This window comes from Pongo pygmaeus, chromosome X (genome assembly GCF_028885625.2).
Source record: "Pongo pygmaeus isolate AG05252 chromosome X, NHGRI_mPonPyg2-v2.0_pri, whole genome shotgun sequence".
In the NCBI taxonomy this organism is placed as follows: domain Eukaryota; kingdom Metazoa; phylum Chordata; class Mammalia; order Primates; family Hominidae; genus Pongo; species Pongo pygmaeus.
In genome coordinates, this window is record NC_072396.2 from 33291 (window position 1) to 173843 (window position 140553).

The 140553-nt window shown below is 55.9% G+C and overlaps 3 protein-coding genes across 21 annotated transcripts; 1 reads left to right on the forward strand and 2 right to left on the reverse strand.

Annotated features, from left to right (window-relative positions):
- Nucleotides 1-8297: 8297 nt before the first annotated feature.
- LOC134737522 (PI-PLC X domain-containing protein 1) lies at nucleotides 8298-34641 on the forward strand. 13 transcript variants are annotated; one of them, XR_010125442.1, is made up of 8 exons: nucleotides 8298-8337; nucleotides 15830-15977; nucleotides 20315-20451; nucleotides 22449-22577; nucleotides 23177-23332; nucleotides 24706-24889; nucleotides 28570-28865; nucleotides 32190-32433. XR_010125442.1 is itself a non-coding variant. In XM_054471025.2 (7 exons), the coding sequence occupies exons 2-7, from the start codon at nucleotides 15851-15853 to the stop codon at nucleotides 28806-28808; spliced, it is 972 nt and encodes a 323-aa protein (XP_054327000.1). In that variant the 5' UTR covers nucleotides 8298-8337; nucleotides 15830-15850; the 3' UTR covers nucleotides 28809-32433. The 13 variants fall into 13 exon arrangements, 9 of the variants coding, with proteins under 9 accessions (XP_054327000.1, XP_054327002.1, XP_054327001.1 ...); XR_010125443.1 differs by lacking the exons at nucleotides 8298-8337; nucleotides 32190-32433 and adding exons at nucleotides 12360-12717; nucleotides 34056-34641; XR_010125440.1 differs by lacking the exon at nucleotides 8298-8337 and adding an exon at nucleotides 12360-12717.
- Nucleotides 34215-47048, reverse strand: LOC129024030 (putative GTP-binding protein 6). Its single transcript, XM_054471042.2, has 10 exons — nucleotides 46680-47048; nucleotides 45196-45333; nucleotides 43606-43676; nucleotides 42883-43013; nucleotides 41922-41989; nucleotides 40288-40446; nucleotides 39379-39587; nucleotides 36150-36298; nucleotides 35778-35930; nucleotides 34215-34662 (listed from the first exon to the last, which is right to left on the reverse strand). The coding sequence occupies exons 1-10, from the start codon at nucleotides 47026-47028 to the stop codon at nucleotides 34539-34541; spliced, it is 1551 nt and encodes a 516-aa protein (XP_054327017.1). The 5' UTR covers nucleotides 47029-47048; the 3' UTR covers nucleotides 34215-34538.
- Nucleotides 47049-60139: 13091 nt separating this feature from the next.
- LOC129024029 (serine/threonine-protein phosphatase 2A regulatory subunit B'' subunit beta) lies at nucleotides 60140-111254 on the reverse strand. 7 transcript variants are annotated; one of them, XR_010125439.1, is made up of 15 exons: nucleotides 110558-110778; nucleotides 109346-109488; nucleotides 87050-87235; nucleotides 72180-72283; nucleotides 71831-71933; nucleotides 71170-71244; nucleotides 70799-70885; nucleotides 69832-69988; nucleotides 68382-68430; nucleotides 67830-67919; nucleotides 67401-67576; nucleotides 65831-65949; nucleotides 65657-65763; nucleotides 62196-65242; nucleotides 60140-62077 (listed from the first exon to the last, which is right to left on the reverse strand). XR_010125439.1 is itself a non-coding variant. In XM_054471039.2 (14 exons), the coding sequence occupies exons 2-14, from the start codon at nucleotides 109484-109486 to the stop codon at nucleotides 60558-60560; spliced, it is 1545 nt and encodes a 514-aa protein (XP_054327014.1). In that variant the 5' UTR covers nucleotides 109487-109488; nucleotides 111144-111254; the 3' UTR covers nucleotides 60140-60557. The 7 variants fall into 7 exon arrangements, 3 of the variants coding, with proteins under 3 accessions (XP_054327014.1, XP_054327013.1, XP_063516436.1); XR_010125438.1 differs by lacking the exon at nucleotides 110558-110778 and adding an exon at nucleotides 110249-110350; XR_010125437.1 differs by lacking the exon at nucleotides 109346-109488 and having other exon boundaries at nucleotides 110249-110980.
- Nucleotides 111255-140553: the final 29299 nt, after the last annotated feature.

A 140553-nucleotide genomic window follows, 5' to 3' on the forward strand; every position in this document is an offset into this window, starting at 1 on the left:
TTGCAGACAGCTTGCAGGCAGCTTGGAGACAGCTTGGAGACAGCTTGGAGACAGCTTGCAGACAGCTTGGAGACAGCTTGGAGACAGCTTGGAGACAGCTTGCAGACAGCTTGGAGACAGCTTGCAGACAGCTTGGAGACAGCTTGGAGACAGCTTGCAGGCAGCTTGGAGACAGCTTGGAGACAGCTTGCAGACAGCTTGCAGGCAGCTTGGAGACAGCTTGGAGACAGCTTGGAGACAGCTTGCAGACAGCTTGCAGGCAGCTTGGAGACAGCTTGGAGACAGCTTGCAGGCAGCTTGGAGACAGCTTGGAGACAGCTTGGAGGCAGCTTGCAGGCAGCTTGGAGACAGCTTGGAGACAGCTTGGAGGCAGCTTGCAGGCAGCTTGGAGACAGCTTGGAGACAGCTTGGAGGCAGCTTGCAGGCAGCTTGGAGACAGCTTGGAGACAGCTTGGAGACAGCTTGCAGACAGCTTGCAGGCAGCTTGGAGACAGCTTGGAGACAGCTTGCAGGCAGCTTGGAGACAGCTTGGAGGCAGCTTGCAGAAAGCTTGGAGACAGCTTGCAGGCAGCTTGGAGACAGCTTGGAGACAGCTTGCAGGCAGCTTGGAGACAGCTTGGAGACAGCTTGGAGACAGCTTGCAGGCAGCTTGGAGACAGCTTGGAGACAGCTTGGAGACAGCTTGCAGGCAGCTTGGAGACAGCTTACAGACAGCTTGGAGACAGCTTGGAGACAGCTTGGAGACAGCTTGCAGGCAGCTTGGAGACAGCTTGGAGACAGCTTGGAGACAGCTTGCAGACAGCGTGCAGACTGCTTGGAGACAGGTTGGAGACAGGTTGGAGACAGCTTGGAGACTGCTTGGAGACAGCTTGCAGACAGCGTGCAGACTGCTTGGAGACAGGTTGGAGACAGCTTGCAGGCAGCTTGGAGACAGCTTGCAGACAGCTTGCAGACAGCTTGGAGACAGCTTGCAGACAGCTTGGAGACAGCTTGCAAACAGCTTGCAGGCAGCTTGGAGACAGCTTGGAGGCAACTTGGAGACAGCTTGCAGACAGCTTGCAGACAGCTTGCAGACTGCTTGGAGACAGGTTGGGGACAGCTTGCAGACAGCTTGGAGACAGCTTGGAGACTGCTTGGAGACAGCTTGCAGACAGCTTGGAGACAGCTTGGAGACAGCTTGCAGACAGCTTGCAGACAGCTTGGAGACAGCTTGGAGACAGCTTGCAGGCAGCTTGGAGACAGCTTGCAGACAGCTTGGAGACAGCTTGGAGACAGCTTGGAGACAGCTTGCAGACAGCTTGGAGACTGCTTGGAGACAGCTTGGAGACAGCTTGGAGACAGCTTGCAGGCAGCTTGGAGACAGCTTCGAGACAGCTTGCAGACAGCTTGGAGACAGCTTGCAGACAGCTTGCAGACTGCTTGGAGACAGCTTGGAGACAGCTTGGAGACAGCTTGCAGGCAGCTTGGAGACAGCTTGCAGACAACTTGGAGACAGCTTACAGACAGCTTGCAGACAGCTTAGCGACAGCTTGGAGACATCTTGGAAGTTCGAAGCAAGACGTATTCAGTGAGGTCAGCTCTCCTTCCCTGCCCTAATGTTCTCACAATTTTATCAGGCTGGGTGTGGTGGCTCACGCCTGTAATCCCACCACGCTGGGAGGCTGAGGTGGGTGGATCACAGGGTCAGGAGTTTGAGACCAGCCTGGCCAATGTGGTGAAACCCCATCTCTACTGAAAATATCAAAACTAGCCGAGTATGGTGGCGGGCGCCTGTGGTCCTAGCTACCCAGGAGGTTGACACAGGACAATGGCTTGAACATGGGAGGCGGAGGTTGCAGTGAGCCGAGATCGCACCACTGCCCTCCAGCCTGGGTGACAGAGAGAGACTTTGTCTCCAAAAAAAAAAAAGAAAAATTGTTTTTGCAAAAGTAGTTTCAATCTCAGGGAGTAGAGCCCTTTCCTGTGGGACCCGCCTGGCCCAGCTCCCTGGCTCCCTCCCTTCCAGGCCACCAGGCAGGATGCCAAGGGTGGGGAGTTCTCTGAGGGTTACCATGGAGGCCCCACCTGTTCCTGGGGGCTGCCTAGAGAGTCCCCCCCCACGGGGAGCTGAGGGCCTCAAAGGAGGAGCAGAGACTCCAGTTCCTGCTAGGGTCAGTTGAGGTTATCTGTAGTTAATTTTTATCTAAAAGGTGATGCAAGCTTATTTTAAAAATGCAAACAGGTGAAGTGGCTCAACGCCTGTCATCCCAGCACCTTGGGAGGCTTAGGTGGGGGGATCGCTTGAGCCCCAGATTTAGAGACCAGCCTGGGTAACATAGCCAGGTCCTGTCTCTACAAAAAATAATAATTATAAATAAATAAAAATTCAACTGTAAAGATGTTTATAAAGTAAAAAAGGAAAAAATGCCTTTTTTAACCTCGCCTGTTCTTCAGGAAATGTAACCTATTCATACTCAATACTTATTTTTAATCATTCAATTTGCAATTTAATTAATCATTGAATTTTACATTCAATTTACATTTTTGTTTTTAATCATTCAATGTGAAATTATATAATGTCAACTTACCCATTTCAAAGTGTGCACTGCAGCGGCATTTAGTACAGTCACAAGCTTGGCAGGATCCTTTTTCTTTTTTTTTTTTTTGTTTTTTGAGATAGTCTCCTCTGTAGCTCTGTCCCCCAGGCTGGAGTGCAGTGGTGTGATCTCGGCTCACCACAACCTCCACCTCCCAGGTTCAAGCGATTCTGCCTCGGCCTCCAGAGTAGCTGGGATTACAGATGTATGCCACCACACCAGGGTAATTTTTGTAAATTTTATCAGAGACGGGGTTTCACCATGTTGGTCAGGCTGGTCTTGAACTCCAGACCTCAGGTGATCCACCCCGCTTGGCCTCCCAAAGTGCTGGGATTACAGGTGTGAGCCACCGCGCCTGGCCCTGCAACCTGTTTTATCAGCAGGGTCTTTGTGACATGTATCTGTGCCAGCCTCCTATCTCATCCTGTGACTGGGAAGCCCGGTATATTAGCCCAGTAGGGAGCCCAGTAGGTCTCAGCCTTATTTTACCCAGCTCCTATCCAAGATGGAGTTGCTCTGGTTCGAATGCCTCTGACATTAGGAGCAACTGTTTACATAAGCGAAGAAATATAAGCAACGAAGTCTTTCATCAGGGTCCCGTTTGAAGTTCCTCTCTGGGTTATCGTAACTTCTTACTGCCTGGCGCAATGGCTGGTGCCCGTAACCCCAGGACTTTGGGAGGCTCAGGCAGGAGGATCGCTTGAGGAGTTTTATTTTTTATTTTTATTTATTTATTTATTTATTTATTTATTTATTTACTTTCTTTTTCTTTTCTTTTTTTTTTTTTTTGAGACAGAGTCTCGCTGTGTCACCCAGGCTGGAGTGCAGTGTCACGATCTCGGCTCACTGCAACCTCCACCTCCCGGGTTCACGCCATTCTCCTGCCTCAGCCTCTGGAGTAGCTGGGACTACAGGCGCCTGCCACCATGCCCGGCTAATTTTTTGTATTTTTAGTAAAGACGGCATTTCACCGTGTTGGCCAGGATGGTCTCGATCTCCTGACCTCAGGTGATCCACCCGCCTCAGCCTCCCAAAGTGCTGGGATTACAAGCGTGAGCCACCGCGCCCGGCTGGAAACGGGCGCTCTTTCAAGCCCATTTTTTTTTTTTTTTTTTTTTTTTGAGACAGGGCTCACTTCAGCCTCAAACTCCTGGGCTCAATGGATCCTCCCTCCTCAGCCTCCTGAGTAGGTGGGACTACAGGAGGAGAGATGAGGGCTAGCCTCTTGCTGGGGAGGGCGCCAAGGGCAGAGAGCTTGGGTCCGGCCAAAATCAAGGAGAACAAGCCTGGGAAAAGATGGGGCTTGTGGAATCCTGCTGCCCCGCTGGGGGAGGAGCTGGGAAAATGGGCCACCGCATGCCCGGGAAAATGGGGCATGAGCCACTGCACCGGGCCAGCCTTAGCGTTCTTTAGTCGATACTTACAATGCAAAATCGTGCCCTGCTTCCCGAACCCCCAAACCAGCAGAGACAAGAGCTACAGACGTGGGGAATACTTTTCCCAGAGGTGTGATTTAGGAAGCCTATACGTATTGCTCATAAAAATCAGTATCTCTGGCCGGATGTGGTGGCTCATGCCTGTAATCTCAGCACTTTGGGAGGCCGAGGCGGGTGGATTGCCTGAGGTCAGGAGTTTGAGACCAGTCTGGCCAACATGGGGAAACCCTGTCTCTACTAAAAATAAAAAATTAGCCAGGTGTGGTGGCGGATGCCTGTAATCCCAGCTACTCAGGAGGCTGAGGCAGGAGAATCGCTTGAACCAGGCACGTGGAGGTTGCAGTGAGCTGAGATCGCGCCAGTGCACTCCCGCCTGGGCGACAGAGCGAGACTCTATCTCAAAACAACAACAACAAAAACCAGTATCTCCCAGCTCCTGCTCAATAAACAGCAAGTGAAGCATTAAATAACCCTGGCTTGATGCTGGCCGGGCGCGGTGGCTCACACCTGTCATCCCAGCACTTTGGGAGGCCAAGGCAGGAGGATCACTTGAGCCCAGGAGTCTGAGACCAGCCTGGGCAACATAGTGAGACCGTATACGAAAAAATGCTAAAATTAGTCAGGCATTGTGGCGCGTGCCTGTAGTCCCGGCTACTTGGAAAGCTGAGGCAGGAGAATCCCTGGAGCCCGGAGTTCGAGGCTGCAGTGAGCCGACGTCGTGCCACTGCACTCCAGCCTGGGCTACAGCAGGTGACAGAGCAGGACGTGGCTCAAAAGAAAGAATACCGATGTGAAGGGCTAGGTGCAGTGGCTCACGTCTGTGAAAACAGCACTTTGGGAGGCCGAGGCAGGCAGATCACCTGAGGTCAGGAGTTTGAGACCAGCCTGGCCAACACGGTGAAAACCCATTTCTACTAAAAATATAAAAATTAGCCGGGCGTGGTGGAGGGCGCCTGTGATCCCAGCACTTTCAGAGGCCGAGATGGGCAGATCCCCTGAGGTCAGGAGTTCGAGACCAGCCTGGCTAACAGGGTGAAACCCCGTCTCTACTAAAAATACAAAAATTTGCCAGGCGTGGTGGGGGGCGCCTGTAGTCCCAGCTACTCGCGAGGCTGAGGCAAGAGAATCGCTTGAACCTGGGAGGCGGAGGTTGCAGTGAGCTGAGATCATCTCAGCCTTCCCAGTAGATGGGATTACAGGCGCGTGCCACCAGGCCCAGCTAAATTTTGTATTTTTTTTTTTAGTAGAGACGGGGTTTCATCATGTTGGCCATACCGGTCTTGAACTCCTGGTTCCAAGTGATCTGCCCGCCTTGGCCTCCCAAAGTTGTGTCTTTTCTCTGTTAAAGGGGTTAGACTCAGCTTCGGAGACACAGTTCTCTATCCTTTTCACGTCATTTTGCTTCTCGGCAAGGACAGGGGGAAACAGAATTGATGACTTTATTTTTATTTTTTATTTTTTGAGACGGAGACCAGGCTGGAGTGCAATGGCGCGATCTCAGCTCACTGCAACCTCTGCCTCCCCGGTTCAAGCAATTCCTCTGCCTCAGCCTCCCGAGTAGCTTGAATTACCAGCACAAGTCACCACGCCCAGCTATTTTTTTTTTTTCAGTAGAGACGGGATTTCACCATGTTGCCCGGGCTGGTCTCGAACTCCAGAGCTGAGCTCAGGCAATCCGCCCGCCTCGGCCTCCCAACGTGTTAGGGTTATAGGCATGAGCCACCACGCCCAGCCTGGTGACGGTTTTAAAGAAGGCAGCTCAGAACAGAGCAGCTTCGGGAATCGCACCTGCGGAATGAGATCACGTGGCCTCCGGTCTCTGGTGTGCTCTGAGCCCGTCATGGCCCGGCCTGAGGCCCCGTGAGCCGCGTGGCTGCCCCCATGCTGTTGAAACCCGGGTCCGGGGCTCCCAGCTTTGTGCCTCTGTTCCCGGCGATGACACGTAGGGAGCCCCTGTTCGTCTCGGTGCCGCCTCTCAGAAACCCTCCCCGCTGGCTCTCAACCACGCATGACAACTGCAAGCCAGAAACAGGGTGGGATAATACCTTGGACTCAATAAAGGTGCTGGCCCGGGTCCCTCTCTGTCTGCTGCATTCCTCACACCCAGTGTGGGTGGGGCCTGCAGGACCAGGACCCATAAATATCAAATCTTTATCTCTGCCTGGGTGGGGCCTGCAGGCCGGCCGTGGACGAAGGACTTGTAAATAATGAAACCTTTATCTCCGCTTGGTGTCTCTCCTAGCCATTGGAGGGGTGCTCCCCATGCTAAATATTCAAAACTCAAACGCGGGGTTATGGGATTTTCTAGTGGAAAAGAGGGTTTTCCATTCCAGGAAGCAGCTGGACCAAGGGCTTCTGTGCCCGGCCTTGGGAGGGGTTCGCAAACACCCCTTGCCGGACCCAAGGGCACGGTCAACAGGGAAGTCACAGCAATGTACAGGGGCTCACACTTGGCCCACTTCACTCAAGCACCCTTCACAACCCTCGGCTCGCAGAAAAGAGGCAGCGCCGAGGCACGGACGACACGTCCCTCAGCCCACGTGATGTCCCCACCTGGTGTCCAGCCCACACCTGGCCGCCCAGGACACAGAAGGAGGAAGGGCCGGGCCCCGAGACTATGGGTCCACATCACACCAGGACACAGAGGGAGGAAGGGCCGGGCCCCGAGACCATGGGTCCACATCACACCAGGACAGAGAGGAAGGGCCGGGCCCCGAGACCACGGGTCCACATCACACCAGGACACAGAGGAAGGGCCGGGCCCTGTGACCACGGGTCCACATCACACCAGGACACAGAGGAAGGGCCGGGCCCCGTGACTGTGGGAGGAGGCGTGGAAGCCGCTTCCTGCTCCCGTGTCACACCAGGGCACAGGTCATTTTATAGACTCTCCCAGGGCTGTGGCAGGAGGCGGGAAACAGGAGGCTGGTGTCCCCGCAGGGCCTCAGTGAAGGGAGGAGGGAGGAGGGAGGGAGGAAGCAGGAGGAAGAGAGGAAACCGATGGGCCAAGAGGAAGCCGCAGGGGGCTTTGGGCAGAGGGGGGAGTCTCAATGAAGAGAGGAAGGAGGAGGGAGAGGGAGGCCGAGGGGAGAGGATGGAGAAGGAGCAGGGGGAGGAAGGAGGAGGGAGAGGGAGGCCGAGGGGAGAGGATGGAGAAGGAGCAGGGGGAGGAAGGAGGAGAGGGGAGGAGGAGCAGGGAGGACGGCAGAGAGTGGGGAGGTGACGGGGCCTGAGCTAGGATGGAAAGAGGCAGAGAGGCCGGTGGCCTGTGGCTTGGCGGCCGACCAGATGTCCCTGAGCCAGGACAGCAGCCGCCCTCAAGCTACCGCACAGTGCAGGGAGAGAAACCTCAGCCGTGGCTACATGGGAGAATTCCACCCGGGAACGTGGGAGCCCAAGGCAGCCCTTTGAGCCGTCCACTGCGGCCCCCAAATGTTCCGTGCACTCTGTGAAGCCCACACTGGCCCTGTCCTGGCGTCCAGCCCGGGGTGGGAGACAGCGGGGTGCCTGGAGAGCACCTGCGGAGTGCGCCGGAAGCAGCCGGGAGGAGGCAGGAACGGGGCCCTGGACAGACCCCTGACCTGGGCTCCTGGTTAGCTCCAGGTCGGCTCAGGGGGAGAGATTGCAGGCGTGGGCTGCGCTGGGAGGACCCGCTTCCAACGACGGAGGCGGCAGAGGCTGCCCAGGGTCTGGAGAAGGGCCACGCGGGGCGGGAGAGGTCAGAACCTGCAGGGGAAGCCCCCGGTGGGTTTGCTGGCCAAGGTGCTCAGAGCCTGCAGGCTTCAGACTGCTGGTCCCATGCCTTTGCCCCCAGGGCTGAGATGAAAGCACCTGTTCACCCCGTCCTGGGGGCTCCGGGAGACCCACCGCAGCAGCGGCCAGTGGCCCGAGTGGGGCTCGTCAGTCAGAGACCTCAATGTCCTCTGCAAGGGCCCCTCTGACCACAGAGAACCCGTGGGCGCACCTCTGGGATGTCCTTGCTGTCTCTAAACCCCTGACCGGGGGATCCCGGGGACACCTTGTTGGGACACACTGTGGGGTCCCCTGGGAGGGATCTTCCGGTCCCCAGCCCTGGTCTGTGGGGACCCCGGCCCCTCCCCTGACCCTGGGCAGCGGGGTCCCTGTGTGAGTTCGGGGTGGTGTTTGCAGCCCAGCCGGTCCTGCTCCTGCAGTGGGGACAGATCCGTGGCGGGGGCGGGCCGTCCCTCCTCCGGCAGGAGTGTCCGCGCCAGCCAATCGCAGCGGCCTGGGTGTGTTTTAGGAAGAGTGTCCTGCAGAGACCCAGCGGGAGCTGCCGGGAGCTCTGAGACTCCAGCGGCTGGAAGGTGAGTGTGTCTATCCCGTTCTCCTGATGCCGAGTCCCCTACAGGGGATGTGGCGGGTGGTGTCAAGTGCCTGTCGCGGGCTGGGAATCAGGAACCCGCGCTGCCGTCATGGAGGCTCCTCCTCCTCCTGCTCCCGGGACCCTTACCTGGGGGCACGGGCAGGGGGTTCAGGGGGAGGGTCGCCTGGGATCTGTGGCCTGGACTTCGGCAGCTCCGGGAGACCTGCACCCCTTGCAGGCCCGGAGTTCTCTGCTGGGTCAGAGCCGCGGAGCCAGTGTGGAAACAGCCCAGGATGGTTATGAAATGAGCCTGGGGGCCACGACTTGCTTGGCTGGTTGGACGTCCTCACCCTGGCGCCGGGGCCTGCATGGGGACGGGTCGGGACAGCTGGGACGGTGGGGATGTTGGGACGGTGGGAATGCTGGGATCTCAGCACTCCTGTCCTTCCGTTGATTCACCCAGTAACTATTCACCCAGTGCATTGAATGTGCGGGTCAGGGCCACTCACGCCTCTGGGACGTGAGCCTCCCAAGGACTCAGCGGGCGGGAAGGTGTAGGTGTCTCACCCGGCCTGGCGGGTCACCGGGCGTCTCGGCCCGTCCGTCATCTGCGCCAGGGTGGAGAGGACCTCCCCCAGGAAGGGTCAGTGCTCTGTGGGACGGCCTCCAGACCCCACTCCGCTGTGCCGTCTGGAGGAGATGGCAGAGGTGGCTGGGAGTGGGGGCCGCCCCCGGGGCTCCTTCCTGCTCTACTTTGTCATGTGTGGGGAGGGGTCGGGGAACGTGGGGACAGGAGGGGGGATAGGAGGGGGCGCCCCTCAGTGGTGTTGCCTGGGATGTGATGAAGGAGTCTCTGATGGGAGGGCAGGGACTGTGACGGGGGAAGGGACTGTGATGGGAGGGAGGGAGTATGACAGTAGCCGGAATGGATGGAATCCATCATGACACAGAGGATGTGACTGTACAGCTTTGGGTCCAGCCTGTCCTAGGAGACACCGATTTCCTCGAGTCTTCTGAACCAAAAAGTATCTGAGACAGGTCTCAGGACATTTAGAAAGTGTGTTTTGCTGGCCGGGCACAGTGGCTCACGCCTGTCATCCCAGCACTTTGGGAGGCTGAGGTGGGTGGATCACCTGAGGTCAGGAGTTCAAGACCAGCCTGACCAACAAGGTGAAACCCTGTCTCTACTAAAAATACAAAAATTAGCCGGGCATGGTGGTGGGCGCCTGTATTCCCAGCTACTCGGGAGGCTGAGACAGGAGAATAGCTCGAACCCGGGAGGCAGAGGTTGCAGTAAGCCGAGATCACACCGCTGCACTCCAGCCTGGGCCACGGAGCGAGACTCCGTCTCAAAAAAAAAAAGTGTGTTTTGCTAAGGTTGAGGACGTGCCTGTGACCGAGCCTCAGGAGGTCCTGACAACCTGTGCCCTAGGTGGTCGGGGGACATCTTGGTATTATGCATTTTAAGGAGACATCAGACATGAATCCATATGGGTAAGATGAACTTGGTTCTGTCAAGCGCGTCGGTGCGAAGAGACCACCGAACAGGCTTTGTGTGAGCGATAAAGCTGTGTATTCACTTGGGTGCAAGTGGGCTGAGTCCGAAGAGAGAGTCAGCGAAGGGAGATGGGGAAGGGGTGGCTTTATAGGAGTTGGGTAGGTAATGGAAAATTACAGCGAAACGTGGTTATCTATTGTTAGCAGAAGAAGAGATTGCAAGTTGCATGGTGGACAGGTCATAAGACTCATTGTCCAGAAGAGGAACGGCACAAAGTCGACTGATCAGCTAAGGTAGGGCAAGGACAAGTCACTATAGTAAAATGTTGCAATTTTAGTTAATCAGTTAAGGCAGGAACTGGCTGTTTTACTGCTCTGTGGTTTTTCCTTGGCTGCTCCAGACTTCTTGGCTCCTGCAGGCCGCCTGGACGTATATGTGCAGGCCACAGGGCTGATAATGGCTGAGCTTCGGCTCAGAGGCCTGACAGGTTCAATCTGTGAGGGTGGGACACAGCTCGATTGGTGAGGAGATGAGCTTCCAGGTCATAAGGTAGATTTTAAAATTTTCGGACTGGCAATTGGTTGAAAGAGTTATTATTAGGCCGGGCGCGGTGGCTCATGCCTGTAATCCCAGCACTTTGGGAGGCCAAGGCGGGCGGATCACCTGAAGTCAAGAGTTCGAGACCAGCCTGGCCAACATGGTGAGACCCCGTTGCTACCAAAAATACAAAAAATTAGCTGGGAATGGTGGCAGGAGCTTGTAATCCCAGCTGTGCTGGAGGCTGAGGCAGGTGAATAGCTTGAATCCAGGAGGCGGAGGCTGCAGTAAGCTGAGATCATGCCACTGCACACCAGTCTGGGCAACAGAGTGAGACCCTGTCTCTAAAAAAAAAAAAAAAGAAGAAAAAAAAGAGTTATTAGTAGAAAGGAATATCTGCATTAAGATAAGGGGGTGTGGAGACGAAGGTTTTTTGTTTTTGGATGGGAGTCTCGCTCTGTCCCCCAGGCTGGAGTGCAGTGGTGCGATCTCGGCTCACTGCAACCTCCGTCTCCCGGGTTCAAGCGATTCTCCTGCCTCAGCCTCCCAAGTAGCTGGGACTACAGGCGTGCGCCAGCACGGCTAAATAATTTTTGTATTTTTACTAGTGACGGGGTTTCACCATGTTGGCCAGGCTGGTTTCGAACTCCTGACCTCAGGTGATCCGCCTGCCTTGGCCTTCCAAAGTGTTGAAGTGCTGGGATTACAGGCGTGAGCCAGCGAGCCCCGCCCACACCTGCATTTTAACCTTCCCTCCACCCCGCGGCCCCGGGACCCTGGGCATCCGGAGGCTCATAGCGGCCCTGCTGGGATGCTCCAGGCGGATCACTGCACAGCGGTGCAGGCGGAGGGGAAGCCGTGCAGGGGGATGAGAGGCCGTGCAGGGGGAGGGGAGGCCGTGCAGGGGGAGGAGAAGCCGTGCAGGGGGAGGGGGGCCTTGCCGGGGGAGGGGGGCCGTGCAAGGGGAAGGGGGGCCGTGCAGGGGCAGGAGGGGCCGTGCAGGGGGAGGGGAGGGTCCGTGCAGGGGGAGGGGGGCCGTGCAGGGGGAGGGGGGCCTTGCAGGGGGAGGGGGGCCGTGCAGGCGGAAGGGAGGCCGTGCAGGGGGAAGGGGGGCCGTGCAGGGGGAGGGGGGCCTTGCAGGGGGAGGGGAGGCCGTGCAGGGGGAAGGGGGGCCGTGCAGGGGGAGGGGGGCCGTGCAGGGGGAGGGGAGGCCGTGCAGGGGGAAGGGGGGCCGTGCAGGGGGAGGGGGGCCTTGCAGGGGGAGGGGAGGCCGTGCAGGGGGAAGGGGGGCCGTGCAGGGGGAGGGGGGCCGTGCAGGGGGAGGGGGGGCCTTGCAGGGGAAGGGGAGCCGTGCCGGGGGAAGGGTGGCCGTGCAGGGGGAGGGGTGGCCGTGCAGGGGGAGAGGAGGGTCCGTGCAGGGGGAAGGGGGGGTCCGTGCAGGCGGAGGGGGGCCGTGCAGCGGGAGGGGGGGCCGTGCAGGGGGAGAGGGGGCCGTGCAGGGGAAGGGGGGCCGTGCAGGGGGAGGGGGGCCGTGCAGGGGGAAGGGGGGGCCGTGCAGGCGGAGGCGGGGGCCATACAGGGAGAGGGGGCCGTGCAGGGGGAAGGGGGGGCCGTGCAGGCGGAGGCGGGGGCCATACAGGGGGAGGGGGGCCGTGCAGGGGGAGGGGGGCCGTGCAGGGGGAAGGGGGGGCCGTGAAGGCGGAGGGGGGGGCCATACAGGGGGAGGGGGGCCGTGCAGGGGGAAGGAGGGGCCGTGCAGGGGGAAGGAGGGGCCGTGCAGGCGGAGGGTGGGGCCATACAGGGGGAGGGGGGCCGTGCAGGGGGAGGGGGGCCGTGCAGGGGGAGGGGAAGCCGTCCTGGGCCTTTTCCAGCTGGCTGCAGAGAAGGGGCCAGCTCCGTCCTGGGGACCCGGAGCCGCGGTACAGGTGTGATTGCTTCTCTTGGAGGAGGCTGAGCTGACATCCCCGGGGCTGATAAAGAATGGGCTCCTCCTCCTGGGCCCAGCCGGCTCTGGGGACCCTCCGTCCGTCCCGCCCTCCCAGTCCCGGCAGCAGGGAAGACCTGAGCTCATCTAGCTGGTGTTGGCTTAGGGTCTGGGAGGAAGGGCTTCTGGGAAGATGTAAATAAGAACAAAATCTGCAGCCACCTGGGAAGCCTGACCTCAGTGTGGAAGAGAAGGCAGCAGGGTTATTACAGAACCTCGTGAAACCAACGCGGGCAGCCGCCAGGAGCTGCAGACCCAGAGGATCTCCTCCTTTCTTGCGGCCCAGGGAGACCAGGGCCTTTCATTCTGGGCTCAAGATCAACAATTCGAATTCCGAACTCCCCCTGCGTGTGGGGCTCAAGGTGGGTTTGCAGTTTGGAGTTTGCTGAAGTTTGTCTCCTCTTCTCCAGGAGGCCGGGGCTTCTTCCCTTCCTCTGTGTCCCATTTCTTTTTTTTTTTGAGACAGAGTCTCACTCTGTCACCCAGGCTGGAGTGCGGTGGTGTGATCTTGGCTCACTACAGACCCCGCCTCCCGGGTTCAAGCGATTCTCGTGCCTCAGCCTCCTGAGTAGCTGGGATTACAGGCGTGCGCTACCACGGCCGGCTACTTTTAATACTTATAGTAGAAATGGGGGTTTCACCATGTTGGCCAGGCTGGTCTCGAACCCCTGACCTCTGGTGATCCACCCGCCTCAGCCTCCCAAAGTGATGGGATTACAGGCGTGAGCCACGGTGCCCGGCCCCTCAGGAAACATTCCTCAGAGGTGAAACTGTCAACAGGCTGATTTCTGGGCTCAAGATCAACAATTCTAATTGATTTGATTAAATCTAATGATTTTAATCTAATCAATTTTAATCTAAATGATTAAAAATCTTAAATACATTGCCGGGCGTGGTGGCGGACGCCTGTAATCGCAGCTACTCTGGAGGCTGAGGCAGGAAAATTGCTTGAACCTGGGAGGCGGAGGTTGCAGTGAGCCGAGATCGCATCATTGCACTCCAGCCTAGGTAACAAGAGTGAAATTCTGTCTTTAAAAAAAAAAAAAAAAAAGTACATACAGCTGGGCACTGTGGCTCACGCCTGTAATCCCAGCACTTTGGGAGGCCGAGGCAGGCGGATCACCTGAGGTCAGGAGTTCAAGACTAGCCTGACCAACATAGTGAAACCCTGTCTCTACCAAAAATACAAAAATTAGCGAGGTGTGGTGATGGGCACCTGTAATCCCAGCTACTCTGGAGGCTGAGGCAGGAGAATTGCTTGAACCCGGGAGGCGGAGGTTGCAGTGAGCCGAGATCGCGCCATTGCACTCCAGCCTGGGCAACGAGAACGAAACTCTGTCAAAACAAAACAAAACAAAACAACCAACCAAAAAAGTTATATACAGTTCAGAGGCAGAGAAAGAATTTACAAGTTGTCTAAAATGCAGTTATAAAAAGGGTCTCTTCCCTTATTTTCAACAGTATATTATATATATGTATACTGATATATGCATATATACTGTTGTTTATATGTATATGTTATATATGTACATATGTGTATATGTTATATATGTATATATTATATATGTATATATTATATGTATATATGTTATATAGGTGTATATTATGTGTATATATGTATATATTCTGTTATATATATGTGTGTGTGTGTGTGTATATATATATAAATTTTTTTTTTTTTGAGGTAGAGTCTTGCTCTGTCGCCCAGGCTGTAGTGCAGTGGTGATATGGCTCCGATGAGTGGAGGAACACCAGGTTCTTCCTCTCGAGTCGAATTAAATAAGGCGACACGGACACACGTGGAGTGGTTTTAAGGAGCGGAGAGTTTAGTAGGCAAGAAGGGAGGGCGGGGCGGTGGCTCACGCCTGTAATCCCAGCACCGCGGAGGTTGCGGTGAGCCGAGATCGCGCCATTTCACTGCAGCCTAGGCAACAAGAGCGAAACTCTGTCTCAAAACAACAACAACAACAACAAACAAGCCAAAAGAAGTGGCTCCCGAGGACTGAGACAGAGGGACGGGGGCTCCAAACCCCAGGTGGGAGACCAGCCAGTGTTACGCGGTGCCTGGAGGAGGCGTGACTGATTTGCATAGCGGCCAGGGGATTGGTCTGACCAGGCCTGTCATTCACGTAGCCCGCGAAAAACCTGGCCCGCCCACCCGAGCTGCGTAATATGCAAATGTAGGGCGCCATGATGTTCCACACGCCCGGGGGTAGTGGGGGCGGCCATGATGTCAGGCCCAGGTGGGGGCGGCCGTGGTGTCAGGCCCAGGTGGGGGCGGCCGTGGTGTCAGGCGCAGGTGGGGGCGGCCATGATGTCAGGCCCAGGTGGGGGCGGCCGTGATGTCAGGCCCAGGTGGGGGCGGCCATGATGTCAGGCCCAGGTGGGGGCGGCCGTGGTGTCAGGCCCAGGTGGGGGCGGCCGTGGTGTCAGGCGCAGGTGGGGGCGGCCATGATGTCAGGCCCAGGTGGGGGCGGCCGTGATGTCAGGCCCAGGTGGGGGCGGCCGTGATGTCAGGCGCAGGTGGGGGCGGCCCTGGTGTCAGGCCCAGGTGGGGGCGGCCGTGATGTCAGGCGCAGGTGGGGGCGGCCGTGGTGTCAGGCCCAGGTGGGGGCGGCCGTGATGTCAGGCCCAGGTGGGGGCGGCCGTGGTGTCAGGCCCAGGTGGGGGCGGCCCTGGTGTCAGGCCCAGGTGGGGGCGGCCGTGATGTCAGGCGCAGGTGGGGGCGGCCGTGGTGTCAGGCCCAGGTGGGGGCGGCCGTGGTGTCAGGCCCAGGTGGGGGCGGCCCTGGTGTCAGGCCCAGGTGGGGGCGGCCGTGGTGTCAGGCGCAGGTGGGGGCGGCCGTGGTGTCAGGAGCAGGTGGGGGCGGCCGTGGTGTCAGGAGCAGGTGGGGGCGGCCGTGATGTCAGGAGCAGGTGGGGGCGGCCGTGGTGTCAGGCCCTGGTGGGGGCGGCCGTGATGTCAGGCGCAGGTGGGGGCGGCCGTGGTGTCAGGCCCTGGTGGGGGCGGCCGTGGTGTCAGGCGCAGGTGGAGGCGAGGGCAAGAAGGCAACGGTGGGAATCGCCATGTTGGCTGGACCCAGCTAAGGGCTCGCATTTGCATATTAAAGGTTGCCAAGCTGGGTCTAAGAGCAAGGGCTTTCACGCTACACAAGAAACATTTCTTGGAGCTGCAAAAAAAGCTTCCAAGGATCCCTTTTCCTCTCTCTCTCTTTTTTTTTGAAATGGAGTTTCACTCTTGTTGCCCAGGCTGGAGTGCAGTGGCGGGATCTCGGCTCACCACAACCTCCGCCTCCCGGGTGCAAGCGATTTTCCTGCCTCAGCCTCCCGAGTAGCTGGGATTACAGGTGCCCACCACCACGCCCAGCTAATTTTTGTATTTTTAGTAGAGATGGGGTTTTGCCAAATTGGCCAGGCTGGCCGAACTCCTGACCCGAAGTCACCATAAAAAACCTCTTTTCCTCTTCTTCCTCAGGTTGCCCAGGGCTCACCTCTGATGGGCGGGCAGGTGAGCGCTTCCAACAGCTTCTCGAGGCTGCGCTGCAGAAATGCCAACGAGGACTGGATGTCGGCACTGTGTCCTCGGCTCTGGGATGTGCCCCTCCACCACCTCTCCATCCCAGGTGAGGGTGGGGTGGGGTGGGGCGGGGGCCGTTGCCTCTATCCCAGGTGAGGGCGGGGTGGGGCGTGAGCTGTCGCGTCTGCATTCCCCAGTGGGGACGCTGGCTGTAGGAGCAATCCTGGGTGTAGGGAAATCCTAGAAAGCACACTGATGTGGACACACACAGTGCACACGTGTGTGCATACACATATGTACATAGTCATGGACAGGCACAGACGTGCACACACATGCACACGTGCACACGTACACACAGGTGTATATGCACACATGCACACAGGTACACGTATACACACATGCACACACATGCACATATGCACACATACGCATGTGCATACTGTGTTGGTCTGTTCTCACGCCGCTAACAAAGACGTACCCGAGACTGCGTAATTTATAAAAGAAAGAGATTTAATGGACTCACAGGTCCACCTGGCTGGGGAGGCCTCACAATCAGGGCAGAAGGGGAATAAGGAGTGAAGTCACGTGTTACATGGTGGCAGGCAAGAGAGCGTGTGCCGGAGAACTGCCCTTTGTAAAACCATCAGCTCTCTTGAGACTTATTCATGATCACGAGAACAGCATGGGAAAGACCTGCCCTGTGATTCGGTGACCTCCCACCAGGTCCCTCACATGACACATGGGAATTATGGGAGCTACAATTCAAGATGAGATTTGGGTGGGGACACAGACGAGCCATATCACATACAGAGGTGCACATAGGTACACATGCAGGCACACACACATACATATACACACATGCACACACAAATACATGCACACATGTACATCCGCACACATGTACATCCCCACACATGCACATGGAAGCATACATGCACACACGCACATAGATGTACACACATGCAGGCACACGTATACATGGATGTAGGCACATACTCATGAACACATGTATATATGCACATAGGCTCATACATACACATGGATGCATACATACATGCACATGTGCGGATGTGCACACATGCACATGCACACACCTGTACACATGTACACATGCACAAATGTATACATATTTGCACCTATGCACACATATACACATGCAGATATGTGCACGTGTACACATGCACAGACACAAGCACACGTGTACACTTGCACCTATGCACACAGACACGTGTACACACGTACATGCATGCACATACACATGCACCCATGTATACACACATTTGCACCTGTGTACATAGACATACATGCACATATACACACATGTACACATGTACATACGTGTACGCTGGCACACATGCACATGCACACGTGTGTACACACATACGTGCACACGGGAGCACATGCACACGTGCACGGGCACACACCTGCACACATACACACATGTCCATGCACACAGGAACACAGGCACACACGTTTAAACACAGGCATACACACGCACACATATATAGTCATGCTGACACACATACACATGCACACAGATACATATTGTCAACCTAAGGAAAGAAACTTAGACAAAATTAATATGAGTAGGGGCTTTCCTTGAGCCACATTTGAGGACTGCAGCCCAGGAAACCCTCCAACTCGCCTTAGGAAGTGGCTGTGGAGAACAACGTCGAGACAGGAGCTTCTAACGAAAAAACACATCAGGAGAGGGGGTGATGATGAAAGCTGTTTTTCAGGAATTCGTGTGGGTTGCAGAAGTGGCATTGAGCACTGATTGCGTTCTTCCTTGAAATGTAGGGAATGAGTTATGGTGCCCCAGTGTGACATCCTGAGGTTAATTTTTTTTTTTTGAGAAAGAGTTTTGCTCTTGTAGCCCAGGCTGGAGTGCAATGGGTCCATCTCGGCTCATTGCAACCTCTGCCTCCCGGGTTCAAGCGATTCTCCTGCCTCAGCCTCCCAAGTAGCTGGGATTACAGGCACGCTCCACTATGCCTGGCTGATTTTTGTATTTTTAGTAGAGATGGGGTTTCTCCATGTTAGTCAGGCTGGTCTCGAACTCCCTACCTCAGGCGATCTGCCCGCCTCGGCCTCCCAAAGTGCTGGCATTGCAGACATGAGCTACTGCACCTGATGTCTTAAGTTAATTTGTAGAGATGCGGGGCATCCGTCAGTCTAGAGCTGACCTAGTAAGTAGCTTCCAGGGGTGATACTGTAACAGGAGCAGCCGCAGACAAAACTCCTCAGACACCAGATTAAAGAAGGAAGAGGTTTCTTCGGCTGGGAGCGTCGGCATACTCGCATCTTAAGAGCTGAGCTCCCTGAAAAAGAAATTCTTGGCCTTTGTAAAGGCTTACAACTCTAAGGGGTCCACGTGAAAGGGTCGTGATAAATCGAGCAAGTGTGGGGAACGTGACTGGGGGCCACATGCATCAGATAACAGAACAAAGTTTTGTAATGCTTTTTCATACAATGTCTGGCATTTACAGATAACATAAGTGGTTTAGGTCAGGGGTTAATGTTATTATTGTTTTAACTCCTAGGGCCGGGTGGTGGTGCCAAGGTTGTCTGGCTATTTATCTTCTGTTTCTTTCCAACTTTTTGCTTTCTCCTGTCTTATAAACTAGGCAGGGTAGGGGCAGGAGGGCAGCAGGAGAAGTACTGGTCTCCTTCCGTAATACCTTAGCTCAAGATTGGGGGAGCAGGTGACTGTGGCTTTGTTCCAATGCCTCTCTGGGTCTGGGGACTTAAAGGGGGTTCACGTTCCTCAGAGGATGTAAAGGGGCTTCACGTTCCTCAGAGGATTGAAAGGAGGCCCAGAGTCCTCAGGAGATTTAAAGGAGGAAGGCCGGGCGTGGTGGCTCACGCACGCCTATAATCCCAGCACTTTGGGAAGCCAAGGCAGGAGGATCGCTTGAGTTTAGGAGTTTGAGAGCAGCCTGGGCAACATAGTGAGGCCCCATCTCTGCAAATATACATATATACATACACACACACACACCCCCACACATTTATATATAAATTATAAATATACATATTTATATTTGAAAATATATAAATAAATGTATATATAAAAATACATATTTATATATTATATATTATATATTATATATTATATATAAATATATTTATATATTATATTATATATAAATATATTTATATATTATATATAACACATAAATATATTTATACATTATATATTATATATAATGTATAAATATATTTATATATTATGTATTATATATAATGTATAAATATATTTATATATTATGTATTATATATAATATATAAATATATTATGTATTATAAATATATAATATAAAAATATATATTATACTTATTTATATAAATACATATAATATATACAAATATATTTATATATGTATAAATACATATTTATGCAAATATGCATTTATGTAAATAAATATATACTATATATTTACATATATTCACATATAAATATATACTTATATATATTTATATGTAAATATATGTCATATATATCTTAAATATATATTTATATATATATAAAACTACATGTCATAGGCAGGAAATGCAAACATCAGCCATCAGTCAGACTCCACAAAGGTCTGTATTTCTTGCAGCTACCGTAACAAGTGACCACACGTCAGGAGGCAGCAAAGAACAGAAATTTACTCTCTCCTAGTTCTAGACACAGAAATCTGAAATCAAGATATAGGCAGGACCACATGTCCTCCTGAGGCTCTAGGGGAGGGTCCTTCCTGCCTCTCCCAGCTCCTGGGGGCTCCAGGCATCCCTTGGTTTGTGGCCGCATCACTCCAGTCTGCCTCCGTCTCCACGTGGCCTCCTCTGGGTCTGTGTCTTCTAAGGACACCTGTCATTGCATTTAGGGCCCACCACAAAGCCAAGGTGATTTCATCTTGAGCATTTTGAGAGCATGTGTAAAGACCCTATTTCCAAACAGGATCCCATTCACAGGTTCTGGGTGGGGGGTTAGGACTTGAACAGCTCTTTTGGGGATCACTAGTCAAGTCATTGAAATTGTATTCAGTTCCTTCTAGAGGCTCTAGAGTGGGGGGATCCTTCCAGCCTCTCCCAGCTCCAGGGGGCTCCCGGCATCCCTGGGCTTGTGGCCGCATCACTCCAGTCTCTGCCTCCGTCTCCACGAGGCCTTCTCCTCTGTGTCTGTGCCTCCTCCTCTTGTCTCTTAGATGGACCCCTGTCACTGGATTTGGGGGCCCGCCCTACTCCAGGATGATCTCATTTCAACTTAATGATATCTGCACAGACCCTGTTTCAACATGGGTCCTGTTCCCAGCTTCCGGGTACGTGAGTTTTGGGGGTCAGCTTCCACCCCTCCCGCCATGCCTGTGCCTGTGCTGTAGGCGGGCTACGGAGAGACTCACAGCAGGTGGCGGGGACAGACTGATGGTGACATGTCCGTGTGTGCTTTGCTCTCAGGGAGCCACGACACGATGACCTACTGCCTGAACAAGAAGTCCCCCATTTCGCACGAGGAGTCCCGGCTGCTGCAGCTGCTGAACAAGGCCTTCCCCTGCATCACGCGCCCCGTCGTGCTGAAATGGTCCGTCACCCAGGTAGGGTCTGCGCCCCCTGATGGTGACCTGGCCCGTCACCCAGGTGGGGTCTGCGCCCTGTGCTGCTGACCTGGCCCGTCACCCAGGTGGGGTCTGAGTGGTGCCCTGTGGCCTCAGGAGGCAGACGGCGACTTCAGCTTTGCAGCACAACACAGTTCCTATCCCAGCCACGGACACGGGATTAAAAACAAAACCTGCTGCACACCCAGACCCCCCTCCCCAAAGGCGGAAGAGAGGGGTACAGTGTTTTTATTTATTTATGTTTTATTTTTTGAGACAGAGTCTCACTCTTCTTGCCCAGGCTGGAGTGCAGTGGCGTGATCTCGGCTCACTGCGACCTCCGCTGCCAGGTTCAAGCGATTTTCCTGCCTCATCTTCCTAAGTACCTGGGTCTACAGCCGCTCACCACCACACCTGGCTAATTTTTTGTATTTTTAGTAGAGACGGGGTTTCACCATGTTAGTCAGGATGGTCTCGATCTCCTGACCTCATGATCCGCCCGCCCTGGCCTCTCAAAGTCCTGGGATTACAGGCATGAGCCACCGCACCCAGCCCAGCATTTTATTAAATGGCATAAACTTAATGCCGTGAGCATCGCAGGCCGCCACTGAGAGCTGCAGAGGGAGAGGGTTTTGCCCTGTTGCATCGCACAAGAGACAACCCCTTTCTTTTTCTTTTTTTTTTTTTTTGAGACGGAGTCTCGCTCTGTCGCCCAGGCTGGAGTGCAGTGGTGCGATCTCGGCTCACTGCAAGCTCCGCCTCCCGGGTTGACGCCATTCTCCTGCCTCAGCCTCCTGAGTAGCTGGGATTACAGGCACCTGCCACCATGCCCGGCTAATTTTTTGTATTTTTAGTAGAGATGGGGTTTCACCGTGTTAGCCAGGATGGTCTCGATCTCCTGACCTCAAATGATCCACCCACCTCGACTTCCCAAAGTGCTGGGATTACAGGTGTGAGCCACCGCACCCGGCCTGCTTTTATTTTTTTTTGAGATAGGGCCTTGTTCTGTTGTCCAGGCTGGAGTGCAGTGGTGCAATCGGACCTCAGTGCAGCCTCCACCTTCCAGGTTCAAGCGATCCTCCTGCCTCAGCCTCCTGAGTAGCTGGGATTACGGGCACGTGCCACCATGCCTGGCTAGGTTTCTTTAATTTTTAATTTTTTTTTTGTAAAGATGGGGTTTTGCTCTGTTACTCAGGCTCATCTGCAACTCCTGACATCAGGTGATCCTCCTATCTCGGCCTCCCAAAGTGCTGGGATTCCAGACGTGAGCCACAGCACCCAGCCAATTTTGGCTTTTTAAATTAATATTTTGTGTAGAGGGTATAGCACCACTCTCTTTCACCTTTTCATGTTAATAATTTTGCCCTTCCTGGCCAGCGGTGGTGTCTCATGTCTGTGATCCCAGCACTTGGGGAGGCCGAGGCAGGCAGATCACCCGAGGTCAGGAGTTGGAGACCATCCTGGCCAACATAGTGAAACCCTGTTTCTACAAAAAATACAAAAATTAGCTGGGCGCGGTGGCTCACGTCTGTCATCCCAGCACTTTGGGAGGCCGAGGCGGGTGGATCACGAGGTCAGGAGATCGAGACCATCCTGGCTAACATGGTGAAACCCCGTCTCTACTAAAAATACAAAACAAAATTAGCCGGGCATGGTGGTGGGCACCTGTGGTCCCAGCTACTCGTGAGGCTGAGGCAGGAGAATGGCATGAACCTGGGAGGCAGAGGTTGCAGTGAGCCAAGATTGCGCCAGCCTGGGTGACAGAGCAAGACTCCGTCTCAAAAAAAAAAGAAAGAGGCCAGGTCCCTGGAGATCAGGTTTTCCAAATGCAGGTCCCCGTGGCTGCAGAGCTCCCAGCACATACAACAGCTGTTGTTACGACATCCATGTCCCGGTGTACAGCAGGACGTGTGGCTGGGCTAACCCCGCAGCCTGTTCCCGAGCCCCCCAGATGCGGCGCTCAGCCAGGCAGACAGGACAGCAGCCTCTGTCCACAGGCGCTGGACGTCACGGAGCAGCTGGACGCCGGGGTGCGGTACCTGGACCTGCGGATCGCTCACATGCTGGAGGGCTCGGAGAAGAACCTGCACTTTGTCCATATGGTGTACACAACGGCGCTGGTGGAGGTGCGGCCGGGCTGAGGTGGGATGCAAGGGGGACAGCGGGAGGTGGCCGGGTGCTGGTGCAGGTGTGGCCGGGCTGAGGTGGGACCCAAGGGAGAGAGTGGGAGGTGGCCAAGTTCTCGTGCGGATGAAACGGCCACGTGCGATCTGGACAGGAGACACCCGGCCTTTAATGGGATGGTAACGTCACCCGTACACCAGACAGGAGACGCTGACCCCGGCAATCTGTTATGGGGATTTCTTTTTTGTTTGTTTGTTTTTTTTTTGGAGATGGAGTCTCGCTCTGTCGCCCAGGCTGGGGTGCAATGGTGCAATCTCAGCTCACTGCAACCTCCGCCTCCCGGGTTCAAGCGATTCTCCTGCCTCAGCCTCCCAAATAGCTGGGATTACAGGTGCCCGCCATCACACCCGGCTAATTTTTGTATTTTTAGTAGAGACGGGGTTTCGCCATGTTGGCCAGGCTGGTCTTGAACTCCTGACCTCAGGTGATCCGCCCACCTCGGCCTCCCAAAGTGCTGGGATGACAGGCGTGAGCCGCAACACCCGGCCTTCCCTGTGTTGTTGGAGTTGTGCAGGACTCAGCCCCGCACCCCCCTCCCCAGGACACGCTCACGGAAATCTCGGAGTGGCTGGAGCAGCACCCGCGCGAGGTGGTCATCCTGGCCTGCAGGAACTTCGAGGGGCTGAGCGAGGACCTGCACGAGTACCTGGTCGCCTGTATCAAGAACATCTTCGGGGACATGCTGTGTCCTCGTGGGGTGAGGAGGGGAAGGATATCCCCACGTCTCTCCCGGGGCAGGGGCATCGTCAGCCTGAGACTCCGTTTGCTGTACCCTGGGTGTGGGTGCTGCCATGATTCCTGTAGCAGGTGAAGCCGTCGAACAGGGGCTGCCTGCTCTCCCGCAGTGTGGGGGGCCCTGGCTGACCTGGCGGGGCGGCTCTTGGTGAGATCTGCTCCCCATGATGGGTTTAGAAATGTGTGCAGTGTCAGCTGGGTGCGGTAGCTCATGCCTGTCATCCCAGCACTTTGGGAGGTGGAGGCGGGCGGATCATGAGCTCAGGAGATCGAGACCAACCTGGCCAACATGGTGAAACCTGTCTCTACTAAAAATACAACAATTAGGCTGTGTGCGGTGGCTCACGCCTGTAATCCCAGCACTTTGGGAGGCCAAGACGGGCGGATCACGAGGTCAGGAGATCGAGACCATCCTGGCTAACATGGTGAAACCCCATCTCTACTAAAAATACAAAAAATTAGCTGGGCGCGGTGGTGGGCGCCTGTAGTCTCAGCTACTCGGGAGGCTGAGGCAGGAGAATGGCGTGAACCTGGGGGGCGGAGGTTGCAGTGAGCCGAGATCGCGCCACTGCACTCCAGCCTGGGAGACAGAGCGAGATCTGTCTTAAAAAAATAAATAAATAAATATAAATAAATATAAATAAATAAAAATAGAGACAGGGTCACCCTATGCAGCCCAGGCTCGAATTCCTGGCCTCAAGCGATCCTCCCACCGTGTCCTTCCAAAGTACTGGGATTACAGGCATGAGCCACTGCACCTGGCCATACTTAATTTATTTATTTATTAGAGAGGGAGTCTCGCTCTGTCTCCCAGGCTGGAGTGCAATAGCGAAACCTCAGCTCACTGCAACCTCCGCCTCCCAGGTTCAAACGATTCTCCTACCTCAGCCTTCCGAGTAGCCGGGATGACAGGTGCGCACCACCACGCCCGGCTAATTTTTGTATTTTCAGTAGAGATGGAGTTTCACCATGTTGGCCAGGCTGGTCTTGAACTCCTGACCTCAGGTGATCCGACCGCCTCTGCCTCCCAAAGTGCTGGGAGTACAGGAGTGACCTGCCGTGCCCGGCTAATTTTTGTATTTTTAGTAGAGACGGGGTTTCACCATGTTGCCCAGGCTGGTGTGAAACTCCTGACTTCAGGTGATCCACCTGCCTCAGCCTCCCAGAGTGCTGGGATGACAGGTGTGAGCCACCGTGCCCGGCCAGAATTTCATTTTTGGTTTATACTCATGTGTTGCACCGTGTCCCGAATTCCCGGCCTTCCTCTCTCCCAGGTGCCCCCCGTGTCCCCGGCTCTCCTCTCTCCCCTGCACCCCTTAACTCTGGCCTTTGCAGGAGGTGCCGACGCTGCGGCAGCTGTGGTCCCGGGGCCAGCAGGTCATCGTCTCCTATGAGGACGAGAGCTCCTTGGGCCGGCACCACGAGCTGTGGCCAGGAGTCCCCTACTGGTGGGGAAACAGGGTGAAGACCGAGGCCCTCATCCGATACCTGGAGACCATGAAGAGCTGCGGCCGCCCAGGTACCAGGTCACCCCTCATGGGGGTGGATCCCACACAGCCTCCCGTGACGCCCTGCGGCAGGCCGGGTCCACATGGACTTGCCTTCACTTTTACGTGAAAACAATTTAAAAGGAATGCATGAGCCAGGCGTGGTTAACCCTGCACCTGTCATCCCAGCACTTTGGGAGGCCGAGGCGGGCAGATCACCTGAGGTTGGGAGTTTGAGACCAGCCTGACCAACATAGTGAGACCCCATCTTTACTACAAATAAAATTTAGCAGCCGGGCGCAGTAGTTCATGCCTGTAATCCCAGCACTTTGGGAGGCTGAGGCGGGCCAATCACCTGAGGTCGGGAGTTTGAGACCAGTCTGGGCAACATAGTGAGACCCCATCTTTACTACAAATAAAATTTAGCGGCCGGGCGCAGTGGTTCATGCCTGTCATCCTAGCACTTTGGGAGGCCGAAGTGGGTGGATCACCTGAGGTCAGGAGTTGGACACCAGCCTGGCCAACATGGTGAAACCTCTTCTCTAGTAAAAATACAAAAATTAGCGGGCACGGGCCGGGCGCGGTGGCTCATGCCTGTAATCCCAGCACTTTGGGAGGCCGAGGCGGGCGGATCACTTGAGGTCAGGAGATCGAGACCATCCTGGCTAACACAGTGAAACCCCGTCTCTACTAAAAGTACAAAACAAAATTAGCCGGGCGTGGTGGCGGGCACCTGTAGTCCCAGCTCCTTGGGAGGCTGAGGTAGGAGAATGGCGTGAACCCGGGAGGCGGAGCTTGCAGTGAGCTGAGATTGCACCACTGAACTCCAGCCTGGGCGACAGAGCGGAACTCTGTCTCAAAAAAAAAAAAAAATTAGGCACCTGTAATACCATCTACTCGGGAGGCTGAGGCAGGAGAAATGCTGGAATCCAGGAGGTGGAGGTTGCCATGATCGCACCACTGCACTCCAGCCTGGGCAACAAGAGCAAGACTCCATCTCAAAACAAAAGAAAAAAGAGAAAAATTAGCCAGGCATGGTGATGCACGCCTGTAATCCCAGCTACTCGGGAAGCTGAGGCAGGGGAATCGCTTGAACCAGGGAGGAAGAGCCTGCAGTTAGCCGAGAAGCACCAGTGTACTCCAGCCTGGGCGACAGAGCGAGACTGTGTCTCAAAACAAGACAAAATCAAACTTCTGGGGTCAAGCGATCTGCTTGAACCACCATTCCCAGCCGAGTTGTGCAATTTAAAATCGTGAATTTCGGTGCAGTGGCTCACACCTGTAATCCCAGCACTTTGGGAGGCCGAGGCAGATGGATCACTTGAGATCAGGAGTTTGCGACCAGTCTGGCAAAACCCCATCTCTAGTAAAAATACAAAAAAAAAAATTTAGCTGGGCGTGGTTGTGTGCACATGTAATCCCAGCTCCTCGGGAGGCTGAGGCAGGAGAATTGCTTGAACCTGGGGGGTGGAGGCTGCAGTGAACCGAGATCGCGCCACTGCACTCCAGCCCGGGCGACAGAGCGAGACTCCATCTTGGAAAAAAAAAAGGTAACTTTATTGTATGTGAATTTCACCACAATTTTTGTAAAAACCCACTGAGTGGCTGTGAGGTGCAGGCAGCATCGGCAGCCACTGCCCCGTGTCCTCCGGAGGCAGGAGCCTGAGGGAGGGAGGGAGGAAGGTCCTCCCCACGGGGATGGTGGCAGGTGGGGCCGTCTCGGTCCTGCAGCCTGGGGCTGGGTTCTCTCAAGGTGATTGTCACGGCCGCGAGGGCTGCATCCCACAGGGGCAGCGTAAAACCCAGTCACAGGCCGGGCAAAGAAGCAGGCTTTCGTCAACTTGGTCTCTCGCCCTCACACAGGAATGAGGTTAGAGACTTCAGAAATGTCTTTTTTTTTTTTTGAGATGGAGTCTCGCTCTGTCACCCAGGTTGGAGTGCAATGGCGCAATCTCGGCTCACGGCCACCTCCGCCTCCCGGGTTCAAGCCATTCTCCTGCCTCAGCCACCCGAGTAGCTTGGATTACAGGGATGCGCCACCACGCCTGGCTAATTTTTTTTGTATTTTTAGTAGAGACAGGGTTTCACCATGTTGGTCAGGCTGGTCTTGAACTGCTGACCTCGTGATCCACCCATCTTGGTCTCCCAAAGTGCTGGGATGACAGGCGTGAGCCACGGTGCTAGGCAGAAAATTTTTTTTGTTTGTTTGTGTGTTTGTTTTTTGAGACAGAGTTTTGCTCTTGTTGCCCAGGCTGGAGTGCAATGGTGCAATCTCGGCTCACCGCAACCTCCGCCTCCCGGGTTCAAGCGATTCTCCTCCCTCAGTCTCCCACCACGCCTGGCTAATTTTTTTTATTTTTAGTAGAGACGGGGTTTCTCCATGTTGGTCAGGCTGGTCTCGAACTCCCTACCTCAGGTGATCCACCTGCCTCAGCCTCCCAAAGTGCTGGGAATACAGGCGTGAGCCACCACACCCGGCATTTGTTTTTTTTTTTTTTTTTTGAGACAGAGTCTCGCTCTGTCACCCAGGCTGGAGTGCAGTGGCGCGATCTCGGCTCACCGCAACCTCCGCCTCCCGGGTTCAAGCGATTTCCCCTGCCTCAGCCTCCCGAGTAGCTGGGACTACAGGCATGCACTACCACGCTGAGCTAATTTTTGGATGTGTTTTTACTAGAGAAAGGGTTTCAGCGTGTTGGTCAGGCTGGTCTTGAACTCCTGACCTCAGATGACCCACTGGCCTCAACCTGCCAAAGTGCTGGGATGACAGGCATGAGCCACCATGCCCAGCCTAGAAATACGTGTTAAAAACCACCGAGAGAACTTGGCCATAAACGTCTGTGGACTTTGCCGTCTCTGGCCGCGGAGTCAGTCCAGCTGGTCCACACAGGGGCACTGGAACGTCCCTCTGGGGGAGCTTCTTTGCAGACCGCATCCCTCTGCCCCCACAGAGATTCCGGCTCAGCAGATCTAGGTGGAGCCCCCAAATTTGCATTTGTAATTATTGCAGGGACCCCACTTTGAGAATCGCTGGTCAACGTCAACTCTCTCTATAAGCCTCATAAGAGATGGCACAGACTTAGTGCCTAAGACGACAGCATTCCTCCCTGTTTATCGCGTGGGGGATAAGAACGTAGACATCTTTGGGGCCATTATTCTGTGTCCCACATGGGGATTAGGATGTGGACGTCTTGGGGGTTGTTATTTTGTCTACCACACGGTGTTACGACGTGAGCATCTTTGAGGTTGGCCACCCACCCCATGTTTTTTTTTTTGGAGCGGGGGATGGAGTTTCGCTCTTGTCCCCCAGGCTGGAGTGCAGTGGCGTAATCTCGGCTCACCGCAGCCTCCGCCTCCCGGGTTCAAGTGATTCTCCTGCCTCAGCCTCCGGAGTAGCTGGGATTACAGGCATGCACCACCACGCCAGGCTAATTTTGTATTTTTAGTAGAGGCAGGGTTTCTCCATGTTGGTCAGGCTGGTCTCCAACTCCCAACCTCAGGTGATCCGCCCGCCTCGACCTCCCGAAGTGCTGGGATTACAGGCGTGAGCCACCCACCACGCGTTATAACCAAAGTTCACCTGATTACCTTGTTGGACATGGTGCTTTCAACTCTTAATTCCTGAGATGCGAACCTCTAACAACGTGACTAGGAGGGATAAACAGACGGGTGAGGCCCGTGACCGTGTAACCTCTCCCCACCCTCACCGTTGCAGGAGGGTTGTTCGTGGCCGGCATCAACCTCACGGAGAACCTGCAGTACGTTCTGGCGCACCCGTCCGAGTCCCTGGAGAAGATGACGCTGCCCAACCTTCCGCAGCTGAGCGCGTGGGTCCGAGAGCAGCGCCCGGGGCCGGGTTCACGGTGCACCAACATCATCGCGGGGGACTTCATCGGCGCAGACAGCTTCGTCAGTGACGTCATCGCGCTCAACCAGAAGCTGCTGTGGTGCTGACGGGACCCTTGTGAAGTTCGGGACGCGGCGGCTGCAGTTTCACCCCCGACTTTCCAAGTATTGTGACTTTGTTTGGGCCAAATATTAGTGATCATAGGACCGATGATAATACGTTTTCTTTTTAATAGAGATGGGGTGGCCGGGCATGGTGACTCACGCCTGTCATCCCAGCACTTTGGGAGGTTGAGGCGGGTGGATCACGAGGTCAGGAGTTCCTGACCAACCAGGAGGTGCCTGACCAACATGGTGAAACCCCGTCTCTACTAAAAATACAAAAATTAGCTGGGTGTGGTGGCGGGCACCTGTAGTCCCAGTTACTCAGGAGGCTGAGGCAGGAGAATCGCTTGAACCCGGGAGGCGGAGGTTGCATTGAGCTGAGATCACACCATTGTACTCCAGCCTGGATGACAGACAGAGACTCCATCTCAAAAAAAAAAAAAAGATGAGGTCTATGTTGGCCAGGTTGGTCTTGAACTCCTGGCCTCAAGTGATCCTCCCACCTCAGCCTCCCAAAGTGCTGGGATGACAGGCGTGAACCACCACGGCAGCCCATAATATGTTTTCTTATTTCTGTATTATTCTTGCTGTGGCGTCTGGAGCCCTTACAGACCCAGGGAGACACTACCCTCCCAACAGCTAATTACTAAACACAGTAACAACCCACTTAGGAGCCGGCCTCCCCTGTCAGCCAATCCCTCGGCTAGTTCTCACACCAAGCCTATATATATGTGTATGTGTGTGTATATATATGTGTATATATGTGTATTTATATGTGTATACATGTGTATGTGTACGTATACATGTATCCATATACATGTACGTATATACATGTCCATACATATGCATGTACGTATACATGTATTCATACATATACATGTACATGTATACGTGTATACATGTACATATATATGTGTATATGTACATATGCACATGTATATACATATATACACAAATATACATATATACGTATGTGTGTATATATATATATTTTTTTTGAGATGGAGTTTTGCTCGTTACCATGGCTGGAGTGCAATGGTGAGATCTCGGCTCACCGCAACCTCCGCCTCCCAGGTTCAAGCGATTCTCCTGCCTCAGCTTCCCGAGTAGCTGGGATTACAGGCATGTGCCACCACATCTGGCTAATTTCGTATTTTTAGTAGAGATGGGGCTTCTCCGTGTTCGTCAGGCTGGCCTCAAACTTCCGACCTCAGGTGATCCACCCACCTGGACCTCCCAAAGTGCTGGGATTACAGGCGTGAGCCACTGTGCCTGGCCGCCGATATTTCTTTAAATTATTTTTAGGGACAGGGTCTTGCTCTGTCATCCAGGCCGGAGGGCAGTGGTACCGTCATAGCTCACTGCAGCCTCAACCTCCTGGGCTCAAGTGATCCTCTCAGCTCAGCCTCCCGAGTAGCTGGGACTCCAGGGACACACCCCCACTCCCGGCTAATTTTTGTATTTTTGGTAGAGACGGGGTTTCACCACGTTGCACAGTCTGGTCTCAAATTCCTGGGCTCCAGTGATCCTCCCACTTTAGCATCCAAAGTAGCCAGGATCACAGGCATGCACCACTATGCCCAGGTAATTTTATTTTTTTGTAGAGACGTGGTCTGGCTATGTTGTGCAGGGTGGTCTCAAACTCCTGGGCTCAACTGATCCTCCCACCTCAACCTCTGCCATAGCCAGGACCTCAGGTGTCAGCCACCACACCGAGCTAATTATTTTTTTTTGTAGAGATGGGGTCTGGCTCTTTTTCTCAGGCTGGTGTGTAGTAGGGGCACAGTCATAGGTCAGTGTAACCTTCAACGCCTGGGTTGAAGGAATCCTCCCGCCTCAGTTTCCCAAGTAACTGGGACTATAGGTGTACACCACCATGCCCAGCTATTATTATTATTAGTAGTCGTAGAAGTATTATGTCTGAGATGGAGTCTCGCTCTGTCGCCCAGGCTGGAGTGCAGTGGCGCAATCTCGGCTCACTGCAAGCTCTGCCTCCCAGGTTCAAGCGATTCTTCTGCCTCAGCCTCCCGAGTAGCTGGGATGACAGGCACCCACCACCACGCCCGGCTAATTTTTGTATTTTTAGTAGAGATGGGGTTTCACCATGTTGCCCAGACTGATGTTGAACTCCTGATCTCAGGTGATCCATCCGCATTGGCCTCCCAAGGTGCTGGAATCACAGGTGTGAGCCACCATGCCCGGCCTCAAGCCAGTATTTCCCTGGCCCTAAATCATTCCTGGCTGAGTCCCAGCCCAGTAGAGCCTGCCCCACAGCCCAGAGTCCAGCTGAAGTGTTCAAAACTTGTCAACCCTCAGCCGTTCCTCAGTCGTGTTGCCCCGTTCTGCGGAAGCCCCTTGAAGGCTGTGGCCTGGGCTGTTTCCTCGTTCATTCCTGCCTCCCGAGCCAAACCCAGGAATCCCCTTGTACCTCTGCGTGGTGTGGCAGCCTCTTCTCTCCGGAAGGGTCAGGAGTAATTTCTTCTTTCAGTGGCCTCTCTGTGCTAGTCCCAGTCACCTCTGTGAATTAAAGTCCTATAGGTACACGGGAGACCACCCCACGGAAGGTGCCCCTGGTCCATGTGGGAGATTCGCACACAGGTTTTCTGCACAGGTTTCTTTCTGCCTCTGAAGCGTGAACGGTCCTAGTTTCAGACACAGATCTTGCAAATACCTTTTTTTTTTTTTTGAGATGGATTTTCCCTCTTGTTGTTCAGGCTGGAGTGCAATGGCACGATCTCAGCTCACTGCAACCTCTGCCTCCCGGGTTCAAGTGATTCTCCTGCTCCAGCCTCCCGAGGAGCTGAGATTACAGGCACATGCCACCATGCCTGGTTAATTTTGTATTTTTATTTATTTTTGAGACGGAGTTTCGCTCTCGTTGCCGAAGCTGGAGTGCAGTGGTGTGATCTCGGCTCACTGCAACATCCACCTCCCGGGTTCCAGCAATTCTCCTGCCTCAGCCTCCTGAGTAGCTGGGATTACAGGCACCTGCCACCACGCCCGGCTAATTTTTAATATTTTTAGCAGAGACGGGGTTTCACCATGTTGGCCAGGCTGGTCTCGAACTCCTGACCTCAGGTGATCCGCCCACCTCGGCCTCCCAAAGTGCTGGGATGACAGACGTGAGCCACTGCGCCCGGCCTATACCTCATTTTCTACATTCCACTTGTTGGAGCCGGTGGTTCAAGTTCCCAGCCAGCCAATGGATGCCAGCGCCATTTTTACTCCCCTTTCCCAAGCAAATCCTGCATTTCTTTGTCGAACGAGAGACATCAGTTTCTCAGGATGGTCCTCAAGAGGGTTATCAAGTCCACGTTGGAATAGGTTCTCTTTGGGACCTAATGACTCATTTTCCAAAAATCCGCTTCTACTTTTGGTACCCAGTTGCCACGGTGAAATGAAGGTGCCCCACATCCAGAAAGACGCACTCCTGCCACAACCGCGGCTACCTCAGCCCCACGGTTCTGCCAGATCAGGGCCCGGGCAGGCCCCGCAGAGATGAAGGAAGAATTTGCAGGGAGCCTCCCTGACTTCCGTCAGCTGTGAATTCTTGTCTGTCAGGAGCGTATCCACAAAATCACCGAATTCATACAGATCGTTTAAATAAATGAACATCATTAAAGTCAAATATGTGTATGAATTTTACTACCACCAACGCAGCCAAGACACCTCTGGCGGCTTTCAGGATAGCAGGCTGGAGGCATCTTTAGAAAATGTTAATTCAGGAGGCCGGGCACGGTGGCTCACGCCTGTAATCCCAGCACTTTGGGAGGCCGAGGTGGGTGGATCACAAGGTCAAGAGTTCGAGACCAGCCTGGCCAACATGGTGAAAATACAAAAAATTACTAAATATACAAAAATATATAAAATAATATATAAATTATAAATATATAAATACATAAAAAATACTAAAAATATAAAAAATTAGCCAGGTGTGGTGGCGGGGGCCTGTAGTCCCAGCTACTCAGGAGGCTGAGGCAGGAAAATGGCGTGAACCCGGGAGGCGGAGGTTGCAGTGCGTCGAGATCGCGCCACTGCACTCCAGCCTGGGCGACAGAGTGAGACTCCATGTCAAAAAAAAAAAAAAGGGTTAATTCAGGCCGGGCACACACAGTGGCTCACACCTATAATCCCAGCACTTTGGGAGGCCGAGTCGGGTGGATCACCTGAGGTCCGGAGTTCGAGACCAGCCTGACCGACATGGTGAAACCCCATCTCTACTAAAAATACAAAAAATTAACCGGGCGTGATGGCAGGCGCCTGTAATCCCAGCTACTCAGGAGGCTGAGGCAGGGGAAATCGCTTGAACCCGGGAGGCGGAGGTTGCAGTGAGCCGAGATCTTGCCATTGCATTCCAGCCTGGGAAACAGTTCAAGACTCCATGTCAAAAAAAAAAAAAAAGTTAATTCACTGGGTACCTTTTTGAGGTCATGGAGCTTTAAAAAAATCAAGTTGTGAGGCCAGGTGCGGTGGCTCACGCCTGTAATCCCAGCACTTTGGGGAGCTGAGGCGGGCAGATCTACCTGAGGTCAGGAGTTCAAGACCAGCCTGACCAGTATAGTGAAACCCCGTCTTTACTAAAAAAAACAAAAATTAACCGGATGTGGTGGCGGGCGCCTGTAATCCCAGCTACTCGGGAGGTTGAGGCAGGAGAACTGTTTGAACTCGGGAGGCGGAGGTTGCAGTAAGCTGAGATCGCACCACTGCACTCCAGCCTGGGCGACAGAGCGAGATTCTGTCTCAAAAAAAAAATACGTACGAGGCATTTTGTTTTCCCGTGGATGGAGACGGCTAATGTGCGTGTAACGGCTGTACAGCCTGGCCACACGCAGGTGAACTTCTCTCTCTGCATCTCTTAGCGGATGGTCTGTGACACATCACGGTCTGGTTTGTTTTTCTTTTTGAGATGGAGTCTCGCTCTGTCGCCCAGGCTGGAGTGCAGTGGCGCAATCTCAGCTCATTGCCCGCTCTGCCTCCCGGGTTCACGCCATTCTCCTGCCTCAGCCTCCCGAGTAGCTGGGACTACAGGCACCCGCCAACACGCCCGGCTAATTTTTTGTATTTTTAGTAGAGACGAGGTTTCACCGTGTTAGCCAGGATGGTCTCGATCTCCTGACCTCGTGATCCACCCACCTCGGCCTCCCAAAGTGCTGGGATGACAAGCATGAGCCACCGCGCCCGGCCTCACGGTCAGGTTTGAAGCTGCTTCTTTAGTAAAACTATTTGCTTTCCCTTCTACTTTTGTGGAAGGGTTCTCTGTGCTGCTGGGAAACCTGATTTTTCGTCATTTCCCCGACACCACCATGGGAAACGAGACCATCTGTGAACACAGACAGCCGGGCGGAGGGGCCGTCGGTGCCCACCAGGGCCATGGCTCACGGCAGGTGCAGGAGGTACTGGAAATGCTGCTCACGGAAGTAAAAACAAAGGTTTAATGTCCTGCTACCGAAACATTCCGAGGGAAAGCAGTTCACAGCAGGCACCGAGGGCCCACTGGAATTGTGTGGACGCTCAGGCTTGGAGTGGATGCTCGGGTGGCCCGCTTTGGGGCAGGTGCGGCCGTGTCACCGGCCTGCACAGTCATCCCAGCAAATGGCTGGGAACGAGACGGGCGCACAACCAGACAAGGAGGACCCTGCTGCACCTGACACCAGGCTGCCCCCAACACAGTGGTAACGCCTCAGCTCCCCAGGCAGCAATGCCCCCACTCCCCAGGCCTCTGTGGGCGTCCGTTCATCCTGGAAAGAGCTTCCGGAATTTGCCGTAGGCTGAGTCGCTGATGATAACCCTCACGTCGGCCGCCCCGTCCTCAGGGATCACGTCCACCTCCTGAACTGTGGCCTCCTTATGCAGCCAGCTGGGCACAGACGCGCATTGTATGGAGACAAGCAGAACCCGTAAGTATTTGGTTAGTTTCATGATAAATAATTACGCTAAAAAGAGCTTAGCTCAAACTATTCATTCATCAGACTGTCCTGTTTACTCTTTTTGTTTTTTTTTGAGCCGGAGTCTTCCTCTGTCACCCAGGCTGGAGTGCAGTGTCGCGATCTCGGCTCACTGCAACCTCGGCCTCCTGGGTTCCAGCAACTCTCTGGCCTTAGCCTCCTGAGTAGCTGGGATGAAAGGCATCCACCACCAGGCCTGGCTAATTTTTGTATTTTTAGTGGAGACGGGGTTTCACGTTGTTGGCCAGGCTGGTTTTTCGAACTCCTGGCCTCAACTGATCTGCCTGTATCAGCCTCCCAAAGTGTTGGGATTACAGGTGTGAGCCACTGCGCCTGACGTAATTTTTTATTCTTTTATTCTTTTTTTTTTTTGAGACGGAGTCTCGCTTGTCGCCTAGGCTGGAGTGCAGTGGTGCAATTTCGGCTCACTGCAAGCTCCGCCTCCCGGGTTCACGCCATTCTCCTGCCTCAGCCTCCCGAGTAGCTGGGACTACAGGCGCCTGTCACTGCGCCTGGCTAATTTTTTGTATTTTTAGTAGAGACGGGGTTTCACCATGTTAGCCAGGATGGTCTCGATCTCCTGACCTCGTGATCCACCCGCCTCGGCCTCCCAACGTGTCAGGATTACAGGCGTGAGCTACCGCACCTGGGGTAATTTTTTATTCTTTGTAGAGATGGGGTCTCACTATGTTGTCCAGCCTGGCCTCAAACTCCTCTCAGCTCAAGCAATCCTCCTGCCTCGGCCTCCCAAAGTCTTGGGGTTACAGGCCTGTGCCACGGCATCTGGCTGGAGCTTGCTTTCTTATTCGTAGGGAGACCTGTACCCCTTGACTGTCAGCACAGATTAGGCACCTGTTGTATGCACAGTCAGAAATGTACATTTGATGCAAACCCATTCATCTCGTCTGTACATCCTAAAGCTCTCGGGGATCCCACAGCTCCTTCTGCACCCACGAAGAGCCCGTTTCAGAGCCAGAGACCGGCATCCAGAGCAACATCCCGTCTCCTGCCCCTGCAGGCTGCTCACCTGAGCTGCGCCCCTGCGAGCCTCACGCGGAGAGTGAGGATCTGTCTCCTGGTCGCCTTCAAAACCGCCGCATCGAGCTCAGCTTTCAGCTCCTGGAGCCCGTGGCCCCGCAGGGCAGACACAGGCACGACGTTGGGTTCCGTGGGGCTGTACCTGCGAGGGTGGGGATGCCACAGGCCCCGCTCAGCCTTGGAGTGGCTGGAAGAAATCAGGGTCCCCAGGAGTCCACTGCCCACGGGGCACAGCCCGGGGCCACTCCCTGCATCCTGGCTGCCACCGCTGCGGTTCACACAAGGAGACACGGCATCTCCCCACCCGGCTGCAGCACGTGCAGGGGAAGGAGACGCTTGCGGGCCCCAGGGCCGGACTCACCCGGGCACGAGGTCCACCTTGTTGTGAATCTCCACCATGGAGTCCAGGAGCGGGGCGGGCAGCTGCAGGCCGCGCAGTGTGGACAGAACGCTGCATTTCTGGAGCTCCGCCTCGGGGTGGCTGATGTCCCTCACGTGCAGGATGAGATCCTGTGGGCCAGGCCGTGCGGTCAGAGCTGCGGAGCCTCTGGTCCCCGACCCCAAGCTTGCAGACAGGCCCAGGAGAGGGGCTCACACGAGCTCCCAACGACAGGCTGGACGTGGGAGGTACGCCTGTGTGCAGGCCCCTCGGACACCCCGGGACGGGGGCTCCTGGACTAACGGTGGACGCGGGGCCACCCAGCTGCATTTACCCAACCTTCCAAGCCACAGGCGGCAGCTCCGCACCCCTAGACCCACGCGCAAGGGGGTGCCGTATATGAGCACCCAACCACCACCTGCTCACCCAGTGGGTCTTCATTCAAAGCTTTGGGCGGCTTCATCCTCCTGTGAAATCTTTTTTAACAGCAGAATTATTTCCTCTTTAAAGGATGTTTTTTCTCGCGTTTTAAAAAAATCTTACAGGCAGGTTCCTTACGTAAAATTTGAAAAACACGGGAAAAAAAAGCCGTGTGTAATTCTCCGACTTATACTACCGGGGTATCCACGTCTACTTTTTGTTTGTTTGGATGTACTTAATACAAATAAAATAATATTTTTCCTGTAACTGAGGCACTTTGGGAGGTGGCTTGAGCCCAGAAGTTTGAGACCAGCCTGGGCAAGAGAGCGAGACCGTTTCTACAGAAAGAACAAAATTTAGCCATGGCCTGGTTGTGCGTGTTTGGGGCCCCAGCTACTCAGGAGGCTGAGGTAGGAGGATCACTTGAGCCCAGGAGGTCGAGGCTGCAGTGAGCTGAGATCATGCCACTGCACTCCAGGTGACAGAGCGAGACCCTGTCTCTAAAAAAGAAAAATAAAAACAAAAAAAAAATTTCATCCTGGGAAAGTTTTAGACTTTTTGTTTTTTTTCTTTTTTGAGATGAGTCTCACTCTGTTGCCCAGGCTGGAGTGCAGTGGTGCGATCTCGGCTCGCGGCAAGCTCCGCCTCCTGGGTTCAGCCATTCTCCTGCCTCAGCCTCTCCAAGTAGCTGGGACTACAGGCACGTGTCACCACGCCCGGCTAATTTTTTATATTTTTAGTAGAGACGGGATTTCACCGTGGTCTCGATCTCCTGACCTCGTGATCCGCCCGCCTCGGCCTCCCAAAGTGCTGGGATTACAAGCGTGAGCCTGTTTGTTTTCTTAAGACGGAGTCCTACTCTGTCACGCAGGCTAGAGTGCGATGGCGCCATCTCAGCTCACTGCAACCTCCGCCTCCCAGGTTCAAGCGATTCTCCTGCCTCAGCCTCCTGAGTATCTCAGATTACAGGAACCTACCACCATGCCGGGCTAAATTTTTGTATTTTTAGTAGAGACGGGGTTTCACCATGTTGGCCAGGCTGGTCTCGAACTCCTGACCTGAAGTGATCCACCCGCCTCGACCGCCCAAAGTGCTGGGATTACAGGCGTGAGCCACCGCGCCTGGTCCATAATTTATTGTCGGGAGGAGTCAAAAGCGGAGCCCAGGCTCCAGGTGGGATTCAGTTCCATCTCCTCGCGGAGGTGGCAGCTGTGTTCGTTCTTTGGGACATTTGCTGCTTCTCCTTCAGGGCAAAAAACAAAGCTGTAGCCTGAATGTCACAATCTCACACCTCGTTTTCCTGCCTTGTTGCTTGACAATACTTCCCCGTGCTCTTCATGAACTTGGAAAGTCTACGGTACGGACGGAGTGGGCAGCTCACTCAGCTCCCTAGGGCCGGGGGCAGTTCCGGAGCCGAACAGCACCCCGCCCCAAAATCCACATCCACCAGCAGCCTCAGAATGGGACCCTACCCAGAATTAAGATGTCTGCGGATGCAGCTGGTGAAGATGAGGTCGAGGTGGAGCCGAGTGGGCCCTAAATCCAACGACTGACCGGTATGTTTATGCGAGAAAGAGAGAGATGTGGGGTAGACACAGAAGAGAAGGGGACCTTGCTTGGAAATGGAGTTTTTGCAGATGTACTTAAGATGAGGTGACCTTGGGTTTATCCAGGTGGCCCCTAAATGCAATGACAGGTATCCTAGGAGACGCAGACACAGAGGAGGAGGCCACGTGGAGACGGAGGCAGAGACTGGAGTGATGCGGCCACAAGCCCAGGGATGCCTGGAGCCCCCAGGAGCTGGGAGAGGCAGGAAGGATCCTCTCCTAGAGCCTCCAGAAGGAAGTGGATACAGTTGAAATGGGTTGAACCATAGTCTCCCCGAAAAGCTCTGTCTACATCCTAACTCCCTCAACCCATGAATGGGACCTTATTCGGATATAAGGTCTTTAGAGATGTAACTAAGTCAAGGATTTTGAGATGAGATGATCCTGGATTAGGTGAGTCGTAAATCCAATGATAGGTGTCCCTGTAAAGACAGCAGAGGAGACGCAGACGCAGAGGAGAAGGCCACGTGGAGACGGAGGCCGAGACTGGAGTGATGCGGCGACAAGCCCAGGGACGCCGGGAGCCCCCAGGAGCTGGGAGAGGCAGGAAGGACCCTCCCCTAGAGTCTGTGGTCAGCTCCCACTTTCTGGAACTGTGGTGGAGTTGCTTCCTGTGGTTTCCAGCCCCCATCTGTGGCCCCTTTTGCAGTGACAGCCTCAGGACCCCACAGGTGTTTCCAGGGTCTCGGTGTTCATCGATCGTCAGGCGTCACCGTGCTGTGTCCGCCCCTGCCCGCACGTCTGTGACACGCACGGTCACTCTCACTGTCTGTCGGGTCTGTGACATGGAGCAGGTGCGCCCGGGAACACGCTTACGTGTTCGGGCATAAGAACACGGTCCTGAGTGCTGGTGAGGCTGCGGCAACCGCTCAGCCTCTCGCCCGGGGACATGGGAGGCTTGGGGGACACTAAGTCTGAACCCCAGGAGGCAGCTGTTGTTCCGGCCCTGAGTTGTGTGGGTGTCCAAGGGCCTGGCCTCTGGGCCGGGTGGGTGTCCAAGGGCCCGGCCCCAGGGCATGGGAGGCTCGGGGGACGCTAACTCTGAGCCCCAGGAGGCAGTTGTCCTGGCCCCAAGTTGTGTGGGTGTCCGAGAGCCCAGCCACTACCTGAGTGTGTTTCCGAGCGCCCAGCTCCTGGGCCGAGTGGGTGTCCGAGCACCCGATCCCCGGCCGTCCCACACTCACCGAGTGGGCCACGTCTTCCAGAGTGGCGGAGAAGGACTCGATGAGGCCGTGCGGCAGCTGGGAGAGGAAGCCGATGGTGTCCACGTACAGGACGGTCATGCGTGAGGGCAGCGTGCCCGCGTGGGCCGTGACGTCCAGCGTGGCAAACAGCTGGTCCCGCGGCTGGATGGCGGCATCGCCCGTCAGCGCCTTGATCAGCGTGGTCTTTCCTAGGAGGGCGTGGAGGTCAGGGTGCTGCCGAGACCCTTGTGTCCCAACTCCTAGCGCCGCAGCCGGGCCCTCCGAATGGAGACCACGGCACCCTCTGGGGGGCCGCACCCCGGGCTACACGGTCTCCGAGCTCCTCGGACACCCCCGGGCCAGACACGACGCGTGGGATGAAGCCACCGTCGCTGCTCTCAGGCCGATGGAGCGGGGCCGCCGTGTGGACACGGGAGATGGTGGTGTAGACGGGTGTGTGTGTGAAGGTGTGGATGGAAGTGAGGTTGTCTGTGTAGATCTGGCAATGGCGTAGATGGTGGGATGGTGTAGATGGGGTGGTGGTGCTTGTATAGACAGGGTGGTGGTATAGATGGGGCAGTGGGGATGGTCTAGACAGGAGGATGGTGTAGATGGAGGGGAGGCTGTGGTATAGACAGGGTGGTAAAGCTCTGGATGGGAGAATGGGGTTGATGGCATCCTCACCGTGGCTGCTGTACCCCACATAGAGACCACGGGAACCCCTCCCCTGGGCACGTCCTCACCGGTGTACCCCACACGGCGACCACAGGAACCTCTCTCCTGGGCAAGTTCTCACCACAGCTGGTGTATCGCACACAGAGAACACGGGAACCCCTCCCCTGGGTGAGTCCTCACTGGTGTACCCCACACGGAGACTGCGGAAGGCCCCTCCCCTGGGCGCGTGCTCACCGCAGTTGGTGTACCCCACCACGGAGATCACGGGGAACTCCCGCCTCGTCCGCTGCCGGCGGAGCAGGTGCCTCTTCTTGCGAAGCCTGTCCAGGGCCTTCCTGATCTTGGCCTCCTTCTCTCTCAGGAGACGCTGCTGCAGCTGCATGAAGGATTCTCCTGAAAAACACCCGAGCTGGTGAGGCGGTGAGCCACGCCGGGAAAGGCGCAAGAGCGGGCGGTGCCGTGGAGGGTCTGCGGGGGCCCGGGGCCTGCTCCTGCTCCAGCATTTGGGGGCCCGGCTGCTTTCCCCAGCAGCAGCCCCAACACTGTCCTGTTCCATGAGAAAGGGCTCTGCTCAGCGGAACGGGATCTCGCCTCCGGGCGTCCACCTGTGAGGTCAACGAGGGCTTCCCGTGACTCGGGGAGAAAGTAAAGGCCAGATCACTATGGAGGCCTCCGAGCGGGACACGGCCCGGGACGGTATCGTGAGTGGGCTCAGTGGGGCCCCGTTCACATCCGAAGTCCCAGAACGTGGGAATGAGACCTGATTTGGAAATATGGTCTTTGTAGGGTCTCAAGATATCATCCTAGGTTAGGGTGGGCCCTAAGGCAACGACTTGTGTCCTTCTAAGAGGCAGACACTGGAGTGACGAGGCCACAAGCCCAGGGATGCCTGGAGCCCCCAGGAGCTGGGAGAGGCAGGAAGGACCCTGCCCTAGATCCTCCAGAGGGAAGTGGATACAGTTGTAGTGGATTGAACTGTGGTCCTCCTAAAAGATCTGTCCACATCCTAATTCCCGGTGAATGGGACCTTATTTGGAAGTAAGATGTTTGTCATAAGTGAAGGATCTGGAGATGAGATGATCCTGGAGTAGGGTGGGCCCTAAATGCAATGGCAGGTGTCCTTCAGAGACAGAAGAGGAGACACAGACACAGAGGAGAAGGCCGCTTGGAGACGGAGGCAGAGACTGGAGTGATGCGGCCACAAGCCCAGGGATGCCTGAAGCCCCCAGGAGCTGGGAGAGGCAGGAAGGATCCTCCCCTAGAGCCTCCAGAGGGAAGTGGTTACCATTGTAGTGGATTGAACTGTGGTTCTCCTAAAAGATCTGTCCACATCCTAAGTCCCAGAACCTGTGAATGGGACCTTATTTGTAAATAAGGTGTTTGTCGTAAGTTAAGAATCTTAAGATGAGATCGTCCTGGAGTAGGGTAGGCCCTAAATGCAATGACAGGTGTCTTTCTAAGAGACAGAAGAGGAGACACAGACACAGAGGAGGAGGCCACATGGAGACGGAGGCAGAGACTGGAGTGATGCGGCCACAAGCTCAGGGACGCTCGGAACCCCCAGGAGCTGGGAGAGGCAGAAGGAGCCTCTGGAGGGGGCGCAGCCATGTCTCACCTTGATCTCAGAGTTTTGGTGTCCAGGAGGGGAGAGCATAGATCTCTGCTGCTTAAATCCCCAGTTTGTGGCTACTGATTTAGGCAAAACCTCCAAAAACCACCAGCATCTCCTATCTCCTCAAATGCTACCAGGAGACGGAGCCCCCAGACGGCCCCCACCCTCTTGGAATCTTCCAGGGCTAAGGAGTGTGGCTGCCGCTGACAACCGCGTTGTGAGGACGCCCTGGGACACCGCGCCCGGCCCTGTTTACCTGACCCCATGATGTAGCGCGAGCCGACTCCTCGGTACAGGTGGGCGACGTCCTTTATCAAGTTCGACCTGGTGTGGGAACGAGAGTGGCTCGGTCTCTGCAGACGCTCTCTCCCTCCCAGCAGAGGTCGAGGTGAAGGTGAAGGGGGCACTGAGTGGGGGCCTCCAGGCAGAAGGGAGGAGCTGGTGTTGCGGCCCCGCTCCGTGTGTAGCTCAGACACTGTGAGTGAGGCGTGTCCCGGGCCGAGGGGACCCAGCTAGCGGGCAGCCGGGGGCAGGCAGTGGGGGCAGCAGGCCCCGGAGAGAGAGCCCACATGGTGCTTTTCTTTTTTTTTTTTTTTTTTGAGATGGAGTCTCGCTCTGTCGCCCAGGCTGGAGTGCAGTGGTCCGATCTCGGCTCACTGCAACCTCCACCTCCCGGGTTCACGCCATTCTCCTGCCTCAGCCTCCTGAGTAGCTGGGACTACAGGTACCCACCACCGCACCTGGCTAATTTTTTGTATTTTTAGTAGAGACGGGGTTTCACCATGTTGGTCAGGATGGTCTTTTTTTTTTTTTTTTTTGAGACGGAGTCTTTCTCTGTTGCCCAGGCTGGAGTGCAGTGGCGCAATCTCAGCTCGCTGCAAGCTCCACCTCTGGGCTTCACACCATTCTCCTGCTTCAGCCTCCTGAGTAGCTGTGATTACAGGCGCCCGCCACCGCGCCTGGCGAATTTTTTTCTTGTATTTTTAGTAGAGACGGGGTTTCACCGTATTAGCCAGGATGGTCTCGATCTCCGGACCTTGTGATCCGCCCGCCTCGGCCTCCCAAAGTGCTGGGATTACAGGCGTGAGCCACCGTGCCCGGCCCCCATGGTGCTTTTCTTCCTCGCGTACCCCCAGAACGACCTACAGGTGACTACAGAACGGAGGGGTTCCTGGAGTGGGCGTGACGGTTGGCACGGCCCCGGTGCCCCACGATACCTGTGCAGGGGGATCTCCGCCAGGGCCACCTGAAGCCGGGCCTCCCTCGTGCGGGCGTTGCAGCGGAAAATGTGTAGGACGATTGTGAAGCGGTCAAACACCTCCACGCCCCAGGCGGCTTCTAGTTCTTTCTGCAAAAGGAGAGAGCAACTGAGAAGCCACAGCGGAAGGCCAGGCCCTGGTGGCCAACCTGAGAGGAAGGAGGACGTCTCTAATGCCTTAACCCTACCATGTCCCCTTCTGTCCCCATCTGTCCCCGCCTGGCGGTACGCTGTGGCGTCCATTCCTTCATCAGGCGGAGTGCAGGGACAAACACCAACCTCAGAGGGAGGGAGGCACCCCTAATGCCTTAACCCCACCGTGTCCCCATCTGTCCCATCTGTCCCCGCCTGGCGGGACGCTGTGGCGTCCATTCCTTCATCAGGCGGAGTGCAGGGACAAACACCAACCTCAGAGGGAGGGAGGCGCCCCTAATGCCTTAACCCCACCGTGTCCCCATCTGTCCCATCTGTCCCCCGCCTGGCGGGACGCTGTGGCGTCCATTCCTTCATCAGGCGGAGTGCAGGGACAAACACCAACCTCAGAGGGAGGGAGGCGCCCCTAATGCCTTAACCCCACCCTGTCCCCATCTGTCCCATCTGTCCCCGCCTGGCGGGACGCTGTGGCGTCCACTCCATCACGCGGAGTGCGGGGACAAACACAGCAAGCCACATCCTGTGGTACCTTGGTCGGAGCAGCCATCCTCTCCACGTTCAGGAAGACGCACGTGATGTGTGGGGACCCTCGGATCTTTTCTAACAGAAAGAGGAGTCCCGTCAGAGGCTGGCCATCTGGGCCCGTGGACTGTGGGAGGAGCCCACGATACCCTTTGTGGGATGCACCCGGAGAGCTCAGTTCACAGGCGTCCCCGACTTCCTGAGCACGAGACCCGGGATCCAGGAAGTCAGCGTGGGAGGGGGTGTGTCTCTAGGGGTGTGTGTCTCACAGACAGACATGCACACGGTGAACACATCCCAGCAGGGACACATACACACATATACGCACACACATAGTAAACACATCCTGACAGGGACAGACACGGACAGACACACAGTAAACACATCCCGACGGACAGACAGACACACACACATGCAGACACACAGACACACACACAGAGTAAACACATCCTGACAGGGACAGACACACACACACACAGACACACAGGCACACGGTAAACACATCCCAACAGGGACACAGACACACACACACACAAACACACAGTAAATACATCCCGACAGGGACAGACACAGACAGACACACAGACACACACACACAGAGTAAACACATCCTGATGGACAGACACACACACACGCAGACACACACACAGAGTAAACACATCCTGATGGACAGACACACACACACGCAGACACACAGACACACACACAGAGTAAACACATCCTGACAGGGACAGACACACACACAGACACAGAGACACACAGTAAACACATCCCAACAGGGACACACACACACACACACACAAACACATAGTAAACACGTCCCGACAGGGACACGCAGACACACAGACACAGACATACAGACATACAGTGAACACATCCCGACAGGGACACACAGACACACACACACATGCACGGAGAACACAGCCGGTGGAACACACACACACACAGACACAAACACAGTGTAACACATCCCGACAGGGACACACACAGACACACATGCACCGTGGACACATCCCAGTGGGGACACACACACTCACACTCACACACGCAGTGAACACATCCCGGCCGGGGTGAGATGCATCTGAGTCAGGCAGGGAAGCCGACCCCGACCTCGGCAAGAGACCCAGGGAAGCTGACCCCCACCTGGGCAAGGGAGTAGCATCTTCCTAACTCTGTACTGTAAGCGAGATGGTCAAAAACCTGGGAAGCACAAGGATCCCATGCTGGACCCCACCCTAAGAGACTGCTGGTGGGGTGGCGGCACCCAGAAGGAGGATTTGGCTGGGGCCTGCAGGGGCAGGTGGGGTTACAGCCGGTCCACTGCCTACCCTGTTTGTTGGACTCTATAAACTGCCCCGACCTAATCTTTACCAGTTAAAGTCTCTCCAGGGCCTGGTGTGAGTCTCGACACAGGTAAAGCCTCACCATCCTCCGACTCCTACTGGTGTGTGCTCCCAGCTGACCTGGGCAATCCAAGAGGCCGCTTCCCCTCTGGCCCCGCAAGACCCGCGTACTTCAGCGTGTCTCGGTTGAATGTTCTCGGCAGCAGCGGACAGGAAAGGAAGTTTGGGGAAGAAGCTGGTCTGCACGGACCCACCTGTCAGGTGCTCAAAGTTCCCTTTGCCGAAGATGAGCTTCTTGTCCGGCGTTTTGGTGGACACGACCATTGTCTGTACCACGGACCAGCCGTCCAGCGTGTGCACCAGCGCTGTGGCCTCTGCCACCTGCCACTCGGCTGCGGGGACACAAGGGCCGCCGTGAGAGATGCTTCCCTTCCGGGTAAGCCCGGGGTCCCCGTCCACACCTGCCCGGGGATGCCTCCTCCTGCCCTTGAGACAATCTCCCCGGAGAAGGCACCTTGAGCCGCCGTTTGTCCCCCGATATGACTCCGTCCCCCGCAGGGCCTCTAAGTAGGAATCTGACGGGGGAAGGACGCCGGAGCCACAGCGGGACACGAGGGCGATCCTGCCTTACATGGAATTTGGGCTCCAGGCGGGCGCAGCAGGGAACCGGGGAGCTGCGGGTGCTCAGGGATTACTGAGGAACCACGGGCAGGTTTTGGGAGGAGAGAGGCAAGAGGTCTGCGCGCTGTTCTGAGCAGTTTGGGGCTTCAGCTGTTCCAAGAATTGACCATTTTGGAAAACACCCGTAAAGAAAAACCACTCATCGACTACAGAAACTTCCAAGGGAAAAATCAACGTTTTTGAGAGTCTGGCACGTGCAGCGACTTATTCATTTACATTTCCTCCTAAGGGAGTGGCGTGGCGTGGCGTGGCGTGGCGTGGCGTGGCGTGGCGTGGGGTGGGGGGACTCGACACCGATTGGTCCGCTGGACGCCCTTCCTTCCCTGACCTCAAACACACCGTGCCTACCTCTAACCCAAGGCAAGAGAAACGTGGGTCCCATCGGCGAGAACCGGCCCACCCAATCCCACGGGGCTCCACCCCATAAACTCCGCCCCCGCAGCCCCGCCCACGCACCTCCACCTATGACATCCTCCCCTCTTCCCCATAAGCCCCGCCCTTTCACCCATGGGCCCCTCCCCCCGACCCCGCCCATGCACCTCCACCTATGAGATCCTCCCTCAGAGCCCCGCCCCCGCGTCACCACCCATGAGCTCTTCCCCTCAGAGCCCCGCCCCTCAGCCACGCCCTGACATCTCCACCCATCAGATCCTCTCCTTAGAGCCTCGCCCCCTGAAGCCCCGCCCCTACGTCGCCACCTGCGATCTTCCCATCAGAGCCCCGCCCTGCGTCTCCACCTATGAGATTCTCAGGTCAGAGCCCCGTCCCTGAATCTCTACCTATGAGCCTCCCCAGAGCCCCGCCCTTGCGTCTCCACCTATGAGTCTCCCGAGTCCCGCCCCTGAATCTTCACCTATGAAATCCTTCCTGCAGAGCCCCGCCCTTGCACCTCCACCTATGAGAGTGTCCCCGCAGAACCCCGCTCCTGAATCTCCACCTATGAAATCGTCCCTTCAGAGCCCCGCCCCTGAATCGCCACCTACGAGCCCCTCCCCTCAGAGCCCCGTCCCCAGGTCTCCAGCTCCTGTTTCTCCCCTGAAAGCCCCGCCGCGGTCACCTCGCGTCATCTGCGGCTTCCCGGGGCCCCACTTGACGTCAGGGTGAACCAGACACACGCGCTGGGTGCCCGCCGGCAGCAGAGGCTCCCCCCGCAGCAGCTCCTCCTCCGCGTTCTCGTCCGCATCTTCCAGCTCCTCCTCGTCGTCTCCCGCGCGGCTTCGGCCGCCGTCCGCCCGCAGGCCCCGCCCTCCGCTCCATGGCCCCTCCAGATTCACGGGGCCCCTGCGGCCGACAGCGGCGAGCGCGCGCGCGGGGCAGAACGGCGCGGTTGCCCTCGGAGCCGGGCGGCTGCGGCCCACGCGGGAGAGCCGCAGCCCCGGGCGTACGGCGGCCCGCAAGGCCCACATGGCGCATCGGGCGGCTGAGCGGCGGCGGGGCTGCCCACAGGCCACTCCCCGTCACGTGCTCGTGATTGGCGTGCGGCCAGGGCGGGCTCAGGAGCGCCTCTCCACGGCACAGGGCGTGCTTCTCATTGGTCATCCCGCGTCACGTGCTAGAGATTGGCGTGCAACCGGTGGGGGGGGCTCACCAGCGTCTATGCCCGGCACAGGGTATGCTCCTCATTGGTTATTCCGCGTCACGTGCTGGTGATTGGCGTGCAGCCGGGGCGGGCTCACCAGCGCCTCGCGCCTGCAGGGAGCGTGCTCCTTATTGGTCATCCCGTGTCACGTGCTGGTGATTGGCGTGCGGCCGGGACGGGCTCACCAGCGCCTTTCCCCGCAGGGAGTGCTCCTCATTGGTCGTCCGGCGTCACGGGCTGGTGATTGGCACGCGCTGCGGGCGGGGGAGGCGGGGGCGGTTCCTGGCAGACCCAGCCGCTGGTGCAGCCGCTGGCCGGGTAGGCGCTAGGACCCCTAGCCTCGGCGGCGGCGCTGCCCTCGCTCACCTCGTCCTCCCTCCAGTCCTACCCCGTTCCGCGCTGGGTGGAGTCCAAGTCTGATTGCGAGGGTCCGGAACGCCGCCTCGGGGGCTTGACTCCAGCTCTGGGGATCCAGAACGGCGCCCATGGGTCCCTACGTCTGCCTTGGGGGCTCGAGTTCCGCCTTGGGGGTCTCCACGTCTGCCCTGGAGCCTGGAAAGCCGCCGTGGGGGGGGGGGTCCCGGAAGCCGCCCAGGTTTCCCCACGTGTGCCCTGGGGGCTCGAGTCCAGCTCTGGGGGTTCAAGTCCAGCTCTGGGGGTCTCGGACGCCACCCAGGGGGTCTCCACGTCTGCCTTAGGGGCTCGAGTCCCGCCCTGGGGGTCCCTCATGCCGCCCGGGGGTCCTCATGTCTGCCTTTGGGGCCTCGAGTCTCGCCCTGGGGGTCCCCGATGCCGCCTGCGGGTCCTCACGTCTGCTTTGGAGACTGGAGTTCCCCCGTGGGAGTCCCGGACGCCACCCAGGAGTCACCGCGTCTAGCCTTGGGGGCTTGAGTCCAGCCTTGGGGGTCCCGGACGTCGCCGAGGAGTCCCCACGTCTGCCTTTGGGGCTTGAGACCTCTGGGGGTCCCGGTCGCCGCCCAGGTGGGTCCCCACGTCTAGCCTTGGGGGCTTGAGTCCAGACCTGTGGGTCCCGGATGCCGCCCGGGGGTTCTGCTCGTCTGCCTGGGGGGTTGGGTCCAGCCCCAGGCGTCCTGAACACCGCCCAGGGGTCCCTATGTCTGCCTGGGGGCCTCAAATCCAGTCCTGGGGGTCCTGGACGCCTCCCAGGGGACTCCATGTCTGCCTTGGGCCTCAAGTTCAGCCGTGAGGGTCCCGAATGCTGCCTTGGAGGGTGGAGTCCAGCTCCGAGGGTCGTGGAGTCCAGCTCCGAGGGTCCTGAAGTCAGCTTTGGGGGTTCGAACCCATCCATCCCAGGGGTCCCTGAGTCTGCATTAGGGGCTGGAGTCCAGCCTTGAGGGTTTCTACTGCTGCTTTGGGGGCCTGGATGGGATCCAGCGGGTCTGAGTCCAGCCTCGGGAGCCCCTGCGGTGGAGCTCTGAGTGGGGCAGGGGCCTGGGAGATGCCAGGAGAATGAGAGCGGCGCCCCCTGGTCCAGGGGACAGTAAGAGGCAGCCGGTCTCAGAGAAGCTACCCCACAAACTGTTACCCGTGGTGTGCAGAGCGTCCTGCAACCCCAGCCCTCACCAGGACTTCATGCGTTTTTTCAGGAAATCGGTTGTGATTGGCATGTTCCTGAAGAGTCTGCAGGAAACCGTGGCCTTTTTGGTATTTCAGGAGGGGCTGCTAACCCCCCTCCTTGTAGGATTGGGGTATCGCAGCTGCTAATTCCTCTCCTAACAGCCCTGCAGTGCCTGGATTGGAGGCGACATAGGTGGCATTTTCGGCCCGAAGTCCCAAGGAAGGACAGGTGGCTGTAGCCTCCGCGTTTGTGTAAATTAACCTCCCCTTTTAGTTCTGTGAAAGGAGAACTCGATTAGTTTAAAATCACCTGCGTGAAAGAGGCTCTTGATTAGTTTAAAATCACCTGTGTGAAAGGGTCACTCGATTAGTTTAAAATCACCCGCGTGAAAGGGGCTCTTGATTAGCTTAAAATCACCTGGGTGTTTCGTTTTATTTCAGTTGGACTCTGAATCTATCCTACAGCTTTCTGCAAGCTCCAGTCTACCTTCTAAGGGAATAACGGGGCTCGCCTTTCTACGTTACTTTATGTGGGAGTAGTTGTAAAACAGAATGAAGGAGACCGGGCTTGTGCAGAAATGTAGCCACCGTTTACATGTCGGGAGGCTGAGGTGGGAGGATCGCTTGAGCCCGGGAGTTTGACACCAGCCTGGGTAACATAGTAAGACTTTTTCTCTACCCCCCCAAAAAAAAAAAATTTTAGTCTGGTGTGGTGGGTGCCTGTAGTCCCAGCTCCTCGGGATGCTGATGTGGGAGGATTGCTTGAGCCCAGGAGTTTGACACCAGCATGCGCAACATGGTAAGAACCCATATCTACCAAAAAAAAAAAAAAAAAGCCAGGTGTGGTGGTGGTGCCTGTGGTCCCAGCTACTCGGGAGGCTGAGGTGGATCACCTAAGCCCAGGAGGTGGAGGCTGCAGTGAGCTTACATTGCAGCACTGCGCTCCAGCCTGGGTGACAGAGTGAGACCCCATCTCAAACAAGAAGCACCAAAAGGTGTCTGAGCTCAGGCACGGTGGCTCACACCTGTCATTCCAGCACATCGGGAGGCCGAGGTGGGTGGATCACCTGAGGTCAGGAGTTTGAGACCAGCTTGGCTAACTTGGAGAAACACCGACTCTATTAAATATGCAAAAATTAGCTGGGTGTGGTGGCAGGTACCTGTAGTCCCAGCTACTCCAGAAGCTGAGGTAGGAGAATCGCTTGAACCTGGGAGGTGGAGGTTGCAGTGAGCTGAGATTGTACCACTGCACTCCAGCCTGGGCCATAAAGTGAGAGCTTGACGGTGGGGCGGGGGTGTGGGATGGACCTTCAGTGGTCCCAGCTACTCAGGAGGCTGATGTGGGAGGATTGCTTGAGCCCAGGAGTTTGACACCAGCATGGACAACATGGTGAGAGCCCATATCTACAAAAAAAAAATTTAAAATTAGCCGGGTGTGGTGTGTGGGTGCCTGTGGTCCCAGCTACACCACGAGTGGAATTGTGAACAGCCTGGGTAAATGGGGTTAGCTATATTTAGCCTTAAGGGGGCACATAGCCTATTAACACCACTGAACTCAGAATCGGGACCCAGATTTGCCAGGGCCTCTCCTGGGCTCCGTCTTCTCAGTTAATAGACTGAGAGACGGAATGAGAGCTTCGAAGATGCTGTGGGAGGAGCGCTGGACGTCTCCAGGTGGTGAGCTCGGGGACGTGTGTGTGTGTGTGTGTGTCCGTCAATCTCGTAGGCTCCTGGGTTCTGTCTGCCCTGTTCATAGACGGAGACGGAATGAGGGCATCCCCAGGTGGTGAGCTCGGGGACGTGTGTGTGTGTGTCCGTCAATCTCGTAGGCTCCTGGGTTCTGTCTGCCCTGTTCATAGACGGAGACGGAATCCCCAGGTGGTGAGCTCAGGGACGTGTGTGTGTGTGTCTGTCAATCTCGTAGGCTCCTGGGTTCTGTCTGCCCTGTTCATAGACGGAGACGGAATCCCCAGGTGGTGAGCTCGGGGACGTGTGTGTGTGTGTCCGTCAATCTCGTAGGCTCCTGGGTTCTGTCTGCCCTGTTCATAGACGGAGACGGAATCCCCAGGTGGTGAGCTCGGGGACGTGTGTGTGTGTGTCTGTCAATCTCGTAGGCTCCTGGGTTCTGTCTGCCCTGTTCATAGACGGAGACGGAATCCCCAGGTGGTGAGCTCAGGAACGTGTGTGTAGCCATCATTATCCTTTAGTACCTGGTCCCCGAGCCCTCCGAGTCATCCAAGGGCTTCAGGAGGCTGAGCAGGAGCGTCAGTAAGCGAGTCCACGGACCACCGCGCCGGCCCTGACCCCGCCAGGGGTCCTTTGGAGGGTGAGCCCTGCAGGTGGAGGGATGATGGCTCCGGAGGGTGAGCTCTGGGATGAGAGGGGACGTGCAGGTCGGGGGTGAAGGCTGCATTGCGGACAGAGCTGGCTCGGGACCTGGGCGCCACCTGCTGTCGACAGCTCCCTCCTGGGCTATGCCTCTTCCTTGTCTTATATTGGGGATAAAAAGCCACAGATGGCCGGGCACGGTGGCTCAGGCCTGTAATCCCAGCACTGTGGGACGCCAACCCAGGAGGATTGCCTCAGCCCAGGGGTTCGAGACCAGCCTGGCCAACATCGTGAGACCCTCTTCTCTGTAAGATTTTTTTTTTTTTTTTTTGAGACAGTCTCCTCTGTCACTCAGGCTGGACTGCAGTGGTGGGATCTTGGCTCACCACAACCTCCGCCTCCCGGGTTCAAGTGATTCTCCTGCCTCAGCCTCCCAAGTAGCTGGGATTACAGGTGCACACCACCACGCCCGGCTAAATTTTGTATTTTTAGTAGACGGGGTTTCACCGTGCTGGCCAGGCTGGTTTCCAACTCCTGACCTCAGGTGATCTGCCCGCCTCGGCCTCCCAAAGTGCTGGGATGACAGGCGTGAGTCACCGCGCCCGGCCCTGAGAAACTTTTAAAAGTTAGCTAGACCTGGTGGTGGGGCACCTGTCCTTCCAGCTACTAGGGAGGCTGAGGCAGGAAAGTGGATCACCTGAGTGTAGGAGGCTAACGCTGCTGTGAGCTGTGATTGCACCCCTGCACTGCAGCTGGGGCAACGGAGTGAGACCCTCTCTCTAAAAACCTCATAGGAGTGGATGTTTCCAGGGTGCGTGGTCTGTGTTGGGAGCTTCTCGCTGGACATAGATCTCTGCTGCTTTCCTATTTTTTTTTTTTTGAGACGAGTTTCGCTCTTGTTGCCCAGGCTGGAGTGCAGTGGCGCGATCTCGGCTCACCACAACCTCCGCCTCCTGCAGTTCAAGTGATTCTCCTGCCTCAGTCTCCCGAGTAGCTGGGATTACAGCCGCCCGCCACCACGCCGGGCTAATTTTTGTATTTTGAGTACACACGGGGTTTCACCATATTGGCCAGGCTGGTCTCAAGCTCCTGACCTCAGGTGATCTGCCCACCTCGGCCTCCCAAAGTTCTGGGATGACAGGTGTGAGCCACCGTGGCCGGCCAAGGGGGTGGCTGTTTTATAACCAGTTTGCGAGTTTGTTTTTCTTGTGTGTGAGGGGAAAGCGTCTTCATGATATGGTGAAGCCGTCGTCTGTTTTGGAAGACAGTGGCCAGGAAAATGGTAAGTTCTCCTGAAAGCAAACGCAGAAGGAAATAAAAATGACTAACAATTAGATCGTACAAAGATGAGCATTGTTTTATTTATTTATTTTTTTGAGACGGGGTCTTGCTGTGTCGCCCAGGCTGGAGTGCAATGACACGATCTTGGCCCACTGCAACCTCTGCCTCCCGGGTTCAAGCGATTCTCCTGCCTCAGCCTCCTGAGAAGCTAGAATTACAGGCATGCGCCACCACTACCCAGCTAATATTTGTAGTTTTAGTAGAGACGGGGTTTCACCATGTTGGCCAGGCTGCTCTCAAACTCCTGACCTCAGGTGATCACCTGCCTCGGCCTCCCAAAGTGCTGGGATGACAGGCATGAGCCACCGTGCCCGGCCCTGAGATGAGCATTGTTAAGATTTGCTTGGTCGGGTGCCGTGGCTCCAGCCTGTAATCCCAGCACTTTGGGAGGCTGAGGCGGGCGTATCACAAGGTCAGGAGATCAAGACCATCCTGGCTAACGCAGTGAAACCCCGTCTCTACTAAAAATACAAAAAATTAGCCGGGTGTGGTGGCGGGTGCCTGTAATCCCAGCTACTCCGGAGGCTGAGGCAGGAGAATGGCGTGAACCCGGGAGGCGGAGGTTGTGGTGAGCCGAGATTGTGCCACTGCACTCCAGCCTGGGCGACAGAGCGAGACTCCGTCTCACAAAAAAAAAAAGATTTGGTTATGTTCCTGCAGTCCTATATAGGGCTAGAAGAATATCACCAAAATGTATAAGTATACACACATGCACACACACATTTGTGTGTGTGTAGGCACGCATGCGTGGATAATATACCTGTGTATGTCTGTATATAGACATTTGTGTTTCTCAAAATTGTATCAAAAATGGATTCATGGCCGGGCGCAATGGCTCACGCCTGTCATCCCAGCACTTTGGGAGGCTGAGGTGGGTGGATCACCTGAGGTTGGGAGTTCGAGACCAGCCTGGCCAACATGGTGAAACCCCGTCTCTACTAAAAATACAAAAATTAGCCGGGCGTGGTGGCAGGTGCCTGTAATCCCAGCTACTCGGGAGGCTGAGGCAGGAGAATCGCTTGATCCCGGGCGGCGGAGATTGCGGTGAGCCAAGATCACACCACTGCACTCCAGCCTGGGCAACAAAGTGAAATTCTGTCTCAGAAAAAAATAAATTCATATCGTGTATATAGTTTTCTAAACTTTTTCTTGTTTTTTAGATGGAGTTTCTCTCTTGTCGCTCAGGCTGGAGTGCAGTGGTGCAATCTCCACTCACTGCAACCTCCGCCTCCTGAGTTTGAGCGATTCTCCTGCCTCAGCCTCCCGAGTAGCTGTGATTACAGGCACTCGCCACCACGCCTGGCTAATTTTTTTGTATCTTTAGTAGAGACGGGGTTTCTCCATGTTGATTAAGCCGGTCTCAAACTTCTGACCGCAGGTGATCCGCCCGCCTTGGCCTCCCAAAGTGCTGGGATGACAGGCGTGAGCCACCGTGCCCGCCTGTAAATGTTTAATTTTCTGAGGCAGGTTTCTGCTGTGTTGCCCAGGCTGGAGTGCAGTGGTGCGATCTCAGCTCACTGCAACCTCCGCCTCTCGGGTTCAAGCCATTCTCCTGCCTCAGCCTGTGGAGTAGCTGGGATGACAGGTGCCCGCCATCACGCCTGGCTAATTTTTGTATTTTTTAGTACAGATGGGGTTTTGCCATGTTGGCTGGGCTGGTCTTGAACTCCTGACCTCAGGTGATCCGCCCGCCTCGGCCTCCCAAAGTGCTGGGATGACAGGCGTGAGCCACCACACCCGGCCCTGGATTCTGTTTCTTAAACTGTAGGATATACTAAATACTTTATGTGTGTATGTTTCTCATTTCATTTTCTAAAGGAATTGGAGAGGGAGTTGCTCAGATTCTTTTCATTTTTTATTCTTTTGGTCCTAATCATGCAAATGGCTAACTGGTTTTTTTTTTTTGAAACAGGGTCTCACTGTGTTGCCCAGGCGGGAGTGCAGTGGTGTGATCTCGGCTCACTGCACCTCTGCCTCCCGGGTTCAACCGATTCTCCTGCCTCAGCCTCCCGAGTAGCTGGGATTACAGGTGTGCACCGCTGTGTCCCTCTGATTGTTAGATTTTTCCTAGAGACGAGGTTTCGCCATGTTGCCCAGGCTGGTCTCAAACTCCTGAGCTCAGGTGATCCCCCTACCTCGGCCTCCGAAGGCGCTGGGGTTTCAGGCGTGCAGAAGGCTCTTTGTCTACACGCGACACTGGATTTTCTACCCACGGGGACAGGGGTGTGCCCACAGCGAGGTGCTCGGGGAGGCGTCACCTGCCGGCGCTGCAGCCCAGGGATGGTAAAGGCTCTAGGAGTTTGGTTGTGGAGCACAGATGCCGGCGGTGTGGGCACGTGGCCCTGCACCTGCGTTTCTCCTGCACAGGCCGCAGAGCCCTGGGATGGGATCCCTGTGGAGTGACAAAGTCAGTGGGCTCTCGGTGAGGCTGGGGGATGGGAGCCGGCAGCATCCAGGCTGGGCCCCCGAGGCCCGGCTCCCTCACTGCATCCCAGAGGTCCCACAGGCTGGTGACAGCGTGACCGAAGACCACGCTCCAGTCAGGCCAGTCCCACGTGTGACCCCGGGTCTTGGCTCCCACTCCTGACCCAGGGTCCTGGCCTTCCACGTGTGACCCCGGTTCCGGCTCCTGTCCTCGTCCCCTCTGTCCCCTTCCCCGTCTCCCAGACGCCCCTCCCTTCCCTGACGCCTCCTCCCTCCCTCCCCGTCCCTCCTCCCTCACTCCCCAGCCCTCCTCCCTCTCTCTGTCCCTCCTCCCTCTCCCCGTCCCTCCTCCCTCACTCCCCGTCCCTCCTCCCTCACTCCCCAGCCCTCCTCCCTCTCTCTGTCCCTCCTCCCTCTCCCCGTCCCTCCTCCCTCTCCCCGTCCCTCCTCCCTCCCTCTCCGTCCCTCCTCCCTCTCCCCGTCCCTCCTCCCTCTCCCCGTCCCTCCTCCCTCTCTCCCCGTCCCTCCTCCCTCTCTCCCCGTCCCTCCTCCCTCTCTCCCCGTCCCTCCTCCCTCTCCCCGTCCCTCCTCCCTCACTCCCCGTCCCTCCTCCCTCACTCCCCGTCCCTCCTCCCTCTCCCCGTCCCTCCTCCCTCCCTCTCCGTCCCTCCTCCCTCTCCCCCGTCCCTCCTCCCTCTCCCCGTCCCTCCTCCCTGTCTCCCCGTCCCTCCTCCCTGTCTCCCCGTCCCTCCTCCCTCCCTCCGTCCCTCCTCCCTCCCTCCGTCCCTCCTCCCTCCCTCCGTCCCTCCTCCCTCCCACCGTCCCTCCTCCCTCCCTCCCCGTCCCTCCTCCCCCCTCCCCGTCCCTCCTCCCCCCCCTCCCCGTCCCTCCTCCCCCCCTCCCCGTCCCTCCTCCCTCTCCCCGTCCCTCCTCCCCCCCTCTCCCCGTCCCATTTTTCCCTTGAGTCCTTGGGTGGTCCTGGCCACACGCCTACCTGGCTGGCCCCATCCTCTCCTTCAGGGCAGGGACAGCCGATGCCCCGCACCGCCCCCATCGCTTTTCTGCCTCTGCCCGTCCGCACATAGGCCTGGCGTCCCTTGGACTCCTGTAGGCCCAGCCATAGTCTTAAGAAGTCAGTGTGTCCCACAGCCCTAAAAGGTTGGGGTGCCCCCCGGCTGTCATGTTCAGGGCACCCTATAGTCCTAAAGGGTCGGGGTACCCCACATCCCTGATGTTCAGGGCACCCCATAGTCCTAAAGGGTCTGGGTATCCTGGATGACGGGTGGTCAGGTGGGTCAGGGCCCGGGTGGACGTCCTGTCATCCCACCCTGTGGGCTGTGCCCTGTGTCCCTGACTCTGACATTGGGTGAGGTGAGTACGGAGCAGGTTTCCGTGGCACATTTATTTGAGACAGTGTCTCGCTCTGTTGCCCAGGCTGGAGTCCAGCGGTGCGATCTTGGCTCACTGCAACCTCCGCCTCCCGGGCTCAAGGGATTCTCCTGCCTCAGCCTCCCAAAGTGCTGGGATTACAAGCATTGAGCCACCATACCTGGTGGGACCCCAGTTTTCTATTAAAAAAAAAAAAAGGCCTGGCGCGGTGGCTCGCATCTGTAATCCCAGCAGTTTGGGAGGCTGACGCGGGTGGATCACTTGAGGTCAGTTGTTTGACACCATCTTGGCCAACATGGTGAAACCCCGTCTCTACTAAAAATACAAAGATTAGCCGGGTGTGGTGGCAGGTGCCTGTCATCCCAGCTACTCGGGAGGCTGAGGCAGGAGAATTGCGTGAACCGGGAGGCAGAGGTTGCAGTGAGCCGAGATTGCGCCACTGCACTCCAGCCTGGATGACAAGAGTGAGACACTCAAAAGAAGAGGCGCAGCATGGAGTCTGCCTTTCTGGAATCGCTGTAGCCAGGCGGCCACCTCCCTAAGCCCCGCTCCCTGCCCTTGGCCTCTGAGTCTCCTGCGAGGTTTGTGTGAGTTCTTGGGGGCCGAGGCCCTGGCGAGGAGGACGGGGGCTCAGGGGCCTCTGTGACCCAGGGGAGGGGCTGCTGTGTCCCCCTGTGGCCGCACCTGTGGGCTGTCGGCCGTAGGTACCGCTCAGGCCCATCTTGGTTGCAGGGCAAGGGCCTGTGTGCTGGGGGCTGAGGGACCGGGTGTGGAAGCCCTGTTGTGGGGAGGCCTGTGGGGGGCTTGTCCAAGTGGGACCTGCTGTGCCTGCACCGCTGGGGTCTTCCTTCCTGACAGGGCCTCACCCCCTCCTCTGGCTGCTCTGTGAGGTCAGGCAGCGCCGCGCTAGGGTAGATGGGGTGGCTCTGTCCCCGCAGAGGGGCTGTTCTCTGGGGCACAGGTGGGCAGGACCCCCCCCCCCCTTGTGGTCAGACCCACTCGTGGCGGCCAGGGCTGCTGTGGGAGCTGATACTGGGGTGGACACAGCTACGCCACGGTGAGGACACGGTCCGGGGGAGGCTGCAGCCGACGGCCAGGCCCCCGTGCGGAAGACCTGGGGCAGCCCCTGCCCAGGAGCTGCGCAGACACGTCCTGGGGCTGGGGGGTGTGGCAGGGTGCTGTGCCACTGAGACCCGAACAGCTGCTCCCCAGGCTCTGAGTGGCGTGTGTGGCAGCCAAGGCTGAGGGAGCTGTGACTTCTACACACAGTGCCAGGGTGGGGGGCATCCCTGCCCTACCAGGGTCTGTCCGTGGGTCATGGGGAACGTGGTTTGAGGTTCCTGTTGTAGCCTCGCGGCAGCGTCTTGCCGAGTGAGTGGCCTTGTCTGCAGGCTTCAGACCCGGCAGGGTCGTTTGTGCCACGTGGGGTCTGTCCCGGCCCAGGGGCCGCATCTCTGTCAGCCGCAAGATGTGTGTCTCGGCTGCAGCAGACGGGGCTTCTGTGCCATGTGGGGTCTGACCCCTCGGCCTGGGCAAGGCGGCCCGTGGGCACTGTGCAGAGGAAGACCTCCGGCCTCTGCTCCTTCCTCAGCTGTATGAGTCATGAAGGCCTCCCCCTCCCCCGGGAGCCGTGTCTCCTCTAGAACTGCTGGGCGCGGCTGGGTCTGGCTCTGCCTCATTCCTGCATCTGATGCCCGTCAGTTCTCCCCCACAACTCCCCCTTCTCCTCTGTCTCCCCCGACCCCTCCGTCTTGTCCATCTCCATGTCCTCCATCTCCCCTTTCTCCGTCTCCTGTCTCGTGGCTGTCCAGGCCCCGTCCCTCTGCAGGCTGGGTCCCCCCTTGTTCTGGGCAGGGCTCTGGGTGCCGGTGTGGTGCCAGTGCTGGGAGCCTGTGGTGCCCGTCACCCCTGCTGCACCTCGAGCAGCTGTGTCCTATCCCACGAGGAGGTGCCCTGGGACCTCAGGGCTTCAGGCTATGGCTGGGTCCGGCTCTGCCTCATTCCTGTATCTGTTGCCCTCCAGTTCTCTCCCATCTCCCCCTCTGCATCTCCTCTGTGTCCCATGTCTCAGGGCGGTCCAGGCCCCGTTCCCCTAGCAGACTGGGTACCCTTATTCTGGGGAGCCCGTCTCTGCCGCCCCTCAGGACAGCGCTCTGGATGCCGGTCTGGTGCCAGGGCTGGGAGCCTGTGGTGCCCGTCGTCCCTGCTGCACCTTGAGGAGCTGTGTCCTGTCCCACGAGGCGGCGCCCGGGGACCTCAGGGCCACGGCTGGCGCCTTTCATGGTCCTCCCGGAACAGAGCTCGTGCTGCTGCTTCTGGGTGAACCCGGGGCTGCCCCCGTGAACACTCGGGTGTGACAGCAAGGGACCCTGTGAGGGAGGGGTGGGGTGGGGTGGGCTGGGTCCCTGCTCGGAGATCACCAAGGGGTGACGGCCACGAAATGCAGGCGACCCAGGACTGTCATTCAGAGGGTGAGGGGCCGAGCCCTGGAACATCCTGGCTTCCGGCAGGACGCTGGCCCCGGTCAGGGTGACCCGGGTGCTTGTTTTGTGGGGTCCCTGGACCCCCTCACATGTGGGCTCTCGGGGGAATGGGCCCCCAGACCAAGTAGAGGGCACGACTGCTGGGCTCTGGGTCTCCCTGAAGCGCCTCCGTCCACGAGGACCCCCCCCACCTTCTCCAGCAAAGGCGTGGGTGTGCACGCCCGGCCCCGGCACAGCTCAGGGCATCTGGGGAAGGACGGGGCGCTTGGGGAATGCGGTGGATACGGGGATGTCGGAGGATGCTCGGGCTGTGCAGGGGCCTCACCAGGGACGTGGGTGGGGGACGCTGTCTTTCATGGCCCCAGGGAGGCCTCTGACGTCTCAGCCTTGAACCCTAACTGGGGGGCTCCTAGTGTCAGTGTGGGAGGCCGAGGGCACCGGTCAAAGGTGAACCCCCCACTTCTGGCCCCTCACTCCTATGCCCATGGGCTCCCGCTCATAGGTGTGTGTGATGGGAGGGTGTCGAGGTGGGTGGGGCAGACGTGTTCTCTCAGACGGGCTCCCCGGAGCTCGGGGCAGGGGCAGGCCGTGGCTCCCGGTGTCATTTCCCTGCAGCAGTCACAGACCCTCCTGCCCTGCACCTGTCCTGTGGTTGGGGGTCCTGACCCTTCACAGACCGAGGTGGGGGCATCCGGGAATGCAGGGGAGCACCTGGTGACACTGAGGACACCTTGGGGGCAGTGGCCATTCCCCTGGGAGGTGCTGCCGCGTCTACCCACCACCTGGAGCCCCGCCAGTCTCTCCTCAGGGATCCCAGGACCACCCCGTGAGTCCACCTCCTTTACAGCCACGGCTACCGGTGGATGAACGGGGTGTGTGTGCTGCTCTCGGGGTGGTCCCGGCCCTGCCACCTTTCCCGGGGGCATTTTGTCTTGTGTGAGGATGGGGTCGTTCCCATAGTCACCACCTGTGACCCTCTCCTGCCTGCAGAGGGAGCAGAGCTGGGCCTGGGCTCATCCGCGTTGGGTGCCCCTGGGGGGCTCGGGGCTCCTCCTGGGGGGGCCTCTGAACCCCCTCATTTAGGTGTCGCTGCATGTGGCTCCCAGGGGTGGACGTCCAACTCCGGCGCGGGCTTCCTTCCTTCTGGGCTCGTTTGTGGAATGCGGCCTGGGTCTGGGGCTCTGGGAGGGAACGGCCCGAGGTGGGGCCCCCCGGCTGGGGAGGAGACCCTGCAGAGAGGCCCAGGCTGCACCCCCATGCGTCTGGCGTGACCACGGTCCCCATCCAGTGCCGACGTTTGTAAATCCCAAACGGAGCCCATGCTGAGGCTGAGGGAGCTGAGCCCGTGACTGAACATCCGCCAAACATTCAGAAATACAAGCGTGATCGCCAGAAGCGCTTTTGTACATTTATACAAAACATTCACACAGGCTGTGGCAGAGGGTCCCGTCCAGGACGGACAAGGCGCCCGGGAGCCGCCGGTCACCGTTGCGCCCACACGGACCCTTTCCCGAGAGACGCTGGCCCCGGAACTGAGGCCAAGTCAACTCGGCAACGGCAAGTGCCGGAGGGTGTCCGTGTGGGAACCCGTCCCGCTCACGAGCGGCCCTACGTGTCCCCCGGGCACGGAGCTGTAGGCAGGTCCAGCTGCGAACCCACAGCAGTAATCAAGACGCTTCTGTGAATAAATAAAAATTTATCATTCCATACAAACGCACTCATTTTCCACAGAAGACAACAGTTTTTACAGGAGTCCTGGTGGTGGCCGTGGCATGTGTGGCGTGGCTCCGTGGCAGCGTTCTCACAGGTGGTGTCACAGTGGCTCCAGGTCCTCGTCCCCGCACGCATACTCGTACAGGCCCATGGCGCCCAGGGGCGAGGGCGCCTGGAAGAAGGTCCTCTGGGCCAGTGGGGACCGCAGCACACTCAGCTTCTGCTCCACGGGGCTGAGCTCGGCCTCGAACCTGCAACAAGAGGACAGTGAAGACGTGGCCAGCAGCGAAGAGCAGGCCCTGGGCCATTTTCTGGGAGATGCAGGCTGCTCAGCGGCCAGCCTCCAGCACAAGGAAGTCCCCTGAGCTCCAGCCGCTGACCCAGCAACGTGCTCCTGGCTGAGAAAGTCGGCTCCACCAATGCTCCCGGGGAGGGGCCTGTGGTGCAGCTGAAAACCCACCCAGGACGGGATGGAGCCCCAGGCACGAGGTACCCACAGAGGAACCAGGCAGGTGCACCTTTTCCCCAAAGTTACACGACGGTGACTCTCGGAGGGCAGCCTCCGAGCTGCACGGGGCCGGTGTTTACACAAGTGGGTCGTGGTGTCCACACAGGACTGGAGAACAAATGGGGACCACAGTTTAGACAAATTCTCCCAAACCACAGACGCTCCTTGTGCAGGCCCCCACTTCCGTTCTGACCAGAACACACAGCTGTGGGAGGACCGGACGCGCCACTTCCGTTACGGTCTCGGCAGTGACCTCGGGCGCTGCTCCGGGGAAACCAGCGCGGCCACCGACCACACAGACTCTCAGAGATCCTGTGGGGACACCTCTGCTTTCCAAGATGCCCCCCAACAGCCTGGCACTGAGTTCCCCACGGACCTGAGCGGCACCTGCCGGAGCAGGCGTGGACACGGGGAAGGCAGTCGACCCCTGTGTGGTGCTGGCTGTGCTGCAGACACAAAGCCGGGCGGCCGTGGGGGTGGACACTGGTCAGGTGGGGGCAGAGGTGACAGACGGTCGTGGGGACAGGCGCACACCCAAGTAGACTATGTCTGGGGGCCACGGTTGCCTCAGGGTGTCCGGCAGGAGAAGGCGGACTGGGAAGCTGTGGGGAGTGGGGACCCACAGGTTGGCTGCCAGGTCGCAGCCACTGTGCAAACGATGACCACGAGGAGGACGGACACACAGGACAGACGGCCCAGGGTGGGCCGCGGGGGCCCCGTGCTGCTTGGCAGGAATCGGACGGGGCGGCTGATGGGGGAGCAGGGGTTAAAATGCACATCCGTGGAACCTGTGGGTCGGGAACCAAATGGTAACCAGAAAGTATTTTGAGCTGCAGCAAAACGAGAAGGCCGGGCTGCAGTGTCAGTGGCCCAAGTTGCTGCCTGAAGATACTCGAGAGAAGGGAAACAGCAGAACAAAGGGGAGAAAAACCAGTGGTGGTTGTGGTTCCTTGAGAAGTTCAGGGAACCTCACCGTCCCCTCGCCTCACTGACCACACACAGACACGTCGGTATCAGGAGCGTGAGAGACGCCATCACTGCGGACTCTGCAGACGTTAATGTCACAAGCAGGAAATACCAGCAATAACTCACTGATGTGAATGGGCAAGTTTCTGCAACACACAAACCAGCAAAGCTCACTCAAGGCTACGCGGGGCTCAGGCCTGTAATTCCAGCACACTGGGGGACCGAGGTGGGGAGAACCCTTGAGCTCAGGCATCCAAGACCAACCTGGGCAACGTGGCGAAACCCCGTCTCCACAAAAAATTAGCTGGGTGTGGTGGCGGGTGCCTGTAATCCCGGCTACTCGGGGGGCTGAGGTGCGAGGATTCCTTAGGCCCAGCAGGTGGAGGCTGCAGCGAGCTCAGATCGCGCCACTGCACTCCAGCCTGCGTGACAGAGCCAGACCCTGTCTCCAAAACTCAAGAACGAAGAGAGATGACTTCAGCCAGTTTCTGATAAGGTCACGGGATTTTAGTGAAAAACCTCTCACAAATGGCTTCCCTGGCCAATTGCAAGTAGGTCCACGAAATTCAAGAAAATGCCGCGTGCCTGCAGTTCTGGGGGGGACGCAGGGGGAGACAGACACGTGTTAGGGTGATGGTGGTAACGGCTCTGTGGATACGGATGGACGTCAAAGCTCACCAAGCAGCACGCGCCAAACGTGGGTTCCTGTACATCTGTCGTAGCATGATAAAGGCAAACAATAACCACCCAGGCCCCAGCACTGTGAGAGGCCGAGGCGGGTGGATCACCTGAGGTCAGGAGTTCGAGACCAGCCTGGCCAACATGGCGAAACCCGTCTCTACTAAAAACACAAAAATTAGCCGGGCGTGGTGGCACATGCCTGTCATCCCAGCTACTCGGGAGGCTGAGGCAGGAGCATCGCTTGAACCCGGGAGGCGGAGGTTGCAGTGAGCCGAGATCACACCACCGCCCTCTAGCCTGGGTGACAGAGCAAGACCCTGTCTCAAAAAAAATAATAAAATACTACAGATGATCTGTGCAAAGACAATCCAATAATATGTAAGGATAACATACAACTCAGATCTATCCTGGGAACACAAGGCTGGCTGAAAATGACTCGCTGTAACTCGCTGTATGGGCAGACACAGGAACCACGGAGCAACAGCATCTGAGAAAATGCAGCCCCCACTGTGGGAAACCCTCCGCAGACCAGGCACAGGCCGGAACATCCTCGCCAATGAGCGTGTTTACCGCTGCATGAGGGGAGACGTCCCCCAGGACTGGGAACGAGGGCGGCACACAAACCTCACTCAAGGCTCACTCAAGGCTGGGCGTGGTCTGCCCTGACGTCCACATCACCCTGCGGGTTCCAGGCCGTGCATCGGGCAAGAGAAACAAAGTGACGTACACAGGGGTGAAAAGAAAGTAATGTACACACAGGGGTGAAAAGGAAGACGAGAAACAAACCCACTGACAGGCATGGGCTGTCCACGCAGAAAACCCCAAAGAACCGACAGAGAGCTTTGAGATCTAGTAAGTGTGTTTCATAAAGTTGCAAAACACAAGGTCAATAAATTCTATATGCTACCAACGAACAACTGGAAACGGGCACCTTAAAAGTAGCGTTGACCACAGCAAAACCTCAGAAACACTCGAATACAAGTCCCACAACATTCACATCAAGTCTACACAGAAAGCTACGAAAATCCTGCCGAGAAACACGGATGGCGCCTGTGGACTGGGCCTCCCGCGGCTATGAAGACGGCAGCTGGGCCCACAGGGATCCATTCGCTCAGCGAGATGATGTCAGAAGTTCAGATTCTGTTTTTTTTTTTTTTTTGAGATGGAGTTTCCCTCGTTGCCCAGGCTGGAGTGCAGTGGCACGATCTTGGCTCACTGCAACCTCCACCTCCCGAGTAGCTGGGATCACAGGCATGAGCCACCATCCCGGGCCTTTTTTTTTTTTTTTTTTTGAGACGGAGTCTTGCTCTGTCGCCCAGGCTGGAGTGCAGTGGTGCAATCTCGGCTCACTGTAAGCTCCGCCTCCCGGGTTCACGCCATTCTCCTGCCTCAGCCTCCCGAGTAGCTGGGACTACAGGCGCCGCCACCACGCCCGGCTAATTTTTTGTATTTTTAGTAGAGACGGGGTTTCACCGTGTTAGCCAGGATGGTCTCGAGCTCCTGACCTCGTGATCCACCCCCCTCGGCCTCCCAAAGTGCTGGGATTACAGGCGTGAGCCACCGCGCCCGGCCAGAAGGAGCTTATTCTTACGTGTTTTCATACAAAGGCAAAGAAACCAGAATAGCCGCCGTAGCGCGGGACAGAAGAGCATCGAGAAGCCCAGCACAAGAGGCAAAAGTGACCACATCGCTCCAGCGCCCACCACGGGAGGCTGGTGAGGGCCAGAGTCTACGTGGTCACGGGACCAGCGCTCACCACGACGTCACAGTCCAACACACGTTCCCACAGGACGGCAGAGCACGGACGGGCTGAGTCTAAGATTCACACAGGCAGCCAAACACCAGAATGGCCCCAACAGTTCCACACGGCACCCAAGTCGGAGGCTTCTCACTGCGGTCAGCTCTGCAGCGGGAAGGGACGGACGCGTGCAGCCGTGGAACGGAGGAAGGTTCAGGAACGGAGCCCGCACACGGCACAATCACGATGCCGAGGCGACGCTGCAGCCTTGCAAAGCTGGTGCTGGGACAGTCGGACACACCCACCTACAAGGTGAACCTGAATCCGAGCTTCACACCTCACAGGAAGGTTACTCAAGCAGACCCCAGACCAAAATGCAAAACATCGCAGAGGAAAATCTTTGTGGCTTTGGATTCAGGAATGAATTCTTAGACACGACACCAAAAACACAGCTGTAAAAATAACCAGTCAGCGTCTCTTCCTCTAAATTCAGAACATCTCTGAGACACGACGTGAAGAGGGTGAAAACATACGTCACAAACTGGGAAAAGGCGAACACGTCGCAAATAAAGGGCCTGTATCCTGAAGACCCGAAGAACCCTCACACTCTGTGAGAAAGCAACCAGCCCATTGCCTCTTGGGGCCTCCGAGGCTGGAAGGCCGAAGTGGGCCCCGGAATGGCCACGGGCCCTGCAGCCTCCCCAGCAGGTGGCAGCCGTGGGCTAAGGACAGACGTTGCTGGCGAAATGCGTCTTGACTCGGCCTCCCCATGCTTGGCCTGATGTGCGAAGCCTCGGGCCCAGGATCACAAAACCCCACGCAGGGGGCCATGGGCGGGGGGCTCCCGGGTCCCGCCACCGAGCTGCGGTAAACAGGCGGTGCCGCAGGGAGGCTGCACCGAGGCCCGCCCCTGTCATCGGCTGTCCTTACTCACCGGCCCCGTGTCAGGTCTCACCCCACCCTGCCGTGTCCACGCGCCCCACCTGACTGGCCCCGCATCCCCCCAGCTGCACATTCACCCGTCCCCGCACTCACCCGTCCCCGCACTCACCCGTCCCCGCACTCACCCGTCCCCCCACTCACCCGTCCCCGCACTCACCCGTCCCCCCACTCACCCGTCCCCGCACTCACCCGTCCCCGCACTCACCCGTCCCCGCACTCACCCGTCCCCCACTCACCCGTCCCCGCACTCACCCGTCCCCGCACTCACCCGTCCCCGCACTCACCCGTCCCCGCACTCACCCGTCCCCGCACTCACCCGTCCCCGCACTCACCCGTCCCCGCACTCACCCGTCCCCGCACTCACCCGTCCTCCCAGGGCTCTCCCGCAGTCTCCTCAGCCACCAGGATGTCGTACTCCTCGGCCGCGTACTTCTCCCAGTCCGAGAGCTCGGGACCGCTGCTGTCACCGTCCTGGAGGAAGCACACAGGTTACGTACGCAGCGTGGTGCGGCCCCGCCCGCGCGCCCACCGCACTCACCCTGAGCGGGGAGATCTGCTCTTTCTGCTCGTGGTCGAGGTACTTCTCGATGTTGAAGAAGGTGTCGAAGAAGACGTTGGCCAGCTTGCAGCGCTTCAGGTCCCGCAGCGTGATCTTCCCTGCGGGGAGGGGAGCGCGTCCAAGGCGTGTGAGCCCGGCCTCACTTTCGGGGCCTGGGTGTGAGGTGTGGGGTGGGGGGTGCGTGCGTCCGGTCACACGTGCTTAAGGACGCGGCACGAAGCTCCGGGCTCTCACGCCACGTGTCTGACGTGAAAAGTGGACACACGAGCGTCCTGGTTCTGCGTGGGGACTGAGGCGTGGGAGGCCGTGTCGCGGAGGCAGTTAGGGGCCACCTGTGCCCCAAGGACGCGTGGACTGGGACGTGGCGCAGGGAGGCGCGGCCAGCAGGGGCACCCCTGGATCTGAAATTACAGAGACCAGAGCTCCCCGTGCAGACAGAGACCAGAGAGTGTCCTGGGGACACTGAGCAGCAGGAGGAGCCCCACGGCCAGGGAGGGGCAGGACTGCAGGGTGGTGCCCAGGCTCCAGAGCCATTTCCAAAGTGAAAGCCCCAGAGCTGGATTCTGAGATGCAGAAGGAAACTAGGCAGCGTGGACAGTGAGGCTCCCCTTTGCCTTAGAGGGCACCAGGGGTGGGTGGGAGGAGCTGGGGCAATGGTGCGGGGGGAACAGGGGTGAGGGGAGGAGACGGGGGTGAGAGGGGAGGAGACGGGGGTGAGAGGGGAGGAGACGGGGGTGAGAGGGGAGGAGACGGGGGTGAGAGGGGAGGAGACGGGTGGTGAGAGGGGAGGAGACGGGGGGGTGAGAGGGGAGGAGACGGGGGTGAGAGGGGAGGAGACGGGGGGGGTGAGGGGAGGAGACGGGTGGTGAGAGGGGAGGAGACGGGGGGGTGAGAGGGGAGGAGACGGGGGGGGGTGAGGGGAGGAGACGGGGGGGTGAGAGGGGAGGAGACGGGGGGGTGAGAGGGGAGGAGACGGGGGGGTGAGAGGGGAGGAGACGGGGGGGTGAGAGGGGAGGAGACGGGGGTGAGAGGGGAGGAGACGGGGGTGAGAGGGGAGGAGACGGGGGGGGGGTGAGAGGGGAGGAGACGGGGGGGTGAGAGGGGAGGAGACGGCGGTGAGAGGGGAGGAGACGGGGGGTGAGAGGGGAGGACCGCCCTGTGCGGCATCAGCACGAACGTGGCAACTGGTCCCTCAGCCCGGTGCCGACATCCCCAGTGAGCCCCGGCCCTGGGTTCCCCAGGTCACCCTCGGGGAGTGTCGACGCCCCGAATAGGAGGTTCTTGCACCGTGAGACTGGGCACCTGTGCTGCTGGCCCTCGTCACAAACTCAGAGTAGGAGTGGCCCTTTCCCAGTGTCCCCTCGCAGCAGGACAGCGCCTCACAAGGGGATGTCACCTCACAGGGGGATGTCCCCTCACCCTGGGCCGTCCTCTCTCCCGTCCGTCCCCTCACCCTGGGCCATTTTTTCTCCTGTCTGTTCCCTCACGTTGGGCTGTCCTCTCGCCCATCCATCCCCTCACCCCGGGCCGTGCCCTCACGGGGCATCACCTTCGGTCCTCGGTTTGACCAGGTCCAGCATCTGGCAGAGGCAGTCCTGGAAGGGCAGGGCCTCGATGGCCATGCTGTCCAGCCTTCGGCACTGCTCCTCATAGAAGTACTCAAGCTCGAACATGGACAGGGCGCCGTCCCCATCTAGGTCCATGCAGCGGAACCAGTACTCGATGCTGTGGCACGGCAAGCTCTGTCAGCCCCTGCCCTGGGTCCTCCCAGCCCGTGACCTGCAGCTCCTGGGGCAGCCCCCCACCAGGCGTGTGCACGCATCCCCCTGTGCCCTGCAGCCCCCCACCAGGCGTGCACGCGTCCGCCTATCCCAAACAGCCCCCACCAGGCGTGCACACATCTGCCTGGGGACACACGTCACATGGGTGGCTCCCGGCTCCTCCACCGGAACAAACGCACGCTGCAGCAGGAACCCACCTGGTTGGTGTTTTTTTGTCTTCCTCAGAGATCAAAAACCAGACAAAGTCGGCGTAGCTGATCCTCCCTTCCTTCTGCACTTTTCTGCCTCTAGATCCAAGGCCAGGATGGAGAGGCGAAGATGCACATCAGGGAGAACTTCACAGGAATGGAGCCCCTGCCCACGTGCTTCGGTGAGAGGAGCCCCCCGGGGCCCGGCCCTCCTCCTGCCCCTCCAGGGAGGAGGTGGAGGCCACGTGGCCAGAGGGCTTCCCCCAGATCCAGGCGGGGTCAGGAGCGCACCTTCATTACTGCTCACTCAGGCCCAGCGCCCGACAAGAACCCCTGACCTGGCGCCTGGGTCACCCCCTTCCTCAGACCTCACGTGACACAGAGTCTTGTGCCACCACCCCCCCCCATAGGGTTTCACGTGACAGAGACACGTGCCCCCCTCCTCGGGGCCTGGGGTGACAGCCACTCGCTGTCGGGACACGACAAGCTCATGTCAGGCAACGATGAGGAGATGGGTCCTCGCAGGGAATGGCTGCCGTCAGGCGCCTGAGCCGTACGTACCGTGTGACTGCTCCCGAGAAGATCCTGTCGATCATCTTGGTAGAAATGGCTGGAAAGGAAGGGGTTGATGGGCAGCCCGCACCATGCCTCGGCCCCGACATCACCACCCCCTCCCTAGAGCCGAGCCTGGATGCAGCGGGGACTGAAATGCTGAGAGGAGGCCTGGCTCTGGGAGAACCCCGGGGCCCTGATGCCCCTGCACAGGCCCCTCCTGGGTGCCCGCCATGCTTTCCCATCGAGCGGAGCCAAGTCCAGTGTGAAATCCACAGAGCGCAAAGCTGACCGCGGTTCCAAGACCCACTTGTAAAGAGCAGAACATTCAGGCCGCAAAGGTTCAGCTTCCAGAGGGAGAGACCGACCTCGAGCGCGATCACGAAAACAAACACGTTTCAACCAAAACTTCACTAACAAGAGGCAAGAGTGAAGGCACCGTCGCCGTCAGCTCAGGTCCTGGGCGGCCATCCCTGCGGTCACGGGTGTCCCTGGGACGCACGGGGCCAAGGTATCCCCCACTTCAGGCCGCAGTGCGTGAGAAACAGCCCAGCCCGGCCGCACACCATCCTGCCCTGGGACTGAGTGGGCTCCACGGGAACACGGAAAGCTGGGGCCGGGCCGGGGGTTCACAGGGACAGCGAGAGCCTGGTTCTGGGCCGATTCCCAGCTGTGCAGGTGCTGGCTTAGGCTACACGGCCGGCGCTGTGGAGCTGTGCTCTTCTTGTGGCTAGTTAGGGGCCCAGGGCGTAGGTGGCTCCCCGAACTGAGTGCAGGACAAATCCAGGGAATGCCACCTCTGCCCAGGTGCGCGTCCGATGCACACAAGACGGGAATCTGCTGCAGCCACGCGTGCAACCAGGCACGTAAGTTGACCACGCGCAACAGATGCCCCCGTAATTCGGAAATCCTCTTGGTCATACGGTTTTCTTGGGGGGAAAAGCACCCTTAAAGGGATCCTTTAGAAAACTGAAGCCCCACAGGCCACAGGCCGGTTTGAGTTCCCGGAAGTGTCGATGACTCTTAGAGGAGCCGGGAGGCAGTGGCTGCTGGGAGGACACCTGGGCGGCACCAGCTCCCGGGCAGGTATTGGAACGACCTGTAAGCCTGGGGCTCCACCTAGCCCGGGATTGGATGGAAACTGCTCCAGGCCTTGGGGGCTGGAACCTGGAGCCCCTGAGGGAAGGCGTCTGGTCTGCACGCCCTTGCTCGGGTGTTAACAGCGAAGCCCCACAGCGCTGCTGGCCCTGGGGCCGGGCGCGGCTGTGGGAGCTTCAGGACCAGCGGCCCACACGACCCTGTAGACGCCCGCAGGCAGAGGCCTCAGCAGAGGCGCACTCGGGGACCCAGACACGGGGCAGCGACCGGGGAAGGAGAGGCAGCTGCAGACCCGAGAGGCCCTGAGAGAAGGGTGCGCTCGGTGTCCCCGCGCCCCGCCCGCCCCTCTGCCCCTGCGCACCGTGGTCATTGTGCCGCGCCAGGTCGTCCGCGTCGATGAGCAGGTCGTGGTCCGTGTCCAGCTCCCAGAACTTGCAGTAGATGACGTAGAAGTGCTCGTAGGAGAAGAATTCGGTCAGCTGGTTGATGTCGGCCTCCTCCTCCAGCAGCGCCACGTTCTGCCAAAGGACCCAGGCGGCCTGAGCGCGGGGCCTCTGTGGGGACGCCCCAAGTCCGCGTGGCTGCGGGCGGGGGCAGGGAAGGCGGGGCGGGGCCGGGCCGCTCCGTGGGTGGGGGGGACTGGGCAGCTGGGGCCGGGGGCGCTCCGAGTGGGGGCAACTCAGCGGTGGGGGGAGCCCCAGCATGGGGGCGGCTCCCTAGGCGGGCGTGGGGGTGGGGGGCAGCTCTGGGGCAATCAGGGCTCGGCTCCCCCTGAGGGTGGTGCCCAGTACGGCCCACCCGCCTCCTAGATCAACCATAGGGACCCCCAACCGCAGGCGGCGCGGTCCCAGTGCTCGCAGGCCTGAGGGTGCGCTGGGAACGTGGTGGAGGTGGAGGTGGGGGTGGGGGGGGAGGGGGAGGGAGGGGGAGGGAGGGGGGAGGGGGAGGGAGGGGGAAGGAGAGGGGGGAGGGGGGAGGGGGAGGGGGGGGGAAGGAGAGGGGGGAGGGAGGGGGAGGGAGGGGGAGGGAGGGGGAAGGAGGGGGAGGGAGGGGGAAGGAGAGGGGGGAGGGAGGGGGAGGGAAGGGAGTGGAGGTGGGCGGGGCAGGGCAGGGCCGGGGCCGGGGGAAGGGGGGAGGGGGAAGGAGGGGGGAGGGGAAGGAGGGGGGAGGGGAAGGGAAGGAGAGAAGGGGGAGGGAGGGGGAGGGAAGGGAGTGGAGGTGGGCGGGGAGGGAAGGGAGTGGAGGTGGGCGGGGAGGGGCGGGGCCGGGGCAGGGCGGGGCGGGGCCGGGGCAGGGCGGGGCGGGGCCGGGGCAGGGCCGCTCCGCACCTGCAGGAAGGAGCTCCTCCGCAGCTCGGCGCAGGTGATCCTGCCGGACCAGGACCGGTTCACGGCGTAGAAGATCCGCTGGATGACCTGCGGGGGCGCCGTCAGTGCGGTGGGTGCGCGGACCCCCAGGAGCCTCGCGCCGCACGGAGACCGCGAGCCGGGAGAGGGGCGCGGCCACCCCGGAGAACCAGAGTCCCCCCAGCACCGGGCTCCCGGGCGGGTGGAGACCCTCCCACGGTGCGGCCGCCTCCTCCAGAAGCTCAGGACCCCCGGGCCCCGCCCGCCCCGCTCCGCAGAAGCCCCCGCAGCGGCCGCTGCAGAAACACCCCCGCCCCGCGCTGGAACCCACGGCCCCTCCGCTGCGGACCCACCGTGGTGATGTAGCGCGAGTGGAACTCGGACGCCTCCTTCAGGAACGACAGCCCCGGGTGCGTGTTCACCACGTCCTGCGGGTGGGAAGACACGAGGCGCGCCGTGTAGATGCGGGCCCTCCCGTGAGGTGTGCGGTGTAGACGCCGGTCCCCCTCCCCCCCCACCGTGAGGGATGAAGCGTGCGGTGTGGACGCCGGCTGTCCCGTGATGTGTGCGGTGTAGACGCTGTAGACGCGGGCCCTCCCGTGAGAGATGAGGCGTGCGGTGTAGACACTGGCCCTCCCGTGAGAGATGAGGCGTGCGGTGTAGACACTGGCCCTCCCGTGATGTGTGCGGTGTGGACGCGGACCCTCCCGTGACGGATGAGGCGTGCGGTGTGGACGCAGGCCCTCCCGTGACGGATGAGGCGTGCGGTGTAGACACTGGCCCTCCCGTGACGGATGAGGTGTGTGGTGTAGACGTGGGCCCTCCCGTGAGGGATAAGGCGTGCAGTGTAGACGTGGGCCCTCCCGTGAGGGATAAGGTGTGCGGTGTAGACGCGGGCCCTCCCGTGAGGGATGAGGCATACAGTGTAGACACTTGCCCTCCCGTAAGGTGTGTGGTATAGACGCGGGCCCTCCCGTGAGGGATAAGGCGTGCGGTGTAGACGCAGGCTCTCACCTGCAAGAAGGGGACAAAGTCCTCCTGCACCAGGTAGTTGCAGCCGGGGCTCATGAGCAGATGGAGGAACTTGGCCGCGTCGTCGTGGCAGTTCTGGAGGATTCTGGAAGGACAGGATGACTGGGCGCCACCCTCACAGAGGGGTGGCTTTCGACCCCGCAGACGCAGGGTGAAACACGTGCGTGGTGTTCCACGTGGTGCGTGGCAGGTGGCCACGGACAGGCCTGTGCCCATACGCGGGTTTCTCCTCTCACTGCGGCAGCCGCAGGCGGCACCCGTCCTGGCGCCACGGGGACCCGGGGACGCCTCCGTCCTCCCGACACAGCCCCCTGCCCAGCCCAGGACTCACTTTCTCCACATGGCGACGAACTTGTGGACGGACACGGAGCCCGTGCGCTCCCCGCCGGCGCCATAGAAGAGCGGCCCCTTCCAGTAGAGGGGGCAGCCGCAGGCCTGGGGCAGACAGGGCAGGAGTGGGCAGTCAGCGGGGCCTGGACGCCTGCGCTCCTGCTGCGCATCTCGCGCCTGACCGACCGACGCTGCCCAGAGACCCTCTGCTGCAGAAAGACACAGCACGCTCAGCGAGCCCGTCTGGACGTCTGCAAACTCCACGTGGCTTTCGCTCCGGCCTTCGAACTCAGTCATGAGAGCTGAGCGCGGGAGTGCCGGGCACGCGGTCTCCCCTGACCACAGACCACGCATGGGCACCGCAACCAGAGGCGGCTGCAACCCCAACGTCTGGAAATCAAGCAGCGCATACTAAGAACCAGTAGGTACGGGAATAAATGGCCCCGTCAGCCAGGCGACGTGGTGAATCGGACAGCGACAGAAACATCTCATGGAATGTGTGGGACACACCTACAGCAGCGACCCATGGCAGGTTCACAGCCTTAAATACACGCGTGAGGAAGGAAAGTTTAAAATCGATCATCTACACTTCTACCTCAAAGGAACAAATACATGGCAGAAATGGAACATAAATAGTAACAGAAAATCAACAAAATCAAAACTCGATGATTTGAAAGATTTCTTTGGCTCATGCCTGTGATCCCAGCACTTTGGGAGGCCGAGGCAGGTGGATCACCTGAGGTCAGGAGTTCAAGACCAGTCTGGCCAACATGGTGAAACCCCGTCTCTACTAAAAACACAAAAATTAGCCAGGCGTGCTGATGGGCGCCTGTAATCCCAACTACTCGGGAGGCTGAGGCAGAAGAATCACTTGATCCTGGGAGGTGGAGGTTGCAGTGAGCCACGATCATACCACTGCACTCCAGCCTGGGTGACAGACTCTGTCTCAAAAAAAAAAAAAGAGCAAACACAGATTAGCCATGTCAGCTGTAACTACAGATCCTGCAAACATCAGATAGTGGATGCTCACGAATCACTTTATGCCTATAAGTCAGATGACTGTTGACACAGACTCCCTGATGAACGAGTCAAAAAATAAACTACAATAGAAAATCTGAAAGAGCTGTTTCTGCAAGAAATTGTGTCCATAATTTAAAACTGTCTCACCAAGAAAATTCCAGCCCCCAAAGGCTGCTCCCATGAGTCAACCAAACATTTAAGGAAGAAATCACACACGCGTTCCCCCGGAGAAGAAAAACGAGGGGCGTTTCCCAGTGCCTGTTCTGAGGCTGGCACAGCCTGGACAGTCGAGGACACAGGAAGTCACAGGCCAGTTATCACTGGAGAGCAGGGACAGAAATCCCACGCAGAACACACAGTACCAAGTCCAACTCGGCAACAACTGAAAAATCATAATAATAATAGGCCAGGAAACCAGAATCAGGAGGGACACTCTTATTCTAATAAAGGGTGCTATGGCCTGAATGCCTGGGTCCCCAAGATCCACGTGTTGAAATCTTCTCCCCCGAGGCGATGGTGTTGGGAGGTGAGGCCTCATGAATGCGATGAGTCCCCTCCTAAGGGACCCCAGAGAGCTCCCTCACCCCTTCCACCCTGTGAGGACACAGCGGGAAGGCGCCGTCGATGAACCAGGCACCACTTTGCCACACCGTCATCTTCCAGCCCGCAGACCTGTGAACAGTAAATGTCTTGCTGGTGACGAGCTGCCTGGGCTATGGTGTTTCGTGACAGCAGCCTGAATGCTCTGAGACAAAGGGCCTCTACGAAACACCCCAGCTGCTAAGACAGCGATGACACACGAACACTTCCTCCCTGTGCTGGGAACAAGAGGACAGTGTCACCGCCAAGGCCGCCTGGACAGCCGAGCCAGGGCAGCAGGCAAGAGAGGGGCTGAAAGATGCCACGACGGGGAGGAAGAGGCAGAACTGTCATAATTCACAAGCAACACACTGTGTAGACAATCCAAATGCTTACCAAATATGGGAATTAATACGTATCTTCAGCAAAGTTGCTGGATCCAAGGACAATATGCAAAAATAAATTATTTCAATATACTGGCAACAAACAACTAGAAAATAAAATGTTCAATAATGCCATCTATCAAGAGCATTAAAAAAAAAATCAACCTACGAAGAAATGGAACAAAAATCACACACAGTGTCTACAAAGCAAACTGCAGGGCACGGCTGGGTGAAATCAAAGACGACCTAAACGTGGTGAGGTGGACCTCACTGCTGAGTTCACAGACTGCAGTTTCCTCCAGACGACTCTGTTGACCCAGAGTCCACGCGATCCCCACCCACAGAGTCCAGCAATCGCCATCCACGTGCACCGAGGCCTGTTGTTTTGGGGTTTGTAGTATACACGGACAGGCTCACGTGAAAACTTACCAGGGAACACAAAAGAACTCACAGGGGGACCAAGTTGTGGATGTAAGTCCCACCGCCCGGTTTCAACCGTTCCTGGAAAGTCAGAGTAATGAAGACTGAGTCTCCGTCAGGCACCGGTGGCCTAAGAGAGCGAGGGAAGGAAGTGAGTTGGGACAGAGCCCCGTGGAATATCCACAGGGAAACCCACTTCACACAAACTGAATACATGAAAGGCCAAACAGCAGCCCTCCTGGAAAGACACGAGGGACGCTGCACGGCTCTGCTGAGGCCAAGGTTTCTTTCACGGGACACACGTGCACTCCCTGAAGGAAGAGAGGAGCGCGCTGCACCGCCCCAGCACAGGACTCAGGGTCAGCTACCGGCCCCGTGAACACAATGACAGGACAAGACACAGAGGGAGAAATGTCTCTGCAAGGCGAGATTCTGACGAGGGACTCAGAGGCAGAATTTCAAGCATCAGTGGGAAAGAGGCCCGAACACAACCCAGTCTGGACGTGCACTGCCCTCCAGAGAGGGGCGCACGACGGCCGTAGACAAGGGGAAGCACCCAGCACTGGTGCTGGCGAGGGCAGGGTTCATGGGGCACCGAGAGGTGGCAACAAGAACATGACACGCGCGGCTGAGACAAAAAGGACTGAAGACACCAGGTCCCACAAGGCTGCCAGGCAGCTGGGTGTCCTCTGCGTTGCTGGGGGAACTGGGACGCCGCGCAGCTGCCGGGAAAGCGGCCCACGGGGCGGCTGAGCATAAAGCTCCATGGCCCGGCCAGGACATCCATCCTCCCAGAAGCACACCAGTGGGAAGAGGGCCCCTGCCCATGAGAGCCTGCACGGATGGGGACGTCGGCTGCTTGATTCACGGCGCCCCAGGGGAGAGGAGCCAGACGCCAGAGCAGGGACTGGAGGAATAAACTGTGGCAGAGTCGTCCTCACAGGTGCAGGGCGGGAGTGACCACGGGGGGCGTGGGGGGACTGTGGAGGGGGCTGCGCGCCACAGCGGGGATTGCCGTGCAGCTATGGGAAAGGATGCTCTCCGGCTGGTGCACCTGTGGATGACTCGAAGGCAGCCGTGTGGAGCTGGAGGGACCAGGCCCTGCAGGACGCACGGGCACGTGCCGGCTCCCATGACGAGGATCCTGACGGAGCTCAGTCCTGCCCACCTGGAAGGGTGTCCTGGTGCGGTGGGAGGGAACGAACTGGGTGCAGCACTGGGCCCTCGGGCTGGTGCTAGTCTCACGCTTTTGACCTCATCAGACCGTTCTGGCTCACGGGCCATGCAGATTTCAGACCCCAAGCACTCAACACCCAGGGATGGGGGGATGTGTGAGCCTTCAACCTGTGCTCCTCACTGTGTGCAAGACACACCGTAATGACCCAGTGGCAGGGATGGAGCATCAAATCTATCCAGTCCTACAGGCTAGTGTCAAATCTACCCAGTCCTACAGGCTAGAGTCAAATCTATCCAGTCCCACAGGCTAGCGTCAAATCTATCCAGTCCTACAGACTAGAGTCAAATCTATCCAGTCCTACAGGCTAGCGCCAAGTCTACCCAGTCCTACAGGTTAGCTACAGGGTGATCCCTTTTTTGTTTTTCAGTCACGGTCTTGCTGTTGCCCAGGCTGGAGTGCAGTGTGTGATCATAGCTCAGTGCAGTCTCAACTTCACGGGCTCAAGCAATCCTCCCACCTTAGCCTCCCAAGTAGCTGGGACCACAGGTGCGCGCTATGATGCCTGGGTAATTTTTTAAATTTCTATAGTGAAGTCTCACTATGTTCCCCAGGCTGGTCTGGAACCCTTGGCCTCAAGCCATCCTCTTGCCTTAGCCTCTCAAAGTGCTGGGACTACGGTATGACACGCAACCAGAGACAGCTGCATCCCTAGTGTCTGGGTGATTGCGCAGGCTGGTCTGGAACCCTTACCCTCAAGCCATCCTCTTGCCTTAGCCTCTCAAAGTGCTGGGACTACGGTATGACACGCAACCAGAGACAGCTGCATCCCCGGCATCTGGGGGATGAGAACTGAGCGTGGGAGTGCTGCGCACACAGTTCCCCCACCACACCAAACCCGAAAATTACCTCAAAATGAATTAGCTCATAATTTTAAAAAATTCTGAAGTAAATGGAGATAATCAACTCTAAAATGCAAAAGATACAAAGGAAAGCAGTTTTACCTGAATGTTACAAAATCCTTATCGGAAAGGGAATAAAACATCAGATAACCTGATTTGATTTTTAAAAGTCTTTTCATGATTGACACACAGAAAGACCGACTCCTCGTGGGGCCCGGCAACGCAGCGGCACGCCCACCCGCACAGCCAGGACAGGGAACGAGGCCGCCAGCCCTGACAGTCCCTTCCGCCTGTCTGCACCCCGCTACGGCGACGGCCCCCAGGCCTCCTCCCCGTGGCTCTGGTTCACCTTTTCCAGGACACGGCAACGGGACCCGGCCATCTGCGGACTTTTAGGCCTGGCTTCCCTCGCTCAGCACACGCGTGTGGGACTCACACACCTTGCTCTGTGTGGACCGTCTGCCCCTGTACTGCTGAACCCTATTCCATTATGGCTCTGCTGGCCTCAAAGTAGCTCCCTAAGCAGGAAACACCACCGGCCCCAAGGCCCACGTGATGGTGCTGCTGCGGGCGGACTCGCGAGGCGGACAAAGGCCCGAGCATCTACATTCGCACAGGGCACGCCGACACCGACCGACGGGTGTGACAGGAGAAAGGAGGACGCCACAACCACAGCTGGCAAGTTCAGCATGAGTTCCTTGGCGGGTGACGGAACAAGAGGACGATCTGCAGAAACGTAAAGATGTGAAAACGCTGCCGAGCTACGTGAGCAAATGACATCGCGGAGCCGGAGGAGTCTTCAGGGTCACGTGAACCAGCGGTGGGCTTTGGCTCGGAGCCCCCACCCAAGTCTCATGGGGAACTGTGATCCTGAGTGTTGGAGCAGGGCTCTGCTGGGGGGTGACTGGGTGATAAGGGTGGACAGCCCCCTTGCTGCTCTCGTAATACTGAGTTCTTGTGAGATCTGATGGTTTGAAAGTGGATGGCAGTGGCCGGGCGCGGTGGCTCACGCCTGTCATCCCGGCAGTTTGAGACGCCGAGGCGGGCAGATCACCTGAGGTCAAGAGTTCGAGACCAGCATGGCCAACATGGTGAAACCCCGTCTCTCCTAAAAATACACAAATTAGCTGGGCGTGGTGGCCCATGCCTGTAATCCCAGCTACTCGGGAGGCTGAGGCAGGAGAATTGCTTGAACCCGGGAGGTGGAGGTTGCAGTGAGCTGAGATGGTGCCATTGCGCTCCAGCCTGGGCAACAGAGCAAGACTCTGTCTCAAAAAAAAAAAAAAAAAAGAAAGAAAAAAGATAGACAGCCTGTGTCTATTGAAACAATTCATGCTGTCTTTAAAAAACCTTCCCACAGAGAAAACTCTGTCCCAAATGGTTTCACTGATGAGTTCTACCAAACATTCAAATAAAAATAACACCTATTCTAAACAAATGGCTCCAGAAAAGTGAATTCTAAAGGACATTTTCCAAGCAACTCCCCAAGGCCAGCATCCCCCTGATGCTAAACCAGACCAAGCTATCACAAGAAAAGGAGACAGCAGGCCAGTCCTTCATGAGCGCAGACACCAACGCCTGTGAGGCCTGGCCATGTGGACCCAACACATAGGAGAAGTGTGACACCATGTGGTGGACCAGGGACCGGGGGCTGGGGGCTCACCCAAAGACCAGGGGCTCACCCAGGGACCAGGGGCTCACCCAGGGACCAGGAGCTCACCCAAAGACCAGGGGCTCACCCAGGGACCAGGGGCTAACCCAAAGACCAGGGGCTCACCCAGGGACCAGGGGCTCACCCAGGGACCAGGAGCTCACCCAAAGACCAGGGGCTCACCCAGGGACCAGGAGCTCACCCAAAGACCAGGGGCTCACCCAGGGACCAGGAGCTCACCCAAAGACCAGGGGCTCACCCAGGGACCAGGGGCTCACCCAGGGACCGGGGCTCACCCAGGGACCAGGAGCTCACCCAAAGACCAGGGGCTCACCCAGGGACCAGGAGCTCACCCAAAGACCAGGGGCTCACCCAGGGACCAGGAGCTCACCCAAAGACCAGGGGCTCACCCAGGGACCAGGGGCTCACCCAGGGACCGGGGCTCACCCAGGGACCAGGAGCTCACCCAAAGACCAGGGGCTCACCCAGGGACCAGGGGCTCACCCAAAGACCAGGGGCTCACCCAGGGACCGGGGGCTCACCCAGGGACCGGGGGCTCACTCAAAGACCGGGGGCCCACCCAAAGACCGGGGGCTCACCCAAAGACTGGGGGCTCACCCAAAGACTGGGGGCTCACCCAGGGACCGGGGCTCACCCAGGGACCCGGGCTGCCTTCACACTCAGACGTCAGTCAGGTCAAGACCAGTCCTTCATGACTGCAGACGCAACCCCTGCATGGCCGGGCAATGCACAGCTAATGCATAGGAGAAGCGTGACATGCTGCGGTGGACCACGGACCGGGCGCTCACCCAAGGACCAGGGCTGCCTTCACACTCAGACGTCAGTCAGGTACATTCACCTTTTACAGGACCAAAGGAAAACCTCACTGCCCCCTCAATACAGGTAGAAATACACGTCTAGAATACTGGACAAACTTCAAGGCACATTTATAATTTTAAAAAGTAAAACTGAGGCTAGGCGTGGTGGCTCATGCCTGTCATCATCCCAGCACTTTGAGGCTGAGGCAAGAGGACCCTTCCAGCCCAGGAGTTCCAGACCAGCCTGGGCAACACAGCAGAACCCTGTCTCTACAAAAAAAGAAAAAAATCAGCCAGGTGTGGTGGCGGGTGCCAGTAGTCACGGCTACTTGGGAGGGCTGAGGTGGGTGGATCACTGGAGCCCAGGAGGTCGAGGCTGCAGTGAGCTGAGATCATGCCACTGCACACCAGCCCGGGGGCAGAGTGAGAACCTGTCTCAAAAAAAAGCAAGAGCTCCCAGCAAACAAGGAACCAAAAGGGAAGGGGCCTCCTGAGTCTGATGAAGGACGCCAGCCAGGGGCGCTGTGTCAGGGACGACTTGAGCCCGAGGCGGGAAGGGGCGTGCTCTCCATGGCTCTCCAGCACTCACTGGCGGGCCGAGCCGTGCAGAAAGTCAGGGAAGAGACACAGACGCAGACGAGAAGAGAAAGGCTGAACTGTGCTCACCTGAAGATGACCTGACCGTGCGTCAGAGACTCTGCCGACTTAAAGGTTGAGCTGGTAGAGCCGATGACTGAGTTAAACTCGGTCAGAAAATGCAAAGTCCACATATAAAAACTAATAGTGCTTCTGAACACTCGCCATCGACAATCATATTAAAGTAAAAAATACCACATACAGTGTCATCAGAAATAGGAAATGCTTGGGTATCATGTGATGAACCGTGAACAAGACCAAACTACCAGGCGTAGAAGTGAAAGGTGCCTGAAATAAGGGAGAGCTGGACCGCGTTCCTGAGACGGAAGCCTCAGTATGGTCAAGATTCTTCCAAGTTAATCTACAGTCAACAGGATGCCGACGCAATCCCAGCAGGCTGTGGTAGCAATGGAGGGGCCGGTTCTAAAATTCACACGGTGGGAACGAACAACGGTGCAGCCACTCGGGAAGACGGCGTGCAGGTTCCCCAGAAAGCCGGAAGTGGAACGGCACACGCACGGAACGCCACGTGATCCGGCCCTGTGCACACACGCACACGGAACGCCACGCGATCCGGCCCTGTGCACACACGCACGGAACGCCACGCGATCCGGCCCTCTGCACACGCGCACGGAACGCCACGCGATCCGGCCCTGTGCACACACGCACGGAATGCCACGCGATCCGGCCCTGTGCACACGCGCACGGAACGCCACGTGATCCGGCCTGTGCACACGCGCACGGAACGCCACGCGATCCGGCCCTGTGCACACATACAAGGAACGCCACACGACTCCGCTCTCTGCACACACGCACGGAACGCCACGCGATCCGGCCCTCTGCACACACGCACGGAACGCCACGTGATCCGGCCCTGTGCACACACGCACGGAACGCCACGCAATCTGGCCCTGTGCACACATACAAGGAATGCCACGCGATCCGGCCCTGTGCACACGCGCACGGAACGCCACGTGATCCGGCCCTGTGCACACGCGCACGGAACGCCACGCGATCCGGCCCTGTGCACACATACAAGGAACGCCACACGACTCCGCTCTCTGCACACACGCACGGAACGCCACGCGATCCGGCCCTCTGCACACACGCACGGAACGCCACGTGATCCGGCCCTGTGCACACACGCACGGAACGCCACGCAATCTGGCCCTGTGCACACATACAAGGAATGCCACGCGATCCGGCCCTGTGCACACGCGCACGGAACGCCACGTGATCCGGCCCTGTGCACACGCGCACGGAACGCCACGCGATCCGGCCCTGTGCACACATACAAGGAACGCCACACGACTCCGCTCTCTGCACACACGCACGGAACGCCACGCGATCCGGCCCTCTGCACACACGCACGGAACGCCACGCGATCCGGCCCTGTGCACACACGCACGGAACGCCACGCAATCTGGCCCTGTGCACACATACAAGGAATGCCACGCGATCCGGCCCTCTGCACACGCGCACGGAACGCCACGCGATCCGGCCCTGTGCACACACGCACGGAATGCCACGCGATCCGGCCCTCTGCACACGCGCACGGAACGCCACGCGATCCGGCCCTGTGCACACACGCACGGAATGCCACGCGATCCGGCCCTCTGCACACGCGCACGGAACGCCACGTGATCCGGCCCTGTGCACACGCGCACGGAACGCCACGCGATCCGGCCCTGTGCACACATACAAGGAACGCCACACGACTCCGCTCTCTGCACACACGCACGGAACGCCACGCGATCCGGCCCTCTGCACACACGCACGGAACGCCACGCGATCCGGCCCTCTGCACACACACGGAACGCCACGTGATCCGGCTGTCTGCACACACGCACGGAACGCCACGCAATCTGGCCCTGTGCACACATACAAGGAATGCCACGCGATCCGGCCCTCCCACAGGGGGTGTGCGTGTGTAGAGGGCCCTGACGCCCACTACAGCGTGGAGAACCTCGAGCACCACACGCCAAGTGAGAGTGAACAGACACGGAGTCACCCAGCATAGGCCTCCCTTTACAAGCACGAAAAATCCAGAGCAGAGCAATTTAGAGACACAAAGCAGGCTGGCGGCTGCCGGGGGCTGGGGAGGGAAAGAGGGAGCGACCGTTTCAGGGGGATGCAGCCTCCTCTTAGGGCAATGAGAATGTTCTGGAACTGGACGGTAGTGGTCGCACTGTGCTGTATATGTAACAAACGTCTCCGAGTTCTGTACTCAAAATGGTTACAATCGTGAATTCTGTTATGTGAACTTTCCCATAATAAAAAAAGTGCCTGCTGTCTGATTCTGTTTACATAAAATTCTAGAAAATTCCGGCAAATCTATATTGACAGAAAATAGGCCTGAGATAGCGTGGGATGAGGGCGGGGGGTGCGTCAGAAAGCAGCAGAGAAAAGTCCAGCGTACGTTCCGGCTCAAGCGCAAGGATGCAGGGGCGCCTATCGTCTTGGTGGTGTGGATGGTTTCATGGGTGGGTACGGACATTGAAGCTCACTGAACTGTACCTCAACACGCGCCATGTATCCCACATCAGTTACATCTCAGCAGAGCTGCCCCAAAATGAAAAAAAGACAAACTGATGAGAAACACATAAGGTGGTCAACACGTCCATCAGGGAAATGAGCGCAGCCAGGACGGGACGCCTGCACGTGTGCAGAACGGCTAAAAGCAAAGCGTGTGGCCACGTGCCCACAGGGGTCAATACTGCTGCCTGGAAACGTGTCACTCAGGGCCACCCCGGAAGCAGGGTTTTTTGTGTTTTTTTTTTGTTTTTTTTGCCTAGAGACAGAGTCTTGCTTAGTTGCCCAGGCTGCAGTGCACTGGTGCGATCTCAGCTCACTGCAACCTCCACCTCCCGGGTTCAAGCGATTCTCCTGTCTCAGCCTCCCGAGCAGCTGGGATTACAGGCGCCTGCCACCACACCCAGCTAATTTTTGTATTTTTAGTAGAGATGGGGTTTCACCATGTTGGCCAGGCTGGCCTCGAACTCCTGACCTCAGGTGATCTGCCGGCCTCGGCCTCCCAAAGTGCTGGGATTAGTGGAATGAGCCACTGCACCCGGACCCTGGAAGCAGTTTTACAGCTTCTTACAAAACTAAACATGTGGCCACCAGATGAGGCAGAGCTCACCTCTGCGGTATTAATCACCTCAGGAAAACCCAAGCACGTCTGCGTAAATCAGTGCACAGACACACAGCAGCTTTACTCAAAAGAGGCAAAAACCAAAACAACCAGATGTCTATCGACCCCAGAACAGGGTAGAGATGGAGCACACACACAGCAGAAGCTACTCGGTGATAGAAAGAACAAACTGCCCATACGGCCAGGGACAGCCAGCCAGCCCCACAGTATCCACGCCCTGGCCAGTCACACGTGAGCGCAACAGTATCCACACCCCGCCAGCCACATGCAAGCTCCACAGTATCCACACCCAAGCTCCACAGTATCCACACCCCGCCAGCCACACGCAAGCTCCACAGTATCCACACCCCGCCAGCCACACGCAAGCTCCACAGTATCCACACCCCGCCAGCCACACGCAAGCTCCACAGTATCCACACCCCGCCAGCCACACGCAAGCTCCACAGTATCCACACCCCGCCAGCCACACAGCGAGCTCTACAGTATCCACACCCCGCCAGCCACACGCAAGCTCCACAGTATCCACACCCCGCCAGCCACACGCAAGCTCCACAGTATCCACACCCCGCCAGCCACACGCAAGCTCCACAGTATCCACACCCCACCAGCCACACAGTGAGCCCCACGGTAATCACACCCCAGCAGCCACACAGCGAGCTCCACAGTATCCACACCACAGTATTTAATCAATCCTCAACACACACATAGCAAAACATCTCGCTGTACCCTATATGTACAAATATTACTTGTCCATTCAAACTAAAATTTAAAATAAAAAAAAAGATGCTGCCAGGAAGAAGTCAGAAACCACAGACAAAATACTCCAAGAGTCCTCATGTGAAATTCTGAGAGAGGCACAACTACAGCGAACGGAAGCACATCTGTGGGTGGCCCCCGGGCCAGGAGAAAAGAGGGGGACTGATGACGCACAAAAGGAGGAACGGGGGAAACCCAGGGCAGGCGACAAGTGGCCGGTCCTGCCTGTGGGGGTGGATACCCAGGTGTGTGCTTTACCAAAACGGGTCAAATTGTACACTTAAAATCGGTGAATCTTAGTGTGTGTAATTATATCTGAATACAGCTCACAAAACAACATATTCAACAAACTAGAAAAAAATGACAGAAGGAAGTGTATGTAAAAAAGATGACCGTAGAAATTCATGAGAGAAAGAACTGGAATAATCTGTAACACTGACAGCTGCTTACTGAAAGAGATATACTAATATTAGTCTGCAGCATGACGGATCAAGAAAGGAACCAGAAACAGATAATTCTGTCAAGAAAGTGTCTACATGATGCAGATACGATAAAGATTTTTTAAATCGTACAAGACAAAGAAAAGCTTTAGAGCAATAAATTTCTAAGTTATGCAAAAAATTGTTTTAGAAAAAATGTAAATCATCAAAATAGTCTCAATAAATGAAAACCTTGAATTAGCCAACAAAGTTTGAAGGAAATTAACAAAGAGAAAAAAGTGTGTTTTCCTGCGGGGGCAGCTGAGGGGTGGAGTCTGGTGGAGGTGAAGGAGCTGATGATCCTCAAACGGCTTCAGAGAAAACACAGAGGAGTGAAAATGATGAAAGGGAGGAAATAATGTATGAGATCAGCCCTGACTCACACAGACAGGAACAGCCGGGCTAGGAGAAGGCACACACGGACCTCACTGCACAGCCACAGCTAAGATCCACAGGGGGAACCCCTTTCATCAAGTACAAACTCAAAGTCCCCTCAGACGTGAGTTCTCAAGCAGCCGCCGGGCAAACTCCACACGCCTGACAACACGCCGTGGGCTGTGACTCCAGGCCCTCACTCACTCACTCACTCACGCGACGGGGAGAAGTTGAAACGGCGCAGGCCTCACGTGGGGAAGCCTGATGATGCCAGCGACACCCCTACTTGTTCGTCCCCTGGGCCGGGGGCCCAGCTCACAGAAAACCGTCCCAAAGGCACACGATGGAGACATAGACGGACACCTGCACCTGGCAGCGAGCTGGGCCAGGTGCATTAAGTCACGAAAGCGCACACCCTGCTGGCCTCTGCCCACAGTCACTGTGGGCGCCTGAGCACCATGCTCTCCACCTGCAGGGCCGGGTCGGTGCGTGCACGGACAGTGGGGCCTGTGGAGGTGTCCCTCGGACTCCTAGCGGTGCAGACACTGCAAGCAACACAACTTCAGTCTCAGAGTTCTCTCCTGCCCCGCTAGGTCTCACCCAGGTCACCCTGCTTCTCTGGGGCATCAAAGACAACGAGAAAACTTGCTTTTTACCACCAAAAGTGACATCCAGCCAACGGACCAAGTTCTTTCAAGTCTTAAAGCCCTTACTACCTTAGACGGCCACGAAGGCCACCGCCACTGCACGTGGAAGCAAGGTCACGCCAAGAACTGAGTCCTGGAAGGAAAACGACATGAAGCGCGCACGTGAGAACCAGGCGCCATGGTGGGGAAGCACTGCGGGGGGTGGGGGGGGGTGCCAAGGCAAGGAAGCACCGCGTGGTGGGGTGACGTGGCAGGAAAGCACCGCGGGGTGGCACCGTGGCGGGGAAGCACCGCGGTGGCGGGGAAGCACCGTGGGGGGGGGCGGGTAGAAACAGCACAAACAGGGACAGACAGAACCTGGACTTATCTGAATGTGTCTGGTTTGTTAGTGTTCACTTTGTAACCATGGAGGTTTTTACATATTTATAAAACAAAACTGTTTAAAATACTTTGAAAACACAATCCCTAATAGAAAAAGGGCGGGGACACTTCTTAATGTGTTCTTTCAGACCCCTATTGCCCTAAAACCAAAACCAGACAAAGGACTCACAAGAAAACTACCAAGCAGTGTCTTCTCTGTGAATCCAGTTGCAAAAATTATTGGAATCCAGCAACATATAAAAAAGATGAGACACAGCGACCATGTGGAATTTATGCCAGGAATGCAAGGTTGGTTTAACATCCAAAACTCAACTCATTTAATCGACTGTATTAATAAGTTAAAAAAACAAAAACCGGCCAGGCGCAGTGGCTCACGCCTGTAATCCCAGCACTTTGGGAGGCCGAGGCAGGCGGATCACTTGAAGTCAGGAGTTCAAGACCAGCCTGGCCAATATGGTGAAACCCCATCTCTACTAAAAATATAAAAATTAGCCGGGCATGGTGGTACATGCCTATAGTCCCAGCTATTTGGGAGGCTGTGGCAGGAGAATCACTTGAACCCAGAAGGTGGAGGTTGCAGTGAGCCGAGATTACACCACTGCACTCCAGCCTGGGCGACAGAGCAAGACTTCGTCTCAAAACAAACAAGCAAACCCCAAAAACAAAAACCTGCCCACTCCCGAGGATCCCCTTCACAGCTGCAGAGCTGGAGAGGGCTGGGGGGCAGGGGTCTCACCCTGAGGGGCTCACCTGTACCGTGTACCAAGGCTCTGGGGCTCTGACCTCGAGGGGTGGGAGCATCCGCTGCCCAGCAACTCCACCTGGAGGGTAGGAGGCTGGAGACGAAGGCACAGGTCCCTGGAAACACAACCGCCCACCAGGGGTCCAGACACACATCCCTGGTGTAGGTCTTGCCCCGGTAACGCACAGACAACTAAACTGAGCATGCTCGATCTGCGGGCATCCACGCGGTCAGCCTGGAAAGCATGCAGCTGAGAAGGAAAGCAGGCGACGAATGACACACGCAGTGCCACAGCACTCAGGGTGAGTCTAGAAATGGGCCCATAGGGCTGCTGCTGGGGGACAGGGATCCACAGCCGCCCAGCCTGGGACGGCTGCTCCTCGGGCAGAAAGGGGCACGGCCAGGAAGGTGCAGAATGGCCTCTGAGAGCCCCAAGAGCCAGTGCCACTGGCCCCAGAGGGGAGAGGAGGGGAGGGTGGCACATGACCTCAGGATGAGAACGCAGATGGAATTCCCACTTGCGTTTCAGATGCTTAAGAATTCACACAGCAGCAACCAGACAGCAAACCTCAGACAACAACTACAACCTCAGAGGAAACCTGGGCCACTCCCGCACACGTGTGACACGTACCCGCCTCGGCCGCTCTGCCTCACTCATGCTCGTGTGACACGCACCCGCCTCGGCCGCTCGGCCTCACCCTCACGTGCCCGCAGTACCACCTCGGCTGCTCCACGTCACACGCGTGACACGCACCTTGGCCACCAGGCCCATGTCGTCCATGGTGGCCCTCTCGTGGGGGAACTGGGTGAAGGTGCTCTCGATCTTGCTGATGACGGCATCCACATTGACGGAGTCCTGCGGGCGTCCTCTGGGGAAGTAGAAGGTCGGAATGCTTTGGCTCGTGGCTGGGGGCAGAGGCTCTTCTTTCCGCGTCTGAACCTGAAGAGTCGACAGACAGCGCTCAGTTAGAACCTGGGAGCATCGAACGCCTTCTTCACCTGGACAACACAAGGGGCTCTCTAGGGCCGACGGTGCTGAGGCCACCTGACCCCAGCCGGGAGAGGACACACTGCAGTCCCTGCGGGGGACCACACACATACTCCACTGCAGGATCCACCTTCACCCAGGAGGCCACACGATGCAGCCACGGACCCCACTCTGGGAGGCTGCTCTGCGCCACTGAGCCCCCACCACACTGAGCAGGGCCCTGGGGACAAGGGCAGCTACGTGCCCCAGACGCCTGAGAGCCCAGCCAGGACCCACTCCCGATTCCCATGGGCCACACCACTGACCCCACCACACCTGGCAGGGCCCCGGGGAAAAGGGCAGCCGTGCACCCCAGACGCCTGAGAGCTCAGACATGGAGAGGCACAGGCGCCGTCCACAGGCAGCCCTGTCCCTGGAGCCCGGAAGACTCACATTCTGAGAGGCAGAGGCAGGGCAGGCAACCACACAGCCAGGTGAAGGGGTCGACCACCAGGTACTGCTGCGGACACGTCTCAGCCCCTCACCCAGTGCACAGCCCACGCGAACGGGCTCTTGGCCCCACTCAGCACCAGCACCCCCCTCACCCAGTATATCCACAGGCCTCAGAACACCACTCACTCAAGGGTCTCCTGCTTGCATCTCTACACAACCTGCGAGGTGGACATTTGATCTCATCCCGTGATGTTAAAACACCGCCTGAAACGGTTAACGGCATCTGCAACCGTACTGCATCCTCCTCCATCAACTGCCCAAGGGACGGTGCTGCGTCCTCCGCCACCATCAACTACTGAAGGGACGGGGCTGCATCCTCCTCCATCAGCTGCATCCTCCTCCTCCTCAACTACCGAGGGGATGGGGCCACGTCCTCCTCCATCAACTACCCAGTGGACGGGCTGCGTCCTCCTCCATCAACTACCCAGGGGACGGGCTGCGTCCTCCTCCATCAACTACCCAGGGGACGGGCTGCGTCCTCCCCCATCAACTACCCAGGGGACGGGCTGCGTCCTCCCCCATCAACTACCCAGGGGACGGGCTGTGTCCTCCCCCATCAACTACCCAGGGGACGGGCTGCGTCCTCCCCCATCAACTACCCAGGGGACGGGCTGTGTCCTCCCCCATCAACTACCCAGGGGACGGGCTGCGTCCTCCTCCATCAACTACCCAGGGGATGGGGCTGCATCCTCCCCCGTCAACTACCCAGGGGACGGGCTGCATCCTCCTCCATCAACTACCCAGGGGACGGGCTGTGTCCTCCTCCATCAACTACCCAGGGGACGGGCTGCGTCCTCCTCCATCAACTACCCAGGGGACGGGCTGTGTCCTCCCCCATCAACTACCCAGGGGACGGGCTGCGTCCTCCTCCATCAACTACCCAGGGGACTGAGTGTGTCCTCCTCCGTCAACTACCCAGGGGATGGGGCTGCATCCTCCCCCATCAACTACCCAGGGGACAGGCTGTGTCCTCCTCCGTCAACTACCCAGGGGATGGGGCTGCGTCCTCCTCCGTCAACTACCCAGGGGATGGGGCTGCGTCCTCCCCCATCAACTACCCAGGGGACGGGCTGTGTCCTCCTCCGTCAACTACCCAGGGGATGGGGCTGCATCCTCCCCCATCAACTACCCAGGGGACGGGCTGTGTCCTCCTCCGTCAACTACCCAGGGGACGGACTGTGTCCTCCTCCGTCAACTACCCAGGGGATGGGGCTGCATCCTCCCCCATCAACTACCCAGGGGACGGGGCTGCGTCCTCCCCCATCAACTACCCAGGGGACGGGCTGTGTCCTCCTCTGTCAACTACCCAGGGGACATCTGTCAACTACCCAGGGGACAGGGCCGCATCCTACCCCGTCAACTACCCAGGGGACGGGGCTGCATCCTCCCCCATCAACTACCCAGGGGATGGGGCTGCGTCCTCCCTCATCAACTACCCAGGGGACGGGGCTGCGTCCTCCTCCGTCAACTACCCAGGGGACGGGGCTGCGTCCTCCTCCGTCAACTACCCAGGGGACAGGCTGTGTCCTCCTCTGTCAACTACCCAGGGGACGGACTGTGTCCTCCTCCGTCAACTACCCAGGGGATGGGGCTGCATCCTCCCCCGTCAACTACCCAGGGGACGGGCTGTGTCCTCCTCCATCACCTACCCAGGGGACAGGGCTGTGTCCTCCTCCATCAACTACCCAGGGGACGGGCTGTGTCCTCCTCCATCACCTACCCAGGGGACGGGCTGTGTCCTCCCCCGTCAACTACCCAGGGGATGGGGCTGCGCCCTCCCCCATCAACTACCCAGGGGACGGGCTGTGTCCTCCTCCGTCAACTACCCAGGGGACGGGCTGTGTCCTCCTCCGTCAACTACCCAGGGGACGGACTGTGTCCTCCTCCGTCAACTACCCAGGGGAAGGGGCTGCGTCCTCCCCCATCAACTACCCAGGGGACGGGCTGTGTCCTCCTCCGTCAACTACCCAGGGGATGGGGCTGCGTCCTCCCCCGTCAACTACCCAGGGGACGGGCTGTGTCCTCCTCCATCACCTACCCAGGGGACAGGGCTGTGTCCTCCTCCACCAACTACCCAGGGGACGGGCTGTGTCCTCCTCTGTCAACTACCCAGGGGACGGGGCTGCGTCCTCCTCCATCAACTACCCAGGGGACGGGCTGTGTCCTCCCCCATCAACTACCCAGGGGACGGGCTGCGTCCTCCTCCATCAACTACCCAGGGGATGGGGCTGCATCCTCCCCCATCAACTACCCAGGGGACGGGCTGCGTCCTCCTCCATCAACTACCCAGGGGACGGGCTGTGTCCTCCCCCATCAACTACCCAGGGGACGGGCTGCGTCCTCCTCCATCAACTACCCAGGGGAAGGGGCTGCGTCCTCCCCCATCAACTACCCAGGGGACGGGCTGTGTCCTCCTCCGTCAACTACCCAGGGGATGGGGCTGCGTCCTCCCCCGTCAACTACCCAGGGGACGGGCTGTGTCCTCCTCCATCACCTACCCAGGGGACAGGGCTGTGTCCTCCTCCACCAACTACCCAGGGGACGGGCTGTGTCCTCCTCTGTCAACTACCCAGGGGACGGGGCCGCGTCCTCCCCCGTCAACTACCCAGGGGACGGGCTGTGTCCTCCCCCGTCAACTACCCAGGGGATGGGGCTGTGTCCCCCTCCATCAACTACCCATGGGACAGGGCTGCGTCCTCCTCCACCAACTGCCATGGAGGAGGGGTCTGGAGAGAAAGTCCCCATACCAATGGACCGCAGCTCAGGGCCTTTGCACCCATAATCCTGACTGCCTGGATCAATCCAGGACTGGGTCCAAGCTCCAGTGTCCTCACAGAGAAAACAGCCCACCCTGCTACTCCCACAGGACCCTCACCCCAGGTCACAAGGGTCCCAAAGACAGCGCCCCAACTGTCCCCACCCTGCTGTCCCTACAGGACCCTCACCCAAGGTGAGACTCAGTTGTTTTTCTCTGATCCCCATCTAGGGGAACAGAGGCCGCATCTGTGACCTGCTGCAGAGCAGACTCCCCGCAGTAGGTGCCGACTGAGTGCTCCTTCAGCACAGCTTTACCTGAAGGGCACACCCCTTCCCTGTGAATCAGAACGTAACCTCTGTGTCCTGGGGCAGTAGGTCCCTGCATCTCCCCGAGCCCACGATCCCACAACGCATCTCCCCGAGCCCACGATCCCACAACGCATCTCCCCGAGCCCACGATCCCACAACGCATCTCCCCGAGCCCACGATCCCACAGTGCATCTCCCTGACTCCAAATGCATCTCCCCGAGCCCACAACGCGTTCCCGCAGCAGTGCCTTCCCGTCTCTTGCTGTGGGGGTCCCACTGTGGAGCCTGTGGCTCTCCCCCCTTCATCACGCTGGGTTCACACAGCTCTGCTATTTGGGGTACGGAACTGACCTCGCGAATATTTTGCAGTGAGCTCTCGGGCTCGTGTGTTTGGCAATGTTACAATGACCTGGGCACAAAACCAACCTTCCTGCTGAAAACTGCCAAGAACCCTGGACAGAATAGTTCACACACGTCTTCTAGACGGCGCCCACAGGCTGGCCGGAAAGAAGGACACCTCAGGCCACAGCTGCCTGGAAGGAGGAACCCGGGGAAGCCCGTGGAGCCTGAACAGGCTCTGCCTTCAGAAGCGTGGGCCGAGCGGGCTCACCTGAAATCTCTCACAGCCTTGCAGAGCTCTGGGGAAGAGGAGGCAAAATGCAGGGTCCTCTGGGGAAGCTCCCAGAACACGTCCCCTTCAGTGGGAAGAATGAGCTCCAAGTAAATCCCCAGCGCGCCTCCGGCCCCAGGAATGAAAGGAAAGTTGCAGCCTTCACCTGGAGCTGCTCGTAGAGCTGGGCAGGGGGAAGTTCTCCCCCGAGAACTGACGGCTACAGGTGACTCTCCTGCAGGTTTGCAAACCAAACTTACGTCACCAGGATGATGCGAAAACCCTCACACTGGCCGGGCACAGTGGCTCATGCCTGCAATCCTGGCGCTTTGGGAGGCTGAAGGGGGCAGGCTGCCTGAGCTGACGAGTTCGAGACCACCCTGGGCAACATGGCAAAACTTAATCTCCACTATAAAAAAAAAGAAAATTGAAAAAATTAGCTGGGTGTGGTGGCGCATGCCTGTAATCCCAGCTACTCAGGAGGCTGAGGCAGGAGAATCGCTTCAACCCAGGAGGCAGAGGCTGAGGTGAGCTGAGATCGTGCCACTGTAGCACTCCAGGCTGGGCAACAGAGTGAGACTCTCAAAACAAAACAAAAAATTAACCAGATGTGGTGGCAGGCACCTGTAATCCCAGCTACTTGAGAGGCTGAGGCAGGAGAATGGCTTAAACCCGGGAGGCGGAGGGTGCGGTGAGCTGAGGTCGCACTACTGTACTCCAGCCTGGGTGACAGAGTGAGACTCTGTCTCAAAAAATAAAAAAAGAGTGAGATGAATACTTGGACATTTTTAGCCCCAAATTTACAGAGAGCATGCACCCCATTAACAGACACTCTATGGCGCAAAAGCTGAGGAAACGCAGCAGGGAGAAGCCAAGAGCTCCCAAAGGGAAGGTTGGAATTGAACGAAGGGATGAAGAGCAGGTCAGCGGTAATGAGTGGGAGAACCTCGGTAGCTGAACACATAAATCAGTGATAACAACGTATGTTCAATTAAAAAAAAAAAACTCAATACAACAACAGCCTGTCAGTGACACGGTGACTGGACGAGTGTGAGACGGTTTGTGAGTTGGCGGAAAACATACTGATTAATATTGGGCTTTGAAAAATTTGGTTGCTGTTCCTTTTTTTTTTTTTCTTTAAAGAGACGGGGTCTCGCTATGTTGCTCCGGCTGGTCTTGAACTCCTGGCCTCCAGCGATTCTCCTGCCTCAGCCTCCCAAGGCGCTGGGATCACAGGTGTGAGGCCCCGTGCCCGGCCAGCCGTTGACATCTGTAGGATAAACAGTGAGCTAGTAGAAAGCGTGTACTCCAAATGAGAGAAAAGGTGACCGAGCTGAAACAGCGGGAGACAGACAGTCGAGTCCATCACACGGATGAGCAGGCAACATCGACCTCAATGCACCGAGTGTTCTAGTTACAAGACAAAGGTCTGACTGCAGAAAGAAAACAGCATTCACGTACACGGGAGACACAGAGGACAGAAAGACATGGGAGATATATGTGACTTAAGGACACAGAGGCTACACATTTTTTTGTTTTTTTGAGATGGAAAAAGATAGAGGAGGCAGACAGTAGAGAAAGCTGGTGTCGCTGTATTAACATCCATGAAGTGACACAGGTGATGGATAGACCTGGAGACAGACAGGCCACCAAGGAACGCCGAAGAGGTCAGTCAGGGGAGGACAGGATGACGCTAACTTTATCCGTGCCTGACAACACAGCCTCAGCACTGATCACGTAAACACCACTGGACACAAACTCAGCCCACCAGGAAAGGCAGAGCCCACCCACCTCGGGCACAGATACGGGGAAGGCCGGTACCAGCCACCAACACTGGGAAGGCCAGGACCACCCACCCCGGGCACCGACATGGGGACGGCTGAGCCCACCCACCCCGGGGAAGGCCGGGACCACCCACCCCGGGCACCGACGGGGGGATGGCTGGGACCACCCACCCCAGGCACTGACGAGGGGAAGGCCGGGACCACCCACCCGGGCACCGACACAGGACGGCCAGGACCACCCACCCCGGGCACCGACAGGAGGAAGGCCAGGACCACCCACCCCAGGCACCGACGGGGGGAAGGCTGGGACCACCCACCCCAGGCACTGACACAAGACGGCCGAGCCCACCCACCCTGGGCACCGACGGGGGGAAGGCTGGGACCACCCACCCCGGGCACCGACGGGGGGAAGGCCGGGACCACCCACCCTGGGCACCGACACAGGACGGCCGAGCCCACCCACCCTGGGCACCGACGGGGGGAAGGCTGGGACCACCCACCCTGGGCACCGACACAGGACGGCCGAGCCCACCCACCCTGGGCACCGACGGGGGGAAGGCTGGGACCACCCACCCCGGGCACCGACGGGGGGAAGGCCGGGACCACCCACCCCGGGCACCGACAGGAGGAAGGCCAGGACCACCCACCCCGGGCACCGATGGGGGGAAGCTGGGCCCACCCACCCCGGGCACTAATAGACGAGAGACGGAACAAACAACACAACCACCCCATGCGGGCACAGGAGATTTACAAGTTTAATCTCACGGACAGAAATAGACTCGGCCCCAGCACAGCTGCAGAGCACACATTCTTTTCAACACACACAGCTCACTTGGGAACTGGCCACCTCTCGGGCCGAGCAGCAGGTCGCAGGGGATTCTGAAGGAATCACAGGGACTGCTGCCCTGCCCCGAACGTAGCCGGTGAGGCCAGGCATCAACAGTAAACACAGAAGGAGCAAAAACAGCTGCGTGTGTGTGGAAGAAGAATTCTAAAGCCAGCCGCCTGTTCATTAAAAAGTTCAGACAAACCAGAGAGGCCTGTGGCGGCCAGGTCATCCACTTTAAATCCTCCTCAGTACGTGTACTTTAAAAAGTACTTCGTAAAGCGCCCGTCACCCAAAGCACACTGATAAAGGCGACACCTTGCCTCCCAACAAGCTATTTCTGTTGAGGGCACTGAGAAGGCAGCTCCCTGACTCATCACAATTCCAGAAGTCACAGATACATGTGTCGCCCTTCCAGAGTACACCCACACTTTTGCAAAACACGTCCATATACGACCAAAAACAAAGGCTGAGCCTAACACTGAGGCTGCCCGTTTTTGCGTAGAAGTGCGTGTGCTTGATGGGTGCAGGTGAGTGTACCCCGAGAACACAGGCCACGTGCACCGTGACACATCCTCTCGTGACACCAGCCTCGGGCAGACCCCCGCATGTGCAGTGGGTGCGCACAGCAGGCAGGGCGCGGTGATCAGCAGAAATGACCCTCGCTCCAACGGACACCACGATGAAAGTCACAGAGGAGGTGCCGGAGTAGCAGGGAGCCGGCGGCAGGCACGCTCAGTACAGGCGGCAACGCACAGCCCTGTCTCCAGGAGCCCCCACTCTGCCGTGGGAGGGGGAAACACGGGAGGCTGTCGTATGGGATCAGGGACGGGGGGTTCGGCCGGGACCCACACTCATGGATTCCAGCTGAGCCCCTCGCCCACCCAGATGACAGCCACCCACTGGAAGGCAGGGCCTGCTGCAAGCTCTGAGCATTCTTCTCGGCCCAGCACTCGACTCCCAGGGACCCTCCGTGAAGGCTGGTAGAGGGCTGTCCGCTATACCTGCAAACCACACGCTGGACGGCTAAACACAGGAGTCAAAAAGGTCAGTGTTTACACAGAGGAGCCGAACATGGACATGAGAGGCCCCGCGTGTGGGTTTAAAAATCCCCTCTCTAGCAAAGAGGGAGAACTGGTGTGGAGGGCTCAACACGGAAACGCAGCAGGTCCAGGTGTCTGAGTTGGCCAGAGCTCACGTGGGCTAACATTCACTCAGACACATGACTGCAGCCGAGCAAGGGGGCCTCGACAGATGCTGAGAGACGTCGGCTGCCCTGGCACCTGCACCCACGGCTGCAGCGAGGTGTGAGTCTCCACAGAGCTCGGAAGGCTGGGCTGGGGGACGTGGGGATCATTCTGTCCACCAGCCAAGGGGTGACGGTGGATGCCGGGCAACACAGCGAGGGGAGGATCCGGCACCCTCCCTGCGTCCATAAGCCCCTGGCGGATGCTCTTGAGCTTGGTCTTCTGTGTGGACACTCCCACCCGGGCTTCTGTTTCCCGTTAACCCCCCTTGCCGCAGCTCCCTGCCAGGTGGGGAACCCAAGCCCTACCTTCTCCCTGCCACTGCCCAGGGAGTGGCATCCTGGGCAGCGTCCTGGCCAAACCAAAGGCTGCAAGGGTTTTGGTGACCACTGGCCTTGGAAGGGGAACGGCACATGCCCTGGCGGTGAGAGCAGGAGGTGCATCAGGGACGCCCAGAGCCCAGGCTGTCACCACGCCGCGGTCAGTTCCAAGTACAGCGGGGCTGCCGCGTAGGGGACGGCGCTTTCAGTCATGCGTGGTGCTGTGCAGGGTCTGTGCGTCCACCCAAAGGACCCCGTGGGGACGCTGGACAGTGTCTGTGTGACCAGGACAGGTGAAGAGGAGCCTGTGTGTGCTGAGTCAGTGTGTGGGGAGCGGGAGAGTCACTCTCCAGGCGGGGAGGGCCAGGCTAGGGCAGCACAGCTGTCCTGGGCTGGGAACAAGGTCTGAGCTGTCCTGCTGTTGCCCGGGGATAGAAGGCCCAAGAATCCCTGGGCAGGAGGCGCAGGCAGTGGCTCCAGCAAGAAAAGCTGGGCCAAGCAGCTGTACGGCTCCGCTCCAGGTACATGCTGGGTCCTACAGTGAGAGCATGAGCCGTGTAACACGCCATCGTCACACGGGAGCCTCCCCGGACCCACGGCGAGAGTACGTGTAACACATTATTGTCACACAGGAGCCTCCCAGGACCCACGGCGTGAATGCGTGCTGTTCCGTTCCCAAGGCCGGCGGTCGCTGAACACCCCCCACCCCCCGAGTTTGGTTTGTCAAGGGAAGTGAGCAGTGGCAGGGAGGAGGGGGAGCTTGGGTTCACCACTTGGGCAGGCAGCACCCACCAGGGGGTTAGTGGGAACAGAAGCCCAGGCGGGACGTTGCACAGTGAGAAGACCAAGCTCAGGAGCACCCGCCAGGGGCTCGTGGGCGTGGCCAACGTTAGTCGCGGAAGGCTGTGCCCGTCAGAGGACCCCTGAAAACAGCACCGTGCTGCCCGGCCGGGAGCGTCCGAGGGCGGAGGCGCGGCACCCCGACACGTCCAGTGGCTCCAACACGGGTGCTCCCTGACAACCCTCCTGAGGGTGTGTCCAAGTGGGGTGGACCCAACAGACAGAGCCCACACTCATGCACGGAGTGAAAGCAGCCAGGAAACGTCCGCTTCTCCCCCAACACCACCCCCACAAATACTCCAAAATACGCCTGTGATTCCTCCACCACCCCTCAGACAACATGCATTTCACACATCTGTCCTCATTCCCTAAAAACGTGGAAACCCATTTTCTGTAAAATGAAGCAAACTTCTGTAAACAGAATTCATGATTTCCCAAAAAGTGACTTTTAAAAAATAAACAGTCCTGTTAAAACAATGCAGACTTTGGTGAATGGGCTCAGCCTCCCGGAGGTGCACACACAGGTGCATGGTCACCACAGCCCCCCCCCCGCCCCAGAAGAGCCAGGGCCCCGCTGCAGGGCTGAAGGGCTTCCTCATCCAGCCACGTGCGAGCTAATCACCTAATTGAGTCTGCAACCAGCGAGCACGCATCTCCCAGCACCTCCCACCATCTAGAGCAAATCCCGCACAAGGCTGATCTCACTCTTCGCAGGTTAAGAGGATTTTAAAGAAACCAGCCTCGCCCTTACCCACTTACAGGCAAAATGTCAAAACCTGGAAGACAGAGATCAAAAACTCCGAAGGAGTGCAAAAGTTGACATGATCTTACAGAAAAAATTTCAATTAAAATATTAACAGAAAGAAGTGGGTCTTCCTCCCCCTTCAAGCAGGATGCCTTGGTTCAGCTTGATGTTTAGGCCACTAGTTCCAGACTTCTGGAACTGAGTTTGAAAAGTGTGTCTGATGTGCCACGTGGGTGTAAGGCGCCTGCCATGCACACCCTGCCTGGATGAGATTCGGATCAGATTCGGGCGCAGCCAAACCCTAAATTCTCAAATTATACCTGGATTGTCACGGGAAGAGTCTTACACGTTTAAATCACATGGTACTCGTAAAACTAACTTATACAATATACACGGGGTACAGACACACATATTACTTCCCTGAGCACTTATGAGAACTGAGATTAAATTTCAAAGCCAGCTGGGGTGGAGGCTCACGCCCCTACTCCCAGCACTTTGGAAGGCCCAGGTGGGCGATCACCTGAGGTCAGGAGTTCAAGCCCAGCCTGGCCAACATGGTGAAACCCCGTCTCTACTAAAAATGCAAAAATTAGCTGGTCATGGTGGTGCACGCCTGTAATCCCAGCTACACGGGAGGCTGAGGCAGGAGAATCACTTGAACCCAGGAGGTGGAGGTTGCAGTAAGCCGAGATAGTGCCGCTGCACTCCAGCCTGGGCAACAGAGAGGCTCCGTCTCAAATAAATAAATATAAATAAATTTCAAAGCCAGTGAGTTACTGAATAAAACCACGCTGCATAAATAGTCCGGTATGTGAGTGATATCTCAACCGACTCTTAAGTTAGCCAGTGGGAAGGAATGCTGGGTATTGCAATAACGCTGGAGAAGTTTCACCCACCCGACGCCTTTACGAAGGGTGAAGGAGTTTCCCGATGTTTATTACCAGCAATGCAAGATATTATTTAAATTAAAAATCTGTCTGCAGCGAACCCTCCCAGGCGCTGACGGCTCTCACCCCCCTTGGTTGATCACAGCAAGGCGCGCACTCACAGCCAAAACTCCCGGGAAAGGAGCGGGTGCTGTTTTCAAAGCCCGGTTTTCCTAACAAGCTTGGCACCGCTTCCCACAGAGCAGCACCCGGTTTTCGGCGGCGTGCGGCCCGAGCGGGTCCCCTGCGCCCACAACTGGCCCTGAAAATCTGGCGTTTGGGCCCCGCCACGCGACAACGGGTGCACGGCCAGCAGCGGCGAGCGGGAGCCCGCGCGGGGCCGGGAGGGCAGGGCTCGCCGGGCCGGGAGGCCTCGCCCGGTGTCGGGCAGCCGCGGGGCGCGCGGGGCTGACCTGCTGGAAGGCCTTCAGCCGCTTCTTGAACCGAGAGGGCAGCACGAAGTCGCAGCCGCGGGCCAGCGAGGCCAGCTCCTGGCGCAGGTCGGGGTCCTGGCGCAGCGAGCGCTCGCGGAGCCGCATGCCGTCGGCGCGCAGGGCTCTCCGCGGGCCAGGCCGGGCGCCGCGCTCTCGAGGCAGGGCCGGGCCGGGGCCGGCGGGGCGCTGCAGGCGTGGCCCGGGCTCAGCGCGCTCCATGCGTCGCCCGCCAGGCGCTCTGGGGCCGGGGCCCGCGCCGCGCGCATTCCTCAAGCTGAGGAGGGCGCATGGCGCCGGGGGTGGGGGCCGCCGCCCCTCCCGACCCGCGACTGTGCAGACCCGGCTGCTCTCCTCTCCTCCTTCTCCGCTCCCCGCACTGCCCTCCGCTCCCTCTGGTCCTCTTCTCTCCTCTCCTCTCCCTGTTCGCTCCGGGCTGGGCCGTCCGGCCGGGCAAGGGGGCGCTTTCTGCACGGCGGCAGCCGTCACGTGGCTCGCCCTGGAGCGCGCATCAACAGGTCCCCGAGAGGAGAGCCTGGGCGGAGCGCGCATCAACAGGTCCCGGAGAGGAGAGCCTGGGGACGGCCTCGGGGACCCAGGCGAAGGCGCTCCCCGCGAGAAGTGAGGTCCCCCCCACGACAACACCAGAGCTGGCTGCAGGCTCGGTGCCGGCTCCGGCTCGCCCCTCCAGAGCACAGGGCACGCCAGGTGCAGCTGCGCCTCCACAAACACACGCACTGCAGCCCCAGCATCCCCGCAGCCCGGCATCAAAGCGCGCCGGCATCTCCGCCCCTCCCCAAACTTCAGGAGTTTCTAGAATGCAGCTAAGCTGCAGTGGGCATCCAGGATCTCGTCTTCTCTGCCACTGCTCACTGTGATAACTGCGCGTGTTTGCAATCGTATTTAGAACAAGAAAAGAGGGGCGGTGGAAAAGGGGGACGGGCAACTTTAAATGAGGATGAGCTGACAGTCCGGGGGCCTGCACCTTCATCCCACCGGGAAGGAGACAGGATACCTTCGGGCTGAGGGTCAGAAACTGGCCACATCCCTGCCAGGCTGGACGCTGTCAGCAGAAGGCCTCCCAGGTCCCCGATCAGGAAGGTCCTGCGTGACCGCCTGCGTCTGTTACAGTCAATGAACCTCCTCGGACGGGTCACTATCACCCCGAGTCAACAGCGTGCACTGGGCTCTCCCACTGCTGCACGCTCTGTTGAGTCTGGAAAAACGCAGGATGACACGGATCTACCACTGTGGGGTCACGCAGAGGAGTTGCCCTGCCTCGAAAAACGTCTGTGTGGCACCGACGCACCCCTCCCTCCCTCCTAACCCCAGCAAGCCCCGATCTGTTTCCTGTCTCCATCGTTTTCCTTTTTCCGAGTGTCCTAGACTTGGAACCAGCAGTCTGCAGCCATCTCAGAATGGCCCTTTCTTCTCCTGCAACCTTCCACACCACCTCTGCCGCCCACCAGAGCCCCCCACCCGCAAGGCCCCTTCCAACTCTTCTTAGGGGTACGCCCCTCTCCACTTCCTTCTCTTCCACCTCCTTCCCTTCTCCAGCCATCCCCGGATCCCTCCATCCTTCTCACTTCCTTACTGTCCTTGAGGATTCAGAGGTCGGCCTCTGACCCCCTGTAAGTCTCCAAACGGAAGCTTAAAGACAGCACCAGAGACAATGTGCTCAAACCACCAGGAGACGATTTAAACAAGTGCACCCAGTAACCCACGACGCGGGGCGCAAACTCACAGGGCAGAGGTGCCGCCCAGTCACCCACGATGCAAACTCACAGGGCAGAGGTGCCGCCCCTTCAGTTCAGATCAGCACTACACACGGACGGCCTCCCAAACGCAGCTAGGGGAACCAGATTGGGAGCCAACCTCCTGTGATCTCCCTCCGAAAGTCAAAGATCAAACCCAAAACGCGGGGAAGCGAGCCAAGGGAGGCGCGATCCTCACACTCAGGCAACACGCCCTGTCCTGCCACGCGGGTGACACACACCCCTGCAGACTTTACTGCCAGGTTTCCTCTTTCCGTACAAGACTTTTGGAACACAGCCAGGCACAGTGGCTCATGCCTGTAATCCCAGCACTCTGGGAGGCTGAGGCTGGCAGATCATGAGGTCAAGAGTTCGAGACCAGCCAGGCCAACATAGTGAAACCCTGTCTCTACTAAAAATACAAAATTAGCTGGGTGTGGTGGCAGGCGCCTGTAATCCCAGCTACTTGGGAGGCTGAGGGAGGAGAGTCGCTTGAACTCGGAAGGCGGAGCTTGCAGTGAGCCAAGATAGCGCCATTGCACTGCAGCCTGGGGGACAAGAGTGAGACTTCGTCTCAAAAAGAAAAAAAAAAAAAAAAGGAAGAAAAAAAGACTTTTGGAACACAGCCTCAAAATCCTGAAGTGCACACACACAGAGATGTAAAGACTCTGACCTAGAGCCCTCAAACCACCTCTGGACGCAGCCCCACTGCCTCCCTGGAGCCCCTACGTCCTGTACCGATGCAGAACCCGCACCACCCACCCCCAATGCAGCCACAGGGCTGTCTACACGGGATGGGGGAGGGACAGGGCCGTCCACACTCGACGGAGCCCCCACGGGGCTGTCCATCCACTACCGTGTACAGGGACGGGGCTGTCCACACCCGGTGGGGCCGCCTCGGGGCTGTCTATCCATTACCGTGTATAGGGATGGGCCGTCCACACCCGGTGGGGCCGCCACGGGGCTGTCTATCCACTACCGTGTACAGGGACAGGCCGTCCACACACCCCAAATTCCTACTCTGATGAGACAACACTGCCATCTGGGCCGATGAAGGCCCTCACGGCACCCGAATCTCCACTGTCCTTCTCCCGTCGGGACACAATCATACCATCAACCTCTAAAGCTCCTAAAATGCCCAGAAGACCTTTATGCAAATTTTCATAAAAATCTCTTCACTTTTCATTCTCACTAAACATACATTTGTTCAGACGGCTTGTTTTAGGGTAAAAATGTGTCTTCCATGAGCAAACACAATGGCTTTTGTGAAATCCTAGATTTGAAAGGCTTAGGAAGGCGACCTGCCCTTTGTGAGAAAACGTTTTTCTGAACATCCAAAGCTAAAAGCATAGCTAGTAACAGGCAAACCCATGAGACATGAAGATGGCCCAGAATCCTGTCCTCACCCTGCAGGTGCTGTCTGCAGAGCACGGCTTCCTCCCTGTTTCGAAGGCCCTGAGAGGACAGGCTCCAGCGGATTCAAAACCCGTCCACCTCATCTCAGGAAAACGGCATGGTTCTCTCTGTCAACAGAAGGGGAGGGAGGGAGGAGGCTCTTTACACAGTTTCCATGGTTGCAGATTCTCGGAGGTTCCAAGAAGGGTTCTGGACACCTTCCTTCCTCCTCACAACGAGACTCTCATCGGTGCCCACTATGAAAACATGAATAGGTTGTTGTTACGAAGGCAGTGAAAACTGAACGCGGACAGGCACGGACCTGATACAAAAGCTACTGTCCCTGGGCAAGCTCACGGCTCCCGCACGAAACCTTCAGAAACCCTGAGCTCCTGCCCTGAGGGTTCTGGGTGCTTTTCTGTCTTACAACATGTTTGTTAAGAAATTCTAATGAAACGTTAAGATAAGCACATCTGTATGTATATGCACCTGTGTGTATGCACCGGTGTGTGTGTATGCACCTATGTGTGTATGTGTGTGTATGTACCTATGTACCCACCTGTGTGTGTATGCACCTATGTATGTGTGTGTGTGGACCTATGTATGTGTATGCACCTATGTGTGTATGTGTGTATGCACCTGTGCGTGTGTATGGACCTATGTATGTGTGTATGTGTGTGTATGCACCTGTGTATGCACCTGTGTGCATGCACCTATGTATGTGTGTGTATGCACCTATGTATGTGTGTGTATGCACCTATGTGTGTGTGCATGCACCTATGTATGTGTGTGTATGCACCTATGTATGTGTGTGTATGCACCTCTGTGTGTGATGCACACGCACGCACGTGTTTACCTCCAAACACCCTGTTCTAATGCTCTAGAATGCTGGCACCCAGTCTGATAAAAATCACAGGTTAGGTGGATACCAAAACTACTGAGTAGCTTCCAGTAATTAGAGAAGAACTAAATAAACAGATAGAAATTTAATCAAGGAGGTGCAAGACGTGTACCCGGGGAAGTACACAACGTTGCTGAACAAAACCCAAATGAATGGAAAGTCCTTTGTTTGTGGATTGGAAAATACTGTTAAGGTATCAATTATCCTAAATTGATCCACAGATTCAAAGCAATCCCAGTCAAAATTCCAACAGGCTTTTTTTGCTGGAAAGCAATTTTTAAAGAACAGGCTTGGACTCACAGTATCTACTTTCAAAATCTGCTAGAAAGTTACACTAATCTGGAAAGTGCCATGAAGGTGAGGGGATGCACATACAGCAATGGGATGGAAATAATAATAAACCAGACGTACGTACTCAACTGAATTTCAACAACACAATTCCATGGGGGGAGAAAAGACTGTTCAATATATGGTGCTGGGGTTATCCAGATAGCTCACCTCATACCACACAGAAAAACTGACCTGAACTGGATCACAGGCCAAAACGCAATCCTAAAACCACACAGCTTTCTCAAAATAGTAGAAAATCTTTGACACCTTGCGGTATGCAAACATTTTGTAATAAGACACAAAAAATAAGAGTCATAAAAGAAAAAAGTTGAAAAACTAAACACTTTTGCTCTTTGAAAGACACTGAAGAAAACAAAAAGCAAGCCGGACTCGAGAGAAATAGGCGCACACCACATTGTCTTACCAAGGACTTGCCAACAGTTGTACGTAAAGAGCTCTCGCAACTCAGTGAAAACATAAGCCAATTTAAAATGCAAACACACAACCTGAACAGACGCTTCACAGTGGAAACCACATAAATGGAAAATAAGCACCTGAAGATCCCTCGGCGTTACCAGGCCGCAGGGAAATGCAATCAAAATCATGCAGTACTGGCCGGGTGTGGTTGCCCTCGTCTATCATCCCAGCACTCTGGGAGGCTGGGGCAGGTGGATCACCTGAGGTCAGGAGTTCGAGACCAGCCTGTCCAACATAGTGAAACCCCATCTCTACTAAAAATACAAAATTAGCTGGGCATGGTGGCAGGCGTCTGTCATCCCAGCTACTCAGGAGGCTGAGAGGGGTGGATCACCTGAGGTCAGGAGTTCAAGACTAGCCTGACCAACATAGTGAAACCCCATCTCTACTAAAAATACAAAATTAGCTGGGCATGGTGGCGGGCGCCTATAATCCCAGCTACTCGGGAGGCTGAGGCAGGAAAATCACTTGAACTGCAGGAGGTGGAGGTTGTAGTGAGCCGAGATCGCACCATTGCACTGTAGCCTGGGCGACAAGAGCGAAACTCCATCTCAAAAAAAAAAAAAAAAAAAAAAAAAAGCAGCTCATCCACATGAGGTTGTTACTTCCCCTTGTAAGAACTTACTTTAAAGATGAATTTAGGGTACCCCTTAGCAGAAGCACCCTGGCTTGCAGCATCAGCCCATCAATACTGGCATTTTCTTTCTTTCTTTTTTTTTTTTTAGAGACAGGGTTTCACTTTGTTGCCCTGGCAGGAGTGCAGTGGCACAAACACAGCTCACTGCAGCCTCGAACTCCTGGGATCCTCCTGCCTCAGCCTCACAAGCAGGTGGGACTTCAGGTAGTAACCACTATGCCTGGCTGATTTTACTATTTCATATAGATGGGGGAGTCTCGCTATGTTGCCCAGGCTGGGCTCAAACTCCTGGCCTCAAGTGATCCTCCCTCCTCGGCCTCCCGAAGTGCTGGGATTGAGCCACTGCAGCCAGCCAATGCTCACATTTTCTAATTTGTACCAGTTTCTCTTCCCCAAAGACAGGAGGGAGCCACTGCAAGCACCCCTTTCAAACACAGAATGCAATGTCTCTGCTCAGTAACGATGAAGGCATAGGTAACGTAAAACAGCCACAGCAGCGCTGGTTACGTCTGCTTTGGATGCACTACGTGATGTTTTCACAATGGGCATGCCGTTCCTTTCACCCTTGGCTGGGGAGTTCAATGGACCTAGCGTGAACCCTCCTGACAGCTCATACTCCATTCTGTACATGTGTAGGTGAGAAAAAGCTGCTTTATTTGTGAAAATGTCTTCCTCTGACCCCAGCATCGCCCCTCCCCAGCCAGAGTTTGTAGCGTGGAACTGCATCCTTCACTGTTAACGTGGTCTCGCGTATTCTGTATACGGAATGGACAGGAACAAGCTCGTCTTTTTTTTTTTTTTTTTTGAGACGGAGTCTCGCTCTGTCGCCCAGGCTGGAGTGCAGTGGTACCATCTCGGCTCACTGCAAGCTCCGCTACCTGGGTTCACACCATTCTCCTGCCTCAGCCTCCGGAGTAGCTGGGACTGCAGGCGCCCAACACCACGCCCGGCTAATTTTTTGTATCTTTAGTAGAGACGGGGTTTCACTGTGTTAGCCAGGATGGTCTCGATCTCCTGACCTTGTGATCCGCCCGCCTCGGCCTCCCAAGTGCTGGGATTACAGCGTGAGCCAACGCGCCTGGCCCAAGCTCATCTTTTTTGTCCCAATGAACAGACATATCCTTCTAAGTTATTCACTTCTTGAGACTCAGCTGAAGTAAGCCATAGGTTCCAAACACGTAGACATGTTTAAGGCAAACTTTCAGTCCCAAACAAGGTCAGTCACTGCTTTTTGAAAACTCTTGGCATCTCCTAACCACCCCAGCCGCCACACCATGGTCCACAAGCGTTCTTCCTTCTGCTTCTCCCGTCAGACCACTCCAGTCGCTCAACGTGACCTGAACATCTTATCCTTTTTTTCTTTCTTTTTTTTTTTTTTTTTGAGACACAGTCTCACTCTGTTGTCCAGGCTGGAGTGCAGTGGCACAATCTCGGCTCACTGCAACCTCCGCCTCCCAGGTTCAAGTGACTCTCCTGCCTCAGCCTCCCAAGTGGCAGGGATTACAGGCATGTACCACCACATCAGCTAATTTTTGTATTTTTAGTAGAGACGGGGTTTCACCATGTTGGCCAGGTTGATCTCCAACTCCTGACCTCAGGTGATCCACCTGTCTTGGCCTCCCAAAGTGCTAGGATTACAAGTGTGAGCGACTGAGCCTGGTCTCATTTTCACACTCTGCCTGTCATCCCTCCCGGAATGGCCTCCCTTGGTCCTGCCCCCCATACTCAATAAACTCAGTGCATTTCCCAAGTTGCACTACTCACTTCCTCCTCAAAACTTTCTCCAGGAGAGAAATGACGTCTCTCTGCTTTCAACAACTTTGGAACTTAATTTCCACTTGTTAGAGGCTTATTGCCTGATTTACAGAATATATCATCCTCTCACGCGCACCCAAATGGCCTTGTCTGCACAGACCTGACCTTCCATCAATATTCCCAACCCTAGGAGAATTCATGCAAAGTCACACAATTCAAGCATTTACCTTAGTGTCTGGCTGTCATTCAACACGTTTAAGGACAAAATGGCAGGTCATTAGCGATCCCACTGAGAAAGCAAGCCATGGAGGGAAACCATCATTACTAGCGCACACTTCTTGAGTCCTGGCCCTCCTCTCACATACAATCTCCTCAGTAAATGAGGCATTTGGGCAAGAGTTCCTAAGGTGCTTCAGGTTTTGCAGCTCACTGGGAAAGTGCATTGGGCCGGAGCTCAAGAGATGCGTCCTGGGGCCCTGAGTCCCCTCCTGGATCGGGGTCTGGAGGGCCTGAGCCAGACGGTCTCCAAGCTGCCTCCAGCTCTAGTTCACATTTTCATCAACACGTACTTTTGGAAAACGTTCTAGATCCATCAGAACACGTCGGACAACTACCGGTAATTTAGAACGCAAGGAGCTCACCTCAGATTGCCACCCACCTCTCACTCAGCAAGTAGAGAGGCTGGTCCATTTTGGCTGGAAAACTGTGGTGCTACATAAATATCACTTCGTGACATGCTTATTAGTGCTGCTGATGGAAGGCCGGTGTTCAGCTGAAAAATTTCAAATGGTATAAACAAGTTCCAAGGGAACATTCTGAATATTTCAGGCTTCTTGGGACACCAGACGCACCCGCCATACGTGTTTCTATAACATCTGGAAGCAATGTTTTATCGCTTTAAACTGCACAGTATAAAACGACAGAAAGCATTTTTAAAAATACATAGCTGTCGGCGGGCGCGGTGGCTCACGCCTGTAATCCCAAAACTTTGGGAGGCCGAGACAGGCGGATCACGAGGTCAGGAGATTGAGACCATCCTGGCTAACACGGTGAAACACTGTGTCCATTAAAAATACAAAAAAATTAGCCGCGCATGGTGGCGGGCGCCTGTAGTCCCAGCTACTCAGGAGGCTGAGGCAGGAGAATGGCGTCAACCCGGGAGGCGGAGCTTGCAGTGAGCCGAGATGGCGCCACTGTACTCCAGCCTGGGCGACAGAGCGAGACTCGGTCTCAAAAAAAAAAAAAAAAAAAAATACACTGTTGTCCACAACCGACTGAACAGACCCCCCATTCTTGGCCAAGAGAAACCTTTTTTTTTTTTTTTTTTTTTTGAGACAGAGTCTCACTCTATTGCCCCAGCTGGAGTGCAGTGACGAGATCCTGGCTCACTGCAACCTCTGCCTCCCCGGTTCAAGCAGTTCTCGTGCCTCAGCCTCCCGAGTAGCTGGGACTACAGGCACCCGCCACCACGCCCGGCTAGTTTTTGTATTTTCAGTAGAAATGGGGTTTCACCATGATGGCCAGGCTGGCCTTGAACTTCTAACCTGAAGTGATCCGCCCACTTCAGGCTCCCAAAGTGCTTGGATTACAGGTGTCAGCTACTGGGCCCAGCCCCAAGAGAAACCTTAAAAACTAAGTTCAGGCTGGCGCGCTGGCTCACACCTGTAATCTTATTTTTTTGGGAGGCCAAGGCAGGCGGATCACCTGAGGTCGGGAATTCGAGACCAGTCTGGCCAACATGGAGAAACCCCGTCTCTACTAAAAAAATACAAAATTACCGAGGTGTGGTGGTGGGTGCCTGTAATCTCAGCTACTCAGGAGGCTGAGGCAGGAGAATCACTTGAACCTGGGAGGTGGAGGTTGCAGTTACCCGAGATCGCAACGTTGCACTCCAGCCTGGGCAACAAGAGCAAAAGTCGGTCTCAAAAAAAAAAAAACAAAAAAACAACTAAGTTCCCAGCCATGACTAGATGGGAGTTTGGACACACCTCCTTATACCCCTCCTGCTTTGGCAGTTTAAACACAACTAACCAGCAAAAAGGTTAAAATCGACATCGTAAGACTGACAGAACAGACACTGTGGCAAAGAAGACCAAGGGCCACCTGAGGTGAGGGTCAAGTCACACACCGCCTACACTTACAAAATAAACTACAGTTCCAACTGCCAAAGCATTTCTTTTTCTCCAGCAGCTAAATGTCCTTTTAGGTTATTCACTAGAGACAAAGGTCTCTTTGCAGAGACCTCTGCAGAAACTCGTTTTTGAGTTTCAAGAATAAAGGATGTTTTTCTTTTTCTCTATTGCTTATCTTGGCCTCAAGCTCACACGTGCAAGACTGTCTCTCTCTCTGTCTAGATATATATAATTTTTTTTTTTTTTTAGACAGGGTCTTCCTCTGTTGCTCAGGCTGGAGGGCAGTGGTGCAATCTCAGCTCACAGTAATCTCGGACTCCCAGCTTCAAGCATTTCTCCTGCCTCAGCCTCCTGAGTAGCTGAGACTGCAGGTGCGCCATCACGCCTGGCTAATTTGTGTATTTTTAGCAGAGACGGGGTTTCGCCATGTTGCCCAGGCTGGTCTCGAACTCCTGAACTCAAGTGATCTGCTTGCCTCCAACTCGCAAAGTGCTGGGATCACAGGCGTGAGCCACCATGCCTGACCAATATAAACAATATTAAAACATCTGCAGCTTCCTGTCAGATCCTGATGAACAGACCCCTCTGTTCCATCAGCCGTAACTACAGCTTTGACTGGGAAAAGACTGATTCCAGGCCAGGTGTGGTGGCTCACGCCTGTCATCCCAGCACTTTGAGAGGCTGAAGCAGGTGGATCACCTGAGGTCAGGAGTTTGAGACCAGTCTAGCTAACATGGTGAAAGTCCGCCTCTACTAAAAATACAAAAATTAGCCGGGCGTGGTGGTGTACACCTGTAATCCCAGCTACTCGGGAGGCTGAGGCAGGAGAATCGCTTGAACCCCGGGGGTGGAGGTTGCAGTGAGCTGAGATTGCACCACTGCACTGCAGCCTGGGTGACAGAGTGAGAATCTGTCTCAAAAAAAAAAAAAAAAAAAAAGACTGATTCCAATCACTTTATCCTGATAACTAGTCACCACGGACTGGTTCTGGCCGGTTGACAAAGGCTGCAAACTTGCTTAACCTTTTGACCTAGGGGGCCTAACCGTAATGCATTTAAATGTTAAGTCTCAGCTCCAAGGTGAACTTGGGAGTAGGTAACATGCATGTTTGTTCAATACCCATGGGTCAGGACACCCTTGGTGAATATCCATAGCTCTTCCTATAACTTCTTGAATATATACACTTGGCCAACCCACTCAGCCTAAATTCCTCTCATCTTTTTTTCCCTAAGTGCTTGTTTTTAGTCTTTTTTTTTTTTTTTTTTGAGATAGAGTCTTGCTTTGCTGCCCAGGCTGGAGTGCAGCCTCTGCCTCCCGGGTTCCAGTGATCCTCCTGCCTCAGCCTCCCGGGTAGCTGAGATTACAGGTACATTAGCCAGAGGGTGTGCTTCTCACCCGCACTGAATAATCACCTTCTATGAAATAAATGGCGCTTCTTCTTCTAAGAAATACAGTGGGATTTTGGGAGGCAGAGATGGGAGGATTGCTTGGACCCGGGAATTCCAGAACACTCTGGGTAACATAGCAAGACCTCATCTCTGCAGAACAAACAAACAAAAACAAAAATTAGCCTGGCGTCATGGTGCACGCCTGTAATCCCAGCTACTGGGGAGGCTGAGGCAGGAAGTCCAGCTGTGTTTGCGCCACTGCACTCCAGCCTAGGAGACAGAGCAAGACCCTGTCTCCAAAGAATTTTAAAATAAATAAAAAAGGGGACCGGGCACAGTGACTTGCGTCTGTAATCCCAGCACTTTGGGAGGCCGAGGCAGGCGGATCACTTGAGGTCAGGAGTTCGAGACCAGCCCGGCCAATATGGGGAAACCCAGTCTCTACTAAAAATACAAAATTAGCCGGGCGTGGTGGCGCGTGCCTGTAGTCCCAGCTCCTTGGGAGGCTGACGCAGGAGAATCGCTTGAACCTGGGAGGCAGAGGTTGCAGTGAACCAAGATCGCACCATTGCACTACAGCCTGGGCAACAGAGCAAAACTCCATCTCAAAATAAAATAAAATAATATAAAATAACATAAAATAAAATAAAATAGGAAGAAAGCCTTTCTACCTTTATAAATTGTGTGATTTTTAGGTTAATAACTGTCAATGACAGAATGTTCAATTCGTGGGACTTTCTTGTCTGTGTGTGTGTGTGTGTTGGGGGAGGGGGTCGGGGCGGGGAACAGACTCAATATGAAACCGTTTTGGGGTCTGACGCTCTCCCACCAGCCTCCACCATGCAGCCACACGTCCGCTATGCGACCAGAGCCACCTGCGCAGGTGTTAGCAGAAGGAAGAGTAACTTACTACTCTCGTCCCTGCGGATCTACGGGTGCCTCGAGCGTGGGGCGCGTTCCTGGGGCTGGAGGCGGCGCCCAGGGGCAGCGCAGGGCCCGGACCGGGGGTTCCCGGGGGTTCGAGCCCGCTGGGCCTGGGGGCGGCGAGCGTGGCTGCTGGCCAGGCCCCGGGCAGCTCCCCGTCCCCCGCGGTCGGCTGGTCCCGCCCGGGCGCCTTGATCCGGCGCAGGCAGTCCTGCAGCATCCGCTGCGTGCTGGCCTCGCTGAGCCAGTACAGGAACAGCTCATCCACCTTCATCTTCAGGACCGGCTGCAGTACCTTGCCGGGAGGCATGGCGGGGGCTGAGCCCGGGGCGCCTCCGGACGCCCGCGCCCCGCCCCGCCCCGCCCCGGGGGCTTCGGTCCGGCGCGGACCGACCTCGGTGATGCGAGCACGGCCCGCTGAGGGGGCGAGGCGCAGGGAGCAGGGCCCGCGCCTTGGGAACTGCGCGGACTCGCGGGGCGCGGGGACCAAGCAGGGGGCGCGGTCCGGCCCGCGCTGCTCAGGACAGCTTCAAAACGGGCGCGCCGGCCGCGCTCCCAAAGAAGAGCGCCCGCGTTCACGTCACTGAGCCGCGTCATAGCGATGATGTCATCACGAGGCGACGCCGCCGCTGGCCACGCGCGCCCCGCGGCCCTCGGAGCCTTTGCAGGAAGCTTTGGTGGGGCCAAGTGGCTGCGCTGCGGACGGGGGAGAGGCTGTGGCGGCCCTCCCGCCCGAGATTTTTCTGCGTTTAAGATTTTTAGAGGCCCGGCCCATGGTGGCGAGGCGGCCTTAGAGCTGCGGAGACGCGAGCATGCGCACTGCCTGCCTGCCAGAGCGAGGGGAGGGGGAAACCTCCGCATAGAGCATGCGCCTTGCCTACCGGTGGAGGAGCGGAGTGCGGGAGGCCGGTCGGTTGAGCATGCGCAGTGCCTGCCCGTGGGGCGCGAGCCAGCGGCGGGGAGGTGTGTGAGCGGGTGGGGCTGGGGGACGGGAGTGCGCCTGCGCAAAGGGAGGCACTGGGAACGAGCGAGTATGAGGGGTGCGCGCCCGCCGAGCTCGGGAGCGAGCGTGCGTCCTGCGGGAGCGCGCGAGGAAAAGATCAAACTTCTCAATAACAGAGGGCTACGTGGGACCCAAAGGGCCCCGTTTACTTTAGCTTTGCTTATCAAACAGTAGAGACAGGTTGGAGGAGTTGGACCCCTTTAAACGTTGGTGTTCTGGGATGAGCGTGAAGTGCTTTGAAAATTGCAAAAATCATCCACGTCCAGGGAGGTGACATTAAATAACTTTACCCAATGGTTGTTTTTGTTTCTGCTTTTAACAGTATCCATAAAAACACTGCATTATCATCTGTCTGGCACACATGCACCTGTTTCCTTTACATCTTGCCCCGCTTTTTATTCATTTTTTATCAAAATAGGGTTTCACCTGGTGTTGCACCCTGTTAGAGAGTAATTTCAAGGTCTTTTATGAGCCAGGTTCTCCTACTTCTGAGCTGCATAAATCGAGCTAGAGTCAATAAGTAACTCTTGGCCGGGCGCGGTGGCTCACGTCTGTAATCCCAGCACTTTGGGAGGCTGAGGTGGGAAGATCACGAGGTCAGGAGTTCGAGACCAGCCTGGCCAGCATAGTGAAACCCCATCTCTACTAAAAATACAAAAATTAGCCGGGCATGGTGGCGTGTGGCTGTAGTCCCAGCTACTCAGGAGGCTGAGGCAGGAGAATTGCTTGAACCCAGGAGGTGGAGGTTGCAGTGAGCCGAGATCACACCACTGCACTCCAGCCTGGGCGACAGAGCCAGACTCTGTCTCAAAAAAAAAAAAAAAGTAACTCTTTTTTTAGTTTTATTTTTTTTTTTGAGTTGGAGTCTCGCTCTGTCGCCCAGGCTGGAGTGCAATGGCAAGATCTCAGCTCACTGCAACCTCTGCCTCCCGGGTTCAAGGGATCCTCCTGCCTCAGCCTCCCGAGTAGATGGGATTACAGTCGCCCGCCACCACGCCTGGCTAATTTTTGTATTTTTGGTAGAGACAGGGTTTCACCGTGTTAGCCAGGATGGTCTCGAACTCCTGACCTCAAATGATCCACCCGCCTTGGCCTCCCAAAGTTCTGGGATTACAGGCGTGAGCTACCACGCCCGGCCTAAATAACTCTTTTTGTTCGTTTGAGACAGGGTTTTGCTCTGTCAGCCAGGCTGCGATCTTAGCTCAGTGCAGCTTTGATCTCCTGGCTCAAGGGATCCTCCCACCTCAGCCTTCCAAGCAGCTGGGACAACAGGCACGTGCCAACATGCCTGGCTAATTTTTAATTTTATTGTTTATAGAGATGAGGCCTTGCTGGTCTCACACTCCTGGCCTCAAGCAATCTTCTTGCCTTTGCCTCTGTCTCTGCCTCCCAAAATGTTGGGATTACAGGCATGAGCCACCGCACCCAGTTTAAATAGCTCATAAACGATAGTTTTGTGTTGTGTACATAATGATTTGAATTTCAGTTTGTGTTCCATGATTGGATATAAAAATCCGAGTGTACTTGGTCACAAGAGCGCCATCACACAGGAATTCTGTGAAGTTATTTTTCCTAATTGGGAAGCAAACGTTTGTGTGTGTGTGCGCGATGCTGTGATTTCTGGAGGGAAGTGAATATATTAATACAGTTCTCTGTTTGAGTGTTTATCGGACACAGACGTCTTTTCAAGGAACAAACGTGCTTTTCATTCTGGGTATTTCGATGAGCTGCGAGTCACTGTTTGAAGCATCGCTGTGGTTTTGAGGGGAAAGGGCTTCCTTTGAATGCCTGCACAAGAGGGCTTTCTCTGCCAGGTTAGTGGGGCACAGTGGTGAGGCCCAGGGCCAACAGGACAGAAACCAACTCAGGGCAGAAACAGAATGCACTTTCAGTCTGCGCTGGGGCCCGGGGGCCCACTCGGTGCAGGCTCTGCTGTGGGAGAACAAAGAGGTGCTGTCGGGTCCCCAAGGCTGGCAGGGCCTGAGGTGTTGCAGAGTTTGCTGGGATGTGGCCAGGTGCAATTAGCCAAGCTGCTCCACAGCCGGATGGACGCCCTGCCTGTTCGGGTCTGTCCGTCTTGCAGGGATGGTGGGTGGCCACCAGAATTGTCCTGGGGAGAGAAAGGTGAGGGCAGGCCGGGTGCAATGGCTCATGCCTGTCATCCCAGCACTTTGGGAGGCCGAGGCGGTGGATCACCTGAGGTCAGGAGTTCAAGACCAGCCTGGCCAACATGGTGAAACCCCGTCTCTACAAAAATTCAAAAATTAGCCAGACATGGTGGCTCACACCTGTCATCCCAGCACTTTGGGAGGCCGAGGCGGGCGGATCACCTGAGGTCAGGAGTTCGAGACCAGCCTGGCCAACAAGGTGAAACCGCATCTGTAGAAAAATACAAAAATTAGCCAGACATGGTGGCTCACACCTGTCATCCCAGCACTTTGGGAGGCCGAGGCAGGAGGATTGTTTGAGCCCAGGAGTTCAAGACCAGCCTAGGCAACATGGCGAGACCCCATCTCTAGAGAATATTTAAAAATTAGCTGGGCATCCTGGCGTGCGCCTGTGGTCTCAGCTACTCGGGAGGGTGAGGTGGGAGGACCATTTGAGCCTGGAAGGTTGAGGCGTCAGTGAGCCAAGATCTCACCACCACACTCCAGCCTAGGCAGGAATGAAAGACTCTGTCCCTAAAAACATTAAATTTTAAAAAGCAGCCAGATATCGTGGCTCACATTTGTCATCCCAGCACTCTGGGAAGCCGAGATGGTGGATCACCTGAGGTCAGGAGTTCGAGACCAGCCTGGCCAACATGGTGAAACCCTGTCTCTACAAAAATACAAAATTAGCCAGACGCGGTGGCTCACACCTGTTATCCCAGCACTTTGGGAGGCCGAGGCGGGCGGATCACCTGAGGTCAGGAGTTCGAGACCAGCCTGGCCAACAAGGTGAAAGCCCGTCTCTACAAAAATACAAAAATTAGTTGGGCATTGATGGCAGGTGCCTGTAATCCCAGCTACTTGGGAGACTGAGGCAGGAGAATTGCTTGAACCCGGGAGGCAGACATTGCAGTAAGCCGAGATCACAGCATTGCACTCCAGCTTGGGCAGCAGAGCGAGACTCCGTCTCAAAAAAAATAAATAAAAATAAAAATAAAATAAAAAGCGAGAATGGGGAGGCAAGAGTAGTGAGGAAGATTCCGGAAGACTCTGCTCCTCTGTGGGATGTAGGTCCAGGAACAAAGAGCTGGGTCAGCGCTTCCCGGGGAGGTGAGGAAGGAGGGAGCCAGGATGGTTGTAGAGGGAGAGCAGCTCCTTCCTTCATCCACCTGAGTCCAGGTCTCCTGTGTGGCCACAGCCTCTGCAGCCCAAAGGGCCCAACTTTGTGAGGTTCACACACCGGCAGCCTCTGCCCCACCTGCAGCTGCTCAGAAATGCAAACTCACCCACTGTATGACATACTCTGGATCTCAGTCGGCCTTCGCACCGCAGACCTGGGTGGTTGATTGAACGCTAAAGCTCCAGACCTGGAGATGCCTCAGAGGAAGCACCTGGCAAGTAGGATCTCCCTGGTCCTGCGCCGACCCAAAGCTCCCAGCTAGGTGCATGCAGTGAGACGTCAAAGAGGGATCAAGTTTATATCTGCCGCTTGCATTCCCATGATGACATAAAACAAAACAAAAAACAAAACAAAACAAAAAAACCCAGCGAGGCGCGATGGCTCATTCCTGTCATCCCAGTACTTTGGGAGGCCGACGCGGGTGGATCACGAGGTCAAGAGATTGAGACTAGCCTGGCCAACGTGGTGAAACCCCGTCTCTACTAAAAATACAAATATTAGCTGGGCGTGGTGGCGGGCACCTGTAATCCCAGCAACTCGGGAGGCTGAGGCAGGAGAATCGCTTGAACCCGGGAGGTGGAGATTACAGTCAGCAGAGATCACACCCCTGCACTCCAGCCTGGCGACAGAGCGAGACTCTGTCTCAAAATGAATAAATCAATAGGAAAGTAGTGTGGGTCTGCATTCTGCAGGTTTTGGAAACACATTTCTGATGCATATTTCAGGTGAGGAGAGGTGGGGACTCCAGGCAGTGAGCACAGTTAAGACCCTAACTGTGGGCCAGGCGCGGTGCCTCACTCCTACAATCCCAGCACTTTGGGAGGCCGAGGTGGGTGGATCACAAGGTCAGGAGTTCGAGACCAGCCTGGCCAACATGGTGAAACCACGTCTGTACTAAAAATCCAAAAATTAGCTGGATATGGTGGCGGGCACCTGTCATCCCAGTTACTCGGGAAGCTGAGGCAGGAGAATGGCTTGAACCCGGTGGGGGCGGAGGTTGCAGTGAGCTGAGATCATGCCGCCGTACTCCAGCCTGGGCGACAGAGCGAGACTCCCTCCAAAAAACAAACAAACAAAAAAACCCCCACCATAACTGTGGCAGGAAAACGCCAGGAACTCTCACGGATACCTCCTCCAAAACTGGCAAAAGAGAGGATGGAACATTTGCTCTGTATCACGGGGTTTTCCGGGTAAGTCTGCAAGGGGTTGGCCGGGGGGGGGCTTTTATGAGCTCCCTGGAGACACAGCCCCGGTGGAGGTTTTCCTGCCTCTTCATAACTCCTTGAGGCTGTGTCCTCATCCGTCTTCCAGAAACCAAAAACCCTTCACACATCGCCCCTTTTGTCCCGAGCGGCGCCCGCTGCCACCTGCTTGGCAAAATAAAACATAAGTGGAAAAATGCTCCCTTTTCCATTTTCATCTCTAATTGAATTTTCTCCTGACCTCTTGGTTCCCCACGGCTGTGTTTCAGGTTTTGATGATAAGGAAAAGAACTCTGTATTTGGATAATACAATTTTCAGCAACCTTCAACTCAATTTCCTCTCCCCAGAGACAGTGTATCTTATAGGACAGAATGAAATCCCTTATTCATAGGGAAAAAGTTCCAATTTAATCTGAATATTCAGCGTGCCGCCGTGGCCGGGGTGATGGATGGCGTATGGAAATAGCACGGTTCAAGCAATCAGATGTCGGAATGCACTCTGCTACTGGAAGAAATAATGACGCCTATTCAATATTCTATAAGGCGCAGAAATGCATGTTGCATCGTGAGGACCCCGGCTTTCTCCTATTACCTTACTAATCACATCTCCATTTAAAAGCAGAACAAAAAAGGAAGCGTGGTCACAAATTAAGAGTTCATGGAAGTGAGACTCTGCAATGGATTCGGGGCCGAGGGCCAAAGGCGGCCGCCACGTGCTGCTATTTACATGAAGTCACACAGATTACGGGGACGAGCGGGGTCCCCTTGTCAGAAGCTGCTGGGCCAGATGAACCTGACAACTATCTCCTAAGAAGGATTTAGAAAAGGGGAAGATTAAATCTTTGGAGGTAATGGAGAATTAGAAGCACATCGTTACCTATAAATCCTGCAGCTCTGCACACGCTGTTGACAGCCCGGAAGATGAGGCTTCTGACTTCGAGGGCTCAGGCAGGACTTAGAACCTGCGGCCAAAAGGAAACAGATTCTGAGCCTGGGACAAGCGGACCCAGATTCTAGGTGGCCAGGCTGTGTGGTTGCTTTTATCATTCTAGGAGACTTTCGGGAGGAAATGTTTGCAAAGAGCACGCAGACGGCATTTTCTTTTCTCTCTCTCTTTTTTTTTTTTTTTTTTTGAGATGTAGTTTTTGCTTTTGTCGCCCAGGCTGGAGTGCAGTGGTGCCATCTCGGCTCACCGCAAGCGCCGCCTCCCGGGTTCAAGTGATTCTCCTGCCTCAGCCTCCCAAGTAGCTGGGATTACAGGCACCCGCCACCACGCCCGGCTACCTTCTATATTTGTAGTAGAGATGGGGTTTTGTCGTGTTGGCCAGTCTGGTCTCGAACTCCTGACCTCAGGAGATCTGCCCACCTCAGCCTCCAAAAGTGCTGGGATTACAGATGTGAGCCACCGCGCCTGGCTAGCATTTTCTATCACCCACTAACTGCATCTATTTTGGTGTCGTTCATGATAATAATAAATGTCATGCATATCTCTGATTGAACTTGGCCTGTTCTTGAGCTCATTAGAAACAAGTTTTCCTATGCGCCATCTCTTACTTTTCTTGGTAATGCTTGGAGCTGAGGTTTCTTTCTCTCTCTCTTTCTTTCTCTCTCTTTCTGTCTTCCTTCCGAGACAGGGTCTCACTCTGTTACCCAGGCTGGAGTGCAGTTGTACGATCACAGCTGCAGCCTCGACCTCCCGAGTAGCTGAGACTGCAGGTGTGCACCACTATGCCTACCTAATTTTTTATTTTTTTCTAGAGACTGGGTCTGACTGTGTTGCCCAGGCTGGTCTCAAACTGTTGGCCTCAAGCAATCCTCCTGCCTCGACCTCCCAAAGTGCTGGGATTACAGGCATGAGCCACCGCACGCAGCCTTGAATCCTTTTAATAAGTACTTTCCTCTTATCCACGACCCAGAACATCATCACACTGTAAGCAGTCATTTAGGGTTTTGAAAGATTTATATTTTTAATTTTTTTTTTTTTTTTGGAGACGGAGTCTCGCTGTGTCGCCCAGGCTGGAGTGCAGTGGCGCGATCTCGGCTCACTGCAAGCTCCGCCTCCCGGGTTCACGCCATTCTCCTGCCTCAGCCTCCCGAGTAGCTGGGACTACAGGCGTCCACCACCACGCCCGGCTAATTTTTTGTATTTTTAGTAGAGACAGGGTTTCACCATGTTAGTCAGGATGGTCTCGATCTCCTGGCCTTGTGATCTGCCTGCCTCAGCCTCCAAAGTGCTTGGATTACAGGCGTGAGCCACCGTGTCCAGCCACTTTTATTTTGAGATAGGATCTCACTCTGTCACCAGGTTGGAGTGCAGTGGTGCGATCTCAGCTCACTGCAACATCCGCCTACCAGGCTCAAGCGATCCTCCCACTTCAGCCTTCCAATTAGCTGGGACCACAGGCACGTGCCACCACACCTGGCTAATTTTTTTGTAGAGATGGGGTTTTGACATGTTGTCCAGGCTGGTCTCGAACTCCTGAGCTCAAGCGATCTACTGGTCTCGGCCTCCCAAAGTGCTGAGATGACCACCATGAGCGACCGTGCCAGGCCTCTGTTTTTAATTTTGTAATTGAGATACATTTCACATAACATAAAATGAACCATTTTAAAGTGAACAGGGGCATTTAAAACATCCACAATGTCATACCACCACCTCTGTCTAGTTCCGGAACACTTGGGCCAGGCATGGTGGCTCACGCCTGTAATCCCAGCACTTTGGGAGGCCGAGGCAGGTGGATCACCTGAGGTCAGGAGTTCAAGACCAGCCTGGCCAACATGGCAAAACCCTGTCTCTACTAAAAATACAAAAATTAGCCAGGTTTGGTGGTACGTGCCTGTAATCCCAGATACTCGGGAGGCTGAGGCAGGAGAATCGCTTGAGCCTGGGAGGCGGAGGTTGCAGTGAGCCAAGATGGTGCCACTGTGCTCTAGGCTGGGCCACAGAGCCGACCTGGTCTCAAAAACAAACAAACCAACAACAACAAAAGTTCTGGAACATTTTCTTCACCCCAAAAGGAAACCCCGTCCCCGTTAACAGTCACTTGTCCCACTCCCCAACCCCTGGCAACCACCCATCCTTTCTGCCTCTGTGGATTTGCCTGTTCTGGACCTTTCCTAGAAATGGAATCTTACTCTATGTGGCCTTTTGTCTCTGGCTTCTCTCACTGAGTGTGATGTCCTCAAGGCTCATCTACATTGCAGCCTGTGTCAGAGCCTTGTTCCTTTTCATGGCTGCGTGCTATTCCACCATGTGGGTCAACCACATTGTGCTGATCCACCCATCCACTGGTGAACCCTGGGTGGTTTCTGCTTACTCTATGTGGCCTTTTGTGTCTGGCTTTTCTCACTGAGTGTCACGTCCTCAAGGCTCATCCTCATTGCAGTCTGTGTCAGAGACTCATTCCTTTTCATGGCTGCATACTATTCCACCATGTGGATGGACCACATTGTGCTCATCCACCCATCCACTGGTGGACCCTTGAGTGGTTTCTGCCTACTCTATGTGGCCTTCTATCTCGGGCTTCTCTCACTGAGTGTCACGTCCTCAAGGCTCATCCTCATTGCAGTCTGTGTCAGAGCCTCGTTCCTTTTCATGGCTGCGTACTATTCCACCATGTGGGTCAACCACATTGTGCTCATCCACCCATCCACTGGTGGACCCTTGAGTGGTTTCTGCTTACTCTTTGTGGCCTTTTGTGTCTGGCTTCTCTCACTGAGTGTCATGTCCTCAAGGCTCATCCTCATTGCAGTCTGTGTCAGAGACTCGTTCCTTTTCATGGCTGCATACTATTCCACCATGTGGGTCAACCACATTGTGCTGATCCACCCATCCACTGGTGGACCCTTGAGTGGTTTCTGCTTACTCTATGTGGCCTTCTATCTCGGGCTTCTCTCACTGAGTGTCATGTCCTCAAGGCTCATCCACATTGCAGCCTGTGTCAGAGCCTCATTCCTTTTCATGGCTGCGTACTATTCCACCATGTGGGTCAACCACATTGTGCTCATCCACCCATCCACTGGTGGACCCTCGAGTGGTTTCTGCCTACTCTATGTGGCCTTTTGTGTCTGGCTTCTCTCACTGAGTGTCACGTCCTCAAGGCTCATCCTCATTGCAGTCTGTGTCAGAGACTCGTTCCTTTTCATGGCTGCATACTATTCCACCATGTGGGTCAACCACATTGTGCTGATCCACCCATCCACTGGTGGACCCTTGAGTGGTTTCTGCTTACTCTATGTGGCCTTCTATCTCGGGCTTCTCTCACTGAGTGTCATGTCCTCAAGGCTCATCCACGTTGCAGCCTGTGTCAGAGCCTCGTTCCTTTTCATGGCTGCATACTATTCCACCATGTGGATCAACCACATTGTGCTCATCCACCCATCCACTGGTGGACACTTGAGTGGTTTCTGCTTTTGGGCCATTACAAAATCGAGCTGCTGTGAAACAGTTCACTTTTATTTGATTTTATTTATTTATTTTTTTGAGACAGAGTCTTGCTCTCTCGCCTGTGCTAGAATATAGTGGAACAATCTCGGCTCACTTCAGGCTCCGCCTCCCAGGTTCAAGCAACTCTCCTGCCTTAGCCTCCTGAGTAGCTGGGATTACAGTCACCCACCACCACGCCCGGCTAATTTTTGTATTTTTATTAGAGACAGGGTTTCACCATGTTGGCCAGGCTGGTCTCGAACTCCTGACCTCAGGTGATCCACCCGTCTCGGTCTCCCAAAGTGCTGGGATGTTACAGGCATGAGCCACCACACCCGGCCTCTAGGTGATTCTTTAACTAGAACATTAGATATAGGACTTTTGCTATGGGGTGGCTTTTCCTCCTAACCTGAAATGAGGCAAAGAGTCTTAGCATGTCAGATGTGATGCCTTCTCTTATTTCACTCAGCACAATTTTAAGCAAATTGAGAATGGAGCCTGGGTACCCATTTCGGTAAAAGGTGTTTTTTTTTTTTTTTTTTTTTTTTCTGTGTAAAACCTACATTTGACTCAGAGTGTAGTTGGTGAAATGCACATTTTTCTTAATGGCAGAAGGACGTATTTCTTTTTTTTTTTTTTTGAGATGGAGTCTCGCTCTGTCGCCCAGGCTGGAGTGCAGTGGTGTGATCTCGGCTCACTGCAAGCTCCGCCTCCCAGGTTCACGCCATTCTCCTGCCTCAGCCTCCTGAGTAGCTGGGACTACAGGCGCCCGCCACCACGCCCGGCTAATTTTTTGTATTTTTAGTAGAGACGGGGTTTCACCGTGTTAGCCAGGATGGTCTCAATCTCCTGACCTTGTGATCCACCTGCCTCGGCCTCCCAAAGTGCTGGGATTACAGGCGTGAGCCACCGCGCCAATCCAGAAGGACGTATTTCTGATAGGCAGGGGTAGTGATTTACAGCACTGTAGTGCAAAAAACTGTTTTTTTTCTTTTGTAAGAGGAATAGTTGCTGATTGGAGAAAACTTGGGAAGTAGAGAGAGAGTATTCAAAAATCAGGGCTGGACTTTGGGAGGCCGAGGCAGGCGGATCACGAGGTCAGGACTTCGAGACCAGCCTGACCAACATGGTGAAACCCCGTCTCTACTAAAAATACAAAAATAGCCGGGTGTGGTGGCAGGTGCCTGTAATCCCAGCTACTCAGGAGGCTGAGGCAGGAGAATCACTTGAACCCAGGGGGCGGAGGTTGCAATGAGCCGAGATCGCACCACTGCACTCCAGCCTGGGCGACAGAGCAAGATGCCATCTGAAAAAAAAAAAAAAAAGCAGGGCCAGATGGCTCATGCCTGCAATCCCAGTACTTTGGGAGGCTGAGGTGAGAGGATCACTGGAGCCTAGGAGTTTGAGATGAGCCTGGGCAGCATAGCAAGACCCTGTCTCTACCAAAAAGCAAAATTAGCAGGGCATGGTGGCGCGTGCTATAGTCCCAGCTACTTGGGAGGCTGAGGTGGGCAGATTGCTTGATCCCAGGAGTTTGAAACCAGTCTGGGCAACGTAGTGAGACGCCATCTCTACCCTCCAAAAAAAAAAAAAAAAATAGCCCAGCATGGTGGTGTGCACCTGTAGTCCTAGCTACTCGGGAGGCTGAGGTGGGAGGATCACGTGAGCCCAGGAGGTCAAGGCTGCAGTGAGCCGAGATCACACTATTGCATTCCAGCCTGGGCAACAGAGCAAGACCCTGTCTCACATAAAATAAAATAAATAGGCTGGGCGCAGTGGGTCGCGTCTGTCATCCCAGCACTTTGGGAGGCCGAGGCGGGCGGATCACCCGAGGTCAGGAGTTTGAGACCATCCTGGCCAACATGGTGAAACCCCGTCTCTACTAAAAATACAAACAAACAAACAAACAAAAAAAAAGCCAGGCGCGGTGGCAGGTGCATGTAGTCCCAGCTACTTGGGAGGCTGAGGCAGGAGAATGGCATGAACCTGGGAGGCGGAGCTTGCAGTGAGCTGAGATTGAGCCACTGCACTCCAGTCTGGGCGACAGCGCAAGACCCCGTCTCAAAAAGAAAAAGAAAAAAAAGAAAAAGAGGCCGGGCGCAGTGGCTCACGCCTGTAATCCCAGCACTTTGGGAGGCCGAGGTGGGCAGATCACAAGGTCAAGAGATTGAGACCATCCTGGCCAACACGGTGAAACCCCGTCTCTACTAAAAATACAAAAAAAAAAAAAAATAGCCGGGCGTGGTGGCGGGCGCCTGTAGTCCCAGCTACTCGGGAGGTTGAGGCAGGAGAATGGTGTGAACCCGGGAGGCCGAGCTTGCAGTGAGCGGAGATTGCACCACTGCACTCCAGCCTGGGCGACAGAGCGAGACTCCGTCTCAAAAAAAAAAAAAAAAGTCCAGACGTTGTTGTTCAATAGCACAGAGGGACGTCTTGCTGAGAAGTGGCCGGACGAGGCTGCCGCAGACACCACAGCCCTCTCCTCCTGCCCGCCACACCCTCCGAAGGAACCTGTTTGGAAGGAATGCCTCCGGGGAGAACAGCTGACGTCCGGGTGCCGTTGTGGCAGCACGGAACCCGAGTTATTTTCAGATGTCTTGTTCGTGCCCCAGAGGTCAGGGACCAGCAGCTTTCAGGAAGCCTCGTCCACGCACTGCATTAACTCAGCGATGAGTTTCTGGCTGCGGAATCCCAAGTATGCAATTCCCTCTTAATCCCCAGCTTCAAAGCACTGTCAGGCGTTTCCGTGACAAAAACTCTCTCTTTTTTTTTTTCTTTACTTCTTTTTTTTTTTTGAGATGGAGTCTCACTCTGTCACCCAGGCTGGAGGGCAGTGGTGTGATCTCTGCTCACTGCAACCTCTGCCTCCCGGGTTCAAGCGATTCTCCTGCCGCAGCCTCCCGAGTAGCTGGGATTACAGGCACCCACCACCACGCCCGGCTAATTTTTGTATTCTTTGTAGAGATGGGGTTTTACCATCTCTATGGTATTTCCAAATAAGGTCCCAGGCCGGGGGCGGTGGCTCACACCTATAATGTTGGCCAGGCTGGTCTCGAACTCCTGACCTTAAGTGATCCACCTGCCTCTGCCTCCCAAAGTGCCGGGATGATGGGCATGAGCCACTGCGCCCGGCCAGAAATGCACTATTTTCTGCACTGTTTTTCCAGGTCCAGGCAGACGCGGGTCCCTATGGTTTCAGAGCACAAGTGGTGTTTATGGAATCATCTTCTCTGTGGCAACACACTATGGTAGATGGGATAGGGTGGGTGTTGGTGGTGAGGAAGAGGTCGTGCCCATCCGTAGATGAGATGGCAAGCTGTGTGTGTGAGGGTAGGTGTGAGTGCGTGTGTGATCGTATGAGCACGTGGCTGTGTGTGTGTGAGGGTATGTATGAGTACGTGTGTGATTGAGCACGTGGCTGTTTGTGTGTATGTGTGTGCATGTGTGTGAGGGTACGTGTGAGTGCCTGTGTGATTGTATGAGCATGTAGCTGTGTGTGTGGGTACATGGGAGTGTGTGTGATTGAGCACGTGGCTGTGTGTGAGCATACAAGTGAGTGCGTGTGTGATCATATGAGCTGAGTGCATGTATGATCCTATGAGCACGTGGCTGTGTGTGTGTGACAGTACATGTGAGTGAGCGTGTGACTGAGCACGTGGCTATTTGTGTGTGAGGGTATGTGTGTGCGTGTGTGATCACATGAGCACGTCGCTGTGTGTGCGTAAGGGTACATGTGAGTGTGTGTGTGATTGTATGAGCTGAGTGCATGTATGATCCTATGAGCACGTGGCTGTGTGTGTGTGTGTGTAAGGGTACGTGGGAGTGTGTGTGTGATTGTATGAGCTGAGTGCATGTATGATCCTATGAGCACATGGCTGTGTGTGTGTGTGTGTAAGGGTACATGTGAGTGTGCGTGTGATTGTATGAGCTGAGTGCATGTATGATCCTATGAGCACATGGCTGTGTGTGTGTGTGTGTAAGGGTACATGTGAGTGTGCGTGTGATCGTATGAGCTGAGTGCATGTATGATCCTATGAGCACGTGGCTGTGTGTGTGTGTGTGTAAGGGTACGTGGGAGTGCGTGTGTGATCGTATGAGCTGAGTGCATGTATGATCCTATGAGCACGTGGCTGTGTGTGTGTGTGTGTAAGGGTACGTGGGAGTGCGTGTGTGATCGTATGAGCTGAGTGCATGTATGATCCTGTGAGCACGTGGCTGTGTGTGTGTGTGTGTGTGTGTGTTTGAGGGTACGTGGGAGTGCGTGTGTGATCGTATGAGCTGAGTGCATGTATGATCCTATGAGCACGTGGCTGTGTGTGTGTGTGTGTGTGTGAGGGTACGTGGGAGTGCGTGTGTGATCGTATGAGCAGGTGGCTGTGGCTGTGTGTGTGTGAGGGTACATGTGAGTGCGTGTGTGATCGTATGAGCTGAGTGCATGTATGATCCTGTGAGCACGTGGCTGTGTGTGTGTGTGTGTGTGTGTGTGTTTGAGGGTACGTGGGAGTGCGTGTGTGATCGTATGAGCTGAGTGCATGTATGATCCTATGAGCACGTGGCTGTGTGTGTGTGTGTGTGTGTGAGGGTACGTGGGAGTGCATGTGTGATCGTATGAGCAGGTGGCTGTGGCTGTGTGTGTGTGAGGGTACATGTGAGTGCGTGTGTGATCGTATGAGCTGAGTGCATGTATGATCCTGTGAGCACGTGGCTGTGTGTGTGTGTGTGTGTGTGAGGGTACGTGGGAGTGCGTGTGTGATTGAGCTGAGTGCATGTGTGATCCTATGAGCACGTGGCTGTGTGTGTGTGTGTGTGTGTGTGTAAGGGTACGTGTGAGTGCGTGTGTGATCGTATGAGCTGAGTGCATGTATGATCCTAAGAGCACATGGCTGTGTATGTGTGTGTGTGTGTGTGTGTACGTGGGAGTGTGTGTGTGATCGTATGAGCTGAGTGCATGTATGATCCTGTGAGCACGTGGCTGTGTGTGTGTGTGTTTGTGTGTGTTTGAGGGTACATGTGAGTGCGTGTGTGATCGTATGAGCTGAGTGCATGTATGATCCTGTGAGCACGTGGCTGTGTGTGTGTGTGTGTGTGTGAGGGTACGTGGGAGTGCGTGTGTGATTGAGCTGAGTGCATGTGTGATCCTATGAGCACGTGGCTGTGTGTGTGTGTGTGTGTGTGTAAGGGTACGTGTGAGTGCGTGTGTGATCGTATGAGCTGAGTGCATGTATGATCCTAAGAGCACATGGCTGTGTATGTGTGTGTGTGTGTGTGTACGTGGGAGTGTGTGTGTGATCGTATGAGCTGAGTGCATGTATGATCCTGTGAGCACGTGGCTGTGTGTGTGTGTGTGGGGGGTACGTGTGACTGCATGAGCCTGTGACTGTATGAGCACGTGGTTGTGTGTGTGCGTGTGTGTCCTTGCAGCCGGCAGGAGGGGGTTGCCCAGGGAAGAACTGGGGGAAGCAGCTTTCTCCCCACTCAGGAGAGGGCCCGCACAGGTGAGCGCCCACCCAGGCCGCGCAGGAGCTTAGCCTCCTGACTTGGAATCCCTGGCAGGAACCTGATGCTGGAGTGAAGAATATGCCTTGTTTAGGGGGGCACCCTGGTTCCCACTTCCCAGCTGAGGAAGCCCCTTGGAGAAGGTGGGGCTTTGTTCCCCACATGGGGTGGGGTTGAGATTCAGAGCCCGCCCTGGGACCCACAGTCAGATCGCTGCCCTCCTTATGAGACCTGCTGAGCTCCCATTTTCCCTTCTCTGCCACAGGTGCCACCTGCATGCTGGGGCGGCAAAGCGTAAAGGCTGGCAGGTCTTTCCTGAAGTTGGGAACCACAGCACGGTCATTGCCGGCGTAAAACCCCAGGGCCGTCAGGTGCTGTGTGCAGATCGAACAGCTTCATGCTTCTACCCTCATCTGCAAAGGAATAGGTTGGCGCCTGGGACCACATTGTGAAATGCAATCTGAGCATTCTCTGGGGAATTAACGTGCAACCTGGACAGGCTCGGGGGGGTCCCCAGCGTAGACATTGCACCTCCTCTTTGTCATTTTCCTAAAGGTTGGAAGCACAAATCGTCCTAAATCATAGCCATGCAATTTCTTTCCGGAAAGGACAATGTTTGGGTAATGTAGGGTTCCCGTCTGCAAACTCTGAACTTCTTTTTTTGTTTTTTCCTTTTCTTTCTTTTTTTTTCTTTTTTTTGAGATGGAGTCTTGTGCTGTTGCCCAGGCTGGAGTGCAGTGGCACCATCTCGGCTCACCGCAACCTCCGCCTCCCAGTTCAAGTGATTCTCCTGCCTCAGCCTCCCGAGTAGCTGGGACTACAGGCGTGCACCATCACGCCTGGCTAATTTTTGTACTTTTAGTAGAGACGGGGTTTCACCGTGTTGGCCAGGCTGGTCTCGAACTCCTGACCTCAGGTGATCCACCCACCTCGGCCTCCCAAAGTGCTGGGATTACAGGCATGAGCCACCGTGTCCGGCCACTTCTGCACTTCTGTGTGTCCTTTCTTTCAAGGAAAGGACACAATGCTGGAATTATAGGAAAGGACACGATGTTGGAGTTATTGAATAAGTCCTCTGAGATAAACGAGAATCATTCGTGTCTTGACAGTCAGCACTTGCAGTAGAAATCACGCACACTCAGCAGAGGGCTGCACAACGCCAGGTGTGCTCCACCTGCCCCCCCAAAAAAATCAGCCTCCACACCTGCCGTGGCCATTTCATTACATCTCAAAACAACGTCAACTTATTTAATAAATAGAAGAATTTTTAAATCAAGTCCTGAGGCAAGATGTATAAACTTTAGTATTGATTATGCGTCCCTAAAAGCGCTCTCAGTAAAGGGACCTTGCTTCCTTTTCCTCAGGTTCCCATGAGGTCGTTTAATCTGTCCAACTCTTATTTTATGTTGTTTTCGCCGTTTTTATTACTTTCTATGACAGTACATCTTTGTGGCCACAAACTGAATAGCATAATTGTGCTTTTTTTTTTTTTCCTGAGACAACAATGTGCTTTTTGTTCGAGGAGGTAATAATTCTTGACAAAATCTGTTTTAATGTCATACCAGAAAAAAAAAAAAGAAAAAAACCCACAAAACCCTTAATGGACATTTGTAGTCCCCATTTGATCTAAAACACTGTGATATTGTTTGTGTAATCTGCTTTTAAAGTCACCAAAAGTGCTTTGTTGTAAATACTCTGTGATAACATTTGCTTTGTTACGTATTTTAAATGAAATATAGTTATAATTTCCCTCATGACATTTTCATTTAAATATATATAATTTAAATGTCATGAGGGAAATTATAATTTAATTTAAAAAATGATTTAAATTTATTTAATAAATTTAATAAATAATAATATATAATAATAAATAATCACATTTATTTAAATTTATTTAAATTTATTTATTATTTATATATTTATTTAGATATTATTTATTTAAATTTATTATTATTTATTTTTATTTTATTTCATTGTATTTATTTTATTTTATTTTATTTTAGAGACAGGGTCTCCTTCTGTTGCCCAGCTTGGAGCGCACCTGTGTGATCTCAGCTCACTGAAACCTCCGCCTCCCAAGTAGCTGGGAACACAGGTGCACGCACCACCACGCCTGGCTCATATTTTTTAGACATTTTAATTTTATTCAGAGTCACAAAGTTACTTTTTTTTTTTTTTTTTTGAGACCAAGTCTCGTTCTGTTGCCCAGGCTGGAGTGCAGTGGTGCAATCTCGGCTCACTGCAAGCTCCGCCTCCCAGGTTCAGGCAATTCTCCTGTGTTAGCCACCCGAGTAGCTGGGATTACAGGCACCTGCCACCACGCCTGGCTAATTTTTGTATTTTTAGTGGAGACGCGGTTTCACCATGTTGACCAGGCTGGTCTCGAACTCCCGACCTCGAGTGATCCACCCGCTTCGGCCTCCCAAAGTGCTGAGCTGACAGGCGTGAGCCAGCGCGCCCGGCTACACAGTTACCTTTTTATGTGACGCGCATCATGTAGATGGAAGAGAAATCAAACGGCGCCGTCTGCCAGGGTGGGATTGCAGCCTGTTCCAATGTCTCATTTATTCCCTGGGTCCTGGGAGTCTCTGGGATGACAAGACTGATGGTTCCTAACCCAGGCCGGGGCAATGCATGACTTTTGACGCCTCGGAGAAGCCCTTCCTTCCTGGACTGTATTCTGACACGGAGTGCGTGTCACATTTTACCCGACGGCGCCCAGAGCAACCTTTATCGCGGCCACAGGCCAGGGCCGTCTTCTGGATCTTCATCAGCTTGAGGAACTTTCTGTCCCCTTCTGGGTTGATTGAATTTTTATTGTGAAAAGGCACTGCCTTTGCTCAAATGCTTTTCCTGCATTTCTGGAAATGATTATGTGAGTTTGGCCCCTTAGCCATGAATACAGTTCGTCACTTTCACTGGTTTTCCAGAAAAGAGCTGTATAGAGAGATAATTTACACAGCTGACAATGTATCCATTTAAACTCTTCCAACCCGTGGGTTTGTGTATGCAGAGACTTGTGCCACCATCACTACAGTCTATTTTATTTCTTTATTTATATTTGTATTTTTTTTTTTAGAGACAGGGTCTCACTCCTGTAGCCTTGGACTCTCAGGCTCAAGGGATCCTCCCTCCTCAGCTCCCCAAGTAGCCGGGCGACGCGGTTCCTCCCGAGTAGGTGGGTGATGCTGTTTCTCCCGAGGAGGTGGGTGACGCTGTTTCTCCCGAGTAGCTCGGTTGAGTAGCTGGGTGACACTGTTTCTCCAGAGTAGCTGAGTGACGCGGTTTCTCCTGAGTAGCTGTGGGTGACACGGTTTCTCCCGAGTAGCTGGGTGACACGGTTTCTCCCGAGTACCTGGGTGACATGGTTTCTCCAGAGTACCTGGGTGACACGGTTTCTCCCGAGTAGCTGGGTGACACGGTTTCTCCCGAGTAGCTGGGTGACACGGTTTCTCCAGAGTACCTGGGTGACATGGTTTGGCTGTGTCCCCTCCCAAAGTTTACCGTGAACGGTGATCATCCCCACATGTCAAGGGCTGGGCCAGGTGGAGAGAGTTGAATCATAGGGTCAGTTTCCCCCAGACTTTTCTCGTGGTAGTGAATAGGTGTCATGAGATCTGATGGTTTTTTTTTTTTTGAGACAGAGTCTCACTCTTGTCACCCAGGCTGGAGTGCAATGGCATGATCTTGGCTCACTGCAACCTCAGCCTCCCAAGTAGCTGGGATTACAGGCGTCCGCCACCACACCTGGATAATTTTTTGTACTTTTAATAGAAACGAGGTTTCACCATGTTGGCCACGTTGGTCTCGAACTCCTCACCTCAGGTGATCCACCCGCCTCGGCCTCCCAAAGTGCTGGGATGACAGGCGTGAGCCACCGCGCCCGGCTGCCTTCGGACATCTCGGCGAGAGGAACGTGTGGGTCCTATCCAAGCATCAGCTCTGTCTCCCACCTGCTCCCACCTCTGTGGGCACGCCTGGTTCTCGGCACCCGTGGCAGCTGGGCCGTTGAGCCTCGGCTGGGGTTTGCAGAGGTTTTCTGGGAAGAGCTACTCCAATTCAGGCGAGATTGGCAGATCTGGAGAATTCCACGGCCCCGGGGACCCAGGGCAGCTGTCGTGACTGTGGGGTTCAAGGACCTGGTGGCCAGGTGGATCCCAGGCATTGCGATAGTCTCCACGGTGAGCTCTGGAAAAGAGCCTGGGTCCTGGATTTTATATCTGGGAATCTGCTGACCACACTTGCCCACTGCTTTACTCATAGTGTTAAAAGCAGCTACTTTTAGGCCGGGTGCAGTGGCTCACGCCTGGAATCCTAGCAGTTTGGGAGGTCAAGCTGGGTGGATCACCAGAGGTCAAGAGTTTGAGACCAGCCTGGCCAACATGGCGAAACCCCGTCTCTACTAAAAATACAAAAATGAGCTGGGTGTGGTGGCGGGTGCCTGTCATCCCAGCACTTTGGGAGGCCGAGGTGGGTGGATCACCCGAGGTCAGGTGTTCGAGACCAGCCTGACCAACACGGAGAAACCCCGTCTCTACTAAAAATACAAAAATCACCTGGGCATGGTGGCGGGTGCCTGTAATCCCAGCTACTCAGGAGGCTGAGGCAGGAGAATCGCTTGAACCTGGGAGGCGGAGGGTGCAGTGAGCTGAGGTAGCACCACTGCACTCCAGCCTGGGTGACAAAGACTGAAACTCCGACTCAAAAAAAAAAAAAAGAATGTTGCTGATGTCTGCCCCAAAGCAGCTTGCTTTAGTTATAGTGTTAAAAGCAGCTACTTTTAGGTCGGGCATGTTGGCTCACGCCTGTAATCACAGCGCTTTGGGAGGCCGAGGCAGGCGGATCACCTGAGATCAGGAGTTCGAGACCAGCCTGGCCAACATGGTGAAACCCCGTCTCCAGTAAAAATACAAAAATTACCTGGTCATGGTGGCGGGCGCCTGTAGTCCCAGCTACTTGGGAGGCTGAAGCAGGAGAATCGCTTGAACCCGGGAGACGGAGGTTGCAGTGAGCCAAGATCGCGCCACTGCACTCCAGCCTGGGTGACAGAGCGAGACTCCATTTTTAAAGTCCAGGACCAAATAACTGAGACCAGCCTGGGCAACATAGTAAGAGCTAGGTCTCTACAAAAAACTTAAAAATGGCCGGGCGCGGTGGCTCATGCCTGTAATCCCAGCACTTTGGGAGGCCGAGGCAGGTGGATCACAAGGTCAGGAGATCAAGACCATCCTCGCTAACATAGTGAAACCCCATCTCTACTAAAAATACAAAAAAAATTATCCGGGCGTGGTGGCGGGCGCCTGTAGTCCCAGCTACTCGGCAGGCTGAGGCAGGAGAATGGGATGAACCCGGGAGGCAGAGGTTGCAGTGAGCTGAGTTCGCACCACTGCACTCCAGCCTGGGCGACAGAGTGAGACTCCGTCTCAAAAAAAAAAAAAAAAAAAATTAAAAATTAGCCAGGTGTGGCGGTGCACACCTATAGTCCCAGCTACTCAGGAGGCTGAGGTAGGAGGATTGCTTGAGCCTAGGAGGTCAAGGCTGCAGTTAGCTGTGATTGCACCACTGCTCTCCAGCCTGGGCAACAGGCCAAGACCTCGTCTCCAAAAAAAAAAAGTTGCAATGGCTCCCATTGCCGATTCAAAGAGCTTTTATGAATGTCTCAATATACTTGTCTAGCGTATGTACATGTTTTTGGATTCAAACGCAAAGTTTTGTTCACCGTAGGTGGGAGATGAAGTTGGTGACAATAGTGTTCCAAGGTAATATACCCTGTATCTCAGAGAAATTGAAATATAACCATCTCAGAGGTTTTTTGTTTCTTTGTTTTTTTTCGAGACTGTCTCAAAGAAAAAAATTGAAATCCTGCTCCAGGGCTAGGAACCCACAAATTTGAGGACAGCTGTCACTGTCAGTATCAAACTTGTCTTTATTTTTTCAGCTGGGGTCTTGCTCTGTTGCCCAGGCTAGAGTGCAGTGTTGGGATCTCGGCTCCCTGCAGCCTCAACCCTCTGGGCTCCACCAATCCTCCTGCATCAGCCTTGCATCAGCCGTCCATCATCCATCGATCCATCAGCTACCCCTCTGCCATCTGTCTATCCTACTATTGTCTCTCTATCCATTCATCATCCATCTATCCATCTGTTCATCCATCCATCATCTATGCATCCATCCGTCAGCTACCCCTCTGCCATCTGTCTATCCTACTATCGTCTCTCTATCCATTCATCATCCATCTATCCATCTGTTCATCCATCATCTATCCATCTGTTCATCTGTCCATCATCCATCCATTCATCCATCCATCATGTATTCATCCATCCATCTGTCAGCCACCCCTCTACCATCTATCTATCCTACTACCATCTATCTGTTCATCCATCCACGTGTTCACCTGTCCATCATCCATCCATCCATCAGCCACGCCTCTCCCATCTGTCTATCCTACTATTACCTATCCATCCATCCATTTATCCATCTATGAATTATTTACCTATTATCTATCATCTATCTATTATCTACCTACCTATTATCTGTCATCTATCTATTATCTACCTACCTATTATCTGTCATCTATCTATTATCTACCTACCTATTATCTATCATCTATCTATTATCTACCTACCTATTATCTGTCATCTATCTATTGTCTACCTACCTATTATCTATCATCTATCTATTATCTACCTACCTATTATCTATCGTCTATCTATTATCTACCTACCTATTATCTATCATCTATCTATTATCTACCTACCTATTATCTGTCATCTATCTATTGTCTACCTACCTATTATCTATCATCTATCTATTATCTACCTACCTATTATCTGTCATCTATCTATTATCTACCTACCTATTATCTATCATCTATTATCTCTCCTACTACCATCTTCTCTCTCTCTCTCTTTCTCTCGTGTCCATCCCACCGTTCCTCTCTCATGGAGATTCATGCTCTGAAGAAAAACCAGGAAACAGCCGTAGCAACAATGGTGTGTACGGTGGTGTATGTCTTGTGTGTGTATGTGGTATTGTGTGTGTCTATGGTGCGTGTGTGGTCTGTGCCTGTATCTGTGGTGTCTGTGTGGCACGTGTCAGGTGTGTGTGTGTCTGACTCATGGCCAGGTGTCCCGTGAGCAGAGACCGAGGGCCGTGGGCTGGGAGCTGAGCCGGAACAGTGTCCCAGGCACAGGGACCTGCAGGAACAGAGACCCTGAGGCTGAGGTGGGTGGCGGGTGGGGATGGTGGCTGAGCGTACCGGCCTTCCAGGGCCACTGAGGACTTGGGCTTTTTCTCTGAGTGAGATGGGGGCTGGAGGGATATTTTTGTAGGGGAGGCAATTACTTATTTACTAGTATTGAGGTGAAACACAACATAAAATTAGTCCTTTTAGGCTGGGCGTGGTGGCTCACACCTGTCATCCTAGCACTCTGGGAGGCCAAGGCAGGCGGATCACCTGAGGTCAGGAGTTCGAGACCAGCCTGGCCAACATGGTGAAACCCCGTCTCTACTAAAAATACAAAAATTAGGCGGGTGTGGTGGAGCATGCCTGTAATCCCAGCTACTCGGGAGGCTGAGGCAGGAGAATCGCTTGAATCCAGGAGGTGGAGGTTGCAGTGAGCTGAGATTGTGGGTGACAGTGAAAGTCTGTCTCAAAAAGAAAAAAAAATCAATGCTTTGTGAAAATAGAGCCGGTGACCATGGACCCCCCTAGGCACAGCCTCAAGCCACCCAGAGGAAGATGGAAAAGGATTTTCTTTGAAATCAGTGAGATTTAAATAAGCATGAAGAACACTCAGGGAGACACAGCTGTGGCTCTGCCTCTCTGCAAAGCCAGCTGGGCGGCCAGGAATTCCGAAGGTTGAAACGGGCCGTGTCCGCTCCCCCATCCTGGAAATAGTCTCCACAGAGATGCCGAGTCTGGGCGGGCGCCGGGGACAAGCTTTCAACAGCTCACCTGGCCCCAACATTCCATGCACACATTCCAGAACCAAGACAGCCGTCCCCTGCAAGGGATTCACCGAGGGTCATGCTTAGCGGCGGGAATGCACACGCCCGATTTAGACATCCCGCTTGGCATCAGAGGTCAGGGTGGCTTGCAAAGGCCCGGGGCTGGTGGATGCCGGAGACGCTGGAGCTCTGAGGTCTACAGGAGGATCTGCTTTTCCGCGGGGCTGTTCAGGGAGGAAGGAAGGTGGGGAGAAGCCGGGAGCCCCAACCTCCACAATGCTGCCCTTCCAAACCGAGCCAGGCCCCCCGGACAGGATGGCAGCCGCCCTCCCAGCCAGCATGACTTCAGGCCTGGGGAATGTGCCACCTTCTGAATTAGAAGGGCACTGCTTCCCACCCGCGGGGAACCACAACACAGCATCTCCCTCCTTCCTGCAGGACCCACGGCTGAGCTCGCAGCTGCCCGAGAGCTGGGGATGTGGGGTGCACAGCAGAGGAGAACCCCCCCCGCCCAGTCCTTGGGGCATAGGGGTCTCTCTCGGGCCATCTGCGGAAAGAGGACCCGTGTGTTTACCACCCGGGGGCCCTTGTCTTTGCGTCTCAGCTGTGTTTAGGTCCCCGTTGCTGGGTGATACTGGGGAGACATAAACAGACCTCAGTCAGCCGGGGCCGGGGCAGGAGCAGGTGCAGCTGGACTCCAGAGCAAGGGCCGGCTGCTGCACACGGTCATGCTGAAAAGCATGTCAAAAATAAAAGGAGCAGCGGAAACGGCACCTTTTATTTTTCATTTATTTTATTATTATTATCATCATTTTTGAGACGGAGTTTCGCTCTTGTCACCAGGCTGGAGGGCAGTGGTGCGATCTCGGCTCACCGCAACCTCTGCCTCCCAGGTTCAAGGGATTCTCCTGTTTCAGCCTCCCGAGCAGCTGGGATGACAGGTGCCAACACCAACCCTGGCTAGTTTTCATATTTTTAGTGGAGATGGGGTCTCACTGTGTTGGCCAGGCTGCTCTTAAACTCCTGACCTCAGGTGCTCCACCGGCCTCGGCCTCCCAAAGTGCTGGGATGACAGGTGTGAGCCACCTCACCTGGCCCTATTTTATTTTTATTTTTTGCAAAGAAGGAATGAAGGGATTTATTGAACATGGAAGTGCCCTCCACAGCGTGGGGGCAGACTGAGAAGAGGAGCTCAAAGACTAAAAGGATGGGCTTTTAAAGACGTTTAATTAAAAGGAATTAAATTTCCCTTATGACATTTAGAAATAAAATAAAATAAAATCCAAATGGTACAAAACGGTCAGCTTGCTTTGTGCCTCGGCGGCCGTGTATGGAACATCATTAGAATGAAACCGGAAGCGTCTAGATTTTAACTTTTCATCCTCCAAGCTGCAGAATTCTCATTAGCTGCAGATGAAAGATGAAACAGAGATGAAAGCAGTCACCAATTTTCTCTAATTATTTTGCAATTAAGCGTCCGAGCACCCCAGGTAGCGTGGACTCACACAGCTCTTAAATAAAATACCTGACTGTCTGAAATTAATTATAAAAATGGATGGAGACCTGGTTTTCACGTGGTGGCTGATGAATGCTTTCCGAGTCTTGTTTTCCTGTTCGTTTACCGTGGTACGTAAGACGTACAGAACATAAAATTCACCATGTGAGCCATTTTTCGTTTGTTTCTTTTTGAGACAGAGTCTTGCTCTGTCGCCCAGGCTGGAGTGCAGTGGCGCGATCTCGGCCCACGGCAAGCTCCACCTCCCGGGTTCACGCCATTCTCCTGCCTCAGTCTCCCGAGTAGCTGGGATGACAGGCGCCCGCCACCACGCCCGGCTAATTTTTGTGTTTTTAGTAGACACAGGGTTTCATCATGTTGGCCAGGCTGGTCTCGAACTCCTGACCTCGTGATCCTCCCGCCTCGGCCTCCCAAAGTGCTGGGATGACAGGTGTGAGCCACTGTGCCCGGCCAATCTTCCCTTTTTAAAGCTGAATAATACCTGCTGGTGTGTGCAGATCCCATTCTGTTTATCTACTTCTCTCTCTGTTGAACCCTTCGGTGCCTCGTGCATCGTAGATGTCGTGAAGAATGCTGCCAGGAACGTGGGTGTGAAAATATTCACGGAAGAAACTCTCTCGCTGGAATTCCCAGAGATTGTTGGGCTGGGTTCTGCGCTAATTCAAAATGCCGTGTTTTGGGTTTGGAGTTAGCTCAAGGGGTCACCTCCTCAGGCAGGACTGTCCATCTCAAAACGCAAGACGGTGTCAATGTCTCCACATCTTTGCCAACACTGGTTATTTTCTGTCTTTTTTTTTTTTCACACAGAATAGGTGTGAGGTGGTATCTTATTGTGCTGTTTAATTAATTAATTAGTAATTACTTCTTTTATTTTGAGACAGAGTCTCGCTCTGTCGCCCAGGCTGGAGGGCAGTGGCGCGATCTCGGCTCACGGCAAGCTCCACCTCCGGGGTTCAAGCCATTCTCCTGCCTCAGTCTCCCAAGTAGGTGGGATAACAGGCACCCACCACCAAGCCTGGCTAATTTTTTATTTTTAGTAGAGATGGGGTTTCAACATGTTGGTCAGGCTGGTCTCGAACTCCTGACTTTGTGATCCGCCCGTCTCGGCCTCCCAAAGTGCTGGGATGACAGGCATGAGCCACCGCGCCCAGCCCGGTGTTTAATATTATTATTTTTTAATGCAACAGAAAATATTTAGATGAAAAATAGCTTATCCAAAAGATGCAGACATTGGCACTTACATTTCTAGATGATATACATGGAAGGAGTGATTAGGTCTGTCCTTGTCCTCCTGAGCTTGTCCCCGGCATCCACATCCTTCAATGTCCTCCTTTTTCTCTTCCTTGTTTTTAGAGATGGGATCTTGCTCTGTTGCCCAGGCTGGAGTGCGGTGATGCAATCTCAGCTCACAGCATCCTCAACCTCCTGAGCTCAAGTGATCCTCCCAGCTCAGCTTCCTGAGGAGCTGGGACTACAGACATGCACCACCATGCCCGACTAATTTTCAAGTTTTTTGTAGGCACAGGGTCTTGCTCTGCTGCCCAGGCTGGAGTGCGGTGATGCAATCTCAGCTCACTGCATCCTCAACCTCCTGAGCTCAAGTGATCCTCCCAGCTCAGCTTCCTGAGGAGCTGGGACTACAGACATGCACCACCATGCCCGACTAATTTTTAAGTTTTTTGTAGGGACAGGGTCTTGCTCTGCTGCCCAGGCTGGAGTGCAGTGGTGCAATCTCAGCTCACTGCAGCCTCAACCTCCTGGGCTCAGGTGATCCTCCCACCTCAGCCTCCTGAGGAGCTGGGACTACAGACAGGTGCCATCACTCCCAGCTAATTTTTAAATTTTTTTGTAGGGACAGGCTCTTGCTCTGTTGCCCAGGGTGATCTTGAACACCTGGGCTCGAGGTAGCTGCCAGCCCAAAGTGCTGGGATGACCGGCGTGAGCCATCGCACCTGGCCAAGATCCAGCTTTCATTTACGCCGCCCCGCCCCCGCCCGCCCCAGGGAAGGTCTTTATTCTTAGATCTGCCTTTCTGCCCTCTCTTCCCAAATGTGTGTATTTCCAACAGATCTCCTAGTCGACAGGCACACGCACACCGTTTTCCATAATCCAGGGATTTGGAGCTGCCGGAGGGGTGAGTAGGGGAGGCGGCCGGTCACTGCTAAGTGGGGGTGGGCTCGTAAATGTGATTTTACCGGCAGGTGGAAACCTTCATAAGCCCACAAATACTTCAAGCCCGTTCCTGCCCCTGGGGCCCTGGAGACTTCTCAGAGGAACTAGCAGGTCCTGGGGAAAAGGCCTTCATCACCAACCCACTGGGCTGCATCTGGCACGGAGATGAACCCTGAAGCCGTCCCCCTGGCGCCTTCAAGGATGTGGTTTTTCTTTTCTTTTTTTTCGAGGCAGGGTCTCGGTCTGTTGCCCAGGCTGGGGTGCAGTGGCACGATCTTGGCTCACTGCAGCCTCCAGTTTTTGGGCTCAAGCGATCCTCCTGCCTCATCCTCCGAAGTACTGGGACCACAGGCGTGCACCACTGTGCCAGCCTCATTTTGTATTTTCTGTAGAGATAGGGTCTCCCTATGTTGCCCAGGCTGGGGTGCAGTGGCACGATCTTGGCTCACGGCAGCCTCTAATTCTTGGGCTCCAGCGATCCTCGCACCTTGGCCTCCCATAGTGCTGGGATTACAGGTGTGCACTACGGCTCCCAGCCCTGACGACGGGTTTGGAGAACAAAGGGGTGATACGTTGCCAAATTCAAACTCACTTTTTCCTACATCTGAGCATGTTCAGAGCTGGTGGGCGGGGAGGTGAGTGTGGAGCTGCGGCTCTGGCCTCCCCAGGTGTCCACGCTGAACTGTCCAGGAGGCTGACAGTGAGGACATCCCTTCGGTATCCCCCTTTTACCCTCAGAAGAGCCCGTGCGGACCCCTGAGTCCCTGACCACCAGGCAGCCGAGGCCATCTTGGGGTCTCCGGATTGAGACCCCAAGAGAGGTTTCCTGGATCCTGTGCAAGAAAGAATTCACGGCAAGTCTGCAGTGCAAAATAAAAGCTAGTTTATTTAGAAAGTAAAACCGGGCCGGGCACGGTGGCTCACGCCTGTCCTCCCAGCACTTTGGGAGGCCGAGGCGGGCGGATCACGAGGTCAGGAGATCGAGACCAGCCTGGCCAACACAATGAAACTCCGTCTCTACTAAAAATACAAAAATTAGCCAGGCGTAGTGTGCTGCACACCTGTAATCCCAGCTACTCAGGAGGCGGAGGCAGGAGAATCGCCTGAACCCGGGAGGCGGAGGTTGCAGTGAGCCGAGATCGCGCCGTTGCACTCCAGCCCGGGCGACAGAGCGAGACTCCGTCTCAAAAAAAAGAGAATTGTCTAGATGGGTAGATGTGCTCTGCTACAAGGGTTTGTGATAAAGGATTAATTTTCTTAATTACTATACTTTGCAAGAATCCGTATTATTGTTATTATTTTTTGAGATGGAGTCTCGCTCTGTCGCCCAGACTGGAGTGCAGCGGTGCAATCTCAGCTCGCTGCAACCTCCGCCTCCCGGGTTCAAGCGATTCTCCTGCCTCAGCCTCCTGAGTAGCTGGGATTACAGACATCCACCACCACACCTGGCTAATTTTTGTGTTTTTAGTAGAGACGGGGTTTTACCATGTTGGTCAGGCTGGTCTTGAACCCCTGACCTCAAGCAATCCAGCCGCCTCGGCTTCCCAAAGCGCTGGGATTCCAGGCATAAGCCACTGCACCCAGCGTAATTTGCTCCCTTAACCGTAAACGTCTCCAGCAAGTTCCAGCCTCATTTTCCAGCCATCAGTCAAGATGGAGTCACTCTGGTTCATTCGCCTCTGACAAGGGTCCTCCCGGACACCACGTGGCTTGATCTGAAGCGGGGCTGGAGACACCGTTTGGACCCCACACTGCTCCCCAGGGCCGCCTCCAAAAGGATCCCACCCCAGGGAGCCGTGCAAACACCATAAATCCTGCTAATTGCCACGTTCCCGGCAGCCAGAATCCGTGGTTTCTCTATAGTGGCCTCACTGTCTCCAGCCAAGATCTCAGTCTTGCTTCTGGACAAATATTACCGAGAGACGTCTGCAAACCCCGGGCGCCCGGCTCCCACATCACAGGGGCTGCGTCTCAGAAAACAACTTGTTTCTGCCGGGAGCCGACGTCAGGCCACATCTGCAGACGCCTGGACACGCTAATCCACCCCCTACCGCCGCCTCCCAGGGCACCTCGCCACACAGGACGCTCTGGGCTTCCCGTAAGAACACCAGTGTCTAGGACCTGCGGGTGGGGTCAGCTCCCCAGCATACATGGAAGGTGAGGCCGGGTGGCTCACCTGGGGCTCACCTGCCTGAGTGGGTCCTGCCCAAGGCTCTGCGATGGAATAGAATAATCAGGGCCTTGTGTGGCAGCCGCCCCTTCTCCCTGCCCCAGCCCGAGGCGCCGTGCCCACCGCAGCAGGGAGGGCACCTGTTCCCCTCGTATCTCAGCCACTCGGCCCACGTGTGTCCCCACAAAATGGGGTCCGTGCAGCCCTGGGGCCTGTCACCGTACCGCATCCTCCTGACAGACAGAAAGAAACCAGCTCTTCGATTTTAACAGTAAAAAAAAAGGGCTGCCTTCTGCTTGCAAAAGAAATGCACACAGGCTGCTGGCAGAAAATTCTGGAAGATGATAAAGGAAAGAAATAACTTAATTGGAGAAAGGTTTGAGACACATAACAGCACAAATACCCTCAGTCTTTAGAGAACAGTTGGGGATACACATTCTAGCTCATTTCCCCACGGAACTTTTATTTTATTTTTATTTTTTGAGATGGAGTCTCTCTCTGTAGCCCAGGCTGGAGTGCAATGGCACGATCTCAGGTCACTGAGCAACCTCTGCCTCCTGGGTTCAAGCGATTCTCCTGCCTCAGCCTCCCGAGTAGCTGGGATTACAGGCACCTGCCACCATGCCTAGCTCACTGCAACCTCCGCCTCCCGGGTTCAAGCGATTCTCCTGCTTCAGCTGCCCAAGTATCTGGGATTACCGGCACCCGCCACCACGCCCGGCTAATTTTTGTATATTTACTAGAGACGGGGTTTCACCATGTTGGCCAGGCTGGTCTTGAACTCCTGACTTCAGGTGATCCACCTGCCTCGGCCTCCCAGAGTGCTGGGATTATGGGTGTGAGCCGCTGCCCCCGGCCCCTGTGTTCTTTTTATAAGCCGCTATGACCGGCCCTAAGAAGAGAGACCCCAGTCACAGGTTTTATAAATTGGGAATCCCAACTTATTCACACAATGTGCTTCTCTAGCCAGAATTTTGTCCACTTAAATTGTGGCACGGGCATTTCTCTTGCCATGAAAACTCTTTGGAA

Bases quoted from the DNA above. Each gene is read 5' to 3' on its own strand.
- LOC129024029 (XM_054471038.2), bottom strand. From the start codon at position 110,572: ATGCCTCCCGGCAAGGTACTGCAGCCGGTCCTGAAGATGAAGGTGGAT. The intron at 72,284-87,049 runs GTGCGTGTCACG...TGTCTGCCCCAG, and splicing joins ACATGGGCCTGGTGGCCAAG to GCCTGCGGCTGCCCCCTCTA. The intron at 69,989-70,798 runs GTGCGGAGCGGC...GTCCTTTGGCAG, and splicing joins GGAGGAGCTCCTTCCTGCAG to AACGTGGCGCTGCTGGAGGA.
- LOC134737522 (XM_054471025.2), top strand. From the start codon at position 15,851: ATGGGCGGGCAGGTGAGCGCTTCCAACAGCTTCTCGAGGCTGCGCTGC. The intron at 22,578-23,176 runs GTGCGGCCGGGC...CCCCCTCCCCAG, and splicing joins ACACAACGGCGCTGGTGGAG to GACACGCTCACGGAAATCTC. The intron at 23,333-24,705 runs GTGAGGAGGGGA...TGGCCTTTGCAG, and splicing joins ACATGCTGTGTCCTCGTGGG to GAGGTGCCGACGCTGCGGCA.
- LOC129024030 (XM_054471042.2), bottom strand. From the start codon at position 47,028: ATGTGGGCCTTGCGGGCCGCCGTACGCCCGGGGCTGCGGCTCTCCCGC. The intron at 45,334-46,679 runs GTGACCGCGGCG...GTGTCCCCGCAG, and splicing joins GAAGCCGCAGATGACGCGAG to CCGAGTGGCAGGTGGCAGAG. The intron at 35,931-36,149 runs GTGAGTCCGGCC...CCACCCTCGCAG, and splicing joins AAGGTGGACCTCGTGCCCGG to GTACAGCCCCACGGAACCCA.